Source organism: Cynocephalus volans, chromosome 1 (assembly GCF_027409185.1).
Source record: "Cynocephalus volans isolate mCynVol1 chromosome 1, mCynVol1.pri, whole genome shotgun sequence".
Lineage (NCBI taxonomy): Eukaryota > Metazoa > Chordata > Mammalia > Dermoptera > Cynocephalidae > Cynocephalus > Cynocephalus volans.
Genome location: NC_084460.1, coordinates 107,318,123 through 107,462,301, shown reverse-complemented (window position 1 = coordinate 107,462,301; position 144,179 = coordinate 107,318,123). Strand labels below are relative to the sequence as shown.

The 144,179-nt window shown below is 42.5% G+C and overlaps 1 protein-coding gene and 1 pseudogene across 1 annotated transcript; one reads left to right on the top strand and one right to left on the bottom strand.

Moving 5' to 3' along the window:
* Positions 1–17,871: 17,871 nt before the first annotated feature.
* On the bottom strand, positions 17,872–20,307 carry LOC134384037 (prickle-like protein 1; annotated as a pseudogene).
* A 52,078-nt stretch (positions 20,308–72,385) lies between these two features.
* KLHL6 (kelch like family member 6) lies at positions 72,386–129,402 on the top strand. The gene is made up of 7 exons (XM_063114151.1): positions 72,386–72,672; positions 96,217–96,382; positions 114,335–114,784; positions 121,529–121,766; positions 126,145–126,347; positions 127,530–127,743; positions 129,053–129,402. The coding sequence occupies exons 1-7, from the start codon at positions 72,386–72,388 to the stop codon at positions 129,352–129,354; spliced, it is 1,860 nt and encodes a 619-aa protein (XP_062970221.1). The 3' UTR covers positions 129,355–129,402.
* Positions 129,403–144,179: the final 14,777 nt, after the last annotated feature.

The window sequence follows — 144,179 nt, the reverse complement described above, 5'->3', positions numbered from 1 at the left end:
TTAACTTCTAGATTCCAATATTGCTGTAGAGAAGTACAATGCCATTCTTATAGTGATCCTTTATTTTTGTTGATATATGTATATGTGTATGTGTGTGTGTGTGTGTACTTGATAATTCCCACTTCTCAGGGGTAATCACTGAGTGGGTTCTCCTTAACTTATGAGCACCCCCTTAACTTATGAGCACCCCAGGCTCATTGCTTAGCCCTCTTCAATTCTGTTAATTCCTGTGGCTTAAGGAAGTCCAGAGCTTCTGGACTTTGAGACTTGATACTTTCAGTTTTGAATAGTTACGCCTGACCTGAATGTTGTCATGCTCTAGCTTGTTTTCCCCTATTTATGTTTATGCACATATTCCTCCCATATGGTGTAGACCAGAAGGCTATAAGTCTCCAGAGTAGGAATTTGGGAGTCATAGGAAGATCTTGACTTAACGTCTCAGGGTTTTCTGCACATTGCACATTTACACTGGACGGATTCGGTGATGTAAGCGACAGAATAAGGGTGTGCTTGGGGCTCAAGCTTGGGGTGTGCCATTGTGACTTGTACCTTACAGATAGTGACTCAATTCCAGAAGGAGTGTCTGAAGATTTGCAGAGATACATAGTACTAAGCTGGGCCAGTGCCCTGGGGTGAGAGGCAGGCAACTGAGCACCCAGTAAGTCATCCCTCCCTTCATAAAGTCCCAACTCCCTGGCAGTGCACACAAGATTCTTCTTGAAGCACCCTAGGGCCTACCTCGGCAGCCTGAACACAGCCTCAATGAATTACCCACAGTTGCCTGAAGGACTCTTGCTCTCTCTGTCTCCAGGCCATTTCCTTCCATAGCCTTCTCCCTTTGCCTCTTATGCCTACCACCCCCTTCTCTTCATACCATTCACTAGACTAGCTCCTGCTCTTCATTCCAGGAGTTAGCTTGTGAGTTCTCTCTCCTGGGGAACTCTCCTCTTCTCCCATCGCCCTCTGGGCTATGTATCTCCCTTCTATCTTCTCATAGCAACTTGTCCTTACCTCTTTCCCTGCAGTTATTACACTAATTGTCCAGGTTTATTTATGTGTTTTTCTAACTGAGTACCCTCTGAGATACCTGAGGTCAGGGATTATGACTTGTTTGTTTTGTATCCCAGCGCACCTGGTAGGTGCACAATAAGTATCTGTTAAGTGATGGAATGATCTCCACGTTCTAAGGTTAGGGGAACCTGAGAGAGAATAAAAGCACTGCACCACTAGACCTGCTGGGGGCCACTAGGGCTCTTCTGCATGATGAGGTCTTTAGAGTCTCTTGGAGGAGATGGGTACAGGATGATCAATCACATCTCTGAGAGAGGAAGGGCTGGGGGACCTACAGGCAGGCAGCTTTGGAGGCTGGTAGCCCTGAAATGCAGGTAGAGGCCTGCTGGTGGTTAAGGGGACTCCTTACGTAGCCAGAACTTAAGTGGTTTCAGCATTAGTGGAGGGCCCTGGGAGTTATGCCCACCTCACAAGTCAGTGAGCGTGGCCAGGTAACATACTTTTCCTCAACAAGGGCTGGAACAGAAGCACAGTTGTCAAATGCAGGAGGAATCTGCTGAAATTGAGTGGGATTAAGCCATAGGTGATTTTGTGCAGTGTTTACAATCCAGATCTGCCTGGTCATTTGAAGGAGGCAGACACTTGGAGTCAGGTGAGCCAGAAGGTCTTAAGATCTATTTCCTCTCCTTTCAGGGAGAAAGTATACTGTGCCATAGTCTGCCTGCTTGCAAATCTCACACAGTGTTCCTCGTTTGGCTCTCCACTGGGGCTCTTAACCATGCACACTACGGCCAGATCACTCCATAGACATACCCAATACTTTCAGACCTCCCTGCCTCCCCCTTTGGCCTCCAGCACTTGGAGTCTTCCCTGTCCCCAACTGTAGTTGAAAGGCCCAAATATCTTGTAAGGCTTTTCTCTGGTGCCACTTCTTCTGTGGGGCCTTCTCTGATTCTCTCCTCTCTCTTCCACCTGCTGTAAAGTGATGCTGAGGGTTTCACAAAGAGAGAACTACGTAACATTCGCCCCAGCCCCTCCTCGTTTCCCACCAGACACCCTTTCTCTGGGCCTCTCTGCAGCCACAGGCTTGGGTCTCCTCCCTTTTGATGACCTCTGCCACCTTCCTCCCAGACATACTCCCTCCTCCCATCTCTTCTTCTGTAGTTTGCATTTTCACACTCATCACCTTTCACACAAGAGAAGAGAGTACCACTCTTCAGAAGACAGAGGATATCATAAACAACTAATTATCTCTGCTCATCCTGCCCCATCCTGTTTTCTGCCACAGACTATTTAATGTCTCAGCAGGTCTGCTACACAACACCCCTCAGAGAGTTAAGCGACGGGAAGAGTAAACACAGCACACTGTTTGCTCATGGCACCTGAGCCTCTCCAGTCTCGAGGGCCACACCCTCCTTCCTTTCTTCTCTTGTGAGATTAGACATGACTCATTTTGGACCCAGAGGTCTGACTTTCCCTGAGTTGCCCCTCTGGGGCCCCACTCCCACCCCAGCCCAGCCAGACACCGGCCCCACTAAGCCAGGCAAAACTAGGGTTCAGACATACCAGCATTAGATTTCTACAAGGAAAGATACAGCTGGAAAAATTTCCATTTTGAGATCTGGGAAAAGAGAGAGGTCTTCTACCACCCGGAAGGTGAGCTTCCCCACTCCCTCACTGAGCTCTCCCCGTCGTGGGTGCAGCCTGCCACTGGTGTCCCTTCTCACAACTGATGCAAGAAGTGGGCCTTTCCATCCCATGGGGGGTTGGGTGGCAGTTCTTAGTTTGTTCCTCAAACTGTCTTTCACAGGTTGAAGCCAATGAGGTTCCAGGCGGTTAGTGACTTGGTGGTTTCAGGATCTTGTTTGTGACCAAAACTTCCACATTAGTTGCAAATAAGGACAGGATTCGTCATCACCATGAGACTAGGTTCTGAATTCAGGGGGCCGAGGCATACCTGCATCCTTCCTCCACTGTGACGCTAGTCCCACCTCCACTCTTTATTCTTCTGCCCTGAGGACATCTGATTTCACCTTCCTCTCTTCTTCCTTAATTGTTTCCCCAGTATGAGAATTCAGGTGGCCCCTCTAGTCTCAGAAGAAGCTGGATTTGGGGGAAAAGTTTTGTCATAAATTACTCCTACTCTGACTGCTCTAGAAAGGCCTGATTCCTAAAAGGACACATCCTAGCTCCTTTTCACATGACTTTTTGCAAAACCCTCTCAAGTATGAACACTTATAGGAGAGTGTCTTCTGCTCATGGCATCTGGGCACAAACTTAGGCCAGTCCTAGAAACGACCATATTCTCACTCTTAGTGCTGCTCAGCAGTCAGTCTGTCCTACAGATGCTGTGAGTCCCTGTAGAGTTCCTGCTGCTGGCCCTAGTGGACTTGCACTTTATCTCCAGTTTCTTGCCTACAAGCCTTGCTGCCCCATGACATTTAAGAGGCATGTACTAATTCCAACTTGAGGCATTGCTTTCCTTCCAAATGCCTTCAGTTTCTGAGAGTCTGTCCTGTCACCTATGGTCTCCTTGATTGCTTAATGGTCAGACCTCCCAGGAATCCTACAGTCGGTATCAAGGGAAGGGGCTGGATCTGTCCAAGAATATCTGCAGCAGACCTTGTCTCCTGTTCTTGAGAGACCCCATCTGGTTTCTTAAGAAATCATGTCTATTAATGCTGGAACAACAATCTCTAGCCCAGGAATTCTCAGTTTAGTGATCTTACTTGATGTTGTGCTCATCGGATGCTCTGTCTGAAGAATCCATTTTGAACAATCCAACCCCCCAAAACCTCTAATGCAGATCTTAGAGCAGTTTTCAGACAGGGAAAATCCAGGCACCAGCCTAATTTGTGCTGTGCTATTTTTCACTCTTTTACATAAGCTCAGCACTTTGACAGTTATATCCTCCATCTCCCTGTGAATATGTAAAATCTCAGTATTTCCAGAGGGGCTTTAACGTTGAAGAGTCTAGGTTCAAAATTTAGCTTTGCTTCTTAGAAGCTGTATATCTGAGTAAATTATTTAAACTTTCACAGCCTCAGTTTTCTCATCTGTAAAATGAAGATGAAAACACCTACTTCACAGAATTGTTATGAGGATTAAATGAGAAAAAATACATATACAGTGACTTGGTATACAGTAAATGTTCAATAACAACCATAAATATTGTTGTTATTATCTTCTTCCCCATCAATTCTAACTATGTCCTCTATGCTTTGTCTTTTGCTTTAACAACAGGAGGGGTAAAGAAGGAAAGAAATGAAGATTAAAAGAATGTATAATCTCTATTAAATAGATTTGAAAAACAAGCCTGAAGAAAGGAAGTGATTCAGAAATCTAGAAACCAAAGCCGGTCTTTCCGAACACCCAGCCAGGGTCCTATCCTCTAAAGAGAGATTGCCAACCAGGTATAGGAAAGCAGTCTGCCTCTGCTCTTAAAATATCCTCGCTCAAAGGCCACAAAACTGAACTCAAACCATGGTTGCCTCTGAGTTGCAGAACAAGCGACGAGTAATCAGGGGTTGAGGAAGCCTGTTTCTTTCAGTAAACTTTCGACATTAAAACAAAACAAAGCTATGTGCATATATGCAATATTCAAACATTAAAAAAAAAATTAAAATTCTTTCCTGACTAATCAAAATAAGCACCTGTGTTCTCTATTGTGCAATCTCCTTTGCTTCCAGCCCCCGACGCTCTGTGACTGGCCTAGAGAACAGTGAGGCCTCCCAGGTCACCGGCACACAGGGACAGAGCCTCTTGACCTTGCTTGTGACAGCATTGCAAGCACATGCCTCACATACTTTGGAAAGCCTGCCTGGTTCTATTACTGGGACATGAAAGTTTTGCTCCTGCAGCAAGTCTCTAAATTTAGATGCTTTTCAGGATGAACTCTTAGTGATCTTTGTCCTGAAGATTAGTGAGGAAGTGGAGGCACCTTGTTTTTTATTTATTATAATTCAATGCCAGAGTTGGTATTTTATAATGCAAGATTATCATATCAAAGGAGAATAAAACAGACAGGGACTATCTAAGATTTCTCCATTATAGTTCTTGTAAACATTTTATCCCTGCTTTGTTTTTATTTCACTTGAGTTTGCAGGGTGTAATGATATTATAATACATTATAGTAATACTTCGCAAACTCAAGTAAAATAAAAAACAAATTCAGGGTAAAAATTATTTTCCTGGTAACTCTATGGGGGGTGTCTAGAATTAATACCATTTAGGAATTTAGTTCTAAATATAATGTCTTGATGCTTAAATGTTGCCATTTTAATGAAAAAAAAAGGCAATTTCATAATAAATTAAAGAGAGAACCCTTAAGGAATGCTGAATTTACTTCAGTGAAGAACCAGCTCCTGGCAAGGCCAGCCAGCTTCATCAGCATATCTTTATGGAGAGTCAGGAACGTAACTTTGAATTCACATTGAGTTGAGATCCTGGGTCTGCTACCACTGACAGAGTGACGCTGGGTGGTTTGTTTAACTGCTTTGATGCTCTTCTTTGTCTGGAAATAGAATCTAATAATACCTTCTTATTATGAGAATTAAACGACAGCTTATAAAAAAAGCCCATAGCCCTCAATAAATGGTAAGCATTGTTCACTCAGGATATACTGATAAGTATTGTTCTGTCAAGATGTGATGATAAAAACCATTATGATAGGACATAACATTGCACTGGTGTATCCTAACAAAGGAAGATTCTTTAATAGGAAATATCACAGAGTAAGGAAAAAGATTACACAGAAAAAGTACAGGGGTCTTGAGGAGCCCTACCATAACTTACTCAGCTACCCTGCACAAATCACCTAATCCCCTTGGGTTCCAGTTTCCTTGTCTCTAAAAGGAGCACTTTGCTTGCACCGATGAGGGTGTTTGGGTATACTGTTTCCAAAGGCCTAATTTTGGAAGTAATGGGTAATTTTTGATTGAAGGGACTTCAGTGGAAAAGTTCTTTTGGTTCAAGAAGCACCCAAGTCAGGATAAACATAGCAGCACATAAAATTCTTTGGGAAGAAATTGTGTGGGCATAAGAGGCTACAAATGACTGAAACCAAGTTCCAGCTCTGGGGGCGAAAAGCCAGCTTTATAGGCTAATGAGATTTGAGGAGGGCACAGCTGCTTATGTGGGGATCAAACTTAGCCCAGCTCCTATCTCAAACCTTCACAACTCTCCCTCTTAAGTAACACCATCACCAAAGGCTATCCAAGCTGGGTCCCTGAGACAGAGAGAGCCCTGAGCCAAACTTCCGTCCCTCCAAGCTATCCTACTCTTGTGCATAACCTGAACTTTGCCCTGCTTACAGCCCTTTTGGTGGGCGCTTTGCCTCCCCAAATTCTGCCCCCAGCTCTTCCTATTTTTAGCTCTCAACTCAGGGACTTTTTAGAGTAAACAATCACATGCACTAGGTCATTTACAACATTACTGGCTTGTGCATGCTCCCTGTTGTCTTCTCATTAATTATCCCTTGCTTTAAAAAGAAGAAATTAATCATTTTAAAAGTAAAGTTCCCTTCCCCCAAATTTAAAAGCATTACATACCAGTTGTAGAAAAATTTAGGAAGGATAAAGAAGAAATTGGATATCATCTATGATCTTCCGACCCAAAGATAGTTACTATTAGCAATGTATTTCCAATCCTTTATTCCTTTAGATCCATATTTATAGTATATCTGTATCTATTTATACGTAGTCTTGCATATTTGAGTTAATACTACACATACAAAATCAACTCATATGTTAGTATTTATGAGTATTATGGCTTTCTGCAGCTTGGAGCTAGCTTCCATCATCATGTTATTTCCAAATATTGAGATGAACTAGAATTTTATATGCTAAAAAAGATGTTTTTCTCCAACTTGAAGGTGATTTAGGTTCCTCAATTCTGCAGACATGAATCCTAGAACAAATTTATTTTTGATGTTTTTCAAATTTCTTACTATACAATTACATTTATGTTCCCTTATATTTTTATTTTTAATTTTATTTTTATATTCCTCTTTCCTTTTTTATTAAAGAAAAATTTTCAATAAGATTAAAATAAATCTTTCATTAAATATTATTCATAATGACATTATGCTATCAAGTCCACTATTTAAATATTTCATTTATTTTTCCATAGGCTAAGAATTTGTTTACATAATATTTTATATATTTTTTTCATACATGACTGTACTAGGAACATTTTCCATATTTTATTAAATCCACCCAATTAATCTTTTTCATTGACTTCACATTAACAGTGATGACAGTAATGGCCAACATTTACTGAGCACTATCCTAGGTGCTTATTAAGTGCTTTACCTGCATTATCTTATTTAATCTCCACACAATACTATGAGGTAATGACTATTATCAGCTACCCCCATTTTACAAGTGGGAAAACTGAGACTCAGAATCATTGATTAGTTTGCCCAAAGATTTGAAGTTAGAAAGTCTGACTTCAGGGTCTGTGTTCTTTCTTTCTTTTCTTTCTTTCTTTTTTTTTTTTTTTCATAAAGATGACCGGTAAGGGGGATCTTAACCCTTGACTTGGTGTTGTCAGCACCATGCTCAGCCAGTGAGCTAACCGGCCATCCCTATATGGGATCCGAACCTGTGGCCTTGGTGTTATCAGCACCGCACTCTCCCGAGTGAGCCATGGGCTGGCCCAGGGTCTGTGTTCTTCCTGAAGCATTATAAGTTCTATTTGTCTGATAATGTCCCTTGGTAGATAAACTATACTTTGTTCAACTACTCTATTGGTTTTAGATACTTGTGTCCAATCTAGTTTTTTATTTCCCCTCTCTATTTTGATAAAGCTGCCATGAATATCTTTCTGCATTTAGTTTTTTCTTCTGTTGCCTAATTTTCCTATGGTTAGTTCCCATAAATGGAAAGGGAGAACTATTTTGTTCAAAGATTTTATTCAAAAGGACCTTTACTGGACAAACTGTTGAGAGAAGACAAGGGAAATTTATTTAGCTCTTTTACCTCAGGCTCTGTTCCTGAGCCCCACACTGTGGAGTTAGGGTAGACAGGAGAGACCGCGTTGAGGATTCCGGTCCATTTCAGGCTGCTTCTCCTCTTATGGAGCAGTATGGGCTTCCTGTCATCATAACATTTATCCCAGGCTGCAACATTGTTACCCCCACTTAAATAAAAGAACTGTCTGTTTTCCTTCTTTGTAACCCAGGGCAACATAGTGCCCAGCACATAGTACCTGCTTAATAGATGATTGTTGAATGAATACATGAAGGATAGAGGAAGAAAGAACCTTTCTTAACTGTGAACTTTCATTTTCAGTAAAAGTTAACTGTGATAGTTAGGAACAATACCTAGTTAGTGTGTGTATTAAACCTGTCTCTTTATTTTGATGTTTTGACAGCTTGGAGCCTTGCTGACATTGGAAGGGACTGTCTGCACTGGGGTTAACTAATTCCTAGAGATACCAAACAACTTGCCTGGGAGCACGCCTTTCATATATAAACCAACCACTCCAACAGCCATACCCCAAGCACCTTCTTTATTAGGCTCTCACACCTGGGCCCTAATTCCCTGATCTAATAAACCCAGGGATAGGTAACAGGCAAGTAGGGACAGCCCCTGTGCTTCAGAGCCCACTGAAATTATTCAGACTAGCCAATGCTAAACCTACTTACCTTGCCTTGCCTGTTCTTTTCTGTGAAAACCACAGTAAGGGCTCTTGCCCACATTTCCCCCTAGTTCCCTCTGACTCCTGACTAATCATGCGTGGCATGTGTGCCATGCCTCTTGGGAACTGTGAGTAACAAACTATCTTTTCAGTGGCAGTTATCACCTTGTCTGTTGCTTACCATACCTGAATAATAATAAAACCTACATTTTAAAACAGGATACTAAAGTTGACAATGACTGAGATGGTGGTGGATGAAACATTGTGACATGTAAGGGAACAGGAGGGCTATAAGATAGACGTGACAGTAATAGTGGCATTAACTAACATGATTAACAGCCTGAGAGCATGATAATTATGATAATTAATAGTAATAATAATCTCATAAACAGAAGGCTTTACTGCTTCACAGAGCACTTTTACATATAGGCTGAGTAGCCCTGATCCAAAAAGTCAAAATCTGAAATGTTCCAAATCTGAAACTTTTTGATCACTGACATGATGCTCAAAGGAGATGCTCATTGGAGCATTTTGAATTTCAGATTTTCAGGTTCGGGATACTCAACCAGTAAGTATAATGCAAATATTCCAAAATCCAAGATAATTTGAAATCCAAAACATTTTTGGTCCCAAACATTTCAGATAAGGGATACTTAACCTGTATCTAATTTGTTTCTCACAAAACATATCTTTGGATAATATTATTCTCAACTACAGATAGGACTGCCATACAATCAGCAATCCTGCTGTGGGGTATCTACTCAAAGGAATGAAAATCATCATGTTGAAAGGATACCTGCACTCCCATGTTTATTGCAGCTCTATTGACAATAGCCAAGCGTTGGAACCAACCCTAAATGTCCATAGATGGGTGACTGGATAAGGAAAATGTGGTATATTGTCCCGCGCTACCGTCTCGCCAGCAAGAACGACGCGGCACACAAAGGATCCTTCTGCAGATCAGCTTTAATGCATCTTGAGAGGGAGAGCATAAGCTTGCCAAAAATGGAGACCCCGAGCGAGGGAACCCGCGCCCTTTATATAGAGACTGCTCCTCGCCTAGGACGTGCTCCTACCTTATTGGTGGCTGCCTAATCGGCCCAGGCGTGTTACTGAGCAGCCCTGCCCTCCACCGGAAATCAGCGCCATCTTGTAATGGCGATTTCGGGCAGCTCCTCACATCTCCCCCTTTTTTATCATTTAAAGCGGCTGGTACAAGCTCGGCGGTCGCGGACAAATTAGCCAGCGTTCCTGTCCTAGGTCGTCCCTCCACAGACTTTGACCTTACCCGTCATAGGTTGACCCTATCGCCACCGGGCACCATGTCTTAGGTTGGTTCAAGTCTGGGGGAAGTTGCCCGTCTCTGGACACACTGGAGCCTGTTGTTACACATAGACCTGTTTGAGCAAGGGCGAACTCCTCTGAACAAGCTTCAGGGAGGCCAGCCAACAGGAAGGGGGAAGGGGAGTCAGAGCAGGCTAATCCTTAAGCATGGACAGCCAAACGTCAGGGTTGGCCCCCTGTTCCAGGGCTAGAAATGCCTGGGCGATGACTACCCTGTCTCTCTGGGTCTGGGCTTTTAATCTGCAGACCAACCATAGTAGGAGCACAGTTCCCCCACATAAGAACATGCCAACCCCAATCACTCCTGCCCACTCCTTGAAGTGGGACACGGCCGTTTTAATCCATGAGGACAGTCCGGCTGCGAAGGAGACATCCACTCTTGTTGAATTCACGGACACAATGGCCATGCGCAGCTGGTTTATCAGGTTGTCAAATTCTCTCGTCCAACCTGTTGAAAGATGCTGGGATAATTGTTTAGACAAATTTGCAGCTTTGGTATACTTTTTATATTGGATACTGGTGACACATAACCCTGAATATTTCCATTGACACCCCAATTGAGCAATTTGCCATAAAACGTCTATTTGGTCCTGCACAAGATCCACCCGCTGGTTAACCACCATTAATCCTCCCTTCAGCTGAGCGTTTAGCGCAGTCTGTGTTTCTAGGGCCTGTGTTACCGCGGAGGACAAATTATTCAACGTGGTGGCAGTCTGTACCGTGGTAACCACTTGGTGTTGTTCTGTGAGCGGCGGAAGGAGTCGCCCTTTGATATCTCTAATGGAACGGCAGAGAGCAGCCTTATGATATCCCTTGGAACAGCGGGAACAGAGGGAGTCTGTACTCTGGGGGCCCTTATCCCTGTCCGGGGCTTGGCAGTCCTTTTTTAAATGTCCCGGTTGACCGCATTTAAAACAAACTCTCTGGTTCCGCCCCTGTCTTGGCTGTCCCTGTCTAGGCAGTCTCTGCGACTGGAGGATGGCAGCTGCCAGCCCTGCATTGGTCAGGGGTCCCCCGAGTTCTCGACAAACTCTGAGCCAATCCTGTACACCTTTACCTTTTCTGGGCGCTATGGCCGCGTGGCATTCCTGGGTCGCCTGCTCAAAAATCAGTTGTTCAACAAGAGGCGCAGCCTGATCAGGGTCCCCAAAGATGCGCCCCGCTGCTTCTGTCATTCGAGCCTGAGGTCCCTGAATGATCTTAGTAAGTTGTCCAGAAGCTTCCCCTTTTTTGGGGAGTGCCTTCCAAGCCTTAATGGCAGTGCTAGAAACTTGAACATAAGCACCCCATGGGAAAGCCGTCTGATCAGCGGCAAATGGGCCCTGGCCTGTTAACATATCAAAGGTCCAATCTCGCTGCTCGGGGGTCAGTGCAGCAGCGTTTGCCCTGGCTTGAGCTTGTGCAGCCTCATGCCATAGCGCCTTCCATTCCATGTATTGACCCATGGTAGGGAGCGCTGCCTTAGCCAACATTTGCCAGTCAGCGGGTGTCATAGCCACACCAGCAAACCTTTCTAGCATTACTAGAGTAAAATTGGCATTTACACCATATTTTCTAACCGCCTCTGCTAGATCCTTAATTTGGGTGTACTCGACGGGGGCATGAACTCTCCCTCCGCCCTCAACCTCAAAAACTGGGAAGGCAGCTTGAACCTTTTTCCTCACTTTATCAGAGAGGAATGAGAAGGGATTAGAAGACTGCACGTAAGGAGGAGGCGCCGAAGGCGCAGGCCGTGCGGGGGCCACTGGGGGCGGCCGGCATTTCCACTCCCCGAGTGGTCTCCGCCGCCTGTCGGGATGATATCTCTCCTCCTCGTACCTGGCAGCTTCCTCCTCCAAATCGGATTCCTCACTAGGGCTGAGGGGATTGGAGTCGGACTCATCCAGATTTAAATCTTCTAATTCTTGTTTTAAGGCCCCCAGCTCTTGCATAGGGTAGAGGCCTCCTTCTTTCCCTTCCAACTTTTGTCTGGGTTTTGAAATCCCTCCTTTACCGGCAGATGTGCCGGGAGTGTCACTTTGTTGTTTTAGAATCTCTCCCTCGTCCGTAGACTTACCGGGAGGGCCCTTTTTCTTATGGGAGACGTCTCTCCTCCTGCGGGTACCCATCCTCTCACTCCGTTCAGTTTCTGACATGCTGTCTTGGACCTCCTCTAATGTATTTTGTCCTACTATCACTACCGGTTTACAGCCCTCATCTTCTAAGCAATTTTTAATAAGCTTCCAAATGGTCTTGGTGCCCTGACGGAGGTCTCCCTCCGCGTACTTGCGGTCAAGGTCTCTGCCTAGTTTGTTCCAAGAGCTCAAAGTCAAGGAGCCGGAACAAGCAAACCACGGTGCTACACGATCTACCTCTTTTACAAAATTTTTGAGCACACGGCCCCCTACCTTTATATCACGTTGTCTCAGCACGGCCTCTAACGCGGTAACCATGGACTGAGTGGAACCCATAACGCGCCCCACTCCGTGGGAGGCGCTGTGAGACGCGCCGTTCCCTTACGTACTAGAGGCTCACACAGGTCTCTGGTGCAGCTGCTTATCTACGTCAGTCTGACCACACCAACGGGCGATTTCAAAACCTTTTAAACCAACCGGATTAACCCCAGACCAAGAACAGGCATACCTCTCCGAACTTACCCTCCTGCAGTTCTGAATCCTCCCTGTCTCCAGGGGGTCTCCGAAGGTGCTGACGATGACACAAGTTCCCGGGTTTCGGCACCAAATGTCCCGCGCTACCGTCTCGCCAGCAAGAACGACGCGGCACACAAAGGATCCTTCTGCAGATCAGCTTTAATGCATCTTGAGAGGGAGAGCATAAGCTTGCCAAAAATGGAGACCCCGAGCGAGGGAACCCGCGCCCTTTATATAGAGACTGCTCCTCGCCTAGGACGTGCTCCTACCTTATTGGTGGCTGCCTAATCGGCCCAGGCGTGTTACCGAGCAGCCCTGCCCTCCACCGGAAATCAGCGCCATCTTGTAATGGCGATTTCGGGCAGCTCCTCACAGTATATATACACAGTGGAATACTACTCTGCCATAAAAAGGAATGAAAGTCTGCCATTTGCAGCAACATGGATGAACTTAGAGAGAAAATTTTGTTAATTGAAATAAGCAAGGTACAGAAAGAGAAATACCACGTTTTCACTCATAAGTGGGAGCTGAAAAAACAAAACAAAACAAAGCAAAGATACAACAATCGTAATAATTTCTTGAACATTCAAAAAAAGAGAACAGAATGGAGACCACCAGAGGTGGAAAAGGGGGAGGGGGAAATTGGTAAATGGCTACAAAAATGTTTACATTGTGTAATGATTAAAAAAACAGTAAAAATTAATTAATTAATTACTTACTTACTTAAAAAGTTGATAAAAAATACTATTCTGTCCAATTACAGAATGACTAGGCCTTCTGATGAGTTCATAGAACCAGAAATAAAATTGGAGATTCCTGGATCCAATCTTCTCATTGTGTGGTTGAGGAAGCTGGGGCCCATTGAAGGGAAAAGAGTCTGGCTTTGCTGGGCCCCATCCCTCCTGGCTGTATTCAAAGATGTTGTTCTCTGCTGACTAAGCCTGGCCTGACTTAGGGGCAATCTGAGAGCCTGGCAGGAGCTAAGGCAGAGCCCCAGCAGCCGGTGAGCTCAAGATCAGCCTTTCAGGCTTCCTTCCCCCTGATCTCTAGCTGACACCCCTAGGTTACCACCCAAGCCACCCCCTCTGGCTTGGGGCAGGGCTGAGTCAAGACTCCAGGTTGGCTCCTTTTGCCTCTGCTCAGAACACTTTACAACAATAGCACCTCTCACAGTCTCTGTGGGAGTGACTGAGAAATTCATGCCCAGAACCTGCCTTCATGTCCCTGTGATGCCAGGTTGGCCCGGCACTGGGGACCCACGCAGGGGATCAAGATTGCCTGGGGTTTCAAAGCAGGGTCTGGTTACAAGCCATTCCCATTCCATTAGCTGGTTCTGAGTGGAACTGGCCACAAAACTAGGGATACGAGGCCTGAATGAGGTCCAGGTGCCGCAAATAGCCTGGGAATGAAATTTGCTCTAGCCCAAGGTTAGGCTGAATTTGCGGTCTAGTGATTGCAGGTAAAGTTTAAGGTCCTGCAGGGCAGGGAGCTGGCCAGTGCTGCTGGAGACATTTCTCTTTGCTTATTTCACAAGCTTTATTGAAGAACCACTGGAGGTTGAGGCATTTAAGGTACAATCATATTGCTCAGAATCAGAGAGCTTCCATTTGAGACAAAATTTAATGGTGACAGCAAAGCAGTGGGAAAGGGAGGTGGCAGCACATGCAGTCAAAGGGATAGAAATAGCAAAATATACAAAGCACTTGAATTGACTGAGCCAGTTTCTGTGCTATTAACTGTAGCCAGAACCGACTCAAACTCCTGCTGATGCCACCACCAGAAATAAAATTTGACTATCTCCTCTGGATCACCACCTCCACCAACAAAATATTGTGCTGAACGTGTGCTGAGGACAAGAGCGAGAGCTTGCACTAGAGTGCTGGCTGGGTGGAAGGGATTCGGGTGAGCTGTGGTCATAAAGAGTAGCAGATCAGTTAATCAGAAGGAAACTGGGTCCTCCAGTTTACAAAGACATCCTGAACCAAAGAAGTGGATTTGGCAGAAATGGAGCCCAGGGATCTGAGATAGCACCCAAAGAGTTCCAAATTTCCCTGAGAGGAGGTCACATCCTGTGGCCTTGAATCTGGGATGGCTCAAGTATTTTAAATAAAATAAAAATAAAATGTTGTAGATAGCTGCACCCACAGGATGGCCTTTCTAGGACTTCAAGGGACAAGGCCTGTCGGGAAAGCCCAATGTCCACTTCCATCCTCACTTCCCCAGAGGCCGTGGGCATCAGGGATTCATATGAGCCTTAGGGACCTCTGAATTTTTCTTTCAGGACCCTGCCTCCCACCTCCTTGGATAGGAACAAGGGATGGGGTTTTAGAAAAATATAGAAAGCAGCGTGAAGAACTGGAACAATTCACCCACAATTCCAGTCTCCAGAGGCAATCTCTCTATGATTCTTCATCTGTAGAATGGGCATAATTACTATAACAGGATTATGTATTAGATGAGGGAGCAGCTATCTTAACATTTTGGTATATTCCCTTCTATTCTTTTTATTGAACATTTTAAATATGATTGGAATCACACTATATGTATAATTTTTATTCCACCATTTTTTCTTAGTAATATATCATGACTATTCTCATAGTCACAAAAATACTCTCTGTATATGTGTGTGTTCCAATACGACTTTACCAACGAAAGAAGACAGTGGGCTGGATTTTGCCCATGGGTGGCAGCTTGCTGACAACAGGTGTAGAGAGTGCAGTGCCTGGCCCCACCCTGGTACAGAACAAGGGACAGCTGCTGATAAAATCATGGTTGACAACTATGAAAATGATGATGCTATCTTGCTCTGGGATACAGAGATGAATTGGTCGCGTCTCTACCTACCGGAAACTCACCATCTAGGTTGTGCAAGGTACTGGGGGTAAGCAGGCCGGGGGTGATATTTAAATAGAGCCACCTTCTGTTCAAATCTGTTTAAACCCCACTTAGTCTGGGGTCCTCTGGACCCACATTTAATCCCTAACACAGCAGGGTAAATTCTCTGAGAGAGAAAAGCTAGGACTTTAACCTGCCTCTTACCATCATTTTGGAAAGATGTCTGGGTCCTGCCTTGGGCTGCAGCTGGGTGCAGGCAGGAGCCAGGGTCTTGACAAAAATACTTTTAAATGTCCCTTTTGATAATTGTTTTATAATCTATCACATGATCGAGCCATAATTTATTTATCTCTTTTCATTATGTTGGACATTTAGGTTGCTTCTAGTTGTTAGCTGTTAAAATACTGCAAAGAACATGCTGGTATATAAATCTTTCTCTTAAATTTAGGCTATTATATGAATATCAGATGAGGGAGAAACTATTTCAACACTTTGGTATATTCCCTTCTAGTCTTTTTATTAAGCATTGTAAATGCAATTGGAATCATGCTGTAAACATATAATGTTTATCCCACCCCTTTGCTTAATAATATTTCATGACTGTTCTCATGCTCATCTTTTGTTCATAGAAGCGGTTAGATCAGAATTTAAAAGCTTACATTAAGGCTCTTCCTACATAGTATCAAATTTCTTTCCAGATAATTGTATCACTTATTTCCCACAAGCCCTCAGTCCGAGGAAGACTTTGATAGGCTTGAACAAGAATATTTCAACTGAGAATCTCTGTGCTCGGATTCCTCACTCCCATTTCGGTGCTGAGTAGAATTGCTTGACCTCCTTGCCTTTGCCTGTTGGTCACCTCCTCTGCTAAGGAGGGAACCTGGGGAGATACTGGGATTTCCTTTCTCCATCAAGCTGATCCTGTCCATCCAAGAGCCCAGCCCAGGTTCTGATCTTGTCCTAACCTCTTTTTTGTTTATTTTTCATTAACATTTATTAAATACCTCTCTACAGGGTTCCCTGTTCACCCTAGGACCTTTAGTCAGAAATAGGGCGTATGTGCAAGAATAGCACGTATCAAAATATCACCTCATTAATTCAAATCCAACATAATTTTCTCTCAAACTAGAACCTCATATTGACAGGAAGTACTTGGTGGCACAGCATCCTCTAATTTAAAGACGTTAAAAGAAAAGCATAACCAGATGACCCAGTTTTCAAAATTGCTGCTAAAGGCTAACAAATTAGCTGGGAGGGAGGGATAAAAACGAATCACCTCTCTTCAAATAATGAATAAATGTACAAAGTCCTCTGTCACAAAAAACAGATCCTTGCAGTTTTGGTCTCTTCCCATGAGATAATCACCACCTTGCTGAGAGTGGAAAAAGCATCTCCTGCTACCCCCAAGCGGAGAAAAATTCACCCAAACAAATTCTGCTTGTTTTGTCATATGCTTCAGGGGTATGTGTGGATTTTTTTATTTGTTTTTACATTTTTATGGTTTACATTGCTTGACCCATAAGTAACACTTGTAAGATTAATATGGCCATATTAAAGAGTATTTACATAGCTCCACCATGCATACAGTGACTTTTTAATGTTGAAAATTTTTTAAAAATTGAATTTTCCATCACTAGGCAAGATAAATTTGACCATCTACACTTATAAACCCTGACTAAGATACAAGCATTTATTTTATTCATAAATGCTTTTTCTGGGTTCCTAAAAAATCTATCACTGCAGTGTAACAAAGGTCTTGCAATTCAGGGCTATAAAAATATCAGATTTAAAATCTGAACTGTACAGTATGCACATTAATATTTGCACCATTAAATTAGGAATACACTTAGGTCTATGAAATACTACACTATAAATAGCAATGCTTTTTTCAGTCTGTAGCTGGGGCTAATAAAATACAGTACAATGTTTACCTGGCTAATGAGAGTTGAAAGGGGATCAGTTGGCCTCCCACAATAGGATGTGCAGTGTTAGCTAGGTCGATATGACTACATGCATGCTTCATAACGAGACAGGCTGACCAGGATTTGAGCCCATCTGATTTACACAGATGACACTATTTCTTTACAAAGGTGGCTGGAGTTCTTTGTCTCCTAAAACCAATACCTCTGTCCAGTTACCTTATGACAGTTTTTGAGTATTCTATTGAGGATTGGAGACCAAAGCAGCTGTATAAAACTGTAATGTACCCAGTAGGTACCATTCAAAAAGGGTAAATGGATGAAATTACACCTTTCAAATGTTAATCTGACACTGTAAACAACAGTTGGGTCTCATCTACATGGGTAAAGAACTTTACACTATTTTAGCACCTTTCCAATGGGAGAAAAAAAGATATGATTCTGATAGTTAGTGGCTAAGTTTTAAACAAATTATCTCCATAGCTACTAGGTTAAGAAAAAATAGTTTTTGCCCTTGCGTCCCTTTTCTTCTTGGATTTAGTTGTCCTCTGACCAAACGGAAGGGTAGGCGGTGCAGAAGTTGGACTAGGAAGGTCATCTGTCTAGTAGGCATATCTCTGTGGCTGGGGTTGAGGGATTGGTTGTCCAAGAAAATATTTTTCTTCTTCTAAGTCAGAAGAGGAGGAGGAACACCAGGAATCCCGGAAACACCTTCAATCTCAGGTTCTGCAGCACGTGATCAGAGGTGGCGTGGGCATACTGTCTGTAGAGAGCAGCATTCTGGATGCATGCGTGGATCTCCCAGGCACTTTTATTCCATATATAGTCTCATAGTTATTGGGGGTAAAAAGTTGTAGTCTGTCCTTGGGAGAATATTTTCTTTCTGTACCAAGATTCAGTGTTGTCAGAGCAGGACTTTCTATTTGTCCTGTGGCAATAGTGATGACACCTGGATCCCCTCTCTTCAAAGTGGTGGACCGAGTCCTTTCACTCGTTGGAGGCTGCCCCATTTTGATGTTGCTGTAGTTTCCATTGTCAATGACATCGTCTAAAAACTTGACCTGCTTGGTCTGGATTGAGACTTGGATCTTCTGAGTACTGGCGGATGTACTAGTTTCTCTTCAGGCATGATTTTCTTGTGGACACAACTCTGAACTTCGAATCTTTAAAGGACTCTGCAATTCTGTGCAGCAGAGTCCAAAAGTTCCCATATTGCTTATTTCCCCACAATCTTCTGCCTCCATTTTTCAGAGAATATAATGATGACTTTTGCTTGCTTTCTACATCCACTGAAGCCACTGTGATATTAGACAAAGCCAAAGAATCCATAGAATCTTGAACACCTTGCTCTGGTTTCAAGTCTGACAAACACTCAGGGAATCTTCATACCCTTGTGTTTGATCATGATTATATCCTTAAACCCCACGTTCCCGATCCAATTCCTGGAGCCTTCTACTACTTGCAGGGCCCAGGTGGTTGCCGTAAGCAGAATTGCCCAGACCATCTTGTGACTATGCCCAATACATATCAGAATGGTATTTTTTTACTTGCAAGATTCTTGTTGTTTTGCTTTAACATGGTCTTATTTTTAACCACGTTATCAGATATACAAGGCAGATTGGCTCGAATTTCCATCTCATTGGGTGGCTGCTGAAGATGCTTTTATCACTAAAGTTGTGGAGGAGCTGTGTCATTTAATCTTCATGCTTAGTCCATTTTTCAGTGTCTTCTGAGGTCTCCTGCTCTGCTCCGCCTTTCCAAAATTCTTCATTGACAAAACTTGCTCCTTTCCAGAATAGACTTGAATCACCCAATTTCCAAGAAAGGGTGTCATCAGCATTGCCTGAAAGGCCAGGAAACTTGTAGTTCAGGGCAGGGGACAAGAGGAAAGCACACTGATTCACTTACCGACTGCTTTTGCCCATTCACATACTTTTTCTAGCATCTCTTGATTGAGCTGACTGAAATGCAGAGTGGGAAGAATTAGAGGCATGGATGTCTTTACCGAGGCTGCATATTTTTGAGCAATAAGTCTGACTGTTTGGGAAGGAAGGGACATCCCAACAAAGATACTTTACAGTAGGCACAAGAAAAGCTCGCTTCTGCAGCACATCAGTTGTACCTGTTGTAGGTTATCTGTGCATGGTCAACACCAATACATATGTTCCCCACAGGTTTCACAGTATTCTGCAAAGAGAGACTCAAGACAGCCACAGTAGAACGGTGGCCATCCTTCATGATGTATGTTGTCCTCCTGGAACCATTTCACACTCAAGGCACAATGTTTCATGTGCCAATGGTGACTCTCAGCTTCTGTGCACTCAACAAAACTGTCTTGTCACATGCTGAGTACTGTGGTTTGAGCAGTTCAGCATGGTGCCTGCACAATGAATTTTTCCATCCTGATAAACATGGATGAAATCGACCAGCAGCTCTTTCTTTAAACATGAGACAGACAAAACAGAATGGGTGCCAGCATACTGTAGGGTCTGCTCAAGAGCAAACACTGCAATTTCACCTCCATTTATCTCGCCCCACATTGCTCACACGTGGAGTGCATTTCTGCTCTGCACAAAAGTTTAATTGTTCCTCTTCCAAATGCTTCTTTCTTCCCCAAGTACTGAACACTTGCAATTCTTTTTTCTCCTCTTCATTTAAAGACCGACAACACCATACCTCATTATCACGTGGTGGCCACTGGTACAAAAGCCATTCAATCTGATGTGTCTCTCCAGGGCTGTTAACATAAGGAAATGTTCTACCTGGCAAGCAAGCAAAATAGAGCTGGATCTGTCCTGGTCTAAGGCCCAGGTGGTCCTAGGAGTACTCCTTCAGTACTCCTTCAGTGTGCAGCCAGAATCAACACCTGATGCAGAACTTTTCTGACACCCAAAGGCAAATTTGCTTATTTTGGGCTCCATCTCCAAAGGTATAATAATAAAGTTAAAAAAAACAGTTTCTCAATCACAGGACATGAGACAATGGCTACTCCATCTGCCAGCTCCATTCCCAGGAGACTTAGTGAGTGGAACTACTGAGGTGCCCTAACCTCTTAATCTTGAACTCTTTTTCCTGGAAGCAATGGACTGGTGCAGAAAAATTCATTGGGTTCTGGAGTCAGAGAGAACTGGGTTCAAATCCCAATTCTGGTACTTACTGGCTGAGTGAAGTTGGGCAAGTTCTGTAACCTCTCAGAACCCCAATTTCCATATCTGTAAAATGGGCATGATAACAGGGATGTAGTGAGAATTAGATAAGAGAAACAATGTGAAGTGTAGGGCCTGTTGTATGCTATGTAGTTAGCAAATGGTAGTCCTCTTCTATTCTGTTCTTCTGTTATGCAGAACTAGGTCTGGTGTTGACACCTTAGGTGAAGCACTAGGATCACCATTTTCATAAAAGCAGTATGATTTGGGGGAGAAGGATGCCATAATCTCTCCAGGCCTTTGTACATGTTATTCCTCAGCTTAGAGTACTGATTCTCAAATTTTCCCATGCTTCAGAATCACCTGGGGGATTTGTTAAAACAGATACTGCTGGGTTTCACCTAGAATTTCTGGCTCTATACATCTGGGAAAGGATCTGGGAATGTGTATTTCTAACAAGTTCTCAGTTGATGCTGATGACGCCGGTCTGGAACCACATTTTGAGAACACTGGCCTAGAACATTTTACTATTCTTCTTCTCCTCCTGGCTAATTTTTACTCATCCTTCAGTTCTCAGTTTTGATTTTATTTCCTCCAGAAAGTCTTTCCTAAACCCAATGTCCAAACCAGACATTCATTTTCTGTACTTTCAAAGCGCCCTGAACTCGCTCACTTGTAGGACTTATCACAATGCTGTGTAATTGTCTTGCTACTTGTCTGCATCTCCCACTAGACAGTATCTACTTTGGAAGAGAGACCTTTTCATGGCTATATCTCCAGTAGCTTGCTCAGTGCCTGGTACACAGTGGGTGCTCAATAAATGCTTGTTGAATGAATGAGCCAGGTAGCTGGGAACTAGGAACTCCTGAGGGTAAGGCAGGTAAAGGGAGTAAGTTCTAGCAGTGGCAGTGGTCAGGCAAGCCAGGATTCAGTGCCAGGGAAATCAGCAGAAAATATCAGGAGCTAAAGGTACAGGCACTGGACCTTAGAAGCTGGGTATGGCCTCTGGAAGGATTTGGGTCATGGAAGCGGAACCCAATGTCATAGAAACTAAGCAGGGACTTGAGACTCAGTTTCTGACTAAGATGCCTGATGCAAAAAATCAGAAACTAAACATTAGTGATCCCATTCTTGTTTGATGGCCCAACATATGGTCTATCTTGATGACTATTTCATGTATAGTTGAAAAGAAGGTATCTTCTGTTGTTGAGTGGTGTGTTCTATAAATGTCAGCTAGGTCAAGTTGATCAATAGTATTATTCAAATCTTTGCTATCCTTACTAATTTTCTGTCTATGTATTCTATCAAGTATCGAGTGAGAAGTGTTTGCATCTCCAAATATAATTATGGCTTGACTTTCTCCTTTTCAATCAATTTTGCTTATGTATTTTGAAGTTATGTTATTAGGTGCAGACACATTAAGCATTGCTATGAATTTTTAATGAATTGATCGCCTGATCATTATGAAATGTTTTTCTTTATCCCTTTCTAAGGTTCTGAAGTCTACTCTAATATTAATATAAACACTCCGGCTTTCTTATTTTAAAAACAGCTTTATTGTGATATAGTTCATATGCCATACAATTCACCCATTCAAAATATACAGTTCAGTGGTTTTTATTATATTTAGATTGTGCAATCATCACCACAATCTAATTTTAGAACATTTCATTGTCTAGCTTTCTGTTGGTTAGTGTTCGTATGGTATAATGTTTTTATCCTTTTATTTTTTCAAAAAAGTCCAACTTTATTGAGATACATCTTGTTACTTATAATCTTTTCATATCATAGGGGCTGGCTGGTTAGTTCAGCTAGTTAGAGCCATCCTTGTAACACCAAGGTCATGGGTTCTGTACTGGCCAGCTGCCAAAAAGAAAAAAAAAAAACTTTTCATATCTTTATATTTAAAGTAAGTTTATAAAAGGCAGCAAACAGTTGAGTCTTGCCTTTTAGTCAAATGTGATCATCTCTGCCCTTTAAATGGTACGTTAAGGCATTCATATTTAATGTCACTTTTGATATGGTTGTGTTTTAATCTACCTGTACAACATTGGTTTCCCATCTGTTTTGCTCATTGTTTTCCTCTTTTCCTACCTTCTTTTTGGATTGAGTATTTTATCTTCACAATTGGCTTATTATCTAATATCTCTTTTCTTTATCTTACTTTTTAGTAGTTTCTCTAAAAGGTAAATATCCATATTCAATTTATCACAGTGTATTTTCAAATATCGTACTGCTTCATGTATAATGTAAGGAACTTACGGCAGTACCCTTCTATTTCCTCCTTTTAAACATCCGTGCTATCGTTGTCGTATATTCTACCTCTATGTGTGTTAAAAACCCTACCACACCTTGTTATTATTTTTTCTTTAAATATTTAATTATCTTTTATAGGAATTAAGGCACGAGAGCAAAAATTCTTTCAGATCTATCCACATATTTACTATTTTTGGCACTCTTCAGTTTTTATGTCAATCTAAGTTTTCATCTGCATAATTTTCCTTTTGCCTGAAGAACTTAAAAAATTTTTAAAAATATGTATTGTACAGGTTCTATTGGTGTCAAATTATTTCAGCTTTTGTTTGTCTAAAAAAGCATTACCTCATTTTGGAAGGACCAATGTTTGCTTCCTACCTGAAGACAGGCTAGAGAAGACCATGACGGCATGGTAAGAAGAGAGCAACAGTTTGGTGGGGCAAGATGTGAGTTATCTGCTAAGTGAACTCTGCAGTGGGCTGCGGGATTTGAGCTGCTTTGATGGGGTGCTTCCCAATAGGGCTACCTGCCAAGACTCCAGCAGTATGAGGAAATGGTGGTCCCCTGTAGAGGTCAAGAGCTGAAGACATGGATCACAATATATTAGTCAGAGAGAGCATCACATCAGGGAGCCATGCACTACAAAGGTACCATGGGGGCCTCTGAAGAACCCACAAATGGTTTCCCTCCTATAAAGACCTAGCATTTGAACATTGGCCAGCTAAGTTAGTCAAGAGAGATCACAGACTGTTCCAACCTGCGTCAAAAGACCTTTGTTCCCTTTTCCCTTCCCCCCATCCTGATCCTGGAAGAGCCAGAAGAGGGAGGGAGAGAGGTGGATGAGGTGAAGCAAAGAGTAAAATGGCAGACCACAATGCCTTTGTCCTCAATGTTGGTCTCCTAGCCACAGGTCAGGTGGGCGGTAGACAGAAGCACTGAATTGAATGTGAGTTTTTGGTTTACATTGGATTGGAACATTCCCAAACTAGGCTATTCGTATAACTGCAAGAGCTTGAAAACCTTTAAGATCTTCCTGAGATGTTGTCCAGAGGCTAAAAAAAGAGATCCGGCAAGGCATATTAAAAGACGGAGTTAGGAGACAAATAAAGCCGTTTCCTGTTTGTACCTCTTGAGTTCAGTCGTGTGTGTGTGTGTGTGTGTGTTTGTGTGTGTGTCTGTCTGTACCTATTGCTTCTGCTGGGCTATGGCAGGGTGTGGAGAATTTTTCCTCCTTCACTATAATATGTACTTTTCTAGTGATTACAGTTTGCTATCTCCTGTCTCTCTCCTGTGGACAGTGCTAGGTAAATACAGGCAAATTCTTTCTCTCCTCTTTTATTATTACTCACTGAAGTATTCTGTATCTGAAGCTTTTCCTGTCTGATTCTCAGACATAACAAATGTTTTAAAATCTACTGCTCTTCTCCCATCAGTTACATTTTAAATTCATGCCTTCCATTTAAAGGAGGCATCCTGGGCCCCTTGCTAAGAATTGATGAAACAATCACATTTATCAGCAACACACATACAGATTAGTCTGCACAATGGGAATGTTGGTATTTCTGTATTTATCTAAGAACCTGTAAAATAAAATAAAAATAATTAAAACCGCTATTTATTATATTTTCAAAACAAAGCATTTTAAACATATTATGAAACATCTCTCTGGTCACTCCTAGCACAGCTTCTCCCTTGGACTTCAGTCCCCTCTGTTCTGGGCAAGGAGGGCCTCAGCGAGAGTGATTGCCTGGAAGTGCTGGACTCCGGCTTCAGTATCTTTCTGCCCTGGCCAGATCTCAGGAGTGAGCTATCATGACCACTTGCTACATCATTTCAAATTTTCTTTCTCAACTCTGGAGAGAAGGCTCTGCACTGGGTCTTCCTCAGTCCCTTCGGCAGCAGAGATCTTCTCCTTTAGAGGTGAAGAGTGGGTGATTGGGCAGAAGAGATGGGAGGGGACAGGGGACTGGCAGGAACTGATAGGACAACAGGGTGGGTTTGTGAAAAGGGTGTCAAGGAGGTGGAGAAGGTACAGAGGAAGGGTTTGAAGAGAGAGCCAAGAAGGGTGTGTAAAGCCTTTGATTGAAAATGGTGTTACATCACCAAAAATACTGGTATTTTGGTACTTAAAAAATAGTATAGTGTTGAAAATTTGTATTGCAATCACAATTGTAAATCTTCTTGGGAAGATCTCTGTAGGTGGCCAGTAATAGCAAATTTTGCTTTGATTACTGCAGTCTTTGGTCTCAAAGGTTTAGGTCTTCTGACTTTTTCTACATACTGTGGGGTTTGCCCTATTTGGATCCTACTACTCCATGGTAAGATGGAGTTTTTGAAGACTTTTGGAGTCAGACAGACCTGAGATGTTTGTCTGCTATTTTTAGTCACAACCCTGGGCCTATCATGTAATCTCTCTGAGACTTAATTTCCCCATCTGTAAATATCTGCCTGAGATAGAGACTATTAAGCAATTAAATGCAAACTCAAAATAAGATATTAACATCCAGTTAGTGCCTGGCATATAAAAAGTGCTTGGTAGATGGTTAAAATGATTAATATTATTGTATAAATTATTCTATCATGTTAAAATATCTTAGTTTTGTAAGTTATTTTCTGTTGCTGGAGTGTTTGGTGTTTCTAAGATTTTGTTTGCCTAAACTATTCAATACAGTCCTGCTATAGAAACTTTTGCTTAGAATTCAAGTTTTCTTAGGGCTATATTCCTGGTGAAATTACTAGGTCAATGTGTAAACAGCTGTGTGGCCTGCCAGTTGGTTCTGAGAAAAATTGGAACAATTTGAAATGCAAATGAAATATCAAGGTATATTTATTTGTGTATCTTTGACTGCTAGTGAAGCAAAGCACTTTTCCATAAAATGACTTAACCATTTTTCCTAATGAAAGACTTTTGGCTCATCTCTAAATACCACTTATCCAGTGGGTGGTGAGAGTTGTTCTTTTATATAAGGCTCAGATCTTCATACTTTTTATGAACTTTATTAGTCACATTTGACTGTATGCTTCTCCCCAGTCTGCTTGATTAAGATAGGTGGAGAAGTGTGGGTCATTTACTCACTGGTTTCTGTACATGGATTCCCCAAGCTCTCCTGTTTGTTGAGAACTGGAACATTTTTTTCTTCTTAGCTACGACTCTGAAAGAACCACATGAAAACTTGCATAACCAGGAATAATCTTGGCACAAAACAGATGGCTTTTTTTTTTCTTTGCTAAGTACATAATGGTGTCACCTTGATACTTTTTTCTTTTATTGTATTGTCCTGACTAATAACAATTGCCATAATTGTTAGTGGTATTTTAAATAAAATGGGTGATTGTAGGCGATTCCTGTCTGATATCTGTTTTTAATTGAAATTAGTTGACTTTGCTTCTGGACATGATAGAGTAGTAGCGACTGGATTTACCTTCCAGCCTTAACAGCTAGAATTCTGAACAAAATATATAACAACAATTTTTGGAATTTGGATAGCAGGCAGTGCAGACTGTGATCCCTGAGAGAAGGGAAACAAAGAGAGAGTTTCACAACTGATTTAGTGTACTGCCTGGACAGAAATTCCAGGACTCAGTGCAGTGAGAGGAAGTAGAGCCCAGCAATCTCTCTGAGTTGTTAACATAAATCAGAGTTCAGGGAGGACCATGCAGCTAAAACTTGTAGGACAGAGTGCAGAAGAGGAGGGAGGTGTGCAAAGAGAGAGGTCTGGATATTTACAGAGAGAACTCCTTAAGTCTTTGGTGGGCTGATCTGCAGATGTTTAAGAGGGAACTACTGAGGCCATGGAAAGGATCACCACAAAGCAGTAAGCTGAACAATTTCTGGAGTTTACATTGGGCTGGGAATAGTTCATGTTTCACCAGCCACAGTGAAAAGATCTGCTAATTCCCAAGGCATCAGGTGGAAGTCTCATAAAGGTATCTCCTTAGCAAGAGAGATAAATTAACCCCAGACTAAAGGCTGCTCTGACTTCAAAATATGCATTGAAAGGAACAAACTGATTGATGACAACTTAACTGCACACCAGAACAAAATCCAACACTAACTGATGAAATTCAACAAAATCCAGCACCCAACAATGTAAAGTTAACAATGTCAGGCATCCAATAAAAAATTACCAGTATGCAAAGAACCTGGAAAATATGACATATAGCTAAGAGAAAAATCCGTCACTATAAACAGACTTGGAAATGGCAGAGATGATGGAATCAGAGGACAAAGATGTTAAAGCAGTATATTTGTAATCCCTATGTTCAAGAAGGTAGAGGAAAACATAACAGAGAAATCAAGATACAAAATGCACCCAAATGGAACTTCTAGAGATGAAAAATACAATATATAAAATGAAAAATATAGTGGATGAGATTAATAGCAGGTTAGACAGCACTGCAGAGGAAAAAACCCCAGTGGACTTAAGTCATAACAGTAGAAAATATTCAAAATAAGGCATAGAGGGAAAAAATACTGAAAATAAATGAACAAAATACTGTGGTACAATATGAGCAGTCATTGTAATCGGAGTATTAGAAGGAGAGGAGAAGAGGGGTAATTTGAAGAAATAATGGCCAAGGGTTTTCTAAATTTGATAAAAACTATAAGCTCATGCACAATGAGCCCCAAACAGAACAAACATAAAGAAAACCACACCATGGCACATTGTAATAAAATTGCTGAAAATCAGTGAGAATGAGAAAAATTTAAAAACATTCAGAGGAGAAAAGGACACACTCTGTAAAGAGGAACAAAAAGATTGAGAATAAACTTCTCATCAGAGACTATGCAAAGTAGTATCTACGTAAATAGATCAACATGGACCTATCAATTTCCTATTGATCATTTAGTCTAAGAGGATAGAAGTAATAGTTCTTCCCAAATTAAAAAAAATTATTGTCTTTTTAATTTGTGATCTTCCTTTTTAAAAAAATTCGACTAGTGATTTATGAATTTTGTTAGTATATCATCTAACAAAATTTTGATGATTTCACAAGTTCTAAATTCTGTCTTTTATTTGCTTTGAATATTATTACTTTTCTTTACTTGGGTTATTTTGGCTTTTTAATTCCAATTTTTAAAAATAGTTATAAACTCAGTTTAATAAACTTGGCTTCTTAATTTCTTTTTCTGACATCAGTATAAGCATTCATGGCCTTATCTTTTCTCATACTGCATTCATTTATTCATGTAATTATTTCAGCACATATTTATTGGGCATCCATCTTAGGTCAGGTACTGTGACAAGTACTCTTGTTTCAATTACAAATTCGTGTATACCGATGTACCAACGGAGTCACGATACACACCATATTTCTTATTGTGTGTTGAGGTCAGAAACATTTTGAAAGTATTATTCATTCTATATAGGTGCTTATCAAAGAAGCAAAGAACAGCCAAAGGACTCAGCAAGTGTAGGTTGTGGAAATTTAGTGTCCTTGCTGCGGCTGGCTATCTTCCAGACTTTAACAAACCCCGAGGGCTTCATTATCATCTTAGGGAAGATTTGATTCCAAATTCCAGAAACTCGCTCAAACTTGCTTACGCTAAAAGACACACAGCAATACAAGGGTGTCTCACAGAACCCAAGAGCTAGAGAGAGCGTCATGAGGCACTAGAAACAGGTGCTGGAAAGCCACCAGAAACTAAGCTGTCTCTCCCTCCCGTACCTCTTTGTGAGGCTCTGTGCTCTTTTATTTCTGTTCTCTCTGAGATTGTGCATCATTCTTTTCTTTCCTTTGCTTTTTTGTCTTCTCAGCCTCCCATACATCCTCTCAGGTACCCGTAAAGCCTGACACAGCCTGACTGGCTGTGTCCAATTCCAAATTTCCATGAGAGACAATCTGATTGGCCCAACCAGGTGTCTGTTCTTGGACCAATCAAATGTGGCCAAGAGAGTGAAGTCAACAAGAATGTGTCTGCAGAAATTGCCCCATGGGAAAGGGCAGTTCTGAGGGGAACTACAAAAGGAGTCTACCACAAGCGTATATTTTGTTAATCTTCATTTTGAGGACTCCCATGAAGAGAAAGATCACCACAAAAATAATTAATTAAATAATGCCTCTCTTTTTCTTTTTTTTTTAAAAGATGACCAGTAAGGGGATCTTAACCCTTGACTTGGTGTTGTCAGCACCACGCTCTCCCAAGTGAGCTAACGGGCCATCCCTATATAGGGATCCGAACCCTTGGCCTTGGTGTTCCAGCACCACACTCTCCTGAGTGAGCCACGGGCTGACCCTGCCTCTCTTTTTCGAAGAAAGAATTTGAGGCAGCTAAATCTTAAAGTATGAAATATCCTCAGATGCAGACTTTAATATAACATGCCTGGAAGATAGATAAATTTAGTATTAAAATGTTTTAATACAAAATTATTAAAATGTTCAAGCATGACTCAATAATTTGAATTATTGTCTTAAGTGGAAATCTCATTCCCAATGTTTCCAGGTAAGTGCAGAGATTTTTAAAAAGTGGCTGTTTTGGGTGGTCTGTTTCCTTTTACTTACACACAGTCTGTATTTCAGCCAAAACTACATTAAATAAGAAAATGCGGTAAAATGAGAATTAGTAAGCCATTTGAATTTAACCAATAGAGGGAGCTGGTTTCAGATACTCAAAATATTTTGGTCAATGTAATGTTTTGGCTAATGAACTATTGAAATTACATAAGGAAATGAAACTCAGTTGTCTGGCTTTTACCAGGTGTTTCTATTTGACTGTAGATAATCATACAACAAATGAGTGTTAAAGGTTTTAGGTTAAATATCTTCTTGTTTTACTGCTAAACGAGGAGGGGAAGTGAAATGCGGAAGAAATCATTACTCTGGACAGGAAGCAATAGAAAGGCAAATCAATGTTCTTCTTGACTTGGTCCTTTGCATTGTTATATTTTTACTGGAAATGCTTTACGGCAATGCCCTTTTGGATCACCGCTTAGTTGTTCAGTTAATAGGTTGACTGATTTAGCTCAAGCCCCAGCTGAGACTGAATGTTTCTGTTCCCCTGGGGAAAGACCCTGTACCTTGAGTTAATTTACATATGACTTCAAGTGGCTGGGAAAGGGAGAGAGTTGCTGACTTCAGGACCGGGCTTCCCACCTTGGGGAAAAGGGGTTATCTATCCCAACAGGCACGAGTGTATATCCTTTTGTGCAATTATAATTGGGAAATAGAATATAAAGGTGAGGTTAAGTAACGAGAAACTTCATCGGTTGAGCCGACCTGCAGCCCTGGGTGAAGTGAGGCTTAGGGGTAGGTACAGCTTGGAGGATAAACCAATAACTGCAAGCTAGGTATCTTTTTTTTTTTTTTTTTCAGTGGCTGGCCGGTATGGGAAACTGCAAGCTAGATTCTTGAGTAGCCTCTGTTTCTTTGTGAGGAGGACTAACAATATGTAACATTAGGATCTCCTAGGGAAGAACCTCAAGAGAATAAAAAGCTGGGCTCCTGTCAGCCTCTTTTTAGCGGAAGTTGTCATAGAAGTTGCATGTGTCACATGCAGAAATGACAATAGCCAAAGGAAAAAGAGGACCTGTCTTCTGCTTGTGCCTCTCTTTAAGAAAAAAAGAGACCTCTACAGAAATCAATCCTTCAGTAGTCTTCCTCTCACATTTTGTTGTCCAAAATTGTATCACATGCCCATTCCTAAACAAATCATTGCCAAAGGAAAGTGGATCATAGAGGCTGGCTTGGACCAATCAGGATTTACACTGGAACTCATGGTAGAAGTTCCGTTTGCCAGGAAGGAGGATTCTGGGGAAATATCTACCATTTCAAATCAGGATTATTAGCATGTTTTTCATTAAAAAAGCAATCCTTTCTAGTGTCCATTTACTAATTTTTTTCACTAACTTCCTTCCTCCTCCCCTTTCCCACCTCTAGTAACCACAGTTCTGTTCTTTAGAAGTCATTTTGGGGGCCGGTTGGTAGCTCACTTGGGAGAGCGTGGTGCTGACAACACCAAGTCAAGGGTTAAGATCCCCTTACCGGTCATCTTTTTTTTTAAAAAAAAAAAGAAAGAAAAAGAGGTCATTTTGGATTTCTCCCTTTTCTTCATCCCCTGCATCCAGCTCACAACCAAGTCTTGCCAGTTCTACCTGAAGAATATTTGTATGTCCCAAGTTTATCCTCTTCTCTCCATCTCTACTGTCTCCCCCTAGTCCAAGGCACCATGATCTTTGGCCTGGCGCATCCTCTTAGCTGGTCTCCTTTCTTCACTCTTGCGCTGTTTAGTCTGTTTTCTTCATCACCAGAGTGAGTCTTTAAACATTTAAGTCTAATCATGTCACTGCCCTGCTTAAATCATCTATTATTGTCCTATTTCATACAGAATAAAATTCAAACTCCTAACCATGGCCTACAAAAGCCTTTACGATCTAGTCCTTGTCTTCCTCTTTAAGATCATACCGACCACTCTCTCTCGTGCTCACTGCTGCAGCCACTCTTCCTTGAATGTCCCGGTCTCCTGCCTATTGCAAGGACTTTGCACTTTCTGTTCCCTCTGCCTGGATTTTTAAAATTTTTTTAAATTTATTTTTATTTATTTATTTTATTTTATTTTTTTAAATTTTATTTTGTCGATATACATTGTAGCTGATTATTGCTCCCCATCACCAAGACCTCCCTCCCTTTTCCCTCCCCCCTCCCCCCAACAATGTCCTTTCTGTTTGCTTGTCGTATCAACTTCAAATAATTGTGGTTGTTATATCTTCTCCCCCCCCCCGGTTTGTGTGTGTGTGTGTGTGAATTTATATATTAATTTTTAGCTCCCACCAATAAGTGAGAACATGTGGTATTTCTCTTTCTGTGCCTGACTTGTTTCACTTAATATAATTCTCTCCAGGTCCATCCATGTTGTTGCAAATGGCAGTATTTCATTCGTTTTTATAGCTGAGTAGTATTCCATTGTGTAGATGTACCACATTTTCCGTATCCACTCATCTGATGATGGGCATTTGGGCTGGTTCCAACTCTTGGCTATTGTAAAGAGTGCTGCAATAAACATTGGGGAACAGGTATACATTCGACTTCATGATTTCCATTCCTCTGGGTATATTCCCAACAGTGGGATAGCTGGGTCGTATGGTAGATCTATCTGCAATTGTTTGAGGAACCTCCATACCATTTTCCATAGGGGCTGCACCATTTTGCAGTCCCACCAACAATGTATGAGAGTTCCTTTTTCTCCGCAGCCTCGCCAGCATTTATCGTTCAGAGTCTTTTGGATGTTAGCCATCCTAACTGGGGTTAGATGGTATCTCAATGTGGTTTTGATTTGCATTTCCCGGATGCTGAGTGATGTTGAGCATTTTTTCATATGTCTGTTGGCCATTTGTATATCTTCCTTAGAGAAATGCCTACTTAGCTCTTTTGCCCATTTTTTAATTGGGTTGCTTGTTTTCTTCTTGTAAAGTTGTTTGAGTTCCTTATATATTCTGGATATTAATCCTTTGTCAGATGTATATTTTGCAAATATTTTCTCCCACTCTGTTGGTTGTCTTTTAACTCTTTTAATTGTTTCTTTTGCTGTGCAGAAGCTCTTTAGTTTGATATAATCCCATTTGTTTATTTTTCCTTTGGTTGCCCGTGCTTTTGGAGTCGTATTCATGAAGTCTGTGCCCAGTCCTATTTCCTGAAGTGTTTCTCCTATGTTTTCTTTAAGAAGTTTTATTGTTTCAGGGTGTATATTTAAATCCTTAATCCATTTTGAGTTGATTTTAGTATACGGTGAGAGGTATGGATCTAGTTTCATTCTCCTGCATATGGATATCCAGTTATCCCAGCACCATTTGCTGAAGAGGCAGTCCCTTCCCCAGTGAATAGGCTTGGTGCCTTTGTCAAAGATCAGATGGCAGTAAGTGTGTGGGTTGATTTCTGGATTCTCTATTCTATTCCATTGGTCAGTGTGTCTGTTTTTATGCCAGTACCATACTGTTTTGGTTATTATAGCTTTGTAGTATAGCTTAAAGTCAGGTAGTGTTATGCCTCCAGTTTTATTTTTTTTGCTCAACATTGCTTTGGCTATGCGTGGTCTTTTATTGTTCCATATAAATGTCTGAATAGTTTTTTTCCATTTCTGAGAAAAATGTCTTTGGAATTTTGATGGGGATTGCATTGAATTTGTATATCACTTTGGGTAGTATGGACATTTTCACTATGTTGATTCTTCCAATCCAAGAGCATGGGACATCTTTCCATCTTCTTGTATCCTCTCTAATTTCTCTCAGCAGTGGTTTGTAGTTCTCATTATAGAGATTTTTCACATCCTTGGTTAACTCAATTCCTAAGTATTTTATTTTTTTGGTGGCTATTGTAAATGGGCAGGCTTTCTTGATTTCTCCTTCTGCATGTTCACTACTGGAGAAAAGAAATGCTACTGATTTTTGTGTGTTGATTTTGTATCCTGCTACTGTGCTGAAATCATTTATCAATTCCAACAGTTTTTTTGTAGAGGTTTTAGGCTCTTCGATATATAGGATCATGTCATCTGCAAACAGGGACAGTTTGACTTCATCTTTTCCAATCTGGATGCCCTTTATTACCTTCTCTTCTCTGATTGCTCTGGCTAGTACTTCCAACACTATGTTGAATAGGAGTGGTGAGAGTGGGCATCCTTGTCAAGTTCCTGTTCTTAAAGGAAAAGCTTTCAGCTTTTCCCCATTCAGGATGATATTGGCAGTGGGTTTGGCATATATGGCTTTAATTATGTTGAGGTACTTTCCCTCTATACCTAACTTATAGAGGGTCTTTGTCATGAATGAGTGCTGAACTTTATCAAATGCTTTTTCAGCATCTATAGAGATGATCATATGGTCCTTGTGTTTGAGTTTATTAATATGGTGTATCACATTTATTGATTTGCGTATGTTGAACCAACCTTGCATCCCTGGGATGAATCCCACTTGATCGTGATGAATAATTTTTCGTATGTGTTGCTGTATTCTGTTTGCTAGTATTTTATTGAGGATTTTTGCATCTATATTCATCAAGGATATCGGCCTGTAGTTTTCTTTTTTGGTTATATCTTTACCTGGTTTTGGTATCAGGATGATGTTTGCTTCATAGAATGAGTTTGGGAGATTTGCGTCCGTTTCAATCTTTTGGAATAGTTTGTAAAGAATCGGTGTCAATTCCTCTTTGAATGTTTGGTAAAATTCTGCTGTGAATCCATGTGGTCCTGGGCTTTTCTTTGTTGGGAGCCTTCTGATAACAGCTTCAATCTCCTTTATTGTTATTGGTCTGTTCAAATTTTCTACGTCTTCACGGTTCAGTTTTGGGAGCTTGTGTGTGTCCAGAAATTTATCCATTTCCTCCAGATTTTCAAATTTGTTGGCGTATAGTTGTTTATAGTAGTCTCGAATGATTCCTTGTATTTCAGATGAATCAGTTGTAATATCGCCTTTTTCATTTCTAATTTTTGTTATTTGAGTCTTCTCTCTTCTTTTTTTTGTTAGCCATGCTAATGGTTAGTCAATTTTATTTATCTTTTCAAAAAACCAACTTTTTGATTCGTTGATCTTTTGAATTGTTTTCTGGTTTTCAATTTCATTCAGTTCTGCTCTGATCTTAATGATTTCTTTCCGTCTGCTAACTTTAGGTTTGGATTGTTCTTGTTTTTCTAGTTCTTTAAGGTGAAGTGTTAGGTTGTTCACTTGCCATCTTTCTATTCTTCTGAAGTGAGCATTTAATGCAATAAATTTTCCCCTCAATACTGCTTTTGCAGTATCCCACAGGTTTTGGTATGATGTATCATTGTTTTCATTAGATTCAATAAATTTTTTGATTTCCTGCTTGATTTCTTCTTGGACCCATATGTCATTAAGTAGAATGCTGTTTAATTTCCATGTGTTTGTATAGTTTCCAGAGTTTCGTTTGTTATTAATTTCTAGTTTTAATCCATTGTGGTCTGAGAAGATACATGGGATAATTCCAATTTTTTTGAATTTATTGAGACTTGATTTGTGACCTAATATGTGATCTATCCTGGAGAATGATCCATGTGCTGCTGAGAAGAATGAATATTCTGAGGTTGTTGGGTGGAATGTTCTGTAGATATCTGCCAATTCCAATTGGTCTAGAGTCTTGTTTAGATCTTGTGTTTCTCTACTGATTCTTTGCCTAGATGATCTGTCTAATATTGACAGTGGGGTGTTCAGGTCCCCTGCTATTATGGTATTAGTGTCTATTTCCTTCTTTAGGTCTAATAGAATTTGTTTTATAAATCTGGCTGCTCCAACATTGGGTGCGTACATATTTATGATTGTTATGTCTTCTTGATGCATCAGTCCTTTTATCATTAAATAGTGTCCCTCATTGTCTCTTTTTATGGTTTTTAGTTTAAAGTCTATTTTGTCAGATATAAGAATAGCTACTCCAGCTCGTTTTTCTTTTCTGTTTGCATGGTAAATCTTTTTCCATCCTTTCACTCTTAGTCTGTGTGAATCTTTATGGGTGAGGTCGGTCTCTTGTAGGCAGCATATAGTTGGGTCCTGCTTTTTGATCCAGTCAGCCAGTCTGTGTCTTTTAATTGGGGAATTTAAGCCTTTTACATTAAGAGTTGTTATTGAAAGGTGTTGATTTATTCCTAGCATTTTATTGGTTGTTTGGTTGTCTTAGGTTTCTTTTGTTCCTTGCTTTCTGATTTACTGTTTGCTTTCTTTGTTTGTTGGTTCCTTAGGTTGTAGATAGTGTTTTTGTTAGCTTGTTTTCTCTTCATGAATGCCATTTTTATTATACTAGCGGGTTTAGATTTTTCTTGGGTTTTTATGGCAGTGGTAGTTATTTTTCAGGAACCAAACCCAGTACTCCCTTGAGGATTTCTTGTAAGGGTGGTTGTGTGGTAGTGAACTCCCGCAGTTTTTGTTTGTCTGAGAAATATACTATTTGCCCCTCATTTCGGAAGGATAGCCTTGCAGGGTAGAGTATTCTTGGCTGGCAATCTTTGTCTTTTAGTATTTTGAAAATATCATCCCATTCCTTTCTAGCTTTTAGGGTTTGTGATGAAAAGTCTGATGTTAATCTGATTGGGGCTCCCTTATAGGTGATTTGATGCTTCTCTCTTGCAGCTTTTAAGATTCTCTCTTTGTCTCTGAGTTTTGCCAGTTTGACTATGACATGTCTTGGAGAAGGCCTTTTTGGGTTGAATACGTTTGGAGATCATTGAGCTTCCTGGATCTGAAGATCTGTGATTTTTCCTATACCTGGGAAGTTTTCTGCCACTATTTTGTTGAATATGTTTTCAATGGAATCTCCATTTTCCTCCCCTTCTGGAATACCCATGATTCGGATATTTGAGCGCTTGAGGTTGTATGATATCTCTCTCAGATTTTCTTCCATGTCCTTGATTCTTTTTTCTTTCTTTTTGTCTGCTTGTGTTATTTCAAACAGCCCATCTTCAAGTTCAGAGGTTCTCTCTTCAACTTCGACAAGCCTGCTGGTTAAACTCTCTGTTGTGTTTTTTTATTTCGCTGAATAACTTCTTCAGTTCAGCAAGTTCTGCTACATTTTTTTCCAGGACATTGATTTCCTTGTACAATTCCTCTTTCAGATCCTGTATACTTTTCCTCATTTCATCATGATGTCTAGCTGAGTTTTCTTGTATCTCATTCAGTTTCCTTAGAATTATCACTCAAAATTCCTTGTCAGTTATTTCAAGGGCTTCTTGTTCTATAGGATCTAGAGTTTGAGATTTATTAATTTTTGGTGGTGTACTTTCTTGATTTTTTGTATTTCTGGTATCTTTTTTTTGGTATTTATTCATTGTGGCAGGGGGTTTCGCAGTCCACCGGTTTGAGACTAATGACTAACTAGGATGTTGCTGTGGTTGCCAATTTGGTATGGCTCCCTCCGTGACTGCTCAGTTGGCCTCTAGTGCCTTGTGTGTGTGGTTGCCTCGGGCCTTGGGCTTCTCCGGGGAGCCACCTTTCTGGTCAGCTTGGACTCTGCTGGGCTGGTGGATCACGTACCACAGGGTGTGTGATCTCTGTTGAGCTTTCACTTCCTGTGCAGGACTTCTCCCCGTTCCGTGTGCTCTGGCCCGGGCTGTTGGTTCGTGCAGTGGCGACCCCACAGGGTGTGTGGTTTCTGTCGAGTCTCCGCCTCCCTGGCCGCACGTCTCCCCCCTCTGTGCGCACTGTGGTGGGCTGGGGCGTGTCTTCTGCACCCCTCGTCTATCAGCTGGGCCTTCAAGACCCTGCTCGGCACTGCCTCGCCCAGGAAGTCTACCAGGTTTCTGCTAGGCACAGACGACCGGTCTCTCTGGGTGCCTTTGTAGCACTGTGTAGATCTTTCTCGGGTCTTGTTCACCTTTGTATCCCCCCAGTATAAACCGAGTCTAGCGCCCTCCTGCAGCCTGCTCTCCGGCAGGTTCAAGCGGACCTGGGAACTCTCCTACCACACTATTCCCAACCAGAAATTCATTAGGCTTTTTTCCAAACTGGTGGCCGCAGAGATGGTATCTGCCTCCCAGTAACAGGAAGTTTACCGGGGGCGGAGTCCAGGGTGTGGTGGAGTGACAGTCGGCCCACCAGTACTTCCTTGCCCTCCCAACACTGGCCGGGGACGCCCCACGCCACCAGCCCCGCCAGAGAACCGGGGAGGGAGTGGGAGAGGAGGCCGGCCCGCAGGCTCCGGAAAGCCCTGCGCTGGGCCAAGCAAGTGGGAGGGCTCAGTGATGGCCGAGCACGGCGGAGCTGCCCGCACCTGGGAAAATGGAGGCAGCACCGGGGCAGTGAGTGGCCTGGTGGTGCAGGCGGGAGCCAGGTGGGCATCCGCCCCCCGAACAGAACTGGGCCAAGGGTCACTCCCAGGGTTGTGCCAGGTCGGGTGCTCGCTCTCTGTCTCTGGTTTGTCGCCTTCCGAGTTCTCGGCCGCTGCCGCCTTGGGCTGTTCAGTCGCGGAGCGGCTCGGGCGCTCCCAGGAATCTTCTTTAATGCCGGCCTGAAACCTCGAATCCTGAATAGGGCAGCTGGCCGCCTTCAGCGCGGCCCCGGCCTCCAGGATCCTGGCTGCATCCACAGCAGCCCTGGCGCCGTGTTCCCTGTTTCGAGACTTGCTTTTGCAGCTAAGAAACAGTTCTTTTCCTGCTCCACACTTCAAAGCTGTTGCCTGTAAATGAGGCAGCCTCTCCTGCCGGGGGCAAAGTGGAGGTCACCCCCCACGACCGGCCAGCAGCAGCGGTCCTCCCTTAAGAGATGGCAAGAGGAAGGTCCACAAGTTTCCCGGCTGCCTGAGGCCCAGTGGCCGCCTTTTCCACCTCAGCTACTCCGCGCCAGCCGCCGCAGCCGCCGCCATCTTGAACTTTACTGATTCTTATAAGGCTTCTCAACCTTCAGATCTCTGCTCAAATATCACCTCCTTGGGGAGGCTTTTCCTGAACATCTTTTCTGAAGCAGTTCCTCCTGCTTTGTCACTCTTTTTTTTTTTTTTTTTTTGTCTTTTTCGTGACCGGCACTCAGCCAGTGAGTGCACCAGCCATTCCTATGTAGGATCCGAACCCGCGGCGGGAGCGTCGCTGCGCTCCCAGTGCCGCACTCTCCCAAGTGTGCCACGGGCTCGGCCCCTGCTTTGTCACTCTTTATCTAATCACCTTATTACTTTTATCCATAGCAGTTGTCACTAATTTAAATGATCTTATTACTTGTTTACTTATTTTATTTTCTATCACTTTTACCACAATGTAAATTTCATGGAGACAGAGACCTTTCCATCTTATACACACTAATATATTTGGCATCTAGAATAGCAAATGGCAGGTAGTAGTAGGAGCTCAATAAAAACTCAGCAAATAAATGAATGAAAGAGGCAACATTCAACAATTAGTAGGTGTCCTCTGGATAAACCATGAAGATCTAAGTTAGAAGAGCCCAGAGTGAAACCACAGGGCCCTAAGGCTTGTTCAGGGGGGGAGAACATTGCTTCAAGGTGGGCTTTCCTCCAACTCAATGGGCCACTGCTCCACACCACCATGTTACCTGGGAAGAGGACAGAATCCTCAGGGTGAGGGGAAGCTAGATGTTAACTAGCTAGAATAGTTTTGTCTTCTTTGCAGTCAAAAGATGAAAGAAGAAAATTTCTCCAGGCTTGGGCAGCGCTTCTCCAAGAAAATTCTGTTAGAATGGCAAGAAGGGCAATACCTTATGCATCCCACTCTTTAATGGCCAGACTGAATGACAATCCCTTCAGTGCACAGGGCCCAGGTGGACACCTCATTCCTTGTGTCAGAGTGTATGCCAATACTGGATCCCTCAAGACCTCCTAAGGCTGAACATAACTAGTATATACCCAAGTAATAGAGGATCCAAGGTGACTTGGGTGACGTGCTGTGAGTCACAGTAGGGATGGGAAATTCTGGGATACAATTTGGTTTCAAATCCCCATTCCCTCCTCCACAACCAAATTCATATTGCAAATAGCAACAGCTGACAAGGACTATTTAATCAGCACGGTATGGTGAAAAACACATGGGCTTTGGGGTCAGAGACATCTGGACTCAAATTCTATCTCTGTCACTGGCTTAATGATCTTGAGCAAGTTGCTTAACCTCCCTGAACCTTAATTTCCATCTGTGAAATAATCACCTTTGCAAAGTTGTTTGGGTTAAAGAGTTTGATACATGGAAAGGACCCAACAAATTGTGGTATGATCATTATGGTGGTAGATTTTTGGCTTATAATGCAGTGTGCTAAAACACTCCACAGCCAAAATAAAATGCAAAGCCTATCTCACCTTCTTCCTCCTTGTTGGGAAAACATAGGAAAATGGTCAGGGATCCTCAGATGTTCAGAATCTTGTTGAGCATTTGATGTAAATATGCATGTGTGCCCAGGTGTTCCTTCATTATTGGCTAATGTAATTGAGCATGTGCACCCAGGTGTCCTGGGTTATGGACTTAAGTATAAAGGATGAGTGGCTCTGATCCGCAATGTCCCCCCGCTCCCGGGATGCCCCCAAGGGGGGTGCCATGGGGAGGCCGCTACTGCTAGGGCTGCCAGGACCCTCCGCAAGGCCACCACCACTGCCGGACCTGCAAGCTGCTGGAGCTGTAAGCTGCCGCCGCGACTGAGGACAGAGCCCGTATCATCTGCCAACAGCTCCTGGGATCTTTCCCAACTACCTAGTATGGACCTGCATGTGAAGGGTCTGGGGACTCAGCCTGGCGTGTGAGGGGTCTGGGGACCCACCAAGTCTGTACAATGAGTTTGAAGGGTCTGAGTCCTAGCTCTGACAGTATAAATGGAAACAGTGTAACTAAAATAAGGAAACATTTTGGCTTTAGTTATGATTTGCCTTACTTGACAACTGGCGTAGTTGTGTAGCTTGACAATTGGCCATGTCGGCAGGATTCTGGGCAGATAAAAGACCCTGGCGCTCCCATCTCTACTAACCCTGGAGGATCTGAGCCTTTTAAAGAAGCCAAATGCTTTAAAGCAAGAAGTTTATTTCAAGTGAATTTGGGTCAAAGGTTGATACCTAACGTATCAATTTGAGTTGGATTTTGTTATTCATAACAGCAAGAGCTCTAACACAGGATATAACACAATGCATGGTACATAGCAGTAGCTCTCTGACGAATGCTCACTATCATTATTACTGTTGCCCTTGGTACCAGTCCATGAAGCTCACACCCCTTGCATCATTGGGCCATTTCCGAATCTCAGCTCTCAGTGTGGTTCTCAGAGACAGTTTGATAAATCTCACTGTCCTTAAACTAAATATTTGCTTTTGGTTCTATCCATAGAATACGTCTGTTCCTACTTCCCTCTCTTATTCATTTATTCATCCATTCAATATGCCACAGACTAGGAAAAATAGTTTCCTATTAGTTAAATCATCTGAGAACAAGAGACACAGGGATTCTTCAACTTCCCCGAAGAAACCCCCAGTAGAAGCCATTTGGGAGTGACAGAGTGGATCTGATCGTGGTGCTCTGTGAAGGAAGACTTGTTATATCCCTACAGGTAGAATTTTCTCTCCTTTAGACAGGGCTTAAATGGGCCACTCCTGTTTGTTGGCAGCTAACGGGTATTTTTCAGGCCTGGGCTGATTTATGTCCTGCCTGACCCTGACTGACCCTCACATCAGCCTCCTGGCTCCCTCTGTGCTTTGCCTGACTTTAATTACCTAGAACAGCTGCTGCCTCCTTCCCTAGTGCAGCTCCCAGCGGGCTTCATGAGAGCAGGCATCCAAAGGGCTGGAAGAGTTTCTGCATGTGTTTGCAGAGGCGTGTTTTCCCTGATAGCATGACCTTGTTGAGTTGCAGAGAGTCAGTTTTGTGTAATCCTTGCCATTAGCAAGTTTTCCGCTATTTGAGCTCACTATTTCCAGAGTCAGCCGGAGAAGCAGTACATATTACATAGGAATGTGTCTTTAGATGTAGGTCACTTTATCAGGCAGAACACCAAAAACTCCACTCATTCTGCCTCTCCTGAGAACCACAGGCATGCATCCACAAACTGCACAAAGAAGCTAAGCAGCTATATTCATACGCCAGAAAAATGCCCCAGCAAAGGCTTGAGGGTGGGGAGTAGCCTGGGTCAGTGCTATGACATAGATCATTTCTCTGCAAGGCTGAGGCCACTTCTCTCAGGGCTCTGGCAGGAGCCATGGGGGTGTCGTAATGCTGGGAGACGTTCCCTGGTTTTAAGTGGGTGGGACAAGGGAACCGGGGAGGAGTGAGTGCTCCTGAGCCTGGGACTATGGATTCCTGGTGGCCTGATGTCATCCTCAGGACTGGAGATCTGCTTGTAGGAGTAGAACCGGGACACAAGGATTGCAGTCAGGTCAGATGAGGGAGGGCTGTTTGTTTGAAGTAGCCTGAGACCACAAGGCCAGGGTGGAGAACAGAAATCATCCCCCAAACAAGCAGCATAGCAGAATGGAATAAAGTGTGAAGAATGGGTAAAGGAGACTCGTTCAAAATGAAGGCTGAGAACAGCACACTTTTGAGGGAGTTTTCTTCCCATTGGGGCTTATGTGATTCTGGGGTTGGGTATGAGGGCTTAAAGTAGCTGCGCACGGTGCACAGCTGGAAGACTGGGCCTGGAATCTCCTGGAAGGGGACTCCCTCCACGTCCTAGGGCTGTAGAAGTGTGGGATTGATTAGATTCCTGATATAGTTAGCTGCCCTGACTGTAAAACTTTGTCTTATGTAGATTTGTGGAATTTTTTTCGTTTCCATTATCTGTGATAATGAAAGGTGGACTATTTTCACATGAAAGGAACCTATATGATTTGCAAATCTATAGACAACCTCCCCACCCCCTTTTTAGGTGCTCTTCCTCAGGTCCAAGATGGACTCTTTGGTGTCTGACCTATGCTGAGTTGCTAGATCATAGGCAGTCTCTGTCTTCTCTGTCAACATCAGCTATGTTTCCTGCAATCTCCTGATCCACAAATTAGGTGGCAATTGTTTCATTAAATGTATCCCATCTTTTCTCCATAATGCCTTTCTCAAGTATTTTTTTGTCATGTCATCTAATCATTTTGTACTCTACCAGCAGAAAAGGAAACCTCTGAAAGTCTTAAATTTTAAAAAAATTTTATGCTTTTTAAAACAAAACAGTCAAATCTCAGCTGTGATAAACTTGGAGACTACGCAAGACAGATTTTGAGGAATATCTAACCATTGGCTAAATCTGAACAATAATAATATAATGGAAACACAGGGTCTAGCAGTAAATAGGTCTGGGCTCCAGTCCCATTTGGGTCTCCAATTAACAGCATGACCTCTGAAGTCATTCAGCCTCCCTTATCCTCAGCCGTCAAATGAGAGAGTGATTAGATCAGTGCTTCTCAGACTGTAACGTGCACGTGGGTTACCTGGGATCCTGTGAAAATGCAGATTCTGATTCAGCAGGTCTGGGTGTGGCCTGAGACTCTGCATCCCAGATGATGCTGTTGCTGCTGGTCAGTCTTGAGTAGCAAGGGCTCTAAGCAGTTCTCAACCCTGGATATACATCAGAATCTCCTTGGGAGTTTAAAAAGTACTCATACAAAATACAGGTGCCCAGGCTCTACTTCCAGAGAGAAGGATACAATTGGTCTGAGGTGTGGCCCAGGCATCAGTCTTTTCAAAAAGCTCTTCAGGTGGTTGTAATGTGCTGTCAAGGTTGAGTATTACTGTAATGAGCTCTAGGAGTCAATGAGAACATGTATATACACATATGTATATACGCATATACATGTATGTGCATGTAAGTAGAATATATACATATATATGGAAAGAGAGTATTATTCCTTTTCTATTTTTTCAGAGAATGTAGGAAATTAGAATCAGCCCCCTTTCTGCTTTTGATGTGTGAGGAGGTGGGGCAGAGAAGGATCAGATGGAATGAGAAAATGACTCTCTACCCCAAGAGGCCACAGGGGTAAACAAGGCCCGCCTTTTGCCTTGTGTAAGCCATTGAATGTTTAGGGTGCATGAGCCTCTATAAGACAGTGCTCCTGAGACAGGCTGTCTAACAGGGCTTGCCAATCATCTGGGGCCTGTCAGACCTTGGGCTGTGGCCTGATCAAGATTTTAAATGCAAACTCTTTCTGTTTTTAAACCTAAGTAGCTAGCACTATAAACCAGTAGGGACAGACCACCTGCCAGTTGGTAAATTCGGAACTTTATTCTAAGCTTGGAAAAGTTGAGTGCACTTACCAGGCCAGGCACCTGCAATAAAAAGGCAGGCGGGTAAAAAGGTTTCCACTGTTTATTCAAGTTAAAGAAGGGGGATCTTGTGCCTGATTTCCATTGCACCATTCATTAAAAAAGCAAAAGCAAAGAGAAAATGGCTGTTTGAGATGGCAGCTGTCTTCAAGGAGGGTGAATGTTGTTAAAGAAAAACAACTATGAAGTCAAGGCCTTTGCTGAAAGAGTGAATGGCCCATTGGTTCAGCTCCTTGAAGGGTTCGCTTGAAGGTGGGCCTGGGGGACTTGAGAAGGAGGGGCTGAATGGCTCATCTAAAATCTGTGGAGGGTTTGGACTTGGGGGGGGGGTGGTGACTGAGAAGATGGGAAAGGAGAAGGAGGGAGAGGCCCAGCAAGGCCAGGGTGTCCTGGGCTAGGTGTGGGTGGTGAGATACGTCCAGTTCTGGGTGTTCAAAGGGACCTTTGAGAACAAGTTGTCTACACAAGTGTCTGAGCTGGTTTAGGGCTGTGATACCTCCCCACAGCAGCCTGGTGGCTTCCAGTGGTCCTAAGTGAAAGGGCTGGGCCTGTAACACCAGGGCCAAGATAAAGGAACAACCTGAGGGGGCAGAGTGGAGAGCTGGAATTCAGGGGAGGCTGGGAATCAGAGCTGCAGGAGTTGTGAGTGCTATCCTTCCTGCCCTGCCCCTTTTGCAGGAATCCCAGGGAGAGCCCTGGACTTTCCACAGGACATGAAATTGTGACTGGAACCTGTCTTCTCCAGATCTTAAAGGGACAGGCCTACTCCAGCTGACATTAGAGCTACATTTCAAGTCAGGTTTATTGCAAGACACAATCATGGAATAAGTGATTAAGATTATGCATTTTCCTTATGCCTGTGCTCTGAACCATTACCAGTTTATGGGCATTTTGCAAGTAGTTAAACCCAAAGGGTATAGAGAGTGGCTTATTTTAATATAATGAGTGGGAAGGGGATTTGTTGATCTGCTTCTTGAGAAAAATGACTTACTGGGAACTTAAGTTCTGAGAAACTCAAAGGCCACTAGACTGCATTTCCTTAGTGATAGGACTCTGGCAAGTTCTTGGAACACTGACCTAGATACTTGTCCAGGGAGGCACAGGGACTTGGTCCCAAACTGCACAACTGGTGACTCCTCATTTTCCATTTCTGAACTGCTCGGAGCTCAGTGAGGTCACAGGGTTTGAAGAGTTATAGTTATTTGTTGGAAATAAGCTGCAATCTTAGAAGAAGTTTGATGAGTGTGAATTATGCTTAGGTTCTGTGGCTGCTGCTGGAATTTTGGGAAAGGATTTCCATAAAGCTCAGTAATTTTCCAGAAAAACAGGTTTCCTTAGTTATGAATACTGAGTGTTAATTTAACATTTTGCACCCAGTGAATGGACCAGGGAGTCAGTAGCAGGTCCTCAGCATGTAACTATTCTCAGGGGGCACATTGGGATTGAAATCCTGCCTGAGCTCCACTCACTAAGCTGTGCACTCTTGAGTGGGGCTGCATCTGTTGGGGAGGAAGCAATGCCTTTTTCTAATGCACCTGCCCAGAGGTGGTGACTTTCCCAAATTCACACAGGGTGGCATGTAAGCAGGCAATTGGAAGACCTTAGCAAATGATGCCACATGAGGGTGGGTATCATGTTCTCCCTTTGGCTATCCTGAGATGGTAATCAGGGTGGTATGAACCTAAGCAGGTACTCACATAGAGGGAGGCCAAGGGAAACTTGGACGTGACTTAGTATGGATCCCTTTGGACTGATCAGTTCTCGGTGGCCCTGAAAAAACTGAAATACTTTAGCAGACTTGTTAGTTAACTTTGGACAGCAAGCCTGCATATGTTTCTGAGTTAGCATGGGCTTGCCTTATCAATGTATTACATTTTCAAAGATAAAAATGTATTATGCCCATGAGGCAGTTTCAGGATCTCTGGGGTTTTGGAGTTGAGTAGGTGCTGATAAACATCAGACTACAAGTTCCAGGAGGATCTGGGCCTGGGTCTATCATGATCAATGCTCTATATCAGCCTTTAGCACAGTGCTTGCCAGGAGTATGCACTCAATAAGTACCTTTTGAATTGAAAGATGTATGAATGGGGCCTTGTGGAGGTGGACCAGAGCACCTCAGGGGTAGAGTCCTATGTTAATAGTGGAGCTAAGAATCAATAAGATTTTCATTAAATTATATGTTTTTTGTATATAACTGTAAGAATCAAAGTGCCTTCATTGATGATCGAGTTGCTTGAGAAACATGAGTCTAGGGCATTCACTATTTATCAGATTTTATCGAGCATCTACTGTATGCCAGACACTGTGCCTGATAGCAAGGAGACACAAATGTCCAAGACACAGTTTCTGCCCTCACAGAGCACCTAGGTGTAGTGGGGGAATGGTCACTCAAACAGTTATTTCCAGTAAAGAGGGTCAAGTGCCATGACAGAGAAGCTCAGGGAGCAGATTGGGAGCACACCTTACCCACCCTGAAGGAGATGAGGGAAGCAAGCTTCCTGGAGGAAGTGGCCTTCTAGAATCCCATTCAATAGATGTGGTTCCTTTGGGATGGGTGGGCTGTGGCTCTGTCAGCCTTCAAATGTGCAGTCCCACTCAAGGTTCTGTCCCGGACCTCAACACCTCTGCTTCCTTGAAAAGCAGCTCCCACCTGGGAAAAGCCTAAACCTGAAAGAACTTTGCCACCTCCTTCCTTGAAGCTGCTACTTGACCCACTGTGAAGGAGACCAGAATTTCACTTAAATCTCTACCCCCCAAAAGACCAAAATTCGTTCAAAAGAGCCTTGTGCATAGCAATGTCTGAAGTAAAAGTACCCACTTATTTAGATGTTCTGGCTACTATTATGTTTTCTGATTCTAAACCTGCCACATTTTCATATTAGGAAATCTGATTTCACATTGTGGAACTTAGAGTTTTCCTTTGAAGAAGAAAAAGTTGAATAACTTTTTTTCCATTCCTTACTCTTCAATTTCATGAAGAGTAATAAGACAGGAAGACTTTACAAAAAAACAGGACCCTCGATCCTGGTTGGTGGTAGTGAAATAAAGAACAAAAACTTGGTTTGAGTTTAGAAAGTACCCATCAATTGAATAACAATCATCTCATTTTAAGTAGAGTTGAGAGTACATATATAATTATCTGTCAGGTTTACCCACATCCTGTTCTCACTTAGGATGAATTTTGGAGAGCAAATTTAAATTTATCGGTTATTAAAACGAGAGGCTAATAATAGTCTAGATAGCAGGTGGTACTCAAGGCACTTATTGGTTGGTTCACAGAGAGCTCAGTGGCTTGGAGCGGTAGGCTGTGGTCACCAGGTGAAGTGGGAAAGTAAGCTGTGTGATGGTTTGCAGAGAATCCAATTACCTCCAGTTCCTCTCCGTTGTGCAGTCCCTTGTACCCTTCACACTCAACCTGTCTAAACCTAAACCCATCATCTCCCTCCTCAAACCTGCTCTGCCTCCTGTGCTCCCATCCCAGTAAAGTGTATCACCATCCATCCAGTTGCCCAAAGTAGGAACTTGGGCGCTTTCCTTGATTCCTCTCTTTTCTTCTTCCTACCTTGCCCCTCAATCCCCACATCTAATCACTTACCAAATCCTGTTGGCTCTACCTTTTATATATTTCTTGAATCCATTCTCTTTTCTCCATCCCCATGGCCTCCTCCCTATTGTAGAGCATCATCCTCTCTCACCTGGCTGGCCGGTCGAAAGCAGCTTCCTGATTTCCCCACCTTCCCTCTCACCTCATTGCAAGCTGTCCTCCATGCAGCACCCAAAGCACACATCTGACGCTTCAAGAAAGCCAGTGGTCCTACTCTGCCCTCCAGTTCATGTCGAGGCTCCAGTGGCTCCTACATCTTTCATGAACAGGCCCTGGGGACCTCTCCAGTTTTATCTGTTGGCCATCCCAGCTTCTATGTGACAGTCAGCCTTCTTCAGTTGAGAATTCCTTGCTCCCTCCTGCCTCTAGGCTTTTGTTTTCATGTTGGTCTCTTTGTTTAGAATGCTTGCCCATCTCCCACTTGTCTTTCAGCTTTCAACTTAGATGTGAGTTCCTCCATGAAAGTTTTCTCTGACTTCCTCAAGTCTAGGTTAGCTTCCCTTGTTCTAGGCTCCCAAAGCATCTAGTGTGTCCTCCAACATAGCCCTTATTCTATATTGTCATTGCTTGTCTAAGTCAAGTAGACAATGAGGCACTTGCAGGTGGGGCTGTGTCTGACTCAGTGTTGCATCACCAGCAATTACCATGTGGCTGCTGCTCAATAAATGCTTGCCTGTAGTTACTGAGAGTCCAAAATGGATGGTTGTCCTCAGAAAGATTTGATAGCAAATATGTTATAAAAAATTCGTTAAAAGAAAAATTTTCAACCTCATCTCTCCTCTTTTTTGCAGTTCTATCCTTCAAACACTGTAAAGTTGAACAATGCGTGTGTCATCAGAATTCGTACACTAGGACAGCCTGGTATGATTAAAAAAACTCCAGACTTGGAATTTTAACAATGGCCAACATTCGTGGAGCTCCTACTATATGCCAGGCTGTGTCCTAAGCACACGACATATTTTAAGACATTTAGTCATCATAACAGCTCTATAGAATAGTACTGTTATCTTCACTTGACAGATGAGAAAAGTGAAGCACAGAGAATCAGAGCTCAGTTTAAATCTCTGTTCTGTCACTTATTAGCTGAGTGACTTGGGCAAACAGCCTCTCCTTCTGAATTTTCATTTCCTGAACTAAAAAATGGAGACACCACTTGCTGAATCTTTGACTTACAAATTTTTGGCTTTCTTACATGCCATATATATTACACAGACATATTACATGTTGACCTTTCATAGGTCAATTTTGAGAGCCACTGATATGCTGCTGTATATCAGTGGACAAATGATTGTGACCTGTGGCATGGTGATGTTCCAGCCTGCCAGGGATCAGTACAGTTTTAGCAGTGTAGCCAGTGAGTTTGTTCAATTATTTAAATATTTTACTGCATGTTGCCCTCATATTATAAAAATGTGTAGAAGATGAAAAAGTTCTGATACTAGTTATTAAGAATAACTAACCATTATTGAGCACCGTGCCAGTTATTCAACTGTTGTCTTTCAGCTTCAAATCCATTCTTCTATACAGATTCAGCGTCCCTAATCTGAAAATCTGAAATCCAAAATGCTCCAAAATTTGAAACTTTTTGAATGCCAACCTGGAGCTTAAAAGAAATGTTCACTGGAGCATTTCAGATTTCAGATTTTTAGATTAGGGTTGCTCAACTGGTAAGTATAATGCAAATATTCCAAAATCTGAAAAAATACAAAATCCTCAGATTTGGGACACTTCTGGTCCCAAGCATTTCAGGTAAGGGAAACTCAACCTGTATTTTTTTTTTTTTTTTTTGATGCAGGAGGTGGTACTCTGCAAACTGCAATTTTCCTTTACCACCTTCTTCCTGTTATGCTCTGTTAATAAAGGACATTAGAGGGAGACTGCAGAGCAGGACGAGAAGAAGGGACATACCCTTTCCTGTTGGAAAAATTTTCCGGTTTATTTCTGGTTGGCTTCCTGTTCCTGTCATCATCATCCAGCAATGCTGCTTCTTCCCTCTGGCAGAGGCAGTTCATTCCAGAGGCAGTTTAATCCAGTTTGCAGTTTTACCAATTTGCAAAGCCAGCCTCATCACATCTCTGAAGAGACACCAGCATAGCCGGCTGACACCTCCTTTTCAGAAGTCTGTGTCCCAGTCCCACTGGATTCTAAGAGGCTTCTAAGTTTTAATAATTCCAGCCTCTTCCTTTTGTCCCCCAGGCTGCCTCCTGTAGTTGTTACTTCTGCGGTAGCTTAGCATTCTCTCTCCCTCTTTTTTTTTTGAGGCTGGCCAGTACAGGGATCAAACCCTGGAACTTGGTGTTATCAACACCACGTTCTAACCAGCTGAGCTAACCAGCCAGCCTTTAGCATTCTCTTTTTGCCTTTCAGTTTCTTAGTTAACAATTCTTTATCACCTCAACATTCTGTATATTAAATTCTCTCTGTGAAAATAACTGATCTGATTTCCATGTCTTAATTGGACCCTGACTGACACAAGTACTATCCAATTCAGTCAATTCTGTCAATAATCCTAAGGATCTAACAATAATCCTAAGTAGCTTATCTCTCTCTATCTATATTTGCAATTTTTACTTTTTTTTTTTTTTAACTATTTTTAGGAAATTGAGGGGTAGAGAGATTAAGCAACTTGCTTAAGTTTACACAGCTAGAAAGTGGCAGAGCTTGGATTTGAATCCGTGCAGGCTAGTTCCAGAGTCTTTGATCTTAAACCCATGCAGGCTGATTCCACAGCCTTTGATGTTAAACATTAGGCAGTGTTTCTCAAACTTTAGTGAGCATCAGAGTCATCTGAATGGTTTGTTAAAACCTGAGTTTCTGGGATTTATCCCCAGAGTTTCTGACTCAGTGGGGCTGGGGTGGTGTCTGAGAATCTGTGTTTCTAACAAGTTCTCAGGTAATGCTCATCCCAGGACCACAATTTGAGGACTGTTGCACTGTGCTACAGGTGTCAGAAGCCTAATATAATTAAGATAAAGATGGAAACAATTAAGCAGGCTAGAAGTTATGACAGCGATTATCCTCAGTAGTCTGTCCATTTGACTTAAATCCATCAAGTATATTTTATAAAGGAAAAGAACTAAAATGACATTTGCTGGGAATGTCAACCTTTCAAGGCAGGTACTGTTACCATCAATCCTATCTTACAAAAGAGAAAACTGAGACATATATAGGCTAAATAACTTGTCCAAGGTCACAAAACTAGTAAGTGATAAAGGTGGGATTCACACCCAGGCAGTCAGACTCCCAAGGATCTTCTCTTAGCCAGTGCACTAGGCTACTTCTGATAGTAGCTGATAAATGAGTGTGTTTCTGGGGAAAATATAATACAACTTACAATATTAGGATCATCCAGGGAAAGGTTGCTGCTTCCCTTTGTGGACCAACTTCACCAGTAAAGAATCCTTCAATGCACCCTCCCCGGGAACCTTCAAGGCAGCCCAATCCAGTAGCACTCTGCAAATGGTCTGCAGCTGTAAGTGCAGTCCAGCCCTTTGACAGGCAGGGTGGAACACCAGCATGTCGCACAGAGATCCTATCTGACATAGCCTCCCCCAGACAGAATTATGTACCTTTCCTCTGATGCTAGTTAACAAGAAATGTGGAACTCACAAATTTAACACAATTGAGACAAAGATAGTCAATTTAACCAAACTAAGAGTGGTGGATTTTGTTTTTTCATTTGAATGTACATTAGACTTAAATCCATATGTCATGTGTTTGATTATTAAGGAAAAGAACTAAATTAAAGAACAGTAAGAAGTGCTGAAAATATATTACTAAAGATTGGGTCTAAAAGACTATAATTTAGGACATTTTATCTTTTCATAGTAGCCTGCATGTTCCACATTCTGTTTTTCTGTTTACTTGTTGGTCTTACTAGGCTGGAAGGTCCTTGAGGGCAGGGCTAGGGTTATTTATTCACCTCTGTATGCCCTAATGTCCAGCGTGGTGGCTGGCACATGCTCGACATTTAATAAATATTGATTAAACTTAACTTCTGGAAAATGACATGTTTGAAAATCCTCTTGGTCAGTATCCTCTCAGACATGGCGATGACTCAGAACAGACCCAACTGGAGAAAGGAGCAGCCCCGTGAAAGGGGTGTACTTTGTTCAATTTAGACATAAAAGTGACTTTCATTAAGGTGGGTTATTTTGAGAGGGCTAGAAATGATTTACATGTCAATCAGTCAGTAGCCAAAATAGCTCTCATTATGTCTGGAGGGAATTTAAGTCTCTGTTCTTCTTTGCCTAGGGTTTGAAACTTTTATTATTTAATAATACTTGCTATGTATTTAGCACTGTATGTCAGATGTGGTGCTAAGAACGTTCCATAATGATCTTTCATTTAATAACCACAACAATGTTATGAGATGGGTAATCCATTTTATAGATGAAGAAACTGAGGATTTGAAAAGTTAAGCAAATTACCCAAGGCCACATTCTGTTAAGTACAATAACTGGGATTCAAATTTAGGTATGACTCTAGAGTTTGTGCCTCTTCCAATGGCCTTCTGCTTTCCTGCTTCCTCAAGCAGGGCCCCTAGTCCCCTAAAACAGGGTGATGGATCTTCTGCCTCTTTCTCCGCACTAGAATTTTTCCCCCAGGTACAAGCGCTCAAAATCTCAATTCTTCTGAGAATATGATGGCTAAATTTTCTAGTCCCCAGTTTGAATCACCTTCCCACACAGCACACTGAAGAAGAATCTGCAAAGTGGCAATGAGACATTCAGAAGTGAGCAGGGAGTTTTACTTTCAAGTCCCACTGCCTTCAACTTCTCTTGCCATACTTGTACTTGGAAGGATTAATGTGATAATTGACTATATTATGGATAAACTGCCTTGGTTACTTAGGGCATCTTTTAATAATATTTCTTCTTTTCATTTATGCACATCCAAAATGCTGAGCAGTACTGCTGTTAAACCAAACTGGGGCTTGTTTAAAAGTCCTTACTTGGCTTTGAAACATGTTATAATGTTTCCGGATATTTTTTAAGAATCATAAAAGATCAGAGCTATTGCATCATATTTATTGTATCAGGTTTCCAAGATGTTTAATCTAGAAGAACTTTGGTTTTAATTCAAGAACTTCTAGATAATGTGCATGATACCCCCATGGATATATACAAAAGCTTCCCTTGAAATGGAGGTATAAAAAAAGCAGATTTTATTAATCTGATATTTTCATTGTTTTTTTGCTTCTCATCTAAAGGTGTATTGAAATCTGTAGTTTGAGATTCTAAACACACTTGACCACATTTCTTTACCCTGGGTGAAGTGTCTTGAGTGAAGAGGCCACCTGGCTGTTTCAGAATGAGATTGATGGGAAGTCCCTGTCCCCTAACTTCTTGCCTTGTGCTATGCCTTGGTCTTATCCTGAGCTGACCAGGTTCACGACATTAATTCTATTGGTGGATTTCCTTTTTTTTTTTTTCTTTTATTTTCTTTCTCATTTTTTATTTTTAGGTGGTTGGCTGGTATGGGGATCTGAACCCTTGGCTTTGGTGCTATAACTCTTTGCTCTAACCAACTTAGCTAACCAGCCTGTTGTTCACAACATTAATTCTAATGGTACACTCAGAGGTGACCATATCTAGCGGATTTATTTACTCAGTTGGAGGTATTGTAAGATTAAGTTCTTGAGGAAGCAATGAGAGTGGCTGTAGGTAGCTGTGTCACCCAGCGCCCTATGCCAGCAGTGTCAGTGACACAAGCTGTGATATCTAATAGTCAGGGATGATGACAATGATATCCTCACTAGGCCAATTCTTTAGAGTGATTTGAGCATTGTTCTTGGCTATGTCTTCCAAGTCTTGTTCTTCATCCATGCTGGAGATTTTGTGTGACCCTTATACAATCCCCCAAACATTTTACATTTAAAATGTAAAAGAATAATATTAAGAACTCCTATATATCCTTTGCTTTAGTTCTCTTTACATAAAATATTTTCTTTTGTTGATCCATTTGTCATAATAAAGGAGCATGTGTCTCCTGTATAACCACAGGCATTATTCTACTATATAACCACAATGGCATTATTATATGCAAGATATGTAACATTGATATAATTTCACTGAGCATAGTTCATGTTTAAATTTGCCTTACTTCCCCCAAAAGTCCTTTATAGCTACTTTTTTGGGGCAATGTAATCAAACATTTCATATCACTTTTGTGCTAGATTAATCCACACGTAAATTGAAAATGTCTTAGATGGTTTCAAATAACTCAAGACTCAACTTTCGTTAATTTTCTATTTCAAATCCAAGTCCAAATTCAATAGTGTTTTATCTAAGGATATTTTGAAACACACAATATTTGATATTAATATTTAGGGAATTCTTGAGTACCTTGTGCTTAATACTCCCAATATGTTAAACAGACAGAGAAAACTCCTTTTCTTTAGTTGTTTATTGTTGTTGTTGTTAAATATCTTATTTTTAAATGTACAGTTCAGTAGTGTTAAGTACATTCACATGGTTGTGCAACCAATCTCTAGTACTTTTTTCATCTTGCAAAACTGAAACTCTGTACCCATTCAACAACTCCCATTCCCCTCCCTTAACCCCCTGGCAATCACCATTCTCCTTTCTGTCTCTATAAATTTGACTATTCTAGGTACTTCATGTAAGTGGAATCATGCAGTATTTTTGACTGGTTTCACTTAGCACAATGTGCTCAAGGTTCATCCGTTGTTACACCACATTTTGTTTATCCATTCATCTGTCTGTGGACACTTGGGTTGCTTCTACCTTTTGGCTATTGTGCATAATGCTGCTATGAACATGGATATCATTTTTTTCATTTAAAATCTAGGATCTATATAAGAATTATACACCGAATATTGTGTTAATAATTTCAGTTTCTGCTAAAATCAGCTAGAATTGATTTGTTGCTAGTCAACAGATGTGCATGGGATGGGATAGCATAGTATCTTGCACATGGTAGGTGTTGATTAATAAACCTGATGCTAAATACATGAACTCATAGTGAGTGTTGGTGAGCATGAATGCTGCCTCCCACTTCCAATGTTTCCTTGCATTAGCCTTACACTTCCAGCCTCTCTCCATCCTCACATCCCTCCCTCATTCTGCCTCAGGGAAAATGGTGAGTTAGGAAATAGAACCTGCATGTGTATGCCCAGCCTCTTCTCCTCTTCCTTTGGGAGCTAACCACACTAACATGATTTCTGCTTTGCAATTCTGGGGGTGAGATGGGAAGCAGGGGCCAGCCCTGGTTCACTGTTGCCATAGCTGGGTGGATAATCTGTTGATTAGCTAGTACCAAAGTACTGTATTTTGTCCTCATCTCCTAACTCTTTGTTTTATTTCTTAATTGGTTCATCTTCAGGATGATGGGGGAAAGGTTGCTATTTATTGGGCTTCTTTAAATACCTCAATTATCAGGGAGTCACCTGGATCCCAAACGTGATCATTTACCTGCACAGCGGGCCCTCTCTTGTTGCACAGGTCTGCTTAAGACACCAAATCACAGTTTGGAAGATGGCTAGATCTGCATAGACCCATGTAAAAGAAACATGGCATTGCCGAAGAGATACCAGCACCAAATTAATTTGGCTTTCCCCGCTCATTCCAGGGACATTCTGTTGAGATCACTAATTTCAGCCATGAGAAGTAGAATACTCCTCCTTCTTACAGACACAGGAAAAATTTTACTCTATTCTTTTTAGGCTCCATTTAGGGGAAAAAAATTTTGTTCATCGTTGAAAACTTGGGCAAACAGAAAACACAAAGAATAAAACAAAAGACGTACAAAAGCTTATCACCCAGAAATGACCACTTTTAATGCTTTGGTACATCAATTTATATCTCCAGCCCAAACTTCTCCTTTGAACTCCAGACTTGTGTGTCAAACGTCCCACTTGATAGCACATCTAGAATGTCTCAGACTCTTCAGACTTAGTATGACCAACCATTAACTCATAGTCTCCTTTCCAAAATCTGTTCCTTTACAGTGTTCCCCATAGCAGAGAGTTGATACCTCATTTATCTGGCTGTTTACACTAGAAACACAGGCCATTCTTGAAAATTCCTTTTCTATTTCATATTTAATTCATCACCAAACCCTACTGATTTTAACTTTAATATATCCCTCAGTTCATCTTCTGTATCCATCGCCAGCACTGCTTCCCAGCCCATGTGCCATTATCCTGGTATGCCATCTGGATTACTGTGATAGTTCCCAGCCTGGTTCCCTTCTCTTCTATCTCAGACATACTGACACCTAGTAATTTGTTCTCCAAACTGAGACAGATATTTTCATTGTTTTTAAATCAAAATAATTTTAAATCAACAGATAAAATTATATTTATTGTGTACAACATGACATTTTGAAATATATATACACTGTGGAATAGCTAATCTAGCTAATTAACACACACATTACCTTACAAAGTTGTCATTTTTGTGGTAAGAACATTTAAAGTCCACTCTCTTAGCATTTTTCAGGGATACAATGTATTATTATTAACTACTGTCACCATATTGTACAATAGATCACTTGAACTTATACCTCCTAACTGAAATTCTGCATCCCTGACAGCCCAGCCCCTGCTAACCTCCATTCTACTCTCTACTTCTACATTCTACTTGCATATAAACCACATTTTCTTTATCCATTCATTCACTGATGGACACTTAGGTTGATTCCATATCTTGGCCATTGTAAACAGTGCTGCAGTAAACATCGGAGTGCAGAATCTCTTCGACATACTGAATTTCATTTCTTTTGGATATATATCCAGTAGTGGGATTGATGGATCATATGGTAGTCCTATTTTTAGTTTTTTGAGGAATCTTCACACAGTTTTTTTGTAATGGCTGTACTAATTTACATTACCACCAACAGTGCGCAAGGGCTCCCTTTCTCTACATCCTCGCCAACACGTTATCTTTTGTCTTTTTGATAATAGCCATTCTAACAGTTGTGAGATGATATCTCATTGTGGTTTTAGTTTGCATTTTCCTGGTGAACATTGTTTTTATGTGTCTGTTGGCCATATCTTCTTTTGAGAAATGAATAGACAGATCCTTTGCCCATTTTCTAATCAGGTTATTTGTTTTCTTGATACTAAGTGCTTGAGTTCTTTATATTTTGGATATTAACCCCTTATCAGATGTATGGTTTGCAAATATTTTCTCCCATTCTGTAGGTTGTCTCTTCACTCCGTTGATTGTTTCCTTTGCTGTGCAGAAGCTTGTTTTTTCTTTTTTCTTCTTTTCAGCATCAGTCTCACTTGCCAAATACAGAAGCTTTTTAGTTTAATATGATCCCCTTTGGAGAGACAGATATTTTCAAAGTGCAAATCTGATTATATCTTCCGTTTCCCATCCCCACTTGTTTCCCCAATCCCTTGGTCATTTCCTATTGCTCACAGGATAAAGGCAAAACTCCTTAACATGGCCTATAAGGCCCTGCATAATCTGGCCCTGCTTATCTCTCCAGCCGCATCCCACACCATTCCCTGCCCAACTTTCTTTACTCCAACCACATGGCCTTCTTTAAGTTCCTCATCCTTGCTGCAGTCCCTTCAGTCACTGGCGCTTTGCCGATGTGGGGGCCTCTGCAGGACAGCTCTCCATGTAGGTAATGCAAACTCATCCATCATAGCTCACCATCAGACAAGCCTCTCTGACTTCCCTGACCAGGTCCAATTGCCCTGATAAAGGTTCTTCACCAAGTGTCTCTTCCTTATAGCATTCAAATGATTGTGAGGGGTGTGTGTGTGTGTGTGTGTGTGTATTGTTTTATGTTGGTCTCCCTCACTAGACTGTAAACTCCTTGAGGGTAGGAACTGTGTCACTTTTTGCTCACCATCGTATCCTGAGCGCCAAGAATGTGCTTATTAAATACTGATGAATGAATGAATGCCTTTCCTTCTGGTCTTTTATATATTATTATATATACTCATATTTGCAAAAATAGGAACGTACTGTACATACTGTTCTATAGCCCCCCAACTTAGCAATAAGTGAATATTTGGGGGCTGTTCTCATTGACAAAACTCATTTTTGAATTTTCACTGTTTCCAATGTGCTCCTTGACTCTTCATTTGGAAAGTCCACTTTAGAACTGGATATGGACAGAGGACCTGAATGGGCACTGGCTGCAGATATGGTATCTGATCCTTTTTCAGGGCCATCTCTGCACTTGGTAACACCCCTGGACTGCGGAGGAAGAGTGCACAGTGGTTCGCATGTGGGGTCAGGTGGATGAGCTTTACAATGCTGCTCTGCTTCTGTTCCAGTGAGGCCCATTTGGATGTAAGGAACAGAAGTCTCAATTAAACCACTTTAAGAAAAGAGGGATCTAGGAAGAAATCTCTCTAAAATCTAAGAGTAGAGCTCTAACTGGAGCTGGAGGGTGGGTCCAGATTCAGAGTGGCCTCAGGACTTCAGCAACAGGAGCCCATGGTGTTCCACCCAGTCTCAGGGAGACCTGTCTCAGCTCTTCTCTGCATGTTGGCTTCAATCTCCTCTTTATACATTCTGGGTACCTCTGCTTACTTACAGTTCTTGCTTTTTGGAAGTTTGGCTTGCACATGGCTTCAGCTTGCTGTGGTTCTGACTCTATCTCTTGGCATCTCTTGATATGTCCTTTTGCCTTCTGTTTCTGCTGTCAAATGGCAAACTCTTTCTGTTTTCCTTATTCTTTATTTCAAATGCAAGAGAATGAGAGAGAGAGAATGAGAGAGAGAGAGAGAGAGAGAGAGAGAGAGAGTGTCTAATTTTCCCATCTGATCTTTCTGAGACAGCTGTGTGTACCCTTGAATTAATCTCTATACTTGGCTGTCTTTGGATGGGGATACTCTTTCTAGACCAATTAACAAGGGGAAATGGCAGAGTCATGTGGTACCAAGAATGGTTTCCTGGGCAACAGAGGATGTGGGTTGGTAATTTTTCGTTAGAATAGGGCATGGTAGATCAAATACGATAACCTAGTTACCAAGTACAGCCTGTGTAACCTAGGACAAAGCATACAGCTTCAGTTTTGAGTCTTGATTTCCTCATTTGTAAAAAAGAGGGAAATAATACATTCTATCAAGTTATCAGGATAAAAGGAAATAAGATGAGATAAGGCACACAGAGCTCTTAGTCCAGTAACATATCAACAAACAGTGCTTTTTACAGTAACAGTATTATCCATAACATTATTTTTCAAATTCTCTCTGTAATCTGGGTTACTTTGGGAAGATTTTTCCCAGATGGATAAATGCTTCTATAAATTGTTATGACTCTGGTTAGAATAATACTTTTGATGCTCAGGGTGGGGTGATGGGAATGTTGATTTTCCTGGAGAAGTGGTGGTCTGCAGACCCCTCTACACTGACTACATGGAAATGATCCAAGACAACATGGGGACAATAGACAGCCTGTAGTTACTAACAAAGACCATTGTTCTGAAGGAGTTTTTGGTCTGAAGCCAGAAGCCAGACTTAGAATGAAGTGCACACACTTTGCCTTCTACAGAAAGGTTTGAATAATAATAGCTAATGCTTACACAGTGCTTAATATGCCAGGCATTGTTCTAAAGGCTTCACATACATTAACTCATTTTCTCCTTTCCACAACACATTGAGGTAGATACTATTATTACCTCCAGTTTACAGGTGAAGAAACTAAGACATTGACCTGTTTTTAAAAACTCTTTCAATAAACCATAGTTAACTGGCTTTGCTTTGACCTTATGCTGATCTTTAATCCTTGGTCCTCTGGGTACCATGGCTGGTGTTGGTGTTCCTCCTGGACTGGAGTCTTGTTCTGCTCCCCCTACTTCTTCCCAGGGCTCATGTTCTTCCATGAACTTCAAACCTGAAGGCTAGTTCCTGAAGGGTTGCCACCAGACACCTTAATGTCTTGAGCAAGCCAGTCCAAGAGTCAAACCAGAACACGATGCCATAATGGAAGAACAAGTTGTGAGTCTACATGGAGCTAAATGGTTCAAACGTTAGTGTCTCTCAGGAAATTCCCTTTATGAGAAAACTGGATGTGGCCCTCAGGGCAGTGAAGAAGCTGGAAGGTGCCAAGTTGGGCTGCAGATGTGGCTCCATAGTGAGTACTTGGAGGGGAGGGCAACACTGGGGTCTGTGGAAGAAGGGTAGAACAGTGATTAGCATGTGGCCAAGACAGAGGAGCATCCCAGTACTGCTCTGCCTCTGGTCCAGTGAAGCCCATTTAGATATAAGGAATGGAGATTCAATCAATCTACTGGAGTTGGGCAGAATTTCTCTGAAATCCAAGAGTAGAGCTTTAATTGAAGTTGGATGGTGGCCCAAATCAAAAGAGGCCTAACAAGACCTCAGCAGTCTAAAGGGAAGATGGGATAACAGTGGTGCGGTGGTGTTTAATAACTGGCTCTCAAGAAAGAAAAAAAACCCTGATTTGTAGCATTTACCAATTTCTATGGTGTAAATACTCCTGTCATGGCCAATTTCAACCAACACAATTTTACTGAACTTGGCTTTAACAAGAAATGTGCACAATCGACAATCTTGAATCAGCATGAGTCTATTCTAGCACATCAAGTGTTAATTTTGATTATTTTCTAAATTTCCAACAAGGCACGTTTATTATTGTTTTATGAGAGAAAATGTCTAGCAAAAGTTAAGTTTTTAAAAAAAGAAATATGGAATTTCTTGAGATGGGATATGGGGTTGCGTATTAAGGATAAGCTTTCCTGATTTCACCATTGGTTGAGGATCAGTCTTGGCGTTTGCCATCAGTTGGCCTCTGGGACCACCTGAGAGTTTTCATCAGGTTTGGTTAGGCTCATAGCTGCCTTCAAGCAGACACTTCCACATTTTGACTTCCTGTTTTGTGGACATTGTTTCAGGGAGAGGTTGCCCAGAACTAGCTGGTAGGTGTCTTGGGAACACCTGGCTTTCCTTACGTTCAGGTCTACAGAGGACATTCCAGGGTGATGACCAGGGACCAGGCTAGGTGGCCCCGAATAGGAAGTTTTGAATAACTATAATCCATATATGACAAACCTTTTATTGTGTTGACTAAAAATGAAAAGTTATGCTATGGAAAGTGTGTGCTATATGTGAAATTTGTAAGAGAAAGTAAAACTTTGGCACAGATCTTTTAAAAGAATTGCCTCTGGATTAAATTACAAAACAGTTGGCTCTGGACGTGGCCCTGCCCTTAGATTTAGGTTTCTGGGCTGCCCACTTAGATCAGCCTGGTGCTCCTTCCTGGTTGTGACTCAGGCAGGCTCCTATCTCATTATTTTTTTATGAAAGTGTCTATCTTTTGTTATTATTATGGTGGGATGTGGCTGGCCAGAGGCGTTGGCCTGAGGGGCTGTAGCTGGGCGTTTGATGGGCAGGAGCCTAGGAGCTTGGGCAGCCTTGAATCAGGCAGGAAGGAGAGACCAGACCTGCAGTATCTACAGGATGGGGGCGGGAGAGGCTGGGGCTCCCCCGCTGTGAGCTGCAGGTACACAGGGGAACCCTGACCTGAGGTAGAAGCTGCAGCTTCTCTGTCCTCTGGGCCCTCAGGTATTAACTGGAACCAGGACCAGGCCACAGGGTGGAAGGCACTGCTGCTCTTGTTTGAGGCAGGGATGGATATTCCTCACACTCATAAGTCCGATACATACAAGTGCTGACTATGCTACTGCAGCGCAGGGTGGTGGATAAGGCATTGGCTCAGGAGCAGGAAGTCCTGAGCTGTAGTCCAATTTCAGCTACTAACGAACTGTGGGACTTTGGGGAAATTACTCAGTTAACCACCTGGTTTTGTCTTGTGATCTGTTACTTGTGGTAGTCATAGGCTAGCCTGGGGCAGCTCTAAGGAATTGAGAGTCCTTCATGTTGGGCTGTAAGTAGTTTGCCTGTAACTCCTTCTTATTGGCTCTTATTTGGTCTGCTGGAGGCATCCTTTAGTTTTTTCCATCTAATGGCCTTTCAAATTGCATATCAGAGTCCTTCTCTGCCCTTTATTAAGCTTCTGCGGGCTCTCAGAGAATGGGCCTGGAACCAGCAGCATCCAGCTTCACCTGGGAACTTATTAGAAATGCAAAATTTCAGATCCCATCTTAGACCCACCAAGCCAGAAAGCCTGGGGTGGGGCCGGATAAAGCTGATGCATGCTCATATTTCAGCATCACTGCCACAGAGCTTGGGTCCAAATCCCCTCACTGGTCTGGTCTCTTACAATTGTACGCCATTTTCTAACACCTCCCTGCTCACACAGCTTGTGCTGCAGTTGTACCTAATGGTTTGTATGTCTCCTAATACTTCTCGCTTGTTTATTCTTCTGAGTGTTTTTCCTTAGAAGCATTACTAATTTGCCATGCAGAGATAAACACCACTTAACCTTTTTAATAGGTGTATAACATATCTAGGATGGTGGTTCTCAGCTGCGGTGATTTGTCACCCCAGGGACATATGGAAATCTCAGGAGACATTTTTGATTGTCACAACTGAGGGAGGGTGCATCTAGTAGGTAGTGGCCAGGGCTTCTGCTAAACATCTTACAATACACAGGACACCCTCCCATAACAAATAATTACCCAGGCCAGAGTTTTAGTAGTGCTATGGTTGCAAAACCCTCATCTAGGATATACATGTTTTGGGTTTGAGTTTTACAAAAATGGTACTAAATCTATGTATTGTTTTGTAATCTGAATGTGTATTATTTCTTTCTATTGCTACTCCTGCTTTCTTTCTGTTTGCTTTTCCTAATATGTCTTTACCTATTCAGAGAAGGAGACAGAGTCTAGACAAAAGGAATAAACACATCTCAAAGACAGAAAAACTGAGCATATTTAGAGACAGTGTGTGTAGTTATAAAATGATAGTGAGAAAGCGCATCATAGTGGATGAGAACCCCAGCTTTGGAGAGAGCAAATGGGGTTTGAATCTTAACTCTGTCTCTTACGATAAAGGGACCAAGTGAGAGGAGAGAAGAGAGTTGGATAAATGAGCCTGGAGGTCAGGGAGAAGTCAGGGTTGATGATACAAGTACGGGAGCTGTCAGCATAGAGGTGGCATTAACAGCTGTGGAATTAATGAGGTTCCTTAGCAATACCAGCTAGGCAGAGCACAAGTGAGGAATCAAAGTTATTTCTAGGCTTTGTGCTGTAATAATTAGATAAATATTGGTTTAAGATGCTTAAACATCATTACAACCACCAGAAATATTAGGGAAAAAATGTCTATTTCCCAGAACACAAAAGAATAGGCAAAGATATATTAGGAAAAATAAACAGAAAGAAAGCAGGAGTGGCAATAGAAATTTCAGACAAATCAGAAAATTATTTAAAGAAAACAACAGGATAAAGAGAAACTTTTGATATTAATAAAAGGTGCAATCAATAGTGAAGATATAGCAACACAGTACTTTGAATACAGATTTAGAGCATTAAAATATATAACAACGGAGGAGAGTGACCAGGGTGAAGGGTTTGAAATCTGTCATAGGAGGAAAGGTCACTGGGGCGGGGGTGTGGCAGGAGATCCGTGTTGACCCTACATCTTTCAGTGAGGTGCTCTCACTCAAGCACCAATGGGGCTAAGAGGGGGTCCTGGAGCCCAGCTGTGATATATGAAAAATGTTAGACCTGCTCCCATTCCCACCTTGTCTCACTGCATTGTCCTTCGTTCACCGGGCTTCACCTGTGGCTTCCGCTTGGCACTTAAACCTGTTGTTAGATTCAGTTTAACCAGCTGGACCCTCCATAGTTTTCTTGAACACAGCTTGGTGTGGAAGCTGACCTTGGCTACCCTGCCAGGTCTCAATTTGAATTCATGACTACTGAACTTAAAAAGGCTGAGAAAGGAAAAACTTAGCTCAGGCCAAGAAAGTAAAAGTCTACCCTGCCATTCATCAGACTGGGAAGACAATCAGAGATACAATCTTAAAAATCAACAACGTTTGGGGCCGAGCCCGTGGCGCACTCGGGAGAGCGCGGCGATGCTCCCGCCGCGGGTTCGGATCCTACATGGGAATGGCCGGTGCGCTCACTGGCTGAGTGCCGGTCACGAAAAAGACAAAAAAAAAAAAAAAAAATCAACAACATTTCTCCAGATGGTGCTTTGCAAGTATAAATTGTCATAAGGATACCCTTCCTTGAGTGACTACTGCATTCTTCACTCACTGAGAAACCTTGTTTTCTAAAAATCATAGAGTATCAGAAACTTTGCTATTTGAAGTGAGACTGGTAAGAATGAGACATCCCACACCTGTCTGGAGGCTATAAATCACTTTGAGTCAGAGAAGCAGTTTCAATTTCCAACTCAGGTGTAGGGCTTCAGCTAAGGGATTTCTGAATATGACATTCCACATTTATCTTAACTTTGTAGTTTTCAAGGAGAAAAGACTTTGGATTTGCTTTAAAGTTAGACCTGATTTCTCTTTCTGCATGTTCACTATTGGAGAAAAGAAATGCTACTGATTTTTGTGTGTTGATTTTGTATCCTGCTACTGTGCTGAAATCATTTATCAATTCCAGCAGTTTTTTTGTAGAGGTTTTAGGCTGTTCGATATATAGGATCATGTCATCTGCAAACAGGGACAGTTTGACTTCATCTTTTCCAATCTGGATGCCCTTTATTTCCTTCTCTTCTCTGATTGCTCTGGCTAGTACTTCCAACACTATGTTGAATAGGAGTGGTGAGAGTGGGCATCCTTGTCTAGTTCCTGTTCTTAAAGGAAAAGCTTTTAGCTTTTCCCCATTCAAGATGATATTGGCTGTGGGTTTGGCATATATGGCTTTAATTATGTTGAGATACTTTCCCTCTATACCTAACTTATAGAGGGTCTTTGTCATGAATGAGTGCTGAACTTTATCAAATGCTTTTTCAGCATCTATAGAGATGATCATATGGTCCTTGTGTTTGAGTTTATTAATATGGTGTATCACATTTATTGATTTGCGTATGTTGAACCAACCTTGCATCCCTGGGATGAATCCCACTTGATCGTGATGAATAATTTTACGTATGTGTTGCTGTATTCTGTTTGCTAGTAATTTAGTGAGGATTTTAGCCACCAAAAAAATAAAATACTTAGGAATTGAGTTAACCAAGGAGGTAAAAAATCTCTATAATGAGAACTACAAACCACTGCTGAGAGAAATTAGAGAGGATACAAGAAGATGGAAAGATATCCCATGCTCTTGGATTGGAAGAATCAACATAGTGAAAATGTCCATACTACCCAAAGTGATATACAAATTCAATGCAATCCCCATCAAAATTCCAAAGACATTTTTCTCAGAAATGGAAAAAACTATCCAGACATTTATATGGAACAATAAAAGACCACGCATAGCCAAAGCAATGCTGAGCAAAAAAAATAAAGCTGGAGGCATAACACTACCTGACTTTAAGCTATACTACAAAGCTATAATAACCAAAACAGTATGGTACTGGCATAAAAACAGACACACTGACCAATGGAATAGAATAGAGAATCCAGAAATCAACCCACACACTTACTGTCAGCTGATCTTTGACAAAGGCACCAAGCCTATTCAGTGGCGAAGGGACTGCCTCTTCAGCAAATGGTGCTGGGACAACTGGATATCCATATGCAGGAGAATGAAACTAGATCCATACCTCTCGCCGTATACTAAAATCAACTCAAAATGGATTAAGGATTTAAATATACACCCTGAAACAATAAAACTTCTTAAAGAAAACATAGGAGAAACACTTCAGGAAATAGGACTGGGCACAGACTTCATGAATACGACCCCAAAAGCACGGGCAACCAAAGGAAAAATAAACAAATGGGATTATATCAAACTAAAAAGCTTCTGCACAGCAAAAGAAACAATTAAAAGAGTTAAAAGACAACCAACAGAGTGGGAGAAAATATTTGCAAAATATATATCTGACAAAGGATTAATATCCAGAATATATAAGGAACTCAAAGAACTGTACAAGAAGAAAACAAGCAACCCAATTAAAAAATGGGCAAAAGAGCTAAGTAGGCATTTCTCTAAGGAAGATATCCAAATGGCAAACAGACATATGAAAAAATGCTCAACATCACTCAGCATCCGGGAAATGCAAATCAAAACCACATTGAGATACCATCTAACCCCAGTTAGGATGGCTAAAATCCAAAAGACTCTGAACGATAAATGCTGGCGAGGCTGCGGAGAAAAAGGAACTCTCATACATTGTTGGTGGGACTGCAAAATGGTGCAGCCTCTATGGAAAATGGTATGGAGGTTCCTTAAACAATTGCAGATAGATCTACCATACGACCCAGCTATCCCACTGTTGGGAATATACCCAGAGGAATGGAAATCATGAAGTCGAAGGTATACCTGTTTCCCAATGTTTATCGCAGCCCTCTTTACAAGCCAAGAGTTGGAACCAGCCCAAATGCCCATCATCGGATGAGTGGATACGGAAAATGTGGTACATCTACACAATGGAATACTACTCAGCTATAAAAACAAATGAAATACTGCCATTTGCAACAACATGGATGGACCTGGAGAGAATTATATTAAGTGAAACAAGTCAGGCACAGAAAGAGAAATACCACATGTTCTCACTTATTGGTGGGAGCTAAAAATTAATATATAAATTCACACACACACACACACACACACACACACACAAACCGGGGGGGGGGAAGAAGATATAACAACCACAATTATTTGAAGTTGATACGACAAGCAAACAGAAAGGACATTGTTGGGGGGGAGGGGGGAGGGAGAAGGGAGGGAGGTTTTGGTGATGGGGAGCAATAATCAGCCACAATGTATATCGACAAAATAAAATTAAAAAAAAAAAAAAAAAAAAAAAGTTAGACCTGATGGTTATTTCTTTATGTATAGGTCAAGCTTTGCTTTGAGCCTATACTGATATTGTTTATTTAAATTTAACCTAAATTCCAGATTTTCTTGTAATTTTTATTAGAGTAAAATGAATATAAATTCATTTGGAAAGAATTGGTCTCTCTTTTTTTATATTTAGTCTCTCATATAGGAACTTGGTATATTTATTCAAGTTTTCTTTTAAATCTCTTAGTAAAGTTTGTTAGTTTTCTTTATGTTTCTTGTTAAAGTTATTCCTAGCCATTTACATATGTTTTATTACCATCATAAATAGCAATATTTTACATTACATCTTCTAACTGACTATTGCTGGTATGCATAGCTTTTGTATTTATCTTCTATTCAGCCACTTTACTGAATTATTTTATAAATCCTGCAGAAGTGATGTCTTGCTGCCCCCTCATTCATTGACTCTGAATCAGGAAGGAGAGTCTTCTGTGTAGGGGAATAAGTGACTTGTCTTGACTCCTGTCTGAATTTGTGGTAGCCCCATTCATGGTGTTAACCCCATATGTGGTGATAGCCCCCATATAGGGCCATGGAAAAGCACCAACGCAGAGATGTTGAGAAGTGGGAAAGAAAAGATGGCAAGATGAGTCTTTTTGGCTTTTCTACTAATATCAGAAAAGGTAAAGGGCTTCCCTCCTTTTCTGGGAAAGAGCAGCAGAGGTAGTGATGATGTCAAATGGGCTGCTAGCACTGGTAAATTAAGGCGGTGTGGCCCTGGAAAAAATGGCAGGCAGAGGCCCAGAGGCACTGTAGGGAAAACTTGTGATCTTTTGGTGCCATTGCAATCATGCGTGTCTGTAACAACAGGCATAATCTCAGTTGGCTTTGTAAAGTCCTTACTCTCAGTGATGAGTTAGGCCCTTGAGTATCAGAATGCTGTGGCGGAGAGCAGGAGCCAGAGCTTACTGGATATTGGATGGGGCGGTAGAGAGAGACCCTCAAGTCAGAGAGGACTGGAAGACTCAGTCCCCTGACCATGATGGGTCATGGTCACAGTTGCACTGGAATGTGTCTCGGAAAGCCTCTCTTTGGGATTGGGATTCCACTGGGGTCACTGGAGAACAGTGGAAAGGAGAAGTAGAATTAGCTAGACCCAATTTCAAATCTTGGATCTGCCACTCAGTAGCTATGTGTCTTAATTGGCTTCCCCTCCAAAGCAGACCTTAAGACAAGGATTGGGTGCAAGTAGTTTATTTGGGAAGCCTTAAGATGGGGTGAGGAAGTGAGATGAGATGGAGGGAAGGCATTAGGGAATGAGTGACGTTACTATGGGCAATTATAGGTCAATACTCTGAAAATCCTCTGAGAGACAGTGCAGAACATATTTCAGTATTGTCCAACCAAGGGACAAGGAAATGAGTGTATTTATCTATCAACTCGTGGCCCTTGGTTGAAGGTCAGTCTTGGGGGCATTACTTCTTCAGCACCTCTAGTGAGCTGGTATGCTGTCATTGCTTAGGCAGAGTGATGTTTTTGGTGTGTGTGGGAATTGTTTGTGGACGACCTTCAGGATAGACCAAGGGGATATGGGCATGGCCTTGTAGGGTGTGCTACAATTATAAGATCTTGTTTGTTTTTATGTCTCTAAAGTGGAGATTAAATAAAGTACTGGACTGCCCTGGGTTAGTGGGAAGATTAAGTGCATTAAAGTTCTTAAAGTGCCTATCATAGCTCCTGGGACACAGCTGATGTCAATAAATGATAGTTTTAGTAGGAATAAATTAACACGGGGATAGTGCTTCTTTCTTTGTAGCTGACTTACAACTTGTTTTTATCACTATAATTTGTGTTAGAGAAGGCAGAAGGTGCAACCTTTCACCTTGAAATGGAGATTTTTCTGTGAGTGAAGCTAGCCACTTCTATGGAATCTGTTTCTTAGAGGCATTATAAAACTAGCCTAGCAAGATATAATTAGATTATTTTCTCAATAGTAAAGCTTTTGCCAATGGCTTGTGCATTTTGTTGCCTTGTAGGGAAAATAAAGCTTCTGCAGAACAGAATTATTTTGCTCATACCTGTAAAGAATATTTACTAGTTCATGCTAAATCTCAAAGCATATCCACCTTCACAGAGATGCTAAACTAACTGTGTTTCTTACCTTTGCACTAAAATCTAATCATAGATATTATCACACTTGTGGTATAACACTCGTGTATGCTTGCCTACTAGGAAAATGGAGGGCATTGTAGGTAACAGATATCTGCTCATGTCGGGGAGCGAGTTGGTGAAAAATAATAAGGGAATTTGGTGAACAGGAATTGAGTTGCATTCTTGGTTTTGTTTTATTTGGGGTGGGTGGAGCTGAGTACGGCCAAAGTTGTTTGCAATTTGAAAGGTTCTGGGAGACAAGGTGCTGTGAGAGGGATTGGGTTGTGTGTTGTCCTCAGCTCCACTAGAGCATGTAGATAGAATCATGGAGGTAGAAGTACTGAGCTCTCCCAGTCAAGACCTGCTGGGAGAGTGAGGGCTGTCCACGCCCTTGTGGCAGGCACAGGAGGCTAACTGAACAACAGCCCTTCCCCTTCTTCTGTGCTATTAGAATCTGATTTTGTTCAGCCATCAGATGGCTGTTCCTTGATCTTGGGGAGGGTAGTCTAGTCCCAGGGAATGAATCATGTATGGTCCAAGACAATCATGGTAATCCTTTTTTATTTTTAGTGAAATTCTTTTATTTATTTATTTATTTTACTTCTCAATATACATTGTAGTTGATTTTCATGCGCCTTTACCCATTCCTCTCCACCCCCTCTACGCCCCCCCACCACATCATATCTGTTCACGTGACTTAAATAGTTCAAGGAATTTTTGTGATTATTCTGTCTTCTTCACCCCGCCCTTGATTTGTTTGTGTGTTTGTTTGTTTATTTTTAGCTCCCAGAAATAAGTGAGAGCATGTGGTATTTCTCTCTCTGTGCCTGACTTGTTTCACTTAATATAATTTTCTCTAAGTCCATCCATGTTGTTGTGAATGGTAGCATTTCATTCTTTTTTATGGCAGAGTAGTATTCCATTGTGTAGATATACCACCGTTTCCTTATCCACTCATCTGATGATGGACATTTGGGCTGGTTCCAACTGTTGGCTATTGTAAATAGAGCTGCAATAAACATTGGAGTACAGGTATCCCTTCAGCATGATGATTTCCATTCCTCTGGGTATATTCCCAGCAGTGGAATAGCTGAGTCATATGGTAAATCTATCTGTAATTGTTTGAGGAAACTCCATACCATTTTCCATAAAGGCTGCACCATTTTGCAGCTCCACCGACAGTGTATGAGAGTGCCTTTTTCTCCACAACCTCTCCAGCACTTATCATTCTCAGTCTTTTGGATGTTAGCCAACTGAACTGGAGTGAGATGGTATCTCAAAGTGGTCTTGATTTGGATTTCCCAGATGCTAAGTGAGGTTGAGCATTTTTTCGTATGTCTGTTGGTCATTCATGTATCTTCCTTTGAGAAATGCCTATTCAGATCCTTTGCCCATTTTTTAATTGGGTTATTTGTTTTTTTGCTGTAAAGTTGTTTGAGTTCCTTATATATTCTGGATATTAATCCTTTGTCAGATGTATATTTTGCAAATATTTTCTCCCACTCTGTTGGTTGCCTTTTTACTCTGTTGATTGTTTCTTTTGCTGTGCAGAAGCCTTTTAGTTTGATATAATCCCATCTGTTTATCTTTCCTATAGTTGCCTGTGCTTTTGGGTCCTATTCATGAAGTCTGTACCCACTCCTACTTCCTGGAGTGTTTCCCCTATGTCTTCTTTTAAGGAGTTTTATTGTTTCAGGATGTATATTTAATTCTTTAATCCATTTTGAGTTGATTTTGGTATATGGTGAAAGGTACGGGTCTAGTTTCATTCTCCTACATATGAGTATCCAATTTTCCCAGCACCAGTTGTTGAAAAGGCAGTCTCTTCCTCAGTATGTAGATTTGCTGCCTTTGTCAAAGATCAGATGGTTGTAGGCATATGGATTGATTTCTGGGTTCTCTATTGATCTGTGTGTCTATTTTTATGCCAGTACCATGCTGTTTTGGTTATTATAGCTTTGTAGTATAGTTTAAAGTCAGGTAGTGTTATGCCTCCAGCTTTATTTTTTTTGCTCAGGATTGCTTTGGCTCTGTGTGGTTTTTTGTTGGTTCATATAAAGTCTGGATAACTTTTTCCATCTCAGAGAAAAATGTCATTGGAATTTTGATGAGGATTGCATTGAATCTGTAGATCACTTTGGGTAATATGGACATTTTCACAATGTTAATTCTTCCAATCCAAGAGCAAGGGATATCTTTCCATCTTCTTGTGTCCTCTTTAATTTCTCTCAACAGTGGTTTGTAGTTCTCTTTGTAGAGATTTTTCACATCCTTGGTCAGCTTTATTCCTAAGTATTTTATTTTTTTGGTGGCTATTGTAAATGGGCTAGCTTTCTTGATTTCTTTGTCTGCATGTTCACTGTTGGAGTATAGAAATGCTACTGATTTTTGTGTGTTGATTTTTATCTTGCAACTTTGCTGAAATCAGTTATCAACTCTAGGAGTTTTTTTTATAGAGGCTTTAGGCTGTTCGATATATGGGATCATATCATCCGCAAACAGGGACAGCTTGACTTCATCCTTTCCGATCTGTATGCCCCTTTATTTCCTTCTTTTCTCTGATTGCTCTGGCTAGTATTTCCAACACTATGTCGAGTAGGAGTGGTGAGAGTGGGCATCCTTGTCTAGTTACCATTTTTAAGGGAAAATCTTTTAGCTTTTCCCTGTTCAGGATGATATTGGCAGTGGGCTTATCATATATGGTCAATCATGGTAATCCATTTATATTTCCTAATGATTGGTCTGGGGTGGCCAAGTGACCCAGGAGAAATCTGATGAGGATCTTAGGAAATCTTTTCTCTCTGGTAAAAAGAGAGAGATGGAGGAGACAAGGCCTGCCTGATTTTTCTTCCTGGTCTGGGGATGTTTGAAGATATAATGTTTGGTACTGTGGTAGCTATCATGTGATCTTGAAGGGACATCTCCATCATACTGATGGTGACAGAGTGGAAAGATGGAAAACTCCTGTGTCCTTGATGACATCGCTGAGCTGCTGAATGAAGCCTGGAACTCCAAACCTCTGGCTTCTTATAATGTGAGACTCCTATTTTTTAAGTCACTTTTGACAGGATATTCTGTTATTGAAGCCGAAATCATCTTGATTGATAGAGCTCCGGATAAGGAACAAGTTTTGGGGGGAATATCAAAGACCCTGATTTTAGGAGTGGGGATCCATAGAAGAAGAGAAGAAGAGCTTGCAGAACTGAAACTCCTGGAGAAAAGGGCTTCATTGCCACTGACCATGAGGAGGACTGGCAGTGCTCCCAACTGCCAGAAAGTGAATGACAGCAAGAGTGAGACAGTGGAGGCCACTTTGGTGAGGTGCCAAGGACTGGTGCAGCCATGGGAGCCAAGCCCTGCTGTTCTCTCCATGGGAGACATGGGAGTCAGGGCCCACATGATGTTACAGCCCTGAGAGCCTGATGGTGGTGGGAGAAACAGGGACTTTGGGGCCAAATGAACTGGGCACTGCCACTCATTTGAGCAGAGATTCAGTATCCGTAACTATAAAACAAGGAAAGTCATACCTACCAATTGGGTTGTTGCAAGGATTAAAATACATTAACTCCTATACATTTCCTAGCATATAGTGGGATTTTAATAAATTACAATTATTACTAATTAACAGAGACCTGCAGTGGTAATGAAAATACTTCATGATCCACCATTAGATGCATGCAGTAGATGTTGGGTAAGATCAGACCAATTTGAGACTTGCTAGGGTGATTGGGTGTGGACCTAACCTGATCAGTCTTTTAAGAGAGAAGATCCTAGAGATGGACTTTCTGGAAACCACTTCTTCTCTGCCCCCAGAGGCATATTGGAAACAATAGATGTGTTTTTTCGAGCAGGGGGGGACATTGATGTTTGCCATGACATTGTTTTCTTTTCAGCAGGAATGGAGGTGAAATAAACAGTGCAGTGCCTCTAGAAATGAGAGTGTTGGGGTGAGTGGGGTTTCCAAAGCTCCCAAGGGACAGGGTGGGGTCTCATCATGGGGTCTCAGATTCCTGGGAAGAAGGAGTGGGAGGATTGTAGAATGCTTGCTTTCCATTCCATCGTCAACAACTTGGGTTATTGAAGCACCAGGATTACAAATTTAATAACCAGAACCAGAGGCTTCCTGCTCACGGATATGAGGTGGGAGATGGACCAAAATAACCACACAGCACTCAGAGGAGACTCTTAGAAGCCACCCCTTCTCTCCCAGAGCCGCCTCTACCTTAAGTAATTGCTAGTCCTGTGATAATTCACAGAAAGAAGAAGAATGGAAGTTGCTGGCATTTGTAGTAACAGGATGAGAAAGTGCGAGACTTCCTGTTATGTGTGTATGACAGCTGGTGATAAGTGGAGGGCCCTACACAGGAAATCCGCTTGGCTTCTGCAATGTGACCTGCCTGAAACTTGGGCACTTCTCAGTCTGGAAGTTGATGGCAGGACAAAGGGGCACCTGGACCATGGGCGACACGGTAGAAAAGAGTTTGGAAGGGCCCCTGGCACTTTCCAAAGATGAACCCTCCCAGAAAAGGGGAGACTTAGTGGAAATCTTAAATGGAGATAAGGTAAAATTTGATGACACTGGACTTTCCTTAATTCTTCAGAATGGCCTGGAGACCCTCCGAGTGGAAAATGCTCTGACAGATGTCATCCTGTGTGTGGACATTGAGGAATTCTCCTGCCACCGCGTGGTGCTTGCTGCGGCCAGCAACTATTTCAGGTCAGCATGCCTAGGAGCAGAGTCCAACTGGGTGCAGTTGCAAGGAAAAATCTGTGTTGCCGTGGGAGTGCGTCTAGCTAGTTGGCTGTTGCATTTATGGTTTACATATCTGCTAAGGTTTGTGTGTCTACTTAAAATACAAGAAAGGAAGCTTTCAAACTCAGGTTTTAGGATTTAGGTCACATTAAATGAAAGATTGGCATCATTTAAGAGCAATGCTTACATATTACGGTAAACCTTTTGTGTGTATGTCCTTGGTCCTAAGGATAGAAAATTACTGAAGTCATGGGGATTTTTCCCCCCTAGGTCTGACTAATGTTTGGAAACATGGTGTTGTCTTTGTTCATCAACAGAAGTAGAGAAAAAGGATGTGGCCCCTCTTTTGGAGTTATCAAATGACTTGCTGAAAATTAGAGGCTTCTGTGTGTGTGCAGAGGGTGGGTGCGAAGGGAAGCAGTTGCAAAGGTGCTTTAGATGAGAGACGTCCCTGGTTACTTATGGTCTCACGTGGGAAGACCTGGTCGGGAGACCTGGGTTCCATTACACCTTGCCCTTTCTCGAGCATGAGACTTTAGGCGAGTCACTTAGTGCTCTGAATTTCTGTTTTGACATCTGCAAGATGGGGACAATGACCATTACCTCTCAGAGTTGTTGTGATAATTATACGTGAACATGAAAAGGGTCTCACACAGTGCCTAGAAGATAGTAGATGCTCAGTATATCTTTGTTGGAAATCTTCACCTGATTCTGCTTGGTTCAGCTAAGAACCTTTCACTGAGTGTTTACCACGAGCAAATTTCTAGGGTGGGAATGGGTGGGAATCAGTAACCCCGTAGATATGGCTGGATCCAGCATTTTCCACATCAGCGTGGACATGGGTCCACAAGGCAATGTGAGTGAAGAAGATATCTGGGGAACTTGAAAAAGAAATATCCCTATAATTCTTCTTAACGAGATTCTTCTTAACTCTCGGTCTGGCTGAAGAAATTAAAAACTATTAACCTATGCAAGTATCATGGACGTTGTTTTACTTTTTAAAAATTTTTTGAGGTACTTAGGGGGAAATCTTTCTTTTGAATTCAAAGAACAGGGTCAGCGGGTTGTTGTGGGACTGATTAAGCCACATATGGTGACAAGGCAGGAGGATATCTGGGTTTGAGGGAAATAGGGCCTGCTTTGTGCCAGACAGACATAGTTACCTGATTTTATTTTTGCAACAGTGCAATGAATGAGGGTGATATCCCCTTTTACAGATGAGTAAGTGGAAACCCAACATTATATATCTGGTCATTGCTGGAGCAGGGATTAGGTACATTCTAGAAATCCTTGTTCTAACTGCAGTACAAATTGTCGCTAAGGTTGGGGCTTCATTCCTCAGGAGGTGTATAAAAGGCAGAGTGTGGGCACAGCCGTAAAAATGGGCTGACATAGATAAACACATTCTTTACTCCACTGATATTGACTGCATGCTTTCACAACCCCTCTCACGAGTGAATGAAAGTCAACTTAGCTCAGTGCGCTGGGTACTTGCTTTTAGGATTATTCTGTTTTGAATCACTGGAAAACTGCTATCATAAAATGTATACCTAGTTAGCAAATCTGCTAGTGGGCCGACTGCTGGCTGTGTGCCCTTGAGAACATTACTAGTTCTCTCTCATGCTTGAGTTTCTCACCCTAAGCAGAAGGTGTTTGGGCTCAGGTCCTTCCAGCCCTTCTGATCTAGGACACTTAGAGAAAGTCTCTGCCAGTCTTCAGAGGAGGAGGTGACAGTGAGAAGCCGGAGGCAGAAGCGGGTGTACGTGTCTGCCTGTGTATGTACAGTCTCTTCCACACTTCCTGGCCATGAGGGGAAATTCCTCCTATTCTCTTCTTCCAAGCAGTGACTTTTGATTCTTATCTTGAGATTTCCAACATGACTTTCCTTCTGTAATGAATACAGTCCAGGAGACAGGATTCTTATTTCCAGTGCTACTATTAATAGAAACTTCTGTTTGTTGAGTGTTTATTGTGGGCCAGGCCTGTACCACCCACATTACATACACTAGCATATTTAATCATCACAACAGATGAGGAACCCAAGTCCAGAGTGTCACAGTTAATAATAAAGTAGCTGCATTGGGCTTTGGACTGAGGACTGAGTCTGACTTTGCCTCACTTCCTCGCTTGCTTTGTTTCTAAGGTTTTGAAAAAGGTTGGGAGCCAAGTTCCTCTCATACTCACACATAAGAAGGCCAGAGAGTCTCCTCTGTCTGGGAGGCTGCAGACACAGCCCTCTGTGCTTCGGAGGGCCTGGAAGCTTGTTGTAAAATTAGGTAGGTTTTTTTTCTTTATTCAGTGAGAAAATAAATACTTTCCGCTAAATGACTGGCTGTAGTTTATTTGGCCAGTCCCCTACTGACAGACACTTGGATTGTATCTAATCTTTTGTTATTACAGAGTGTTGTAAAGAATAACCTTGCACCAATGTCATATGCATGCAGGAGTATCTGGGGGTGCATTCCTGGAGGAGGGTTTACTGAGTCAAATGCATCTGCAGTCTTAGTTGGTTATTGCCAGCTTATCGATGATCACAGGTGAATCATCTCACGTTCCCCACGGCCTTACCAAAAGAGGGTATCACCAAACCGTTGAATTTTTACTAATCTGATAGATGAGAGAGAATATTTGTTTGGTTTTAATTTGCATTTCTCTTATTTTAATAAGGTCAAATATCTTTCCATCTTCAGTTCTTTTTCTGTGAACCATTTCTTCATAGCCTTTCAGATTTTATGTATTTTCTAAATTAAAATTTATTTTTATCAAAGTAAGACATGCAAATAATTAACAAAGAGTCAAGCAGGATTTAAAAGCTTATAATGAAAAGCAAAAAGTCCTCTTTACATCCTCCATCCTCAGTCTCACTCACCAGAGGCCACCATTTTCAGCTTTTAGCAGTTTCTTCTGGTATTATCTCTATATTTCTACAAAATACACTTATACTGCCCTTTCTTGATTTTTTGATGTTAGACGTCATTTATTGATTTCAGGTAAATATTTAAGACTTACACCTAACTCCCTTACTACACTTCCCTTCTCTGTAATCTCTCAGAATAATGTTATCACAACTTTTTGCTGAATCTGTATTGAGTTTATGTCATTATCTTCATGAAAATATTGTTCCCTGTTTGCCAAATTGTATGATATTATTATATCAGCCTTTTCATCTTTTCTGAAGTTACTAATTCCCTGTTTTCTCCATTGCTTGGATTTGGGGGTATCTTTTGCTCACAGACTCTCACTACTATTTTTCATGTGGTCTAATGCATCACAGAATCTACCAGTTCCATTTTCCCCCAGAATTTTCCTCACTTCCCTCATCCCGCACATGTTCTCTGGACTTGCAGCCCAGCTATTGTCCAGCAGCTCCCCTGCCATCCCGGGAATTCCCTTTGACTCCCTCCTATATTGAATGGAGCCTTTTCCCTTCATCTCTGATCTTCCTCTTCTTTGGTTTATTCTTTTACTTTGATGGAGCTTATCTTCCAATAACTTCCAAAGAAAAGCATGGGAAGTAACTTTTTGAGTCCTCGCATGTTTGAAAATATTTTTGTTCACTTGGCATAGAGGCTGAATAATGCCTTCCATCTTCAAAGATGTCCGTGTCCTAATCCCTGTACCCCGTGAATAGATTACCTCATGTAGTAAAAGGTAATTTGCAAATGTGATTAAGTTAAGGATCTTGAGATGGAGAGGTCATCATAGACTGCCTGGCTGGGACCAGTGTAGTCGCCAGAGTCCCTATTAGAGGGAATAGGAGGATCAGAGTAAGAGAGAAGAAATAAGACAATAAGAGCAGAGGTTGGAGTGATACTCTTTGAATATGGAGGAAGAGACCATGAGTCGAGAAAGGTAGCCAGCCTCCAGAAGCTGGAAAGGGTGAGGAAATGGACTCTGCCCTAGAACCTCTGCAGGCAGCATGGCTCTGCCCACCCCTTGATTTTAGCCCAGTGAAACCCATTTTGTACTTCTGACCTCCAGCACTGCAAGATAATAAATTTTGTTGTTTTAAGCCTCAAAGTTCGTGGTAATTTGGTATAGTCGCAGTGTGAAACTAACAGGTTTAGATATATAATTTTTGAAAATAATTTTCTTTCAGGATGTTGAAAGCATTACTCCATTGTCTTCTGTATGTCAATGTTGCTATTGAGAAGTCTGATGCCCTTCTGATTTCTGATCCTTTGTGATGTTTTCTCTTTCTAGAAACTTTTAGGATTTTAAAAATTATTATTTTTAATTGACATAATAATTGTATATATTTATGGAGTACAATGTGATATTTGGATACATGCGTACAACATGCAATGATCAAATCAAGATAATTAGCATATTCATCACCCCAAACATTTGTCATTTTTTTGTGTTGGGAACATTTAAAATCCTCTCTTCTACCTATTTGAAATTATACAATAACTTGTTGTTAACTGTAGTCACCCTACAGTGCTATAGAACACTAGAACTTATTCCTCTGACCTGACTGTAATTTTGTGTCTGTTGACCAACCTCTTCTTACTCCACTTCTTCTCACCCTTCCCAGCCTCAAGTAACAACTATTCTACTCTCTACTTCTATGAGATCAACTTTTTTAGCTGCCACATGTGACTGACAACATATGATATTTATCTGTCTGTGCCTGGCTTATTTCACTCAACGTAATGTTCTCCAGGCTCATCCATATTGCTATGAATGACGGGATTTTATTCTTTTTTTTTTTTTTTATGGCTGACTAGTATTCCATTGTGTATATGTGCCACATTTTCTTTACAGAATTTTCTTTTAACATTTTGATATTTCATCATGCTATTCCTTGGGAGTGTATGTACGTGTGTGTGTGTGTGTGTGTGTGTGTGTGTGTGCGTGTGTGTGTGTGTGTGTGTTACTCCAACCATTGTGCTATGCGTTTGATGGATGCTTTTAGTCTGGAGACTCACATCCTTTAGTTCTAGGAAATTTTCTCATTATTTCTGTGGTTCCATTTTTTGTTGTCTATTTCTGGGTCACCTGTTAAGTGATGTGGACTTCTAGAAGAGTCCTGTAGCTTTCTTCTTTTCTCTTTTGTCCATCATCTTATCTTTTGTTTTACTTTCTGAATGATTTTTCTCAATTTTATCTTCCAACCTGCTGAAATCTCAGTTTTAATTTTCAAGGGCTCTTTCTTATTTTATTATTGTTCCTGTTTTATAACATCCTGTTCTTATTTTATGTAGATTGTATTTTCACTTAATTCCTTTGAGGTTTGTATATTTTTTAAAAATTTTCTGTTTTTTATGGTGTTTGTTTCCTCTGTGGTTTCTTTTTCTCTTTGTTTTAGTCTCTGCTTTTATTTTAGAGGCTATTCTCAAATATCTGGTGGTCTTTAGGTATCTATTCACATTTAAGAGTAAGGTCTAAAAAGCCAAATGGATGCTGGGGTCAGATGGGGTGGGGTGAGGGCTTTGCTATGGGGTCACTGGATACTGAGCCCACTTTTTTGTTGGGAATTCCCAGATGTTAATATTTCCCGGTCTTTGCCTTGGTGCCTTTACGTTTTTAAAAGAAGTGTTCTCCGCTTGCCTGCCTGGGACGATATAAGCCTAGCTGTTTACATTTGGGGAAAGGAAGAAGCTGGGGTATATCACTCCTCAGTTTTTAGATTTATATTTAGATCTCCTGTTCCTGGTTTCCCACCCTCCACTGTGCCTGGCATCCATGAGGCTGGTTAAGTTTCTCCAGAGAACAAACCTTGTGTCTCCTGGAAGTTGTCGAGGATTTACTACTTTGATGGGCAGGGCAAGGATGCGGATCTGAGTGTAGGTAGATGTTACTGCTTCTTTTATGCAGAATCTCAATCATCTCCCCTGTTTTTGGTTCCAAGCTGCCCTCTTCCCGAACTCCACCTCCGTCTTCTAAGGTGTCATCAATTCCTGAGTCTTTCTGGGGGTTCTCTGGGAGAGAACCAGCTCAGGATCTGTCTTAGCTGGCACTGGAGTTTCAGCTTTTTCCACATGGATATTCCCTATATTTGAACCTTCCCAATCCACAGGAGGAATTGTGTGATGCCAAGAAGTAGGATTCATCCCAGGCTCAAGGTCTGTGTGGGTCTCTCAGACCTGATGGGATGGAAGTGGTGATGCTGATGAAAGCAGCTGCCATTCTTTCCCCCCAGGGCTTTTTCTGGTGCCAGGCACTGCACTCAAGTGTGTTATACACATAACCTTGTTTAATCCTCACAATACTTAATTCAAAGTGTATTATCATCCCCACTTTACAGAAGCAGAAGCTTGAGATTCTGAGAGGTTAAGTGACTTGCCCAAGGTCGCAAAGCTAGAGGGAGACAGAGTATTTCCTTGGGTCCTATTTTCTTCTTGCCCTCTTGTATGTGATAACCCCTGATTTTGCAAGGACCTAGTCCCTCTAAAGAGCCAGGAAAAATGCAGAGGAAGTCTATGGTCACAGCTGTTATTACCCAATGACGAGTCAGATGTCTGTTAGCTAGAGAGATAACGAAACCAATGCCTTGTGTCACTTTCTGTAGGAGGCTGAAAACCTGTTCGGCCAGCAACTGTCCTATTGTCTCTGCCACAAACTGTCTCCAAGCCCCAACTACACACATAGAAAAGGTGCCAGGGGACTAATGGGGTGGGAATGTGTCAGCCTAGAAATGTAACCATGTTGGCTAAAAAACAGGGACTATATTAGCACCTCAGACAATGTATTTCCCTTTGGGGGCCTATTTAAAAGTCTTGGGTGGAATGAGGAAGTTGAGAAAAATGTGTAGTTGAGACTGAGAGAAGGGTGAGGGAAAATAAAGCTTAAAAAGTAGCCTATAACATACATTTAAACGTCAAACAACCAAATGTCAGGATGTCTGAATATTATCATGGCAGAAAAATTGGGAGGAGCAAAAATTTAATATGCATAAATATTTTTTTATTTAATAAGACTACTAATATATTTTATAAGTCTACTAATAAAGCTGCCGTTTGTGTTGTGCCTTTGGTCATGTTCCCAGATCAAAGTCATTGGAAGGGGTTGGTGTGTCGCACACTGAGCCCCACCTCTCAAAGGATCTTCATCTAAACCAGTCATTCTTGCCATTTGTGGGGCCCAGCTCACTGCAGACTATGGCACGCTGTGACCTGTGAGGGCAACCATGCTGTGATCCCCAGGGTGGGCCGAGGGAGGGGAGTAATGGTGACATGGGCAGGGCTTATCAGGCTTCTCTCTGTCTTGTCGGATGACTGGCCCTTCCTACGTGTATATAAAAGCTTCCAGACTGAGGCTGAGTCAACAGTGAGCTCCTCTGTTGCTGCTGATGCTGAAATCCTTGCCTGGGCTCTGACCACTGCCTTGTCCCTCAGTCTCTGGGTCTGGTTCCCTGAGGCTATGTTGAGGGGACTTTGCCCACCAGCCACAAAAGTCAAGCATGAGGCCAGGAGTGGGAAGAGTATTGTGGGCACAATCTGTGCACTTATGAATCGTTATTACATGTTAACAAATTACTGGAGGGCAGAGAGTGGGCTAGAGGCTACTCTTAAGCTGTGTTTACATGTTGTAACCCTTAGCTTTTTCTCCAGAATGGTGTAAGATATCCAGAAAAGAGCAGCAAGTCCAAGTTATAGAACAAGTGCAAAGGAAAACAAGAATGAATTTAAGGCCATGTTGGCCTGGATTAAAAATCTGGTCAACAGTGAAAGCATTGATGATCGCTGATGCCACAGTAGGTACACTTGCTGAACTCAAGCAAAGCTGATGACTGTACTATCACTGTTTGCCCCACATTTCCGCTTTTGCTATTTTCCAGTATTGTGGACCAGACCCAATATGGCGGTTAATATTTAAGTACTACATGTCTATGATCCCTTATCTACAATTCCTAAATTCCCAAAATGCTGACAGATGAAAAGTTTTTCGTAATTTATTTGATGGCCAAATCTAACTTGAATTGCACTTGTCTGGCAGAGACACCTGTCCTGAGCTGAGGTGAGGCTACTTACAGAGTTTTTATTTATTCCACGTAGGGCAACTATTCACATATTCACTGCTGAAGTACTAATGCATTGGATTAAAGGTGCTGGAGGTGCTACATGATATTCAAGATATACTAATACCCAAGTAATTCTGAATGCCAAAGCACATACAGCTGCAAGATTTTGTAAGGGACTATAGGACTTTCTCATGAAGTTAATAGTTTTCATTTTAGTATTATTTGCCTAGATTTTTTATACGCGTATTTTTACATACTTTTAACATAGTTTACATACAATTTTGCATCTTGCTTTGCCCCCTCATTTCATTATAATCTTTTTCCTATCATGCTCCATACTTTTCATAGTTATCATTTATTTATGTGTTTTGCTACCAGTTTTAACACACATAATATGAAAACCACTCTCTCACTGTGGATACTTAGGTTGCTTCCAACACTCTGTTTTTATAGATGGTGTGGCAATCTTTGTATTAAATATTTTTCACAGTTTGGAATATGGAAAGGCCAGCATTTTTTGAATACTTACTGCATGTCAGGCACTTTGCTGCGTTCTTTTTCATTTTATGTCATCCCCACAACAATATCGGTGGTCGGATAGCAAGTAGGTAGCACTGTCTGCATTTCACTCCCGAGGGAGCTCACTTTGATAGGAAGAATGGTTTCCTCACTGTGACCTAAGCTAAAAACAGACTACTTCACAGAGGGCAGAAATGTGGCTGTTTGAACATTTCCTGCATGAGACCACTAAGACCCCCTAAACGTCTCATGCACTAGTGTGATCTATGTAAGCCGAAAATGAGGAGGAAATGTAAAAATTATTGCCTCTATGTGCATGCACATGCATGCACAGGCACGATACTGTCGGAACAGTCATCCCAATTTGTGTCTAGGGGCTGAGCTGACAGATGCTCTTAGCAGCAAGGACTCAGCCTGCCTTAGGACACCAGTCTGGGTGAAAGGTTTAAATAAGAAATAAGGAGGTAGGTCATGTGTGTGAGGTGAGGAGACAGTTTGCTCTGAAAGTACAGGGCCTTGAGAACCTATAGGATATCACTGGGGACAGAATCAGAAATTGCTTGGTATAGTGGAAAGAACTTACAGCTCCAGGATTTGGATCCAGGCTCTGCCACTTACTGGCTATGTAAATCTTGGAGGAGGAGCTTGGCCTCTCTGAGCTTCAGCACCAATATCTACAACATAATGAGGCTAATGACTCGTGTCTACTTATTCTAGTGAGTTGTAAAATGCAAATAACACAGTGAATTCATTTGCTGAAACTCTTTATGCAGGGTAATAAGTCAGATTTCTTAGTTATAAGGAATAGAAATTGACTCTGGCATATTTGAGGAGTTTATGCAAATGATAATAAGAACTCGCAAAATCCCTTCCAGGAGTCTGGAAAACCAAACTCAAAAAACAGACAGGATCAAGGGAGGCCAGGCAGCCAGAAGGCACCCAGAACCCATGTGGGGCAGACTCCCCCGCTGCTGCAGAATCTTGGAGGCCACAGCTGCACCACTGCAGCCACGGGCACTGCTGCCATGGCTCTCTCTGGAAACCGGAGGCTGCTGCTGCTCCTGCTGCCTCCACCAAAACAGGCTCTCCTCTGTGTCCCTGCTTCTTTACACTACCAGCTCCCAATTCAAAGCCTGGGGTTGGTCTACCTGACTGATCAAGGCTGAGTTACATGCATTAAAGCCCTAGCTGTGACAGAATCGGGGAAAGTGAGCGTCAGGTCTTTGTAGCTTCTCGAGTGAGAAGTGGCTTCTGTTGCTCACTATGTCTCATTCAGAGGGAGAACTTGCCACGCCTAGGGAGGGGTTCAGATGCTGGGCAACCAAAACATGACAAGTGTCTATTACATACACTTAGTATGTGCCAGGCCTGCATTAAGTGCTGAATAGGTGTTCAGATATCATGAAAACTATAGAGGTATTAGGAGATTCCATGATACTTGTCACATAGGCATCAGAGATGCAGGTCCTGAGATCCTAGCAGGCAAGAGGACAATTATTAGTACTTTCAGTGCTTCTCTTCCCCCCAAACTGTGAGTAGCCCTGGTGCACTTGCGGGAGTGTGTGGTGCAGAGGCATTGTCCACCACGGGTGCACCAGAAACAGGTGGAAAATGTGACATCTGTGAAGGCAGTGACTGCCTTATTCGTCTCTTTGCCCTTGGCACCATTGTAGTGGCTGGCATTTGGCAGACACCCTGTAAATGTTTGGTCAATAAAAGTCTTGATATTCCTCCTGTGGGGTCAGTCACTGATTAAGTAGCATCGTGGCCAGTGCAGGAAGTCCTCCCAGAGTTGGGAGAGTATTGTACAACTTTAGAAAAGGGAAGGATGATAATGTGTGGTCTTCACAGGAGAAATTGGAAGGAGCAGTTAAAAAATCCAAAATGGTTCATAATGATGTGATTCAACAGGGCGCTCATATGACTGTCTGGACGCAGATGCACCATGCCTACATAGTGACTCTTGCAGTCCTTTTTTAGCCTTGGGAGGTGGTGGTGGGGGAGGAGTTCTATACCAGGGCAGAAGTGCCATCAGGTACTTTTTTCAATAAAATGTCATCTCTGTCATCTCCACATGTGGATCTTCTTTCAGTCAAGAGCATAAAAATCTATTCTTTTCCAGTTTTGAATAATCTTTTATGGAGCTCCCAACTAAAACATAACAGAGAAATATTTTCATCATTCACATCTCAGGTTGTGAACTTTATCCCTCCATGAAGCCCATGGCTATGTAACTGTCCCTCCAGAAAAATGCCTTAACAGGACTAGATTATAATATGGAAAACACCGAATGGTCCATGAGAAGAGCTGGCCACAGGCAGAACATCTGTGTTTTTGGTAAAACTGCCCCAGAGCTTACCATCCGTCACATTGTTCAGTGCTCCTACATCAGTCAGTATTCTTTTGGTTACAAGGGGTAGGGACTCAAGTAAAATCAGCTTAGGCAAGGAGGAAGGTATTTGGCCACCAAATCATAGGAAGGGCTGGGATGCAGCAGAGCCCAGGGAGGAAAGGAGCCTGGGATTCTCTCTCTCCACTCCTCTCTTGGCTTCTCTCTCACGTTGGATTTCTCAGGTTGACTTCTGCCATGTGGTTGGGAGTTTGCCTGTTGACAGTTCTGAGACTTGCTTCTCCCAGCTTTGGTTCCAGAAGGAAACTAAGGGACTTTCTCTACCTTCAGTTTGAAAAGCCCCTGGGAAAGACTCTGATTGGCCTGACTCCATTCAATTACCTAATCCTAGATAAACCACAGTGTCAGAGAGGTGGGGCACAATGATCAGCCCAGCTTAGGTTAGGAGTCTACCGGTGGCCAAAGAGGTGTGCGTGCGTGCGTGTGTGTGTGTGTGTGTGTGTGTGTGTGTGTGTGTGTGTGTGAGAGAGAGAGAGAGAGAGAGAGAGAGAGAGACAGAGACAGAGACAGAGACAGAGACAGAGACAGAGAGATCTGTAAAAAGGTGAAGCTCCACTTGAACCACATGATTCGAGTGGGGGCTGGATGGGGTGAAGAGCATTTCCTAGAAGGGGAGACACTCGACAAAAAGAAAAATAAGTGTCCAGTGAAGAGGGATAACAGATCCTGGTTTAATTTCTTTCATTAACCAACTCATTGTACTTCTGTATTTGCTTTGGCTGTCAGGAAGCTCAGTGCATTAGCTTTCCTTGGCCTCAGTTTCAGTAATATTTTCTCCTCTTACTTTAATCACTTAATTCTTATTTTTATTGTTACCATTTTGTATTTTATAATACCTCTGCTTCTTTAGTATAAGCCATCTTAAATTCTTTTAGTGAGGCCATTTCTGCATAAAGATAAATCTCTCTGGCTGTGAAAGGATACTGTTTAGGCAACCTACTTGTCCTCTGCCAGCTGTATGTGTAGGCATGCTTTTATTTCTTTTTCTTTTTTTTTGTCTTTTTCATGACTGGTACTCAGCCAGTGAGTGCACCGGCCATTCCTATATAGGATCCGAACCTGCAGCGGGAGCGTCACCGCGCTCCCAGCGCCGGCACTCTCCCGAGTGCGCCACGGGCTGGGCCCCATGCTTTTATTTCATTTAACTTTGGGGGAAAGTTAAATTTTTTAAGTCCACAGTAATTACAGGAGTGCTGATATTGTGATGACTTTAAAACACAATTAAACCAAAACTAACAGGCTACATCACAATCTTTTCTGAGGAGACACTAAGAGATCTATAAAAAATGATAGACACTCAGCAGGTTTGCAGATAATGATTCAGGTCCAAGGGTCAAGTAAGAGCTTACTGGATTCAAAAGATCATTCATCATATAGGGTAAGCTCAGGCTTATAGAGGGCTGAATATCAAGGACATTTTCATGTTGGGAGAATTGGGGGAGGGTCAGAGGCCCAGTGAATAATTCCTGGAAGGTGGGGTTAGTGGACCCAACACCCCAAAAATAGGACAGAAAAGAATGGAGATTAGAGAGTTAGCAGAGTATCAGGTGACTAGCAGCATCCTTAAAACTCAGGGTAGCAGGTTGGGTTGGCAGGAGATGTTTTTCTCATTTGCAGGTGGGCCTGGAGATGGAGGGGGAGAGAAATCCTAGTAACTGCTATGGAAATCATCGTTCCTCCTGCACTTCTCCAGTGTCCCGCCAATGACTTGCAGGCCTTCAGTTGGGAAACACTGGATCATATCACCTCTCTTAGGGTACAAATACCTTCGGAGAGAGGGGGCACAAAATAACAAGCTTTCAGTACTGTAGTGTTGAGTGGGTTTAGTGAAATTTCAATCAATCTATCTGTTTGTGTATTAATGCAATTAACACGAATTTATTCAGTGCCTACTTTGTGTCAGGCACAGGGTATACAAAAATGAATGAGTTATGATTCCTGCCTGATCTGGAAGTCACAATTTAGTTAGGAGAGAGAGACAAGTAAATCCATGTTTACAATACAGGGTAATAAGTGCTTTACAGGGGCTTGGCACAGGGGCTATGGGAGCTTACAGAGGGTATTCAGTCAGACTGGTGAAAGAGCAGTCAGAGAGAGCTACCTGGAAGTGGTGATATCTGAGCAGTTTTGAAGGATGAGTAGGCATTGGCTAGAAGGCAAAAGTTAAGGAGAGAGGGGAAATGAGCAGAACATTCCAGGCAAAGGGAAACACATCCAGGAAGATACCATGTGAATAAGCTCAGGAACCACAGATGGAAGAGTAGGCTGATGTCACCGATATGTGTGGGCCAATAAGGCTGACAGATGGGCATGGTCACACTGTGAAAGGTTTTGTTGGGCCAGGCTAAGGAGTTAGAAATATATCTCAGGCACAGTGGGAAACCATGGAAGAGAACTTAAGCAGGAGAGTGACGTGATCCAAGATCTGCATTGGAATAGTCCTTTGGGCTGTGGGTGTGGAGGTCCCTATCAGCCTAGGGAGACCCTCAGGTGGTTGCAAGAAATTACAGTGAGAGGAGCTGAAGGTCAGAGCGAAGGTGGAGGTAATGGGGATGGGGAGGCAGTCTTAGGCGATATTCAGAATCCTCTCTGAGGGCCCGCAGGGCAGCCAGAGGTGGGGGGAGAGCAGCACTGCCTTGGGAGGAAGGGGGTGGACAGTGAGTTGGGGAGGACGGGGAGAAAAACTCAACAGACCACACGCTTTTGCTGAGGGCTGACTCCAAGCCTCAAGAAGGGAAAGAGAAAGAGAAGGTAGTGTCACCTCATCAATCCTTCACTCCCTGCCCATGCAATCCCACTGTAGAGCAAAGCCCAGAATCAAAACAAGTAACTCACATTCTCAACTTGCAATTTTCGAACAACTTGAAGGAGATACACAGCACAGCTATTACTAAATCAGTTCCCCTCTCTTATCCACACCTCTGATTGAAACCATGGCTGGCTTTTAGGGTGCTTAACTTTGAATTTTAAAATGTTCTCTGTCTGGAAGGACCAGTTAGAAAGAGGGGCCACTTTCTCTGGGGACTGTTCCAGTCCACACTAGGGCACGAGCCTTGGCAAATGTAGTGGAGCTGGATTTTAGCTCAGCTCAAGCCCTGGCCTGGGCACCTGCATGTAGCCCGGCCTGTGGTAGCTGCTCCTTCACCTCTAGCTTCATAAGTGCCCTGCATCCCTAGCAGCAGAAGCACCAGTCTTCCTCCCTGTTCCCACTGGATTCTGTATCATGGAAGCCTAGGGAACAGGCATGGCAGTCCAGATTCCTCTATGGCAGCCGATGGAGAGAGCAGTCTGGAACACACATGTGATCTTGTCACACAGGGATAATTTTTATGACTGGGGGAGCCTCAGCATTTGAACACTATGGGGCGAGGATTGGGAACAGTCCCAGTTTCCAAGTTTCTAAGTGTTCAGAACCAGGGAGTGCTCAGAAGTCTCTAAGCAGAGGCCGATCCTTGACTACTGTATAATGACATGGTGGTCATAAGGAAGCCAGCATGGGGTCTTGGGGGGTTGGGATGGAAATATTTGGAAAAAGAGGGTGAAGTAGAACCTGCAGGACGGCAGCCGGGTCAGGATGTGGCAGTGCACAGTAAGCACAAATGCTGACCCTGCTCCCGGCCCAGAGAGGCCAGCATCTCTGAACTTTCATTTCTACCAGCCCAGCAATCCCAGTGAGAAGAGAACTTCTCTTGCTCAGTAATTCCAGAGAAAGTTCTGGAATTGACTCTGATGGGACTGGATTCTTCCCATGCCCATCCCTGAAACAATCACTGCAGCTCGGAGTGCGTATGTGATTTGGACCATGCTCACCCTGGTGTAAGAGGTGGGCTGGCTACATCCAAACCTCACAGACTGAAATTGGAGGAGGGGTAGTTCCTAACAGATAATCTGGGTTCTCCCACTAAAAAGGATAGGGATGATGTTGGGCAGGCAAAACAAAACTGTCTATTATATCTTTGTGTCTCAATCATCGCTGAAGCCTGGCCACAAACATTTGCTGTGGTTGATGTTCTGTCCTGCCCGATCTTGCAAGACAGAACAAACCCTTCTTTCTGTCATAAACTTGGACAGGCTGAGTTACATGACATGCTGAGGCATCAGCAGTGGTCCAGCGGGGCTTGGAGGGACTCTGGTTCCATAGGAACACGGCCAGGGTTCTGATCCCCAAAGGGCCATGGGCAGCGTCCTTGAAGAGTGGTGAACCTGGGCAAGGAGCTTGGCAGAAATCATTTCTTCTGAGGCCTGATGATGCTTAGAGTCAGCTCTAGGGTTCTAGCTTCTCTGTCAGTTTGTAGCAAAGATTCAGCCAGTGGCTGGGGATTCAAGGAGCTGACTCCAGGACCCAGAGAAAAAAGCAGAGAGCTGTTAGTCGTGTCTCTGGAGTAGAAAAAGAGATAGATGGCTGTGAACTCCCAAGTGCTTCTCTGAAGGCATCCCTCCATGTGTGTGAGATTTATATGGGCACAGTAGACAAGAACAGAATTGTACACTGTTTATTACTAATAGGTCTTCGGTGCCAAGCCCTGTTTCAGAACTCCTAACTCTAGTGAACTGTGGCACTTGAATATAATAAGCTGCAGGCCCCTTTCTGTACCTTTAAGCTGGAGAAAGACCTAAGTGGACAAGGCCTTCTTTCATCTGAGCCCTCCAGGCTGGGAAGTGGAAGAGGGTACTCCCCCACCTCCCATGTGGGAGGCAGCCCTAGGCCTCATGGCATTCTAGCAGGGCTGGATCTCAGAATCTACAGAGAGACGACTTTCCAGGGATGTGTCTGCCCCAGCGCCATAGCCAGTTGTTTCCTTGACCATGGCCTTCATTCAATCTCCTTCTCAGAGGTGAGCCATGGGGGAACGTGTTGGGAGTGGGGATGACCTCTCTCTAAGGCAGTGATTCTTAAACTTTGGGTTGCAAAGGAATTATGGGTGGAGGTCAAGGGCACCTAATAAAATGCATATCCCTAGCCCCACTGCCAGAGATTTTGATTCAGTAAGTCTAGGGTAGGTGGGGTTCAGGATTCTGTGTTCTTAACAAGCACCCGAAAGATTCTGATGTAGCGACTCAGGGAACACATTTTGAGATCCATCACTTGAGGCTGGGCTATCGGGAGGCCAAGGCTGTAAGCAGGATTTTAGTGTTGGGACAGGGTCTATATGATAGGACTTGGGCCAGCTTGAGGCCAGAGACAGGGCAGAGCTGAATGTTTGTGAGCTTCCCTGGGTTAGGATTGGCTCAGGAAATGGCAGGTGGAAGGTTTTGGTGCCTTGGGCTGGGAGGTGCTGGGGACCACAGAGAGTGATGTCATGCCATGCCAGGTCACACTTGCATTTGCTGACTCCCTACTTTCTTTGAAGTGGAAACTCCTTTGAAGGGCTACATTGGGTTTATATCTGATAATCCTTTCCTAACAATAGTGTTCATTGTGCAGCACATGATGACTAGTTTAAAATTTTTTTAACTAATTGTATATATATAGACACTTGTATTCTTAAGTAGAATTTAACTCATTTTGCAACTAATGATATAGCCATTCCAACGCAGAATATCTCAGTGAAACAGAGCAGTTAGTTCTTGGTATAAATGGGGATGGTGAGGGGATCAGAGGAAGAACAGAGCAGGGGACAGACAGGGGTAGCACCTGGGTAGAAATGAGATGGGGGGTGATAGGGGTGGGTGTTTATTTATAGGGCTGTGATTGTTGTTAGGGGTAAAAGAAGCAGACAGTTCAGAGTTGCAGAGGTCTGGAGAGCTATAAGGAAGGTGGGCTGGTTGAAAAATTCTGAGTTTGTGAAGTTTAGGAACTACAGGTGCATGTAGAACTCATCAAAGTAGTAAGTGGAATGTTCAAGTGTGGGTGTGTCCTCTTCAGGCTCCAGGCCCTGACCTTGGGGTTTGCTAGGACTTCCTTAGTGGGGATGAAGGGCACATGGGGCAGGCCTCTTGGCCTCAGCCTCCAGTGGATGTTTGATAATTCTTAGAGATGCAGGTTCCTGTCAAGAGCAAATGCAAAGAGACCAGGAAGAACAAGTTGGTTCATTCATTCATTCCTTCCTTCCTTTTCTCTGGGCACTGAGTCCCTGCTTGGTGCTGGGCATTGTCTAGCCCCAGGAGATACAGTGACAAGCATGGCAAGGCCCTGCCCTCGCTGGGCTCACATTCTGGTGGGGACAATCGTTAAGCTAGTTAACAAAGAGATATGTAACATAATTTCAGGATGTGACAGGGTTATGAGGAAAAACAGAGGAAGTGAAAATGTTAGGAAATGAAGATTTTAGATTGGGGCAGTGTTGGGGAGAGCCTCTCTGAGGAGGTGACATTCAAGCAGAAACCTGAAGTGAGGGGAAAGCCCAGTGGAGAGAGAAGGAAGTGTGACCCAGGCAGAGTGGAGCCAGGGCCTCACTCCATCCCAGGGGACTCTTGGACCTGCAGTTGTTTTCATAGCTATGTGGGAGACAAGGTCATGGGCCCAGGCTCCATTTTGGGGTCAGCATTGACTCATTGCTGAAGTATTGGGCAACCAGCTGTTTGCTGTGAGACTGTCTGCACTGTAAAATGAGGATCCTAATAGCTACCTCCATTTTACAAGAATCTCATGAGCATCGGTCATTGTCTTTCTATAGAGTATTTTTATTACACAATACCTTGCATGTATGCTAAGGGGCAAATTGTTAGCAACTAACCCAGCTGTGTTCTCAGAGAGCAAAGCATGGGCCAGTACTCTCAGTGCTGATGCTGAGTTGACAGCCCCAAGGATGGCCTTGAACTCCTGCTGTTTTCACGGTTTTAGTTCACTGTTGAGCTCCAGACTGACAGCTCAAAGCACTATGTTCTGGTCTCCATTCTATTGCTGACAACCTGGAGGACCAAATTTTACCCAAGTGTTTCCATGGATCTCCTCAGGGAACTTAGTCTATGAGAAATACGCTGGTTTCTCTTCAGTTTCACCTCATCTGTATTAATCCATTTCTGTTGCTTAAAACACAATACCTGAAACTGGGTAATTCATAAAGAAATAAAATTTATTTCTCACAGTTTTGGAGGCTGGGAAGTCCAAGGTCCAGGGAACCTAACTGGTGAGGGCTTTCTTCTAGCTGGGAACTCTCTACAGGGTCCTGTGGCAACCAGGGTGTCACATAGTGAGAATGGGCTGAGCAAGAGAGCTAACGTTACTTGCTCTCCTTTTAAAGCCATCAGAACCACACTCCTTACTCCGTGAGTGGATCAATCCATTCGCAAAGGCATGGTCCTCACAATCTAATCACCTCCTTAAGGCCCCACCTTTCAAATGCCATAATAGGATTTCCCACTCTCTTAACACTATTACAATGGAGATTGTTTCCAATACATGAACTTTTGGGGGACACTTTCAACCATAGCATCATCTGTGTTAAACATGGTGGCCATGGCCCAGTAGGGTGTATTTAAGTAGCAGAAAATCAGTGAAAAAAATCTCAGAGGAGAGCATAGAAATGCTAGGGCTTTAGGAGCCAAAGCTGGCAAACAGAGCCTCAGAGAGAAGGACACTGTCTTTAGGGCATTTCCTTTCTCTCTCTCTCCCATGATCATTTATTAAGCTAATGTTTTCAGACTGCTTGCTCTGGATGGGTGGTGGGCAGCAATGCAGCACTCTGATATCCAGGTACCTGATGCAGGCCAGGCACATCAAGTCTGCAAGGCTAGCAGGGCATGGTTCACCTCCCTGGGTTTCTCCCATCAGCCTGCCAAGATTCCTCTGGTCTGGTTCAAAATACTTTCCCTTATTGAGTGCTCACCAGGTGCTGGATACATTATCTTACTTATTCTTCCAAATGACTCATTGAGGTACAGGCTGTCCTTATCCCATTTTACAGATGAGGAAACTCAAGTTTGCTCACTTGCACTAAGTTGTATAGTGAATGAGCATCAGAGCCTAGACTGCAGCTCCTCCTCTGCCTTCCAGCAGCCGGTGTGGCAGTTCTTCTGCCCCTGCCCTCCTCTAGGCTCCTGGAAGCCCCTCTGCTTGTGCACATGTGAACTCACACACTCAGAAAGCCAGCTGTGCCTTAGAATTTACCCACTCCTGGGGTGGCCCATAACTGCAGACTGTCAGCGGTGCTGGAGTATCATAGTCCAGCCTTTGCCTCCTGCTGAGGGAAGTCTGAAGTATATGTTCTCTAGAGGTCCCTGCAGGATCAGGCTTAGGTGACTTTCTGCACAACTTTTGTCTAGATTGGCTCCCTCCCCTCCCTGTCCTGCTCTCTCTCACCTGTTTTAACACATCACTAGCACAGGAAGATCTGCTTCTGGGGAATCCATAATCTGGACAGGTTATGGGCTGAGCTGGAGCAGGATATTATCCAGTGACTGTGACTCCCAGAGAGAATTCAGAAGCTGTGTCTAGCAGTGACAGCCCGATTAAAAGTCCAGATGACCCCAGAGAGTTCACTAAAGTGTCACGCAGGAAATACGTCGACTTCATTTAAGAGCCCCTCAGTGTGCAAGGCATTGAATTAGATCACTTACATACATAGCTCATTTACTATTAGAACGTCTCCCCATTAGACTTTTCTATTCTTCAGCTGAATGTTTGAGATTGTACAGATTCAACAAATACACCTTTCACTAATCTTAAAATCACAGTCTAGGTGACACAGCACTTCTAATTTCATGTGGGTGGGTCTCCAAGGATATGCTGCTTCAATTCTGTGAAGCTTCATTTGACCCCATGATCTATGCCTACCCTCTCCTGCTAAGTGTCCTGTTTTCCATATATTCATGTATATGACATTCACGTGTGTAACATTCACTTTACTTCTTGAGATGCTCGTAGATTTGGGTGACCCCGCCACCTGAGTTCAGGACTGATGCTCTAAATATGATAGCCACTAGCCACTAGCCACATGTGGCTATTGAACACTGAAGTTGTGGCCAGTCTGCATGGAGATGTGCTTTAAGTATAAAATGTTACATGAGGGGTTTTGAAAGCTTAGTATAAAAAAAAGAATGTAAGTTCTCTCATTAGTAATTTAAAAATACTACTCACATGTTGAAATGATAGGTAGTATTTTAGGTATCTGTTGAGTTAAATAAAATGTATTATTAAAATGGATTTTTATGTTTCTTTTTACTTTTTAAAAATATGGTGACTAGGAAGTTTAAACTTACATACACAGCTCACATTATTTTCCTATTGGGCAGCGTTGCTCTGGAGACTCCAACAAAGGGAGGCTCAGAGAGAGCTCGTCCAGCCCCTCCCAGGGAGGTCCGCTGAGCTGGGGGAGCCCTGAGCGGTTGTGCGGTTGTGCGAGGCGGGTCCTTATGAAGTCAGGAGGCGGCAAGGCCAGCCCTATGTGATGTCACTTTTAAGGGCACGTGATTGTGGTTCTGAAGACAGCTCTGTGCTGCTGGCCCAGAGGGTTTATGGCTGAAGAAAATGGCTTGTAAATCCATCACCTGCCCAAATGACATCATGGCTCCTTTGGTTCCAGGCTGGGAATTATTCACTTTGCAGGCCCTGGAATTTGCATTTGCTCTTTCTTTCATGCTGTCACATTCCTGTGAGGAGAAAGGTGCCAGTGGAGAGAAAAGAGAAGCGGGGAGAAGAGAAGAGGGGAGCTGAGAGGGGAGGAGGATTATCATTGGTTAGAACAAGGACAGAGGACGAAGGACCGAGAGAGATCAGAGGGGGAAGGTCTATTGGCTAAAATGAAAGGCTCAAGGTTTGAAAGTTTCAAAAGGTCAGCACGTCGAGTGATTCTCTCTCTCTCTCTCTCTCTGGGGGTCTTTTGACTTTTTGTTGTTTGTTCCTGGGAAGCCACAAGCAGTTATCTTTGTTTTGCAGTTTAGGAAAAGGGGGAAAGAAACTGATAAGTGATTTTCAGAGATAAGTAGGAGGTGTAGGAAAGGGACAAGGAGCAGGATTTAGGGGTATAGTCCTCTTGGTGTTGGGGATGGTAGTCCCAGTTTGGGGAATAGCATTTTATCACCAGGGCTCCACCCTGGGACTTTCCCATTTCAATGACTTGGCTGGGAGACAATGGCTCCCTGAGGCTCCTGTTCATGTGTCTGCAGCTAAGAAAGTCCAGAGACAACTGGTTGGAGAAGTTCCCTAGTAGTGTGGCTACTGCTTTAATCAGTACATTTTCTGGGAAAAGGCTCTGGTACTGTCACAAGCCTACCAGCTTTGTTTGGGTATAGTCCCTATGTAACTCCAGTGGTACCCATCACCAGCAAACTAAAGTGAGAACACACATGTTAAAAATGTTCTCTTTGAGTCCTGCCTCTGCTCATTGACCTTCAATGGCTCCCTATTGTCCACTGAATAAAAACCTAACTCCCTAGCCTGCCTCCAGTACCTTCCACAGTTAGGACCCACATTATCTTTCCAGACTGCTTTCTCACCATGCTCTCTCATATCTCCTGGGCTCCAGCTGAATCACACACCTGCTAGTTCCTTTATGTGCCCCACACTCTTGCATCTTTATGCCTCTCCTCAGTGTGTTTATTACCTAGGAACCCCACCCACAATCTCTACATATCAAAATTTTCCTTCTCCACGGGCAGCCATTCCTGGCCTCTGCAGCACTTCGTAGGTCTTTTATGACTCTTGTAGACTGTTATTTGTGCAGATGTATCCCTGCTAGATTGTGAACTACTAGGGGTTGGGTAGATAGAGACTGCTAGTATTAGTCAGCTTGGGCTGCCATAACAAAATATCATAGGTTGGGTGGCTCAAACAACAGGAATTTATTTTCTCAGTTCTGGAAGCTGGAAGTTTTAAATCAGGGTGCCAGCATGGCTGGGTTCTGGTGGGGGCTCTGTTCTTGGCCTGCAGACAGTCACCTTCTTGCTGTGTACTTACATGGCAGAGAGAGAGAGAGAATTCTGGTTTCTCTTCCTCTTCTTATATGGACATCGATTCTATCATATTAGGATCTAAACCTTATAACTTCATTTAACCTTAATTACTTCCTAAAAGCCCTGTCTCCAAATACAGTCACATTGGGAGTTAGAGTTTCAACATATGAATTTGGGTGGCGGGGATACAACTCGGGCCAGAGCACTGCCTAATATTTAAATCCCTTCCAGCCCTAGCCCGGTATCCCTCACAGAGTGGATGCTCTGTAAATGCATCGTGAATTGAGAGAAATTGAATTCTAGAGCCTCCAGGGAGTTGTTTTTCATAAGCTGTGCAGTCCCAGCTTGTGGGATTTCTGGGGTCTCACAGCCACTGGAGGGGCAAGAGAGAGTGAACAGGTTTTTGTGGGAATGGGACTGAAGGAATTGTCTCAGCCATAGCTATGAAGGACCAGCATCATGGGGTACAATGTTGGGAGACTGTTGTGCAACCCCAAGAGAAATTCCATCTTGTTTTTAATGCTAAAAACAAATAATTCTTCTGAGCATTTGGATTTGTTAAAAAAAATATATATCACAAGGATTGTGAATTGTGTAACTGACTGGATTGCCTCTCTTAGGCACTGACCAAACTATCTGTAATGACAGTGCAGCCGTGGTGGTGAGCATTTCTAGCCTCTTTCACAGATTATCTTAGTGTTTCCACTCATGTTTTTCTAACTTCTTTCCCCCCTACTTTTAATTATGCAATCTTGCCATATTTTTGGTACCTTTTAAGTTTCTAGAACTCCAGAAATCTTTTCAGAAGCATGGTAAAGTTTAGATGCATTTTAGAAATAAATAAAAGTGCTTACACATTCCTTGAGAAAGACAACAGTTCAAATGTCAAAATCCAGGAAACATGATAAATTCAGATATGATCCTGGCATGAGGTGAAAAAAAAAATCTCTGTATCTTTACTTATCTATTAGTTGTCGAGCTAATCCTTACAATAAACTTGAAGAATAGCTATTAAAATCCCCATTGCAGTTGAGAAAACTGAAGCTCATGGATATTAAATAACATGTCCAACTTCTGAATTGGTGGAGCTGGTGTTCAAATCCTGGTCCCTCTGAGGCTAAGGCCAATACCCTTCCCATCCTGTTCCTCTGCTTCCAAGATATAGGTGAAATATACAAAAGTTCAGTCCTGGGAGGGGGAAGGGAGCAGGAAAGGCACAGTCCTTAGGTGAGACAGAGTAATGCCCTTGGGGAGTTCTGTCCTGGGATGGGGGGATTCAAGGCTCCCAACTGCAACTGGGAACCCGCGGACAAGGGTCTGGCCTCCGGGAAGAGAGGCAGCTGCTGAAGGTATCTGGGCCCCATGCAGCCAGGCTGGGATGGGCCAGGATCTAGGCCAGAGCTGATGTGAGAACTGAGAACTGAGTCAGAGACCCTGCTTGGGTAATGGGAGGTGAGAAAGAAAGGACAGATGAGGCCTGGGGATCCCATGATGCCTCTAGAAGAATCCCCAGCACATTGTGCCAATAAAAGCCAATAAAATAGACCTGGGACTGGCTTTGGGGACCACAGTTGGGCATGGCAAGCAGGACAGTTCAGTTGAGCAGGTATTGATTGAATGTCTGGTGTGTGGTGGTGCTGGAGAAACAGAGCACAACCAGCCCAGGTCCTGACCTCAGGAACCTCACTGTCCCATGAAGGCAGGCAAGTCTGAAAGGGGATCTCTGCAGGATGGAACCAAGGGTTCTGGTGGGACTCACATTCACACGTCTTTCTTCCAGGGCCATGTTCTGCAATGATTTGAAGGAAAAGTACGAGAAGAGGATCATTATTAAAGGGGTTGATGCCGAGACTATGCACACTCTCCTGGAATACACGTACACCAGCAAGGCGCTGATCACCAAGCAGAACGTCCAGCGCATCCTGGAAGCTGCCAACCTCTTCCAGGTGTGTGAACAAATGGGCTCCTCTCTGAAGCACGTGAAAACAGTGATTCTCCAGAGACCTGCCTGGACTGGCTCCCAGGCCTGTGTGCGCACACACACACATACACACACACACATTTAGCAGGGCCTGTGCTTACTTGAAAGTCAGAAGCTGCTCATTTGGAAATGTTCTGAGAAGTGGTGAGATGGACCACTTAATAAACATTGACTCCTTAATAAGATGAAGCCAGGGGAGCTTGGTGCCTAGAATCTCTGCTCAGTTCCTGACTCCAGGAATAAGCACTACAACTTGCAGAAGCCTGATTGGAGCCAGAGGCTGCAGTCAGCTCTCACATACATAACTTTGAATCCTTAGCACGATCCAGGGAGGGGATGGCTTTACCAATATTATGGATGGGGACAGTAAGGCACTGGAGGGTAACTGACAGGGCCATGATTTGGACCCTGAACTTTCTGAGTCCAGGGGCCACATGCTTGCTAACACCATGCTGTCTCTCAGGCAGCAGTGTCCAGGTTCTGGGGGAAGCAGGCCCTTGTATGGTCAGTGCTTTGTGGTGGCCGTGAAAGAAGAGCTGTAAAAAGTAAGGGGCATTATAGAAGATGAGGTAGGTAACCCTCAGAATCAAGTTTTATTTAAAAATAACACATTGTTTCCACTCAATAATATTTCCTTCGGTTTGATTATAATAATTATATTTAGCCTCATAAAATATTTAGACCCATAGATTGTGTCAGCTGCACCCACAATTATCACAGGGGTCCTATCCCAAGTTACCATCTCTGCCTAGGTCTAAGATTATACCACTGAACTTGATTCCATTGGGTTAAGACAGAGATTGTCTCATTGCCTAGATGTTAAGACTTATATGAGAAACACAGTCCAGAGCCAGACCAGGTCATACTCAGGGACCAAAGACAAGCATCAGATCTTGTCTGTGGCTTGGGACTTTGGGAGGAGGTATCCACTGGGTCATCAGTGGCTTAGCAGTTGAGGGAACAGAAAGCCAAAGTCTGAGAAGGTAGGGAGTGAGGGGTCCAAGGTTTGTGACTGTCGGCAATGCGGTTAGCTTTGCTGAGGCTGGAGTCTGGGCGTGACTTGAGAGGTCTGGCATAGAAGGGAGAGAGGAAAGAGAAAGGAAAATCAGCCTTGAAACAGCTATGATGAATTGTGAGTAATGGTTGCTGCAATTTTAGCCGATTTCATTGGCTCAGTTTCCCCAGGGCATCTTAAAGATCTGGAGAAAGTCACTTCCGGCAGGGCTGGCCATGCCTTCCCTGGTAATGTTTCAAGTCGGTCAACTCCTGCATGCTCACACCCTCACCCTTTCTCCGTCCTCACCTGCTTACACCTCACTGACTGGCAGGACAGCATCCCTGAGCGTGTGGCAGGAGAGGCTCAGCTACTTCATGCCAGCATCCCCGTCTCATCCCCTCCCATCCACTACTCCAGCGATCTAACTTCAGGGAAATCCTTCCCATGTCACAGGGGTCTCTGTCTAGTTCAAGTTTTATGTTTTTTCCTAAACTTTCTCTGAAAGGACGATATCCCCCCTCTTCACTGCCTCTGAAAAGAGCCTCGAGCAGAACTCCTCCATTCACAATTATTCATTTAAGCCATAGCTGCCATCGTTATTTCCATACTGATCTCTCTTACTGGGGCCCAGAGAGGATTGCTGACTTGTCTGAAGATGAACAGGTAACACTGACAATAATAATAGTAATAGTATGTATGGCTTCAAATATAGTGCCTGACACCAAAATAGATGCTCAATGAATACAAATTTTATGGAGTACGTACTACGTGCCTAGAGGGACAAAGTCGTAACTAGCAGCCAGACCTGTTTTCCCACTAGCTGAAAGCAGGTTCTATACGATAGGCTAAGGAGATACATTTTGTTTTCCAAAATGCAGTATTTCAGTATTTTTAATTTCAACAGCATTACAAACTCATTACAGAAAAATTAGAAACCCATACAAGCAAAAAAACATGAAAACTGCCTACAACCCCCTTCTGTCAGAGAGAATATGACAGCTTTCTTGGTGTATGTACTTCCAGGTCCTTTTCTATGCATTGGCCTTGACAGAGGCAGCTGCCAGGGAGGTTGATAGCACAGCTTGGGAACCAGACTGCCTGAATTTAAATCCCAGCTCCATCATTTATCAGTTGTGTGACTTTGGGGAAGTTTCATCATTTCTTTTTGCTCTAGTTTGGTAAAACAAGGATGATAATAGAGCCTATTACATAGAGTTGTAAAATCTGTAAAATGTTTAGAACAGTGCCTGATACATGGTAAATGCTATACACATGTTTGTAATATTATTACCTATTACATACATATTTCAGAAGAATGGTGTCCTATTGGACACACTGTTTTTAATTTGTTTATTTTACCATATTGTAATTATTTTTTTCATGTCAGATGCATTTTTGTAATGATAGTTATAATAGTTGAATGAAATTTAATAATACAATAATTTAGTGAATCAATCATTTAGCGAATCAATTGATTAGTGAATTAAATCAATCAATCAATTATTGTAATAATGCCATAATTTAGCGAATCAATCAAATTTGGGTTGTTTTCACCTACTTGACTATTTGAAACAATGCCATCATAAACATCCTTTTACTTCCATTTCATATGGATGAGACAAATGTCCTATGGAAACAAAATGAATTAAGGACATGAACAGGTAATTTACAAAAGAGAAAGATCAAATGATCAACAAAGATATTTTTAAATGACAAACCTCATTAGTAATCCAAAAAGCAAATTAAGTCAACAATAAAATATCATCATGTGTCATTTTGGCCAAGAGTATATACAATATACTATTCAGTATTTGCAAAGGTAAGGGAAAATAGGAACTTTCATCCATTGCTGGTGGAAGTGTAAATAGGAGCCAATTTGGAAATACATATTAAAAACTTTTAAAATGTACATGCTAAAGAAATAATTATGATATTCAAAGTAGTTCATATAAATAGCTTTGTAGTGGGTCCAAGTCCTAACTCCTAAGACTTGTGAATATGACCTTATTTGGAAATGGGGTTTTTGAAGATACTAAATTAAGAATCTTGGGATATGATCCTATTGGATTTAGGGTGAGCCCTAAGTCCAATGACTGGTGTCATTATTAGAGAAAGGAGAGGGAGATTTGACACAAAGACACAGAATAGGACCAAGTGAAGACAGAAGCAGAAATTGGTATCATATAGCCCATACCAAGGACCACTAAGCTTTGCCAGCAGCCACCAAGAAATCAGGAGAGAGGCATGGAACAGATTCTTCCTCTGAGCCTCCAAAAGGAATTAAGAGAAAATAAATTTCTGATTTTTTAAGCTGCCAAGTTTGTGTTAATTTGTTATGGCAGCCCGAAGAAACTAATACAAGCTTAAAAAATCAATTATAGCTAAAAGTCTTAAAAAACAGCAATCTCTTGTTCTCACTCCCTCCTTTGCCGCTCTTCTGGAACAATTAATTTCACTTGTTTTATTATTTTTTCGTAGTTCAGAATTTAGTGTTTTTTTTTTAATTTCAGGGAAATGCAAGTTTTTTTCATTAGTTTCTTTTCTTTTTCTTTTTTTTGGGGGGGCATAAAACAAGTCTTAATACATTAAAAAAGATTAAGATCATGGAAAATATGTTCTCTGACCACAATAAGAGAAGAAAATTTAGAAAATTCACAGATGTGTGGAAATTAAACAACACTCTCTTAAATAAACAATGGGTAAAAAGAAAAATCACAGGGAAATTAGAAAGTACTTTGAGATAAAAATCAAAGCACAACATATCAAAATTTATAGTATGAAGAGCTTGTGCAGTGCTTAGAGGAAAATTTATACTTGTAAACACCTATATTAAAAATAAGGAAAATCTCAAATCAATAATGTAAACTTTTACCTTAGGAAAATAGAAAAAGAAGAACAAACAAAACCAAAAGCAAATATAAGTAGGAAATAACCAAGATTACAACAGAAATATATGAAATAGGGAATTAAAAAACAACGGAGAAAATCAACAAAACCAAAAGTTGATTCTTTAAAAAGATCAACAAAATTTGCAAACCTTTACCTAGATTGACCAAAAAAAAAAAAAAAAAAGAAAAGAGAGAGAAGACCAAAATTGCTAAAATCAGAAATAAAGCAGGGGCATTATTACATTGTCGTTATGGTTTTTCGTAGTTGTAAGATTTAGTTTCTTTCTCTTTCCTGTTTGCATTTTTTTGTTCTACCAGTGGGTTTTGTTCTTTCTTGTTGGGCTGGTCATGCTCCTGCAGTTTATGTTTGTCTGGAAAATACACTATTTTTCCCTTATTGCTGAAGGATAGCCCTGTTGGGTATAGTATTCTTGACTAGCAGTTTTGGGGTTTTTTAGTATTTTGAATATATCACCCTGTTTTCTTCTGTCCTGTAGAGTTTCTGTTGAGAAGTCTGCTGTTAGTCTGATAGGGTCTCTCTTGTAGGCGGCTTGATGTTTTTCTCTTGCTTCTTTTATGATTCTCTCTTTGTCTTTGAGCTTTACCAGTTTGACTATAATGTGTCTTGGAGAGGATCTTTTTGGGTCGAATCTGTTTGGGGATCTTTGAGTCTCCTGGATAGGAAGGCCCATGTCTCTCCCTATACATAGGAAGTTTTCTGTTATTTCATTGAACAGGCTTCCATGCCTTCTCTTTTCTCTTCCCCTTCTGACACCTATGATTTGAATGGTTGTGTGCTTAAGGTTTTCTGCTAGCTCTCTTAGATTTTCTTCATTTTTAAAAATTATTTTTTCCTTTTTTTTCTTTGCCTGGGTTATTTCAAAAAGACTATCTTCAAGAAATAAAGCAGAAATAAAGCAGGGGCATTATTACATTGTCATTACGGGGGGGGTTTTGGTGGTAAGTTTTAGTTTCTTTCTCTTCTGTTTGTTCTAGCCTGCTTCTTAAGCTTTTGGTTGTGTTTTTTATTTTGTTGAGTGAATCTTTCAGTTCCATGAGCTCTGCTACATTCTTTTTTAAGGTATTAATCTCTTTGTAAATTTCCTCCTTCATGTCCTGGATTTTTTTTCTCATTTCATTATGTAGTCAAACTGAGTCTTCTCATATCTCAGTGAGTTTTCTTAAGCTTTTTGCTCAAAATCCTTTTTAGTCATTTCAAGGCTTTCCTGCTCTATAGGGTCTGGTATTTGAGAATTACTCTATTCTTTTGGTGGTGTCATATTTTCTAGGGTTTTCATATTTCTAATATCCCTACATTTGTGTCTGATCATCTGATAGACCAATTGCTTCTTCTGTTACTCTGGAGTGGGTTTTGAGGAGAGAGACTTCCTCTTCTTTTCTTGGTCTCCACTAGTGACTCTCCTTGTGTCAATGCAGTTGAGTGTCTGCGGGCCACCTGCATGGTGGCCGTGGCTACTGCTGTGGTATTGAGCTGCTTTTTCAGCAGCCATGGCTGTAGTGGTGGCTGTTGTGGGCTACCCATGTGGAAGTGGTGTTTTCGGTGTGCTCCTTGCCTGCTTCCAGGCGAGGGATGCTCCCCTTGGCTTCTGCCTAGGACTCCAGGCATGTTCTGTTTCTTGCTTGCTTCTGGGCAGAGGGGGCTGTCCTCAGCTCCTGCCTGAGGCATGCTCTTTTTCTTGCCTGCTTCTGGATGGAGGGGACTGCCCTCAGGTCTTGTCTAGGACCCCAGGTGTCTAATTTCACTTGTTTTAAATGTTCTTTTACTTACTTCCATATTTCTAAATGGTTTGTGTACATTGTCATCTCTTGATGCAGCAGTTTTGGATAACTTCTTTTCCCTCTGTCCTTCTGCTCTACTTGGAACTGGTAGATCTCAAGGCCTGCTGCTCAGCTGTTACCCTGGGTCTTCCTTTTGCTGTCATCCTTGTAGTTCTTTTTACCTCTTTTCTATGTGAATTTTCTATTCCTGCATCCTATGTGCAACAAACTGAATATCTGTATTCCCATAAAATTCATGTGTTAGAATCCTAACTCCCAATGTGATGGTATTTGGAGGTAGGGGCTTTGGGAAGTGCTTAGGTCATGAGCCTGGAGGCCTCATGAATTGGATTAGTGCCCTCATAAAAGAGAGTCCAAAGACCTCTCTTGCCCTCTTTCCACCATATGAGGATACAACAAAAAGTCAATAATCTGTAACCTGGAAGATGGTCCTTACGAGAACCTGACCATGCTGGCACCTTGATCTTGGACTTCCAGCCTCCAGAACTGTGAGGAATGAATTTCTGTTGTTTATAAACCACCCAGTTTATTGTACTTGATTATAGCAGCTTGAACTATACATGTCATCTTTCTTGTACACTCCTTCATTTGAATAGATCACAGCTTTTAAGAGCTCATTATCAAAGTGTAAAATCATATAGAAGATGAATTTTTGGAGACTTAAATGTCTAAAAATGTTTTTGTTCAACTTTCATACTTGATTGATAGTTTGGGAATAAAATTGAAGGTTGAAAATAATTTTTTTTGCTATTTTGAAGGCATTGCTCCATATTATTACCTATTAAATATTTTATAAGAATGGGCTTCTATCAGACACATGGTTTTTAATCTGTTTATTTTACCTGTATTGTGTTATAATCATTTTTTTTTCATGTCATAGATGCATTTCTGCAATAGCACTTATACTAGCTGCAGGTCTTTTTTCACTCATTGTGTTGGACAGAATAGGTTCTTTCAACTTGGAGACTCAGGTCTTTCAATTCTGGGAAGTTTTCTTGCATTATTTCTTTGATGCTTTTTTTTCCAAATCTTTTTTTCTAATTTTCTCCTTTGGATCTATTATCAGTTAGTGTTGGACCTCCTGGATTTATTATTTTTTCTTACCTTCTCTTTTCTATTGACTATCTCTAGCCTTTTTGTTTTACTTTCTAAGTAATTTCCTCAGCTTTATCTTTCAACTCTTCCTCGAATTTTTCATTTTTGCCACCATATCCTTAGTTTCCAAGCATCCATGTTATTTATTTTAGTAGGTTCTTATTCTTGTTTGAGGCTACTATATTTGAAGTTTTTGTCTGCTCTCTCTCTTTGAGCTTCTTCATGTTGCTTGTTTGCTTAGGTCTCCCACCTTCATCTTACCAGTTTCCTAGGGCTGCCATAACAAATTATCACAAACTGGGAGGCTTAAAATAATAAAAATTTATTCTCTTGGAGCTCTAGAGGCCAGAAGTTCAAAATCAAGGTGTCAGCAGGGATGTACTCCCTCTGGAGACTCTAGGGAAGGGTGTTTTCTTTGCCTCTTCCAACTTCTGGTGGCTGTTGGCATTCCTTCACTTGTGGCCACTCCACTCCAACCTCTGTATCCATGACATGGCCTCTTGTCATCTGTATGTCTGCTCCATGTGTCTATGTGTCTAACTTCTTATACCAACTCCCTGCTCTCAGCCCCACCTTCCCTTGCCCTTCTGATTCCTTGAGACTTTAATATTCCCGCATTTTGGGGTTCTGAGGGATAAACTTGTTCCTCTTTAGGCACTTGGTCGACTTTCCTCCTCTCAGCAAAGTCACTTATCAGTCTTCGTATCCTGTGGTTTGGGGTTACTGATGTCTCCTGGTTTCACTGAGGATGGCGTTTGTGTTTCTGCTTTTTGTTCTCCTTTCAGTTTTGGGTGACTTTTCAAGAGAACTATAAAAACTCTTAAGATACTAAAGACTGTGATCTTTTGTAATGCATGTTGCAAATATTTTTCATTGGTCATTTGACTCAATTTTTAATCAGAGCTTTTTTTAACGTACAAAAGTTTAAAAGTAGTATTTAGTCAGTTCCATTGATCATTTCCTTGATGTTTTATGCCTTTGGTGTGCATTTTTAGAAAGGTCTTCCCCATTGCTTGATCACATTCTTGTTCACTTAAAATTTCATTTAGTCTCATTATGTTCAGAGCTTTATTATTTAAATCTTTAATATACCTGGAATTATTTTGGCATGAAGTATTTCCTCCTCCCCCTCCTTCTCCTGCTCCTCCTCCTCTTGTGTTTCCTCCTCCTTCTTCTTGTTTCATTTTTTCCCAAATAATGAGCTTCCATAGGGAGGCTGGTTTTACTGAGAGGTGGGGAGGACAGACATAGGACAAAGATGGGCAAACTCTATTTATTGCTGTTTCTTCTATTCTGGTAATTCCTCCACTCAGTATTTTTCAAATCTCTTTCACTTTCAAGGCAAACATGAGTTAGTTTCTCTCTGAGACTATTTTACTCTGTTTTCCCATGAGTGTCAATTCTTACAAGCTATGGGCTTCTGAACATCGGTTAAACCTATGATTTCGCCTCTGGACTACCTGATGTGAAGTCTCAGACACAGAAAACTGGGACTATTTTCATGCTTAAAGGCACCACAAAGGACACAAGTTTATAGGTGGATGAAATTATTTTGAGGCTTTAAAAAATTATTTATTCTTTTGAATGGGTAAAATGTACCCTTGTTGCAAATTTAGAAGTACAGAAGGGAAGGCAATGACGTTTTTCCGTCTTCACTGTTAGCACGTCTTGCCATTCTTTACATTCTGTGCATACAGCAGTCTGTGTGTGCAAATATCATTCCACTCATGCCTTCATTTTTAAGATGCAAATGATGGCATCCTATACACCCTATTTTGTATCTTACTTTTTTTGCTTCATAATATATTTTGGAGATTATTTCAGGGCAGTGTGTGTAGAGCTGTCTTGTTCTTTTCAAAGGCTGCACGATGTTGTTGTGGTCTTTCTAGATGTCAGACACATGTGTAATGGCCTCTGCCAAGGCAGAGTGGTACAGTGGAAACAACATGGGCAAGCAGACCTGCGTTTAAACCCAATTCAGCCATTTATTTACTGTGTGGCTGTGGATAATTTACTTACATTTTCTAAGACTCGGCTTTCTCATTTGTAAAATTAGGGAAATTTAGATCCCTAAAATTCTAATGTTTAGGGAAATTTATTACGAGGATTAAATGAGATGATGTTTGCAAAGTACCTAGTACATAGTAGATGCTGAATGGAAGTTTCTTTCCATCATTTTTGTGTTAATTTTTATCTCACTTCAGGTAGTTTGTGCCTTGGATAAAACAGGATGCTATTGAGCTATGAGAACATTTCCCTAAACCATCCCTAAACCTTTGTTTTTCCTCTGGATTAGGATTATAAGAGGCCATGTTTAAAATTTTTTTTTTAAATCATGTATGTAAAATGCATGATTAGAACAATGAAGTGGATAGGTGCTTTATTTAAATTAACTCAGAGTTATAGGTGGAAAAAGTATGCCAGAGTTGACATTTTATCCTATCATTTTGGAGCATCCACAAAAACCCATATCATCTTTGTGGGAATGAAATCAACATGAATCACATTACCTCAGTGTTCCCCATGCCGCCCAATAATAAAGGTTTCTTGAACTTCACTCCACTGATGTGACCCAGCCGCTCTCTCGATTTCTGCTTCTTATTAGGTCTTCTCTTGGTCTCTTACCTGTTAGTGTCATCCTTAGTCTCTTCTCTCCACTGATTGCTTCTCTCCCAGAATTTCCCAGTCAGTCCAGAAAAAGACAGTTCAACGACCAAGCCAATCAGCACTATTGCTGGTTGCGAAGAGCTTTTCATACCAGGCAACTTCACGAGTTGCTGGCCAGTTTACAGACTGGTTGCCCTTGGGTCAAGGTCTCATCTGACCGGTCAGCTATGGCTTGGAATGGGACAGTTTCTTTTAGGAGGAGACTTTGGTGTGGCAGGTACTGATTGACTTGCCCACTTAGAGGAATTTTGGGATAACCTGGCCATAATTTATTGACCAATTATGAGAAGAAACAATTTTTCTCCAAGTAGTTTTTGGAAAGGTAAAAGGAAGAGAGGCATCTAGGAAGAAAGGCCCAAGGGACCTGTTCTCATGTGAAGTGGGGTCTTTGAGATGAATGTCACCCAGCACAGGATCCAGAGCAGCAAAGGATCCTCCCTTGTCTTAACTGGACCTTCAGGCTTTTGAGTTCTACATAAGCAAGCAAGCTGAAAACTATAGACCTGGGATAATAACTGCAAGAACTTGCCAAGATTTCTCAAACTTGGAGAACTGCCACGTTTGTTTGGACAACTTTGCCATGTTTGTTATTTTCATTTTTATTATAGAAAGAAACTTATGAAAAAATGGGGGCTTGGGAGCTTATTTTCAGGGCAGCAGGAAGACGTGAGGTCAGGGAGATCACATACTCACCCCACATTTGGTTTGGGGATGGAAGGATGTCTAATATACAGAACAGTTGGTTAGAAGCAGCAGCTTAGAAGAAAAAAACCAGACTACCATCAACATAAAGAAAGAAAGGGGGATGCTGGAGTGGGAGCCTGGTCATCTGGCCTCGGCCAGATAAAAAGAGCCCTTGTAGTGCCTCCATGATACCTTCTGGGGAAGGGAGGTAACTTTTGTTTGGTGGCAGTTTGAGGAGACTGGTGAAGGTCTGATGCTGCTTATTTTCCTATTACTTCTTTTGCTGATGACAGGGTAAATGTTCATAAGATCTATGTGGATGAGACAGCCATGTGGTCAGTGGCCAACTTGATGGCTCGGGTTGGCTTCTTGGCTTACCCAACCCTGCAACATAATAGATGCTTTATAAATATTGGTTGAATAAATGAATGTATGAATGAGTGCATGAACAACTGTATTGCTCTTGCTCATTCCTAGCTGAATATGCTGAATACAAGGGTTTCCTTGGAAACTGCTCAAGTCTTCAACAAAAACTGCTTGGCCTCCTTCAAGGAGACAATAAGAAGCCCTATCCTGGCTCTCAGCAATGCTGTGGACTAGTAGAGGATGTAGTATTCCTAGGCTAATTGCTTCATTTTAAAGCACCTACTAAGTGCCAGACACCTAGTAAAATGCAGGCCTCATTACCATAATATGCAGAGGAACTTCTGTTGTCATTGAGAGGACACAGATCATATCTACTCAACACTAGAGTGGCCAGTCCATCTAGGCAAGAAAACCAGCTCAAGTATTTCTTTACTACCATCTAGATCAAGTCAGCCTGTTGACTGTCTGATGCACCTCCTCCCATGCACGACTTCAGTCACCAGTGGTGCTGTGCAACTACTGTGAGTGTTAAGAAATCAAGGTCTACATGACAGCAACTGTTGCCCTTTTCAGAGCATTCACTATGTGGCAACTATTTTGCCTGTACTATGTCATGTAAAATGAGGTAGGTATCTTTACCCCAAATTTATAGATGGGGAACATGAGATTTGCAAGGTGAATGTTCAAGTCTTCACAGCTAGTGAGAGGAGAGCCTGGCTTTGGCTCCTGCCTGCCTTTGCACAGCCTGTGTGTTCCCCACTGCACACATGGTGACCATCCCTCAGAGCAAGCCCTGAACTAAGCCATGATCCTGAAGGCAACTGGGGCCTCCAGGGAGGACATCCTCAGGGAGGACTGCCCAGCGGAATGTTCTGGAAACCAGTGGTGCTCTGTGAGAGTGTGTGAGGGGTGAGACCGGCACAGCTGCCACCCCTCTGGCCCAACATTCTCTGGGGAACATTGGACACTCGGGGCAACCAGGTGTCCCCACAGTGAGCCTGCTGATGCCCACACGGCATCTCTTTCATTTGTGCATTTTTCAGTGCTTGAGCTCAATTGTTTATTCTTTTTTATTCTTAGAAATAACTTTCATTTAGTAAAATGCACACATCTTAAAGGTCCAGCTCGATGATTTTTCACGTGTATACAACCATGTAACACCCCCCCCGCCCCCAGATCAAGGTTTAGAACATTCTGGGAATCCCAGAACTCACCCCTGCTCACTCTCTAAGTAGCACCTCCCCAGGGTAACTATTTCTCAGCACTTGGCTTCTGCTACGATTCCTGCTTCTGTGACACACACACACACACACACACACACACACACACACACACTCCCCCCTCCCGAGCATCAGCCATGTCCCAGGTACAATCATTCCATTTAATCTTAACAATAGTTTTCCTCCTTGGCCTTTACCTTGTCCCTGGGCTGAGTCACTAAGCCCCAGATGTGCCACTTGCCCATGAATGTGGCCCACATGTATCCCCTATTGTGTGCTGCAAGGCTGCTGGGACCACCACTGTTTTCTCTGGAAACTTGGGGGCTGTTTGTTGACTGAATCTTGACCCATACCGCACCCTTGCTCCTTTCCCAGACTCCCCTTCTGAGGTCAGTCCACTTCGACAGGTGCCTCCAGCCCCCTGCACTGGCCACACCTTAGTGAGCAGGTCTTTTGCAGGTCTTAGCTCCTTCCTTTTCTGCCCACTCCAATATGGCTTCCAAGAACCAGCAGACCTCTCAGCCAAGTCTAGAACAAGACTGAAAGCAGGGAGCGTAGGAGCAGGGATGTCCACCCTGGGGGCTGGGAGGTGTATGCTCCTGGGACTGGAGCTGGTGCATTCCTCGGGGGGAGGGGAAGAGAGGTAAGGAGGGAAGATTAGGGTCAGTGGTAATTTATCATTTCTGAGTATGAAGACCCCTTTTAAACACCAATACAGACCTCACACGAAAAGAGCTTTACTTGTAGTATCTATTGTCTGGGAAGATAAGTGGTGGCAAAAAATTTACAATGAATTCAGAAACACTTTGAAATAAAATTTAATTTAATCAATTTCATTAACTTACTCACCCTTCACACACACTTATTTGTTGGAGCTAAAGGTAATACCAATGTCTTTATAGACCCTTTGCAATAACCGCAAGGCCACTTTGGCACTGTGCTTAATAGAATTACTGATTTGGACTAAAATAGGACCAGATAAAATAGGACTAAAATTTGGACTAAAATGGGTTATTCTGGAGTGGATTTGAAGGAAGCTCGAGGGAGATGTGCAATCACATGGTGAAGTCCCCTTGCACCCCAGATTCTGGAGAACATGAAGGGGAGACAGAATGGGGCCGTGGAGATGGGGAACTGGCTCTCTCTCTGAGGCAGATGCTTCTCATGGGAACTGCAGCCATGTCTCAAGTGGTTTTCTTGGTTGTATTTTTAGTCTCCCTGTTTGAGAGTCAGGTGCCTGGCTTGTAACCTTTTGTTCACATGTCCCCCCAAACGGGAAGTTGGCTGTCTTTTGCCATTATCTGTCATCTCTCAGCTTTAGCAAAGAAGTGCATGTGGCATTGGGACAAGCTGGAACAGAAAATTTACCCTAAAGTCTTCAATAATTTTGGATGTAAAGAAGCAAAATAATATTTAGAAGAAAACAATTTCTTGTTCTTAAGATTGCCCTGCACGTCAGCAGTTTCCCAGCCACTGGATGTGATCATATGATGCTGCCTCATGCCCCACCCCCCACACTTGAAAAGTGTTTATTGAAGCATATGTTGGGGGAACTTAGGCAACTTGGAGACCTCTACCCACCCTTGTCCTCGTAAGGCCTCTTCAGATTCTTCCGGCATTTGGTTAGCTCAACAGTACAAGTTGCAAACGCCACACACTCACCTCTCTTTGAATTCTCTATTTCCTCCTCTATACAAATGGTAATACTAATACCTCCCTTTTTTTTTTCACTTGCTAAATACAATTTATTTGTTCAAAAATACAGTTTATTTGTTAAATGAAATAATGGGTGGGAAAGTGTCTAGCACAGATTTTGTTACATACCAGCTGTCTGATAAATATTTCCTTCCTCTGTCTCTTCTTTCCTCCTTTCTCTTCTTTGGCCAGACTTTGTGCTAGATGCTGCTGGAAATAAAAACACAAGTATGACCTAGAACCTGCCCTTGAGATGCTTGTCTCAACTGACCATAGCATCAGGCAGAAATGTCACGGGCGGTGCACGAAAGGGGCAAGTGAGTCTCCCAGTGGAGCACAGAGGAGGGAGGAATTGATTCCGCGTCGGGGATCTGGGGAAGCCTTCAAGGAGGAAATGGCTTTGGAGAAAGAACTTCATGGATAGGTGGAATTTCTCTACTTCTTTTTCATTCCCTTCTTTTCCATTTCCCTCCTTTCTTCTTAAACAGTTATTGACTCAGAACTGAAAAATGTCCAGAGGTGGGGCAGGTTTCAAGCACAGTCTGGTCAGGACTCTGGCTCTGTTTCTCTTTGGTCCTGTCAATGTGGCTTTCCCTCCTGTGTTGGTTTTGTCCTCAGCTGGATGGATTCCAGGCAGTAACTCACGGTGTCTCCTGCAAACTCAGTTCTCAGAAAAATGCCACATGGACAAACCAATGTTTGCAAACAATTGTAGGGGTTCACAGACTCCCTGAAACCCATCTACCGGTCCAGATTTAATGAAGAAAAGAGCCCTGCGTGGATAAAGTGATGGCCATGGTGTTCACTTCCTCCTCCTTCTTGAGATAAACTTAAAAGGGAACTTCTCAGTAGAAAACGGGAAGGGCAATCCTGAGGCCTTTCTTAAAAAGTTGGGCTCTGGAGTCAAACTCCTCTGTGTGAGGATTTCCACAGAGAGTGATGAGGGAGAGGGGCAGTCCAGGCCGAGGAAGTGACACGAGCGTAGAAAGGCCCTGCATCAGGGAAGCCCGCGGGTGTGTGGAGGTGAGGCCGTGGGTCCAACTGTGGCTGGGGTTCTATCAGGGACAGTCCTGCTGATGGCTGAGAGCCAGACTGTGGACAGCTTGAGGGGCAGGAGTAGGACTGTCTTTGGTTTCAGACAGTGGGATCACTGGACTTTGGTGCATAGCGTTGATGACAGGTGTAACTTTACAGTCTGTGGGTTTATTTGATTAGCGACTGCCTCCCCCACTGGTCTGTCAGCTCCGGCGAGCACAGGCTTGTGTCTTCTTTTGTTCCTCTCCACACCCCAGCACGAGCAGAGAGCTTCCTACATCATGGATGCTCCACAGGCATTCAGTACACAAACGGGTGGAGGAACAGATGGATTAACAGTTTCTTTCTTTTTTTTTTTTTTTTGAAGATGACCGGTAAGGGGATCTTAACCCTTGACTTGGTGTTGTCAGCACCGTGCTCTCCCAAGTGAGCTAACCGGCCATCCCTATATAGGGATCCGAACCCGTGGCCTTGGTGTTATCAGCACCACACTCTCCCAAGTGAGCCATGAATTAACAGTTTCTGAGTAGAGAGAGACAGCTTTGGACCGACGTTTGTAACAAATGTGAGCCTCAGTCCTTCCTGGCTCTGAGCAGATCAGATAATCTGAGCCATCCAGTGAAGTGTGCAAGTGACGTTCGGCATCTGCCAAGTCCTTGTCCCATCCCACAATTTGACAGCTTGAAATAATGTAAAAACATGCATTTTGGAATCAGAGAAGATTGGTTCAAATTTTAACTCTACCTCTAACTAGCTATAAGTTTCTGAATAAATTACTTCCCTGAATCTGGTTTTCTCATGTATAAAACAGGAATGACAAATATCTACTTCATAATGTTGTTGTGCTAATTAACTCATAGTTTGTATCGAGTCTGTCTGGCACACAGTAGGTGCTGTTTGTTTTATTTTTTTAATTTTGTTTTATTTTCTTATTATATACTTTAAAATCACAAGAAAGAATTTGTTATGTAATTTTTTCTTGATTTTAAAATGTTCATGCTCAGTATAGAAAACTTGGTCTATATAACAAAGCATAATAAAAATTAACAACTTTATATATAGCCACTATTAACATTTTATGTATTTCCTTTTAGTATTTTCTCTAAGTAATTCTCACTCTCTACCCTGACCCCAGCCACCAGCTCCCCTTCCCAGAGGCAGCCACCGTTACCAGGTCTTGTGCGGCCCCCCCAGAAACAGTCTAAGTATTTAGAAATATCTATTTAATTTTCCTACCTCGTCCCCTCATGCAAACTCTAGCGTGGTGGACATGGTGCTTTGCACCAGAGGCTTCCATTTATGTGAGTTTCCTTTCAGCTTTCATAGATGTCCCCATGGGCAAGGCCAGATAGGGCTGTGGTGACAGGTTCCTAGGGCTCCACAGGGCTTGGTCTCAGTTGTATATTTTTATTCTTTGAACTGAAAATCTGCAAACAACTAAACAGGTGTTAAAATTCTCAGTCTCAACCGTTTCCACAGTTGCTCATGCGAAGTGCAGTGTTGCGGGCGGTTGGGGCCAGTAGACCAGGCAGTTGAAGGCAGAATTCAGGCTTTCTCCAACCTGGCATGACCCCCAGGGCTATGTTTTCTAAACTGACAATCGGATTGTGTGGTCTCACACAAAAAGATAATATTTTGCAATTGAGATTGATCTGAAAAGTCAAGTATATGTGTCCCTAGAATGCTCTGGAGTGAAGGCCAGAGCCCAAGTCGACTTGGTCCACTCTAAGACCAGTCCCGCCCTCATTCTCATCCTTCAGGCCCCACAGCCCTGCTCCCGCCAGCTCCTGTCACCCCTCCCTGGCCAGGTCTGTCCCATCCATACTTTCCCTAGAACCTGCCTTCAGACTGGCCTTCCCCACCAGGCCGTGCCCCCTCAGCCTCCCTTTCGTCTCCTATTAGCAGATCAATCCGAGCACACTGAGAACTTGACCCTACAGGGGGCCCAGGGGACAAGAAAGGGAGGTAGGAAGTTGGACTTGTTCAAAGTTAATTAAGCTCGTGAGAACGACAAATAAGAATGGATGGATGCATTTGAGACACCTCATCTGTAAAATGGGTATTAAATAATCTAATGGATGTGATGGTGCTTTGTAATGGGCAGAGTGCTGTACAAGCATGAGGGACTTGTGTTCTTCTGAGGATGATGATGATTTAAAAGTGGGACATGGGAGCTAATCAATAACTTTACAAGTTAATCTTTATAAAAGCGATGTTTATTTTAAAGGATATGTAAATAAAATATGTAAACAAACAAAAATAGAAAAAATTCTCATAGTACTATTAGAGAGTGTGGTACCTTATATTATTTATATAGTATATTCCCTGTCCATCCCTATGGGACTTGTTTCTGTGGGAAAATTGTTGTTTCCTTGACAACAATTCTTGCCCCTGACTTATTCTGGCCAGTTGAGTGTGACCGGAAATGGCACTCACCACCTCTGAGCAGACAATTTAAGAGACTCCGTGTGGCTCTGCCATCCTTTTTCTTCTTCTGTCATGAGACCAGCACATCTCAGGTAAGGACTTTTCCATCACCCTGGGTCCTGGCATGAAGAACCCCATGACAATGTGTGATGTCAGTGAGAGACAAACATTTATTGTTGTAAGCCCCTGAGATTTGGGGTTTGCTTGCTTCTGAAGCATAATTTTCCCTAAGATATCTGACGTACGGAGAGATAATAACTGTTAATATTTTGGTCTATATCTGTTAGTCTTTTTTCTATGCCTATATTCTATATATTTTTTCATTATAAAAATAGAATCATAATGTACATATGATTTTGTGAAATGCTTTTCTCATCTCATTTGCATATATTTCAGGGTATATCTCAAAAAGGTAAGGATTCTTCTTAAACATAACCACAATACCATTATCACACCTAAAATTAACAATAATTGCTTCCTATCACCAACTATTAGTCATTGTATACATTTCTCCTACTTTAAAATTGTTTCTGTTTAAATCAGGGATCCAAATTAGGTCCATACTTTTCAATAGGTTTGATATATCTCTTAAATCTATTTTTATCTCTAGATTCTCCCTCTCCTTTTTGCTTTCTTCCCCTTGTAAGTATCTGCTGAAGAAACTAAATCAGTTGTTCTATAGAGTTTTCCAGTCTAGATTTTGCCGATTGTATTCCCATGGTGTCATTTGACATGTTTCTCTTTCCCCTATATTTCCTATAAATTGCTGATTATATCTAGAGGTTTGATCAGACTCAGTGAACAGATTTTTAAACTCAATACATTCTGAACATATTCTACATCATTTAATATCCTTCTACAACATGTTTTTTAAATGACTGTCGAACTGTCAACTCGATGAATGCATTATTTATTTAGCTACTCCCCTGTTGTTGGACATGTAGGTTGTTTCTAAAGTTTTGCTACAACACACAGCTCACTGACAAACATCCTTGTAGACTAACCATTTTCTGGCCTGATTTGCTACTCTTCTATTCTGTTAGTTCCTGCGGATGGTAGATGCCTGTGCCAGCTTCCTTACAGAAGCCTTGAACCCAGAAAACTGTGTTGGAATACTGAGGCTGGCAGATACACACTCCCTGGACAGTCTAAAGAAGCAGGTTCAGAGTTACATCATTCAAAACTTTGTGCAGATTCTGAACTCTGAGGAGTTCCTTGAACTTCCCGTGGACACTCTGCACCACATCTTAAAGAGTGATGACCTTTATGTGACTGAGGAGGCTCAGGTGTTCGAGACTGTGATGAGCTGGGTCCGGCACAAACAGTCAGAACGACTCTGCTTGCTGCCCTACGTCCTCGAGAATGTGCGCTTACCGCTTCTGGACCCATGGTACTTTGTGGAGACAGTTGAAGCAGATCCTCTCATCAGACAGTGCCCAGAGGTCTTCCCGCTGCTCCAGGAAGCCAGGATGTACCACCTTTCTGGCAATGAGGTGAGTGGAAGGGGAGAGGTGCTGTATTTAACCACTGAAGTAAGGAGTTAGCCAGGGCCTCACAGAGATATATGTGAAGCTGGTTCACAAATCATAGGGCATTAAGTAGAAGATGCCACACTGTTTATACCTTGAGTTAGGCAGTTGCAGGAGCCCTGGATTCCTGATCTGTAAAATGGGGATGACACTATATTTTCAGACAGTTATTGAGAGGAGCAGTGAAATACAGAAACCAGCAAGCACCATGCCTGGCACACCCTTCCTCTTCCCAGCTGTGTAGGGGTGGGAGGCTGCTGGGGGGCAATGCACACACAGACAGGACTGTGCCCTGCCCAGCTCCCATTCCATGGCGGTGCTGCTTTTCTGGTTTGCCCACTCTGGTGAAACTTGGCATCTCTTGGCTCTACTGGACAATACCTTAGCTCAGACTCTCATCGTTTCCTTCCTGGATTTCTGGAAGCTCCTCAGAGCTCATCTCCCTGCCCCCAGTCTGATCTCCCTCCAATTCATTCACCAGCTGGATGATCTAAAACCCAAGTCTGGTCATCTCATTCCTTCTTCCCTGGCTCCCCATCACTTTCAGGATGAAGCCCACACCTCTTGCCTAAGCTCCTAAGCCTGGCCTCACGTGGTTTTCCTCCTGCCCATCTCTCTAGCATCTTCTGCAACCTCCCTCTTCTGCCGCAGTCCTGATGCACTGCTCGTAGTTCCCCAGAATGGATGTGCTTTTTCAGCCTCCAGGCCAATGCAGGTGTTGTTCAAACACACTTTCCCTCTTCTTTATCTAGCTGACTTCTACTTCTTCCAAACTCAGTTCAAGCATCACTTTCTCCAGAGGCCCCTCTGTGATCTTATAGCACTTGGTGCATTGCTCTATTTTAGCCCCAACTGCTGCACAGTAACCACTAAATTTATCACCTATAAATATCTCTATACTGGGAGATTGTTACAGTAGGAACTATGCCTTACTGGACTTTTCATCTCCAGATCTTAGGTGAGAGTCTCTGGTATACAATGAGTGTTGAGTAAATGTTTGCTGAATGTTGTTTGAAAGACACAAACTATAGAAGCTCACTCTAGAAAGAATAGATAACCTGAATAGTGAATAAATGGGAACCAGGATGGTGAATATACATGTATTTGCATCTACCCGGTTCTCCTTAACAATTCCTGAAAAAAATTTTATTCAGAACTTTATAAAGACAAGAACAAGCTCAGTGGAGAGGAACAAAACCATCAGAAAGTAATGATATAGAGACAGTTTGTTAACAATTTGTATATATGAATACCTACAAATATATACCACTATATAAAGGCTCTGGGATTAGCTACCAAGCCTTCCTCATTAGGCCGTTGGTAGAAACCTTAGCCAAAAGTGGCTCAGAAATTGGTTTTCAGAGGCTCCTCTTGAGCCTCTTCCTTTTTCTATGTCCTTTTTCTAGTTCTCTGTTATCCTTCAATCCACTGTTCATTCATTCACTCTGTAAACATATCCTTAAGTGTTTGGTAGAATGTATCAGAGCCTGGCGTTTTCTTTGTAGGAAGATTGTTAACTACAAATTGCATTTCTTTAATAGATAAAGAATTGTTCAGATTATCTATTTTTCCATTTCATGTAAGTTTTTGAATTTACTGGCATAAAGTCGTTCACAGTATCTTTTTTTTTGTGTGTGTCTTTTTCGTGACCGGCACTCAGCCAGTGAGTGCACCGGCCATTCCTATATAGGATCCGAACCCGCGGCGGGAGCGTCGCTGTGCTCCCAGCGCTGCATTCTCCCGAGTGCGCCACGGGCTCGGCCCCACAGTATCTTTTTAATATCTGTAGAATCTGTAGTGATGTCACATCTCTCATTCTGGATACTGGTAAGCTGTGTCTCCTCTTATTTTTCCTCTTATCAGTGGTTAGAGGTTTATCAATTTTATTGATTTTCTTAAGTAACTAACTTCAGGTTTCATTTTATTTTCTCTCTCTTCTTTTTTTCCATTTCATTTATTTCCATTCTGATCTTAAATATTTTATTTCTTCTGCTTACTTTGGGTTTAATTTGTTCTTCTTTCTCTAGTTTCTTAAGGTGAAAGCTGAGGTCATTGATTTGAGATCTTTCTAATTTTCTAGTAACTGTTATAAATTTCCTCCTAAGAACTACTTTAACAGCATCCCATATATTTTAATATACTATGCTTTCATTTTTCACAAATAAATCCTGAATACCAACTATATGGCATATATGACACTAAGCACTTCAAAAACACTCTCTGCCTTTTTAAACTTTTGATATGTCAGAGAAGATGAGACATTGAGCAAATGAAGGCTGATGAGTGGTCTGATGGAGGAAGCCCAGGCAAACACATGGGTCCTATTCCATGCTGGATACGTGGGTCCCTGCAGATGGCTCAGCACTGGGCATTGGAGCTTGGATACAATTGCAGACAGGTCTTAGTCTCTGCAGCTGCTCTCAGTTCAGCATTTAAAGCACAGAGTCTTGATAGACTATACTTCCGATATTCTGTACTTTCAATATTCTATCTATTTTATTTCTGCTTCCTATTTACTAAGTCCCTAAAATATTGATAACAAAGGTTTGCTCTGATGTAAAAGGTTCTTACCCTGTCTTCTGCAAAATTGCTGCAATGAAATATCTTTACTGCCTTTGTATTTATAAGATGCTAAGATGGGGGGGGTAGAAGTGTGTTATAAACTTTGGGTTTAGGAAGAGAGAGAATTCTGATATCTGGAAAATTCTCCAGTGGTGGGAACCTGGGCTTGGAGTTAGGCAAATCTGGATTTTAATCTTGACTGTGCAATTTATTGACAGTGTCAATAGGCAAGTTACTTAGTTAATCTCTCAGTCCTGATCTATAAAATGGGGATAATAATACCTACCAACTGATAGAACCGTTTTGAGAATTAAATAAGGTAATGAATGAAATGTGCTTGGTACAGTGGTACATGCTAAGTGCCCCACAAACGGAAGCTGTTTTTATTCTCACTCAGTTCCTTTAAGTTTGCTCTATCTCTCACGAGCAAGCATTTTCTTTCACTAGGGCTAAAATCTCTCTTTTCATTTTATCCCAGGTTTTTGTTGCCTTATTTTCCCACAGTGCCCAAGGCACTTTCTCATTCCCATCTTATAGTCTGGGCAACTGAACCGACCAACCACCATAATCTGTGTACTGGGTTCTCATTGCCAATTGATTTCTGAAACTCTGGTCTGCTTGAATGATCTTTAGTTTATTCTTGATGACAGAGGTGTGAGCCTGGAAGCTACTCTGTGAACACACTTTGCCCCTTTACCTTCATTTCTCAAACTTTAATCTTCTTGTCCTATCATCATCTTTTCCTTTGTATCTTGTCCATTCTCTGATCTGGTAGCGATGGTGGGAAATTTTAGAACCATGAAAGCAAAGTCAGTCTATATTTGATTTAGGAGTGGTAGCTGGAACTTTCACTGGAAGAGGTCTTTTGGGGCAGAGGAAAGGTGCCCCTTCATTTTATTGCCAACTAAGTTTCCAGGGACTAACTTGGTCTACACCAAATGTTGCTCTGACATGTGTGGTGTGGGGAGAGTGGGGGCAGAGGATCCACCCCTGAGGACAGCTTTGTTGTCCCTTCTGTTTGGTCTCCTAGTATAGACTCTGTGGACAATGAGCAGTCAATAAGGTACAACTGCCTGTTCTATTTTTAACAATCTGAAAATAAACCAGTTAGACATGATTATTGTGTACAATTCATTGGTAAACACTTCCGTATGTCTGCAACAAGTTTGCACATCTCTGACATCAGACTGGCATTTGTCATGCCTTTGGGGTTAATATTTTGCCAGAGGTAGCTGAACTTACAACTTGGTAATAGTGCCACCACTTGGCAGTTCTGTGGTGCTGAGTTACAAGTCAGGTCTCAATACTCCAATCAATCCCATCAGCTAGATGATTGTATTAGTTACCAATTGCTGCATAACAAATTACCCCCAAACCTAACAGTTTAAAATAACAAACATTTATTATCTCACAGGTTCTGAGTGTCAGGAATTCAGGCATGGTTTAGCTGGGTGGGTCTGGCTCAGGGTCACTTATGAGGCTGCAGTCAAGCTGTTGGCTGGGACTCTAGTAATCTCAAAGTTCAAATGGGGTTAAGGGTCCACTTCCAAGTTCACTCATGGGATTGTTGACAGGCATCAGTCCTGCTGGCTATTGGTTGGAGGCTTCCATTTCTTGCCATGTGGGCATCTCCACGGAGCTGGCTTCCCCCAGAGCAAATGATCTAAGAAAGACTGAGAAAGCAACCAAGACGGAAGCTGTAGTGCCTTTTATGGCCTAGTTTCAGAAGTGATGTACCATCACTTCTGCTATAATCTATTGGTCATACAGACCAATACCAGGAGGCAAGGGGTCATTGGCAGCCATCGTGGAGGCTGGCCAGCATAATGATTTAGACTGGAAAAAAATCTGTGTTAGGGGTCTGGGTCACCTACCTTGCCCATTCATTCATTCATTCATTCATTCATTCAACCAATGTTTATAGAAGCCCACAAGCTCCAGGCACTGTTCTCAATGCTGAGGATCCACTGGAGAAAATGGGCTGTCCTTACCATTGAGACCTTACAGTAAATTACACTGGAGTATGAAAAGTGCCATGATGGGGAAATTCAGGATTATAGCAACATGTGCAGAAAGTCAGGAATGGCTTCCTGGGGAAAGGGACAAAGTGACACTGCAAATAATTCATAATGGCTTAAAGGGTAAGTGGGTTGGGAAGCTGGCCTGGGAAACTGAGGACAGATATCACGGGGAGATCCAGGCAGCAGTCAGGAACCCAAGACTTTCAGTCCATAGGAGCAGAGTCTTCCACAGGCCAGGACGAAAGATCAGGATGCCAGCCCCAGGAGGCAGGAGGTAGGATGATGGCTAGTCCAGTCCCCCCGTATCCCCCTATTTCCCAGCAGGTTTTGAGGCAGCAGAGCAGGCATTGTGAATAAGACGGGTGGCTTCAGAGTGGAGGCTGAGGCCTGGTTCTCAGAACTGAAGTAAAGATCTCCAGGGAACCAATTCTGGGGGTCTTAATGCTGTCTTGTAAGCATCGCCCTATAGCACCTAAATCCCCTGAGAAAGAGGACCAGATTGGTCCTGGAGGTAGTGCCTCATCTGTGAGGAGGGGAGATTTAGGGACCAGAACTAGGGCTGATAGCTAAAGAGAAAATTTTAGAGTGACAAATTTTGTCTTTGGTGCCAGCTCATTGCTTACATCCTGTCCCGCCACACTGGTGCTCTCATAGGGCCTCCAGTTCCCTGGGCCAGTCCTCCCCCCTTACCAGCGCTGGCTTTTCTACTGCCAATGCCTTCAGCCTCAGCCCATGATCCAGGATTTGTCCAGCCACGCACATCCCCTCTCCTTTCTGCTGACCTGCAAGGGAGTCTTTGGCACAGAAAAACAAACACTCCTGTGGAGAAGTAGAGGTTGGGTGTTGGCTGCTCTGCTTACTTGAGGCCATTGGGTGGATTCACCACGTGAGGCTCAGTCTTTGCTACAATAACCTGTTTGTTACCACCCATGGGCAAAGTCAAAGTTCCATAGTCTGTGTTAGATCAGCCTAACCTCGTAGGAAAAAGTGGCCACTTTAGCCATCTGGGCAAGGAGTGCTGCTCTCTGTTTCCCATCTGCACGCCTGCAGAACCTTCCCATCGAGCTGAGGGGACAGATGGGATCAGGAGGAGGGCAGCTCTTCCTTTTCTGGTAATATCAATATGGCATCTACTACTGCTCCTAACAGATGTGACTGTCTATTGAGGCTGTGTATGTGCCAAGTGCTCTGCTCATTTCTCTACCTCATGACCTCATGAATGCTCACAGTGACCTGGTGGCACAGAAATGATTCCAAGCACTTTACAGAGGTTGTCTCACTTCTCCCAGGTCGCATGGCCATAGGTGATGGGACCCTGGTGTATTTGACTCTTAAACCTCTGCTCTTTCAGATGGGTTTAAATACCTGTGGTGCGAATTTCTTCACTTGCTCAAGGCTCTGAAGGGTCATATACTTGATGTTGGATCCAGTCCCCCAACTCACCTGGGCCATACCCTGATTCCTTCTGGCTCTTTTTTCTAAGTCTCTGAATGCTCTGATGTGGTCACCGTCTAGCACTTCTCTTCTAGAAGGCTGGTGGCAAGCAAATTCTGAGATATCATCAAGAAATTGAAGCCAGAGGGTAATGGAAAGTAGCCTGAAATGAAATTCCAGGATTTAAGGTTTCAAACCAAGAAGGAGAGGAGAATCAGGAAGAGCGTCTGATGATTACAAAAACAACAACAGGTACATTTGTTGAGTACCTGTTATGTACCAGGCCTTGAGCCAAGCATACTACATATATTATCCCATTTAATCCTGACAACAGACCTCTGAGGTAGTTACCACTAGAATCTCTACAATACAGGGCCGGCCCTGTGGCTCACTTGGAAAAGTGCGGCGCTGGTAGTGCCAGGGCCGCGGGTTCGGATCCTACATAGTGATGGCTGGTGTGCTCACTGGCTGAGCGTGGTGCAGACCACACCATGCTGGGGGTTGCAATCCCCTTACCGGTCAAAAAAAAAAAATCTCTACAATACAGATGATGAAACTGCAGCTCAAGGAAGTAAAGTCACTTGGTCACACAGTGGCAGATTTGGGAATTGGGCCCTGCTCTGTATGGGTCCATAGCCCGAGCTCTGAACCACTATGTTATCCTGCCTTTATGTAATCCGTTGATTTCCAGATCATTTCAGAGCGCACCAAGCCCAGGATGCATGAGTTCCAGTCTGAGGTGTTCATGATCATCGGCGGCTGCACAAAGGATGAACGGTTTGTGGCAGAGGTAACCTGCCTGGACCCCCTGAGGCGCAGCCGCCTGGAGGTGGCCAAGCTCCCAATGACAGAGCATGAGCTGGAGAGTGAGAATAAGAAGTGGGTGGAGTTTGCATGCGTGACATTAAAAAATGAGGTCTACATCTCAGGTAAGCAGGAGCCATGTGAAACCAAAGCAAGCTGCCAATAGCACTACACATTTTCCTGAATAAGGGCCAGACAATCATCCTAGAAGAATTACTGTGACTTGGCAATAATCTAGCTCTGACTGGGTCAGGATACGGATCCAGGAGCTTGGGTGGTCTTATCTTGAAGAGCACATTATTACTTACTAAACACAAAACTGTGAGCAGCATTGTAGTACGATCTTGGGGAGCAGGCAGTCAGGTCCAGTCCTTCATAGAAAAGGAAGAAGGAAGGTGACACTAGGGTTTATTCAGTGTCTGCTACAGGCATAGGGCACTGAGGTAGGCACTTGGAATACGGTAATGAATGAAAACTTCTGCTCTTCCCCCAAACCTGACCCCATCCCAGGTTTTTAGGTAATACTTTGATCTATTTCAGTAGCATCCAATACTTTTGCAATGCTAAATTGCTTTCTTAAGTATTTACAATTACTTTACGCAGGTCTTTCTCATTAGACCTGAAGTTCCATGAGAGCCAACACCATATGACCAGTACCTAGCACTGTGCCTGACCTCAGAGTAAATGCTCAATAAATATTTATTGAACGACATAGTCTCAGCCATCTTCACTGCGTAGTATGCGAATTTATACTTTAATAACATTTAATCATTTGACTCTCACACCAGCTCTGTAGGTAGGTGTTTTTAAGGTAGGAGAAAACCGAGACTCAGAGAGGTGGTAGAATGTAACCAAGGTCACATACTGGTAGGTGTCAGGCAAGATTCCAACCCGGATTCTGAGTCCAAGTCCCATGCTCCCCCTATCACTTCAAAAGCCACCCAGATCTTGGGACCCTAAAGTAGGGGACACGCCTCCCTTCCCCTCTCTTAGGAGCTTTTCTCTAATCCGAACTTGTTTTGGAAACAGTTGCTTCCCAGAACAGGTTTCCTCCAAAATCAAGGGCAGGTCAGTTCTTCTTTGGATATATTCATATCATTGGGTAGATCTCTTTTATAGTTTTCTTTGATCTTATAGAAATATGTTTTAACTGTTGTAGAAGATTCAAACAATACAGAGAATATAAAGTAAAATATGGCAGTTTCTCTGTGCCATTATAATTCTATGTGTTCTAATTGTTTACAAAAGTAGTTTTATATTGTCTTAGGGTGAGTGATATAGCTACTGTAACAAATCCTCAGTCTCAGTGAATTAAGACAACAGGATGTGGGGGTGGTGGGGGTGGATCTGCTCCACTCAGGCATTCGGGGACCTGGGCTCCTCCCATCTTGTGATGCTGCCATTTTCTACATTTAGGGAAGAGAGAGAAACGGAGAGTCGAGAAGGCACGCCTGCTCATAAAAGCCTCAGCCTAGACGTGTTCTGTTCACATTCCCTTGGCAAAAGCTAACCACGTGCCCTTCCCTCCCCTCCGCTGCCCATTGCATACGCAGGCAGGCCGGGAAATGTAGTTTAGCTAAGTGCCCAGGAGGAAATCACAGTCAACTTTGCCATGTACACTGCACCTGTTCCTCTGCAACTTGTTCTTCCCCTCTCTTAAATTTGTTTGTTTTTACTGATACAAGGAGTACATGAAAGCGTGCTTGTTATACACAATTAAATCAACAGAAACTTGTACTTCAATTACCAATATAATCTGACATCATTACATGTGGGTATTATGGATGTACCACGTATGTATTAAGTGATAGACTACACGTAAAACACAGCATAATGCCAAGCACACGGTGAGCACTTAATAATATCAGTGATCATTACCACTACTGTTATTCTTTTTACCGGTTGTAGGGCAGTCCATTGAATGGATGAGCTGTAATTTCTTCTGGCTTTCTTTTTAAAAAAATCTTCTTTAAAGAATACTGCTTTAGGCATTGTTAAACACGTATACTTGTGCTGCTAGTTAGAAAAGTTCCTGGAAGTGGTGATACAACAGGTGAACTGAGAATTTCTGTATGCATTGCTAAAGTGTCCTCCAGAAAGTTTGTACCGATTTATTAGAGTTTAACAAATGATGAATGACAGTATCCATTTTCTACGTCCTTGTTAATGATTTTTATTACCTGTCATTTAAATTTTTAATAGACTGTACTGTTTAAATTTACACTCGTGGATCATTAGTGAGGGTGAGCATATTTTCATGAATTTATTAGCTAATTGTATTTATTTTTTAAAATTATCTGTTTATAACCTCTAACCATTTTTCTATCAGTTATTTGCCTATTCTTTAGTAATTTTTCAAACCTCTTATTATGTATCCTTTCCTGTTTGTGTTGCAAATACTTCCTCCCAGACTGTGGTTGTCTTTTAGCTTTGGTTTATATTTACATAGTCATTGTCTTTTCTATATGATTCTGAGTACCAGGTCATGCTTAGAAAATCTCTCCCCACCACAAGATCATTAACATATTCTCCTATATATTCTCCAGTTACTTTCATAGCAGTTACATTTGATTTTTAGTTTAAATGTAATGTGAATAGGTGTCTAACTTAAGTTTTCTCCAAATGAAAAGCCAACTGTTCTAATAACATTTATTTTATGATCTCTATATATTTTAGCCTGTTTCTGTACTATTAAATTTTTTTATAGTGGTAAGACATATATAACATAAGGATTTCCATTTTAAACATTTTAAAACATATAATTTTGTGGAATTAATTACATTCACAAAGTGGTGTAACCACTACCTCTAACTATTTCCGAAACTTTTTCGTCGTCCTGAACATAAACTCTGTACCCTCTGTACCCTCTGTGTACCCTCTGTATTCCTCTATTTCTGGTAACTTCTTTTCTTAATTGTTTTTAATTGATCTGTCTGTCTAGTCTTATGCTAGTACCACACTGTTTTTTCTACAATAGCTTTTTAGAAAATATTTGATAAGGAAAACCTCCTTCTTCGTTCTTTTTTTTTTCCAAAAGTTTCTTAGAAATATTCCCAAATTTACTCTTCCTAGTGAAATTTAGAATTATCTTGTCAGTTCCCCAAAAAAGTCCTGAGGAAACCGAGCATATAGATTTACCTTGGGATGATGGACATCTTTGCAATAACATGTTTTCTCATTAATCAGGTCCTTTTTATGTCCTGAAATAAAATCATAATTTTTTTCTTTTTAATAAAGGTTGCATAAGTTTATTTGAAAGTTTATAGTTATTTTACAATTTCTGGCACTATGTAAATGATATCTACATCACAGTGTTTTGAATAGAGTCGTCTGAAACGTACATAACCCAAAGAAAAATGGTCAACTATATGAACAAGAAATTCATAGAAGAGAAAGCTCACTCCCTCGTAGTAAGAGAAAACCAAATGGTGACATTATTTTTCTCCATCAGACTGTAAAAAAACAAGCAAAAAAACCCCTCCTAATGTCCACTGCGGGAGGGAGAGGGGCATGAGTGTAGTCAACCAGCACAGCTTTGGAGGACACTTTGGAAGCACCTAAAAAAAATTCAGGGTGCACATGCCTTTGACCTGGAAATCCCACTTCTGGGTTCCACCCTAGAAGACCCTTACCAATGACATCATCAGGGATGTTCATCGCCTCCCCCAGTGCACATTTACAAGTCTGAAAAGTACATCTTTCACTTTAAGTAGTTGGTGGTGCTCTGTTCTGATGTGGGAAATGGAAACACAAAGCTATTAAAATATTTGGTTAAAGTCACCAAAAAAGTCAGCTCTTTGTCTTGGTCTCTCTCCCTAACTGCTGAATTATGTATTTGCTGTTTATTAAGAGAGTTGTCTTGAAAAACATATTTACCAGTTCATTCTCAAATGATCTATTGTGAGCCACTCATATTTTATGATAAAAACTAGTTTAAAAACAGGACAAATCCCACTTCTAATTTTATATAGGTCAGAGATACGAACCAAGAGAATGTTGTAAGATCTCTTGGTGATTTTTCCAGGTTTGTACCTTTGCTTTTTTTGTTTAAATAAATAAGCAAACATAGAACTTAAGCTGCCCTCTAATTGGCCTGCTGGTCAAGACCCTCCTGTCCCCACCAGCCTTACTTCCTGCTCCTTATGGGCACAAGCACTGAGTCCAGGCTCCGTCTGTCCTGACAGCCTGGGTTGACTTGGGTCTGTCTCTCTGAAGCCTACTCTGGACCCTGCTCCCTTGGCCACCTCTTCTGTGAACTCTTGTGGCACTGAGGTGGCACTGCACACAGGGGCGCATAATTCACCCCGCCTTCCACGGTCTCTCTCTGCTCTCCTGCGCTGACTTTGTCTTCCCACCAGGCCACACACACCTTTAGGATTTCTTTTGTCTCTGCTTAGGGTGGGGCTGGACTGGGAGCTTAGCACTTTTGAACTTTTGGTCAATTGAGAGAAGCTGTATTTCTGACTCATCTGGTGGTTCTAAAATGCTTTTTACCTCTTGTAGGTGGCAAAGAAACACAGCACGATGTCTGGAAATATAATTCTTCTATAAACAAGTGGATTCAGATTGAGTATTTAAATATAGGCCGCTGGAGGCATAAGATGGTGGTGTTGGGCGGCAAGGTCTATGTGATCGGAGGTTTCGATGGCTTACAGAGGATCAACAACGTGGAGACCTACGACCCCTTCCACAACTGTTGGTCAGAGGTATAGGAGACTAGTTCTATGAGTAACTCTGTCTGTATTACCACTTCAAAGCTTTAAAACTGCCTACAGTGGTGGGCAGCTTTCTGATCACGCTGCTACCACAGAGAACACTTTTGGTGACTCTGAGCTTATCTCCTCTTAGGAGCCATTGCTTCAGCATTGCTGATCAAGGCACAGAAACAAAGTCCTTCCAGGTGGTAAAGCTGTGTGTGGGTTCCCGTCCTATACTGGGCAGGATCCCAGATGTGGAGGGGAGTCTTGCCTGCATGCAAGACTTTAGCAATGCAAACTCAGATATGAATCATACCCAGGAAAAGTGAAGTGACCTCATCTCTTATATTTCCAGGTTATTCCCGATTTCAAATTTTCCTTCTCCTTATCAGATCACATGTCAGAGCATGTTCCAGTTTTACTGAACGTAAAACACAGTCATTGTAGGCACAAACAAAGGTAGTCACATCACTACAACATCCAGCCAAGACCTGTCAACCTGAAAAGTGCTATATAGGGAGCTCTTAACATTTATGAGGGATGCTCCCAAGATCTTCTCAAATTATCAAATCCTATCACAGAGTTGCTCCATGACCTAAAAGGGTCATGTAAATGGGCAAGTGGCTCTTGGAAGTCCCCTTTAGTTCACAGTGTGGAAGCATGAGTCTTGCTTAATCTCAAAATCTGCAATGTTGCCTCAGAGTGGGAGAGTCTGCTTACCTGCGGCCACCTTAAGCCCTTGTGCCAGCTTCTCTTCTTGGATATAAGACCAAGGACAATCAGTGCTGGCACATAGTAGGCATTCAGTAAACTTTGTTTGACTAAATGAGTACATAAATGAATATGAATATGCATGTTAGAAAAATTATTTTCCTCCAACATTGGCTGGCTTCTTCTGTATAAACCATTATTCCTGCCTGTGATCCTCCTTCTCTGAGACCTGGACTCAGAAACAGGCTGGAACATCCCAACACAGCCTGCTCCAGCCTGCCTGGGGCCTGGAGGGAGGGTGGGAAATGTGTGCTTTGACTTTGTCTGTGTCCTAAGAGGAGTCAAGCCCATGGGCCTCATGACTTCAGGCCAAGGATGCCCAGGTTTGTGTCCCTTGGCATCTGGCTTATGTACTGTGAGCCACTGCAGCAATCTGGGTGCATGACTGACAGCTTCTTCTTGTGCCCCGTGCTTCTGCAGGCTGCACCTCTCCTTTGCCATGTCAGTTCCTTCGCAGCTACAAGCCATAAGAAGAAGCTGTACGTGATTGGGGGAGGACCCAATGGGAAACTGGCCACAGATAAGACTCAGTGTTATGACCCTTCAACCAATAAGTGGAGTTTAAAGTCAGCTATGCCAGTGGAGGCTAAATGCATCAATGCAGTGAGTTTCCGGGACCGTATCTATGTTGTTGGTAAGTGAGTGATAGCTTCTTATTTATCTGAGGTACCCCCACCCACGTAGCCATGCAGGTAGATCAGATAAGGCCCTCCTGGGAATTCCTGGGTGATGTGGGTGGGGTTGAAAAGGCAGAGAAGATGGAGTTGGTCCAAGCCTCGGTGGAACTTACCTTGCAGTCTTGGAGGCAGAATCAGCCCACATTTAGGAGACACAAAGCAGACTGACACTGTGGCCCAGGGGAGGAGCTAGAAGTCGCTGCAGGAGCAAAGTTGTGTTGCTAGCCTTAGCAAGTGTACAGGAATTGAAATGTGCACAGTATAATAAATGCCCAATAAATGGTAGCTCTCATAATTTCTTACTTTGCGTTCATGGGAATTTTGATCTCCCTGCTTGCCTTAGGGGCTCTGAAAAGTTACATTTAGTTGGGAGGAAGGTCTGGCCAGCCAGACCACAACTGGCATGTAATCGTGAAGGGTGGTGGCTCTTGATCCTGACTACTCATTAGAATCACCTAAGGAGCCTTCTACAGATATTGGGTAGCTGGACCTCACCCTGCACCAATGAAATCAAAATGGAAAGAAGGACATGGGGCAACAGTAAAACTGTATGTTTAAAAAGTTCCAGGTAATTTTAATGTGCAGCCAGGATCGAGAACTACTGTTTAAGGAGATGCCAGGAAATAAGCAACTTCAGCGAGTGAGAGCTAATCAGAGAAGACTTCCTGGGTGCAATCCACTGGAACAGATTAAGTGAAAAACACTTCTCTCCCTTGCTCAGGTTTTGTATGTGTTTGTTTATGGTCAGTCAGCCTCATGACTTTGCTTCAAAAGTCTAATCTCAAGATGGGTAACTTGGGCTGGTGTCCCGGATTCCGCTCAGTCTACAAAGAGATGCCATCCCTCTAGCCACTGCCATGGAGTGATGGTTCCTATGTACCAGCCTTCTGCCAGGTGCTTCATGTGCACAGTCCTTCTGATGTCTCATAACCACCATGATCTTGGTGCTCATGGTTACAGATCAAACAGAGGCAGCACTGGGATGAGCTGAGTCTACCTCATGCACCAGGTGGCATTTCCTCCAGGGAGTAGTCTTAGGGTGCCTTTGGCAGCCCTGGAAAGCCAGGTGTCCTTTAGAACCTGACTAGCACCTGGCTGTTGCGTCTCCAGCACTGGCAACTCGCAGCGCCCGGGGATGCACTCTGGCTTTCTGGAGAGCCATCAGTCTGCTGTTTCTTTCAGCCAGCTGGTAGAATTTTAGTGGTCAGTGGGGAAGAAGACCCGATAAATGATGGGAGGCCTACCGCCTTTCCTCTTCCTCTTCAGGTGGGGCCATGAGAGCGCTGTACGCCTACAGCCCCCTGGAAGACAGCTGGTGCCTGGTGACCCAGCTCAGCCACGAGCGGGCCAGCTGCGGCATCGCGCCCTGCAACAACCGGCTCTACATCACCGGCGGGCGGGACGAGAAGAACGAGGTCATCGCCACGGTGCTGTGCTGGGACCCTGAGGCCCAGAAACTGACGGAGGAGTGCGTCCTGCCCCGGGGGGTGTCGCACCACGGCAGCGTCACCATCAGGAAGTCGTACACCCACATCCGCAGGATCGTGCCCGGGGCGGTGTCGGTTTGAGGGCGGGCGCAAGCCTGGAGACTGGGGAGCAGAGCGCACCGGGGAGCCCTGGCCCGGCCTCCTCGCCTCCCCCCCACGTCCAGGCCTCCTGCAGGCAGCAGCTCGGCCTGAGCTGCAGGCTGCACATCGGGGGGCTCACAGCGACTCACCACGGGGCACCTTGGAAGTCACGGCTTTGGGACACTCGAGATCAGCCAGGAATGTTCCCATGACCTACCTCAGGAGGGAGGGTGCAAAGAAGAGTAATATTTAACATCAGGACATACCTACCCCTTGCCAGGTTCTGTGCCAGGCGTTTGGTGACTGGATGTTATCACTGTCGTATTACGGGTGAGGAAACTGAGTCTCACAGAGGCTAAGTGACTTGCCTCAGGTCACTCAGATAGCAAGTAGCTAAGTGGGGAGTCTAAAACCAGGTCTTTCCATTTCAAAGTCAATGCCCTTTCTACCATGCAGCCTATCTCAGAGCAGGAAAAACACACAGAAACAAAACCTGGCTCATTTCTTGTTCCAGCAAGTCTGCTAAGACATTCACTCAGCAAGGCAGGGAAATAAAGGTGCATCTGTTTTCTTTTCTTTTCTTTTTTTCCCTTGTATGTAAACCAAGGAGCATTTTGGGCTTCTTGTCAAGAGCATCCTGTAGGTTCTTCCACTTGACAGGTCTGAGGAGATGGGCTTGGGAAGGATTGTTTGCTTTGATAGAGATGAAAGACTTATATTCTGTCCTCTCCCATGGAAAGCCTTTATTTTTCTTGATCACAGGATGGCCCACTTTGGACTAGAATTGTCATTGTCAGACAAAACTGTACCCTTAGCACAGTCAGGTGCCCTGGCCTCTTAATGTCCAACAGTTGTATTGCAATGTGGAAAAGAGGTTTCCAGAAACTCAAACTACCTTTTTTTTTTTTTTAAAAGTAAACATCTTAACACTGCTGGCCACTGCAGGAATGACAGACCCTTCTTGATGGTATACTTTCTACTTTGTGGACAGTGATTTGGGTCCATGTTCCTGAGACCCCATCCTCCTGGAACTTTAGCTTTCAGGATCTTTTTAAGCCCTTCTATTTGGTTTTTGGATCAGCCTGGCTCAATGTTGACTCAAAGAACAGAGTCTGTCCTTCACTGTAAGTGAAGAGCTTTTCAAATGAGCTCACTGGAAATTCTCTCTAATCCCCAAGTTGGAGAAACAGGTTACGAGATCCTATTTCATATGCTGTATTTAAAAAGCAACAATGATGACAACATAGTGACTGCATTACCCAATGTACTTTATTTTCAATTCTGTTTTTAGAGTTTTATGTCATGTCAGATATGGCATATTGTGCTTGTACTTCTCAGCAGTTTAGGAAGTTAGAGGTATCAGAGTCGATAGTAAATTTAGTTTTTATAAAAAAAGTCATGGTTAGAAGAACCTAATGTTCCAAACAGATTAAAGAAACTTGTAATTTTACAAGTTTATGCCTAGATTGTTGAGGACAAATATAAATGCATGTTGATGTGTGAAAGTCTCTGTGCCTTGGGGTCAGGCATGACAGCTCGGCTCCCTGCTGTGAAAAGTAAGGTGGGATAATACAAACATATTTGTGGACACTTAGAACACACTATTTGAGCACAAATAACCTTCACGGAGATCTCAACTGAGACAATTTAATCTAGTTCAATTCAGCAAACATTCATGGAGTTCTTTACATTTGTCAAGCCTCAAGGACACCAAAGAAAGACAAATCCCCACTCTAGAGGCATTCAAACAGTCCACCAGTCAATATTCTAATTATTCTTTTTTGTCAAATTAGCTAAATATGAGATGTGTATGAAGTTATGAGGCTATATTCAAGTACTGACTGCCTTTCAAGGGGTCTTGTTGGGAAGTTGTGCAGTTAGGTCAACCAGTGGCCACTGCCTACAGGTTTGTCTCTTTGAGATCACCGTCAGAACCATTTGTAAGCTACAGGAAAAATCAGACTTATTTCAAAAGCTATTTCAGGGAGGAACTTCCAAAGAGGAAATCCAGTGACAACATCATGGGCATGCACAGAGAGCCTCCCCTCAGAAAGAGAGGGCCTTTGTCAGAAAATGGATGATGGTCCTCTGATAAAAGCAATCAGCACACTTTGAGCCCATCGGAGGGTCAACCCTACTCTGGGAAAGTGAGGATTAGGATCTCTGTGTTATAAACCTGATTCCAAATGCAGGACCCGTGTTTCAGAACTAGCTCAGAATACCTTAATATTTTTTTAATGATTTTTATAACACCAAATATGCAGGTAATTTGTGCTAAAATCACAGCTACTTGACACTCAAGAAATAGGGATTCCCAGTAATGGCCTGGATAGGGGACAGATACACCTGCTAAGAAGATCTAGGGTTCTGCACTTGAAGCTGACAGTCTGTAGCTTTTAGAGAAAGAAAATAAGTTCAAGTCATTTGGGAAACTTTATAAGTGTAGTCATCAGGGTTTAAGCTTCTAGGCGCTAAACAGGGAAAGGAGCTCTTAAAATCTAATTTCCATTCAAAGATAATAAAACAAAACCAAAAGTTTGTAGCAAGTTAACTGTTATAACCCACACCACCAGTAGGGGGAGAGCCGAGCTGGGACGCATCCAGAGACGTGGAACCCGAGGACTAAGGCAGGACATGGTGGGACGTTCTGGCACAGCAGACTGGATATTGAGGCAGGTCCTGTGAGTGGCTAGAACACCACTGGATGGGAAGAAGAGGATGGGGTAAGAGGAGGAGGTCAAGTTCTAAGGACACAGGTCCGGAAAATGCTATCAGGGGTCCTGGAGTTTGTGAACATGACTCTGTCCGAAGAATGGTAAGAGAAAATAAGGAACAGAGAGGTTCCAGGGAAGGAAACAAAGAGGGAACCCACTTCTTAGAACTGAGGCACAATTTAGAGCAGGACCAGTGGTTGGGCCCGTCTGTCTGGGTCCTATCTAGAGAGAACGAGGCCCAGAGGCTTTGATGGAGTGGAACCTGTAGATGAGGTTGAGAGCCCAGTTGCTCAGGTTAGTCTGAAATTGGCAGGGAGCTAAGCTCACCAAATCACCAACAAATGAATGTTCCCTTCTGAGCTTTCATCCATTCTGGTCTCAATGGCTTTAGGAAACACACAAATACACATGCACACTGCCCTTGACCTCAAAGCAAACTATTCTCTCAGGGAAAGACAAATATCATTTCCTTAAAGCTGTGAAAGCATATCTTTGCTATTTATAAAAGCCTTTCATATACTGTTTTTGGTTATTTACTTATCCTGCTTTATTTTGAAAAATAAAAGTACTCAATAGAAGTTTTAAAGTGAGTAAACACCACAGGGATTTCTTATGCTGTATATTATAAGTCTCAATTTGGGGTTGCAAAATCATTTTTCCCCTTAATATTTGAGTGTTTTATTAGATCTCATAATTTGAAGAATTAACCTTCATAGAAATCCACATATGTCTCAAATATGGCTATTGCAAAACCAGTTTTGACAGGTGAGATTTTCAAATTAGAGGTAAAAATAGTCAACACTTTTTGAACCAAATCCTTTTTAGTATTTTGGTTTCATGAGGTTGTATTTTTTTAAGTGATTAAACTAAGGATATTGCTTATAGGTTAAAAAAATGACTGAAGTTTTATTTATTCAATAAAATATGTGTGGAATGGATAATATGTGTGGAATGGAGAATATGTTGTATACAATCATTACGTGAATTTTTTGTTCTTTTTGGTTGATATAAATAAATCACAGCTGAATAGGAGTTAATTTAGGAGATGGAAATTCAAAACATTTTAGTTGGTTTCAGAGCATTTACATAAATTCACAGGATAAAATTTACCAGCTTTGGTTTATAGAATGTCAAACAATAGACAGCTTTTCCCTCTCTGAAGCCACATTGCCTCTCAGAGCAAGCTTTTACCAACCCATTTGCAAATTGTGTGCCTCTCATCCTGCCTGGCCTCTCTCCTGCTTATAGGAGGCCCCCTTCTAGGTGTTTGGTTCCTGGTCTGACCTCTTAGCCCTGCCTCCACCAATGTCCCTCGTGTTGTTTCTGAAGCCCTCACCGACCTAGACTTCTCGAATGGGGCAGATGGAACCTGGGACATGGGACAGAGCACTGTGGTTCTTGATCACTGGAAAACTTCATCAGTTTAGTTTGTTTTGGATTTTAAAGCAAAGGTCCTATGCATTTAAAAAGGAAAATCTGGGGTTCCATGAAGAGCTTCAGACTAGGGGTAGATGTTTTTGCTCTTTCTTCTGCCTTAGGAATTCTTGGTGGAAAACACAGCCCCATCTCACTGGTGGGCTGTGTTCTGGAGTTTATCCTGGGTCATAGATCCCACAGCCAGTGTACCAGCTATGAGTCAAATGGGGTTTTGATCTTAACTTTGCTGCTAAGCCCTCCAATTTCCCCACTGGGTCTGAGTGGTAATCTGATATCTGGGCAGCTTGGCTGGGGCCTGGCATGTGCCCAACTTTCCTTAGCTCCTCCCCCTGTTCCAGCTGCTCTGTGCTGGTGGATGGCGTGCACCAGATCAGCCTCCTTTTCACTGGAGATTCAGCTCTTTATAGGATCTCAGTTCTCTCCCCACTCCCTGTCGGGAGAGCCTCATGTTCTATTTCTCTATGCTGTGCAATTCAAGACTGATCTGGGTCTGGTCCCACCCACCCCCAAGCTACCCAGCATCAGCCTGCCTGCTTACCGATCACTCTGGTGTTCACCTGGGGATTTTCCTTTTCTTGCATGCTCAGATGCCTGCTTTGTTACTGATTCTGGCATGACAGGCTGCCTTGAAACCCATGCCCAGCCATCTCTGCTCATCTACTTGCCCTGGGATCTCCAAACATAGAAACCTCATTACCCTCCTTGCCTTGACCACTAGCTACCCCAGCACCATAGTGTCTTTAGGTTCTCCTAATTTCTGAGGTTTTAAGACCAGGCTTAAACAGTTAAGTAAGTCTTTACTTATGACTTAAAGAAGGTATAGGGAAATAAACACAGAGAGCATAATACTTTGGATAAGGATAACAAGATTCAGCTGCCCCGGAGAAGCAGTGTTTATACTCAGGAGATGTGTGCGTGTGTGCATGTGTGGACGCGTGCGTGTGTGTGTGTACATACATGCTGTTAAAGGTAAAGCCAGACATAAGTTAAAACGGTAAAAACATTTTATAATTGCTGACAGTAGGGGAAAGAGCTGAGCTCCATTCTGATTTGTGCAGAGGTGACTGGGCCTTCTAAAGGGAGAGTGAGGGAGCCATCTCAAGTAGACTCAGGGAAGTGAGAAATGACAACGTGTTGGTCAGTGTACATGCCACGAAGCCGACTGTGTCTGGGGGCTGGCAGTTACTGGAGTTAGGATTCTATCCTCCTACAGAGACCCTATCCTTGCTGATGACGACTTTCAAAGGAATGGCTCTGGTCCTTGAGAAAGACTCCTGAGTTGTAGGAGATACATACACACGTATCTCGAAGGGACAGAGGAGTGATTCACAATTATAAGCCTTTTAAAATAAATGCTCTAGGAAAGGGAGGTCAGGGGCCTATTGTCAGCTGTTGGACAGAACAAACTGTAAATTCTTTTGACAGCCTTGAGCTTTTCCAGACAGCAACTCAAAAGGGGGCTGGGTGGTCCTGGGGACATGCCATGCCTTCGCGCAGGAGTTGGAATGGAGTGTTGGTACTGAGCGCGTCAGTGCCCAGGTGTGCTTGCTTCATGAAAGACAGCGAGCTAAAGAAACAGGCGTTTCTCACATTGCTGCTGGCAATATTTTAAAAGAGAACTGACCGTTTTCTACAACCTGATCCGGGCCCACTGTAAGACCAGGAGTGCCAAAACCCCTCCTTCTAGAATCTTCTGAAGATAACCAAAGAGACAAATAGAACCAAAATTTCTTTAAACCCATGTAGGCCAGAGCAGTGCTTCAAACTTTTTAATTGTGTATCGCAATAAGAAACACATTTTCAATATTTCTTGTTCTTGAAATGCTGTTCGTGATTCCCTAAAATTAATTTCATCACCCATCAATGGGTCACAAGTCTCCAACATCTGAAAAACACAGAGCTGGAGGGCGCTGACCTAGGCAAGACCGGGCAGGGGTGAGGGGAGAGAAGATTGGCCACCCCTTGGTTTAGCAGTCACAGCAGCACTACAGAGAAACCAGAGGGAAAATCTGACTGCACAGAGAAATCTGAGTCTGACCTTAGATCAACAGGATTTTTGTGGGTTATTCTTTCATAATAAAAATGTAGTAATAGGCATTTCTATTAAGTAATTTCCCAGAAACAGGAGACAGAGGCAGAAGTAATCAAAAAGATTAGGACAGTGACAAACCGGACTAGGTAGAAATGCTGAATTTTTAATTATCAGCATGCATCCTGGTAGAATGCTGCATTTCCAGAAAAGGTCACTGTAGAAACCTGGAGGAAAAATGACACATTAGACTTTATTCTGACTGAGTCCTAAATAGATATTAGTGAAGGAAGTAATGGGGCGAGTCTTTGTGAAATAACGCAACAGATATTTATTGAGCACCTGCTACACATATGTGCCAGACACGATTTTAGGCACTAGGCTTCCTCTGTGAACAAAATAGTCACAGCTCTCATGAGCTAGCCTTCTAGTAGAGAGAAACAGGCAACAACCAAACAGGTACATAGTATAAAGTCAAGTAGCGATAAATGCTGCAAGAGAAATAAAGCAGGTTAAGGACTACGCATGATCCTTTAAATAGGATGAGCAGAGACACCCTTTCTGATGAGGAGACTCTTGAACAGAGACTTGAGTGAAGAGAAAGTGTGAAGTGTGAGAGCATCTGGGGGAAGCTCATTCCAGGCAGAGGGAACAGCCAGTGCAAAGGCTCTGAGGCAGGAGGTTCAGCGTGTTTAAGGAAGGGTAAAAAGTCCCCATGTGGCTGCAGTGAACGCAGAGCGATGGGAGGGAGTCACCAAGGCCACTGTAAGCATGCTCAGCGTATTCAGACGAAGGTGATAGCTCTTAAGATAAGTTTAGAAATGTTAAAGATTCATAAATGTTGCACACCCCTTTAGTGGCTTGTAAATTCAGGTCAGCTACATTCACAGAAGGTGGTTAACAGCACGGAATTGCCATCCTGGACCCAAGATTTTTGTGAACCAACAAACATTGAGCTTGTTCTCCAAATCCTTGGTCTTTCTGATCCTAACTTGGGCACTCACATCATGGTGAGCTGGGGCTGGTTCTACAAACTGCCTACTCACAACATGGTAGTGGGGATGGGGAAAGCCCCCCAGGTAACTTAGATCTGCCACTCATTCCCTGTGTAAATGGAACCAGCAGCACTCTGATCACACCGCCTGCTTACCTCCCCACGTCCTGCAGTGACAGGAACGTCAGTGGTGGTGTTGGTGCTGGTCACTTTTAAACTCAGTGAGCTCCAGGAAGTTTAGCTAATTTTTGAAAACAGCTTATCGGTAGCCCAAAATAATGTGGACTGAGATTCAGCACATTAAAAAACAAACTAATAAAAATCTCAGTGGCTTTGTCACTCAAGCTCCGACTCTAAGTCATCTCATCTTAAAGTGGGAAAATAATAGACTACCCCTCATGGAGTTTTGGCGAGGATTGAACGAGATCAGAGATGTGGAAGGCTTAGCTCATTGCCTGAGACTGTAAATGCTTCATACACGTTAACTGCTGCAATCGTCCTTACTTGACCAAAAGCCCACAGGGCTGGGGGCTGTTTTCTTGCTGGTCTTTGTATCTATAGCACCTAGCACAGAGCTGGGCACACAGTGAGCATGCAGAGAAGGTTGCTGCATCAACGCTGGCAGGAATAATGTATGGAAGCGGGATCCTGAAAGCTGCCACCCCAGTAATCGAACCACCATTACTGATCACCCCTTGGGCACTTTATACACATCAGAGGTTAAACAATGAAAACCATAGATATCTTCTTTGGATTGTGCAATATTTTAAAAAATTGGCAACACAAGGGCCGTATCCCACTTAACTGTCCAGAAAAGCACAGGGAATGTTGTCTTTAGAAAAGGAATTGTGCTGTTTGGTTTGCCAGTCTCCACTGACCTGCCTGGCCTCAAAGGCATTTGAATATACAGCCTCTGACATACACTATCTTGTTTAATCCTTGCACAAACTGTGGCTTTATGGATGAGAAGACTGAGGCTCAGAGAGATTGAATAAATTCCCAGAGTCAAGACTGAACACATGTCGATGGGTCTCCGAAGCTGGTGATATCTCTGTTGTGCCCGCTGCTGCTTGCGGGGAGGAGGATATATTGAATACAGTGATGTCATGTGTCTCATTTAAACCCATGAGAGTTTCTATGATTCAAGGATTTTCGATCATGTATGTCACAATTTTAGGCCCACCTGAAAAAGTCTAGAAATACTTGTTACTAACTCACTGTGTAATCTGTGCAAGGCCAGGGACCTGTGCAGAAAAACATGAGGGACTAGAGATGACCTCTAAGTTTACTTCCAGCTACAGCAGACTCTCTCAGGTAGGAGGCAGGACTGCACTTTTAAACATGTCCACAAGGGGGCAAAACATAACCACAAGCGCCTTAGTTCTGCTCCTAGGGATGGGACCGAGCCAAGGATGGCCGAGGTTTTATTTTCCTAAAAGGAAAGAAGCTCCTGCCTGAACTGCCAGCCCTGGAGCTCTGTTCTGTCCATAGTTCCCTGCCAGGCCTCCTCTCCCACAGTGAGCTCTCAGAGTGACTGGCCTGTTCTATTCTGGGATTGTTGAGTTTAAGACCCATCGATTGTTAAGACGCATCTTTATTTTAAGTGATTCTAAGAAAGGAAAGATGGTACAATGTCTTCATAATACAATTGCACAATTGTAAAATATGAATTGGTCACACCCGCTTTTCTTTGCTTTCAAGTTTCCACCCTCTGTCTTCAGAGATTGGCCATCTGTCCTGCCCCACACTTGCATTGCTTAGCATAATATAGGCAACACTTTTGCACATGTTCTCGGCAACAAATCTTAATATAACCTCATCTACTTAGGTGTCCTACAGCACTTGTTTTTTGCTTTGCAAGAAAATATGAGGCTGTAGTCATTCCTCCTCTAATACATATTTGTTTCACTAATATCAAATTTATGTCCACTGCTCTATCTCCGTGTTGTTCTGAACATAACTGTATTTCAATGCCAAGTCATAGCATTAGTATCACAAAATCACTTTCTCAAAAAAGCCTTATTGAAGAGTAATTGACATACAATTAACTGTACATATTCTAAGTGTAATGTTTGATAAATTTTGACATCTGTCTGTGTTGTGAAACTGAGATAGGAAATGCTCAGTCTGGGTCTCAGGCCACCCCTCTGGGCCTTGAGCTAGATGAGAGTTACTGCTGCATGCTGCGCCTGTGTTCAAGCACAACACAGGAGGATACAGACCACAGGAGGCAAGTCTGATCGATTTATGTGGTTGAGCATGGTCAGCTGAAAGGAGTTTGTTACTGAATGATCAAACTAGAGAGCTAGAGAGTACCAAGCATGTTTTAAGAATACTTGGTGTATATGCTAGAATTTGACCACTGAACATGCCCCAAAAGAAACAGAGCGTGTGCAAGGCTAGACATTACATAACTGGGAACCAACCTCTTAGTTGAATATTCATAGATAGCATGAATATGTATAGCCAACTATAAAAGGTAGAGGCCAAGATAAAAGTGGCTGCTGTTCACTATCGAGTCAGCCTGTACCTTGCCTGTGAAGTGTCTTTTCCTTGCTCTTTGCATGAAACTTACTTCTGCTTTCTCCTCTGATTCTGCCCTTGAATTCTTTCCTGCAGTGGAGTCAAGAACCCGGTAGGGTGACAGGGTTGAGGTCAGGTATCTGGCCTCCTCATCCTCTCTCCTCTGGTAATGAAACCATCATCATAAGTAAGATAATGGAACCATCAACTCTGAAAGTTTCCTCCTGCCTCTTTATAATCCCCACCTCTTACCCGTCCCCATCTCCCCATCACCCTTGTATACAGGCAACCAACCAATATCCTGCTTTCTGTCTGTATAGATCAGTTTGCATTTTCTAGAACTTTATATAAAAGGAATCATACAATAAATACCCTTTTTTTGTCTAGCTTCTTTCACTTAGCAATTATCTTGAGAGTCGTTGTTATGTGTATTAACATGCTCATTCCTTTAAAATAAAATAAAATAGCCTGTATCAAGTTATGTTATTTATGTGCCATAAAACTCATCTGATTTAAGTGTACAATTCAATGATATTTAGTGTATATTATAGAGTTGTAAAAACATCACCAAAATCTACTTGTAGAACATAAAGAAAATTCATGCCTGTTTGCAGTCACATATTTCCATCCCCAGCTCTAGGTAAGCACTATTGTACTTTCTGTCTCTGGAGGTTTGCCTATTCTTAAAGATTCACATAACTGAATATGTGGTTTTTTGACTGGCTTCTTTGACTTGGATAATGTCTTCAAGATTCACCCATGTTATAACATGTATCAGTGCTTCTTTCCTTTTTATGGCAGAATAATAATCCATTACATGGATATACCACAATTATTCATTTTTCCACTGATGGAAACTTGGGTTGTTTTCACCTTTTGACTATTATGAATAATGCTGCTATAAATATTTGCATATAAGTTTCTGTGTGGACACATATTTTCATTTCTTTTGGATATATACGTGGGAATGGAATTCCTGGGTCACGTAGTAATTCCATGCTTAACATTCTCAGAAACTGCCAAACTATTTTCCAAAGCAACTGCACCATGTTATGCTTCCTCTAGCAATGTGTACGTGTTCCAGTCTCTCTGCACCCTTGCCAGCACCTGTTATTGTCTGTCTTTCTTGTTATAGCCATTCTAGTGGGTATGAAATAACATCTCATTATACTACGTTTTTTAAAATTTGCATTTCTCTAATGACTAATAATGAGCATCTTTTCATATGCTTATTGGCCATTCATATATCTTCTTTAGAAAAATGTCCATTCAACTCCCTTGCCCATTTTTAATTGGGTTATTTGTCTTTCTATGACAGAGTTGTAAGAGTTTTCTGTATATTTTGGATATAAATTCCTTTTAAGACATGATTTTCAAGAATTTCTCTTAGTTCGTGAGCTGTCTTTTGCTCTCTTAGTGTCTTTTAAAGCACAAAAGTTTTAAATTTTGATGAAGGACAGTTTTTTTTTTTTTGATTGCTTGTGCTTTTGGTGTTTTATCTAAGAAATCATTGGCTAACCCAAGGTCATGAAGATTTACTCCTATGTTTTCATCTTGGAGTTTTATAGTCTTTGCTTCCGTGTTTAAGTGTATGATACATTTTGAGTTAATTTTTGTGTACACCATGAGGTGCAAATTCATTCTTTTGCATGTGCAAATCCAGTTGTCCTAGTACCATTTGTTGAAAAGACTAGCTTTTCCGCCACTGAATTTTCTTGGTAAGAAAAGAAGGAAGAATGGCATCCAGATTGGAAAGGAAAAATTAAAACTATTTTTATTCATAGGTGACATGATCATCTGCATAGACAATCTCATGGAATCTATCCTAAAATGCAAAACAATACCAACAAAACTCCTAGAACTAATAAGAGAATTTAGTAAGTTTGAAGGGAACATCAATAGACAGAAAAATAAATTGTATTTCTATACACTAGCAATGAATAATCAGATGTTGATGCAAGAAACAAGATTACTTACTCTGTTCCTCTGGAGCCCTGATAAAGGTGGTATGTCAGCTATGTTCTGACCCTGTCCAAGCGCAATCCTAAGAGTGAGTGCCTCCTTGAGTTTTGAGTCTTGGGCACCTTGGTGGCCTCACCCTGGTCCTGGCTCAGATTCTGAGTCCCAGAATATGAGATGTGGTCTTCTCTTAAAAGGGTAGAGCCTAATTTCCCTCTCTTTGAGTTGGGCTGTACTTAGTGACTCATGGATAATGAATGCAATTTGGTAGAAGTGACATGTGCAATTTTAAGACTAAGTCATAAAAGGCTTTGGGTCCTCTTTGTTTCTTTCTCTTGGGCTACTTACTCTGAGGGAAGCCAACTGCCATGTTGTGAAGACACTCAAGCGTCCCTGTAGAGGAGACCCACATGGCAAAGTACTGAGGCCTCCTTCCCAACAGCTGTGCAGATGAACTGCCTGGGAAGTGGATCCTCCAGACCTCAAGCCTTCAGATGACCTCAGCCCCAGCCAACAGCTTTCTGGACTCTCATGAGAGACCCTGAGCTAGAATCACCTAAGATGCCCCTTAGAGACTCAGATAATAAATGTTTGCTGTTTTAAGCCACTAAGGTTTGGGGATTTATTATATAGCTATACATAACTAATATACGGGGAATGAATGAGGGGTGGAGGGCAGAGGAGAAACTGGCTCAGGAGTGTACCTTCTACCTCCATCCTCCAGATGTTACTCGAGAGCACCTTCAGGAAACCCTGTGAGACTCCTCTCTAGGGCAGTCATCCAGCCCCAGGGTTCCCTCAAGCCGACAGCAAGCAGTGAGAACAGGCGAATGACGGTCTTGCTGAAAGGCCTGCAGGGGAGGGCATGGTGGGGACTTGCTCAAGGGCCCGGGGGGTCAGGAGCCAAGTCAGGGCCAGAACCCAGATGTCATGACTCCTAGACGATGTTCCCTCCCTCACCCAGGTCCTCCCAGTCCCAGCTCCCTGGGCTGCCTTTTGCTCTATCTTAAGTCATCTGCATATTTAATCCCATCCTGGATTCACTGGCCATGGGCTCTGTGGTCCTGAGAGTCTTAGGTACTAAGGAGCTGGCAGCACTGAGGGGACCCCAGAATCTCAGACCCAGGGTCTGGCCAGTCACAGGCATGTGTGTGAACAATGGAGAGGCCCATTGCCTGGTGGTAGGAGAAGGGGCTTTGGAGCCAGTTGGATGTACGTGCAGTTCTGACTTTGCCACTCACTAGCTGTGTGATCTCAGGTAAGTCACTTAACCTCTCCGAGCATCAGTTGCCTTATCTCCAAAATGGGGATAATACTACCTATTTTTTAAGGTTGGTGTAAGGATTAGCCAAAACATATAATGTACAGTGCATGACACATCACAGGAACTCAAAAATAGCTATGATATTGTTGCTAGTAATTACAGTAATTCCAACTGGAGGGTCTCAAAACAAGTCTGGGTATTTCAAGAGTGCTATTGCTTGGTTTTGGAGGAGATTTGATTGCTGTTGCTTGTATCCTAGACAAAAAGGAAATTTTCATAAACACATAGGGGAGGAAGCAGATGATGTTTGTCATGTATAACCTTAATAAAAAAAGAAGAACGCGCCCCCCCACCAAAAAAAAACTAAACTGAGAACACAGGCCCTCGCCGAGCACTCACCTTGGTTACAAGTGACAGTATTATTGGAAAATGAACAGAATGACTCTGGTCCCAGCCAAGGTCCTGGGTGTGCTGGGCAGACAAAACCCCGGTCTCTGGGGCACTCCCAGTCCATATACCTGAACAAACACAAAGTATGTTGGTAGAGAAGGACAAGAGGAATTGGAATGGCAGGGACAATTCATGCTAAGAACTGGGAGGCATTATTTCTCCCCTCTGAGGATATTTCCTTAGCTCATCCTGTGTAAACACTAAATGGTTTAGGAAATTCAGTTTGGGGGCTTAGTGTTTAAAATCTAGTTTTGCCATTTTGCTTGAATTAATTGAATGAACTCTCTTAGCTAGTGAACTTACAGAATTTAAATTATCTTGGTCAGAAAACACATTTTTGGTAAATTACAGATCACGAAAACAAAGTTATGAAAAGATCAATGATTTGGCTCTAAATCTGGTGTTTCTCTTCCTGTTCAGTAGGTGGTAGAGAGGGGCCACTGTAGATCTTGCTAGTTTGGAGGCAGTCTTCCCGCACAGGTTCAAAATGAGGAAAATACATTTTTGTTTTGGTTTTATCTAAATTTTTCTTTTCCTTTCAGAAAAGAAAGGTAAATTTTTTGCACACAGCTTTTTTTTAAAAGATGACCGGTAAGGGGATCTTAACCCTTGACTTGGTGTTATCAGCACCGCATTCTCCCAAGAGGGAGCCACGGGTCGGCCCCATGTACACAACTTTTAAAAGACCTTCTTCAGCATACAAATGGAGGTGTGCCATTTCCCCGTCTGAAGGCCTGAGACTCAGGTGCTTTTCTCTTATCTTGGAGAAACACACAGTAGGAGGGAAAGCTCACCCTAAGCCAGAGGCTGTGCTATGTGCTTCGCCTCATTTATTCTGCACAAGTATCTCTTCCACTTTTTAAAAAGTGCTATTATTTTGTTGCACAGTGCAATGGATTGATGTTCCCCCAAAACTTAGTCCCCACTGTGACAGTGTAAAGAGGGTGGGAACTCCTATTACGATAATTGAAAGGAGAGGCCGTGAAGAAGTGTTTGGACTGTAGGACCATGCCATAGTGAATGGATTAATAATGGTGGTCAGGGGTGCGGTTCTGAGGGCTTTAAAAGGAGAGCACGTGAAGTGTTTTGCTCTCTCTGCTCTGCCATTTTCTGCAATGTGAGACCCTTGGGTCACTGTTGCCACCAGCAAAACCCTCACCAGATGTGTTCCCTGGACTTTAGACCTTCCAGCCTCTGAAACTGTGAGCAATAATTTTTTTTCTTTATAAATCACCCAGTTCCAGGTATTTTGTTACAAGTAACAGAAACGGATTAATGTACATGGACATTTTGTAGGTAGGAGCTCTGATAAGAGAATTTCAAATGTGACTACGTCGGCCAATGAAGATCTGGCTGAGAGACTGGATCTAGGGAAGCTGGCTTCAGAGAGAGATCTCTTTTGTTTTTTGTTTTGTTTTTGTTTTGGGCAGCTGGGCGACATAGGGATCAAACCCT

What these genes read in the sequence shown, in the direction of transcription:
- KLHL6 (XM_063114151.1), top strand. Translation starts at nt 72,386, where the DNA reads ATGGCAGGACAAAGGGGCACCTGGACCATGGGCGACACGGTAGAAAAG. An exon ending in AAGCTGCCAACCTCTTCCAG is followed by an intron (nt 96,383 to 114,334) that starts GTGTGTGAACAA and finishes CTATTCTGTTAG; the next exon opens with TTCCTGCGGATGGTAGATGC. An exon ending in ACCACCTTTCTGGCAATGAG is followed by an intron (nt 114,785 to 121,528) that starts GTGAGTGGAAGG and finishes GTTGATTTCCAG; the next exon opens with ATCATTTCAGAGCGCACCAA.